The following is a 122,680-nucleotide window of genomic DNA, read 5'->3' on the forward strand; positions in this document are numbered from 1 at the left end:
AGTATTCTAATCAAGCCTTCTAATCACACAGGTTTGATCTTATGCAACAGGGACCACTATAGAATGATCACACCCGTTTGTTGGTACGTGTGAAAAAGTTAACTAGTCATGGTGTGATTATGATAACATACAGAAACTCAAGTCCTTTTGTTCACCCGAACTAGAATACCTGACAATCAAATGCAGACCGTATTACCTCCCAGGAGAATTATCTTCAGTTATTAAGCCGATACCTTGACGGCCCTTAAAACCTCTTAAGGATCCGCCCCTATTTTTACATTTTCGGCTAAAATGACATACCCAAATCTATCTGCCTGTAGCTCAGGCCCTGAAGCAAGGATATGCATATTCTTGGTACCATTTGAAAGGAAACACTTTGAAATTTGTGGAAATGTGAAAGGAATGTAGGAGAATATAACACAATAGATCTGATAAAAGCAGTGGCGTGCCGTGGGCCTGGGGCCTGGGCCTTCAGTGAGGTACTACACAGTCCCACCCGAATTAATCCACCTCATTATGATGCCATGGCTCTAGAAACTATACATTTAGACAGAAACGCAGTATAACCAGGCGTTGCGTCACCTTGAAATTGACAAATTGACATTTTTGGGTAAACAGTGTTTACCCAAAAACATGACACAATCAATGAGTCTTTTCAATATTTCCCTTCACCTTTTCATTGTGCAGCTCCATTGCCCTGCGCGTTTGTTCTTTGAGCTGTAGATCCACTCCGGTGTCCCCAAAAGTTTTCAAAAGCACCATTGCTTGTTAGTGCCCAGCCGTACTTTGGTGTCTCGTTGCTGCCTTGGTTAGACAACTCAAGTTTGCAAAGCCAGTGTGGCTCCAAACACCAAATCGATCACTTGCAAATAATAGGCATTCCCAGCAGTACAGTTTGCAGTGCTTCTCGGAGCCAAGGAGCCTGTGAGCCATTGACAGCGCTCGTAGTTGAAACTTTGAAAGTGGCGAGCGAACGAAGCACTTTCCCGCCTGTGACAGGCTTTGTGGCGTCGGGCGACCTCTCCTTACAATGTCTAACTTTTCTTGAAAAGTTCGTCTTGAGAATGGCGTTATAATTATATCCTCGACCAAATCGATATCTTCTCCTCCTTCCGCCATTGTGGGTTGAAAAAACAGCTTAGTAGTACGCGAATTAATTCGTTTATCAAATTCAGTTTCCTAGATCTCCATAGGACCTGCCTCTCAATATTGGTAATCCAATCAAAAGACGTGCACGCACTACGCCTGCTAGCTGGCTCCTGTGTAACACTGGAGCCAGCCAGAAGGCGTACAATAGCCAACTCTAAAGCTGATTGGTTGACACTAAATGTTCATTTCCATTCACTATAAGCTACAAGCGCCCGCACTGTTGATTCTGAAGGCCTGAGGGCAGATTTTAGACCCCTGGCAACACATGATGGCTGAATATGATTGGATAAAAGATCTAACATAAAGACCAGCCCTCAAAATCTCCACCTGGGGCTGGAAGCAGTGCAACCAAGAGGAAAGCTATGAAATGAAGAGTATAACTCTTACTCTGGGGAATAATTTAATACATATTTGTGGGAAAATATATTTAAAAAAAAATTATATTCTGATGATGTTTAGGCCAGCAGAGAAGGCCTTGCAGGCCCTGACGGCCCACCACTGGATAAAAGATAACACAAAGAAAAAAACAACCGTTATTTTGTATTTTTTTGTACCATCATCTTTGAAATGCAAGAGAAAGGCTATAATGTTTTATTCCAGCGCAGGTGCAATTTAGAGTTTTAGACTGGTCCAATGAACCATTGCATTTCTGTTCTAAATTTGGTATCAAGACTGCCCAAATGTGCCTAATTTGTTTATTAATAACTTTTCATGTTCAAAATTGTGCACTCTCCTCAAACAATAGCATGGTATTCTTTCACTGTAATAGCTACTGTAAATTGGACAGTGCAGTTAGATTAACTTCTTTGCGGTACCCCCCCTTCTTCTCAATTTCCGCCTAAAGACATACCCTAATCTAACTGCCTGTAGCTCAGACCCAGAAGCAAGGATATGCATATTCTTGGTATCATTTGAAAGGAAACACTCTGAATTTAGTGGAAATGTGAATTGAATGTAGGAGAATATAACACAATAGATCTGGTAGAAGAAAATACAAGGAAATAAACATACGTTTTCTGTTTTTTATTGTTGCTGCATCATCTTTCAAATGACCAAGAACAGCCAAACATACTGCTGTGTATGATTTGAATGAAGAACATAAGATGGCAACAATAGCTGAGCAAAGTTTTAGACAGATAACTTCAAAAATGAGCGAGCTACATGACATTGAGCATGAAGTCACCCAGGTGTTCCACACAAATGTACCCAAATGTACCCAAGTGGCCGAATTGGTACAGTGATACATTTTGAAGGAAAGAACTATATACAAAATACATAAATGCTATTCTAACACCCCTCCCCCCCAAAAAAATAATATATATATATGATTTTTTTTTTAAATAAAAAATAAATAAACAAACAAATAACAAGGGTAACTATTTACACATTTTCTATTTACAATATTGTGAAGACCCTCAGTCCTCTACACAATATTGTGCTGCTGGTGCCATGGCCCATAGCAGTCTCTTTCTGCTGTAAAGCAGAGGCTTACTGAACAGGTGGTGCAGGTGATGGGGCATATCCTGTGACAAAGGGCACAACGACGTCTCCCTACTGTGCCCTTTTTGCCCTGAGGCACATTCATGCCTGCAGAGATGAATCTGGGCAGGTGAACACCACTGGTTGGAGCAGAAGGGACAGAAGGTGCTGCAGTGGACTTGCTGTAGCTAGCAAGCTCCTGGATGAGCAGCTCCCCGAAGGCTAGCTGTGAGATGGGGGGCTGTCCACAGCTCTTGGCCATTTCCTTCTGGAGGATGAAGGAATTCACCACAGAAATGTCAATGAAATGATAGAAAAATGTCTTGTACCATTTCATGGTCTTGTGGAGAACATTGTAGTATTCTATTAGCGCATCTGACAGGTCCACACCTCCCATGCTCTTGTTGTAGTCCTTCACAGCAGCTGGAATGGGGAAATTTTTTGTGGTCCATGCCCCGGCACTGTCCTTCACACGCCTGACGACGTGATCTCCACTGAAGGACTTGTGGATACTGGAGCACATGACCACCTCTCTGGTATCCATCCACTTCACAAACAGCAGGCCATCTTCACGGATCCATCGCATGGTACCCCGCTCAGCCCACTTAGGCATGTCATTCACCTTTGTCTTTGGAAATCCCACCCTGTTGGTACGAATGGTGCCACAAGCCCACACCTCCCGCTTCCTCAGCTCTGTAAACAGGGTAGGGCTTGTGTAGAAGTTGTCCACAAATAGTTTGTAGCCCTTCCCCAGCAGTTGAAAATCCAATAACTCCATAACGGAATCAGAATTCAGTCCATTACCGGTAGCAAAACTGTTTTCCCCCTCATAAACAAAAAAATTGCAAGTGTAGGCACACACAGAATCAGCCAAAACAAACAGTTTGTAACCCCATTTGTTTGTTACGCATGTATTGTTTGAGGCTGATTCTGGCCTTTGAGGCTACCATCCTCTCATCGATGGACAGGTTCTGGGCGGGCTGAAAATAGGTCTTGCAGGCATCAACGATGCTGGGGTAGAGAGGTTGATTTTGCAGAGCCTATCAAACGTTGGTGTGCCTCTCTTCTTGTCATTCTCCCCATCAACTTCTGGGTCACTGATGTGAAGCGCCCGTGAGATAGTCAGAAACCTTTTAGAAGACATGACAGTCATGGGGAAAGGCAGTTGGTAGAGAGCTGACATTTTCCAGTAGTCCCTTAGAGTTTTCAACTTCACCAGCCCCATGTAAATGACCATTGAAAAGTAGCAGAAAAGGTCTGACATGGAAATGGTCTTCCATGCTTCTTTCTTTCCTGCCTGCTTCTTAGCCCCGTACTTATTGGTGTTTGACACCAGGGAATCAACAACTGACGAGGTGAAAAACAGTTGATAAAGGTTGAAAGGGGCTGTACTTTGCAGTCATGTCTAGTTGAGGTCCTGGCTGCCTTTTGGGTCTAAAAACAGGTGGATTTGGTTCCACATCATCTTCTAACACAGAGTGCCAATGACCCTCTGGCCCTCTGTCTGCAGGTTTCTCTCTTCCCCACCTCCGCTTCTTTGTTACTGACTTCACACCTCTGGCCGGGTAGGTGTGGAGCCGGTGACAGCGGGGGTCCGGCTGGATGAACCAGCTTCAGAGGGAGATGGACACCTAGACATTGGCGGCTCATAATCAGAATCACTGCCACTGTGAAAGATTTAAAAAATCAGTAACAATACTTTCACGTATGAGCCCTGTATCAACACGTAAAATAAACAGATATATATATAGAGTACAGGGAACATAATCACTATGGTGAAGTGCTGTTCCATTCCATGTTTATGTAAAATAAATTGAAAAAATATATCACACACACACACACACACACATTATAGCCAATGTGTACTTTACACATTTCATTACAGATGATATTTTTATATATTGCAAATAAAATAAGAAAATCTAAAAAAAAATCTCAAATTAATAATATTTCATATTATTAATTTCAAACAATATCACTAGCATTAGAATTTACCTATCCAGCATGGCATCCTCGCCGTGCAGAAACATGTCTTCCGCCTGGGAGTCAAAACTAGCTTCGCTGAAAGATTCATCTTCCTGAAGCAACTCGGTCTCACTGTCTCTATCAATTTCCTCTATAATTTGGGTTAAATCTGTATACCTAGACTTTGTTTGAGCTTTTCCTGATTTATTCGCCATAATTTAAATATATAAACTTGTTGAAAATGCTATTGAATATGTACTGCTATGCGTAACACTCGTGGCTCCGTCAAGTAGGATTTGCAATGGCGAATGAACCTCTTTTATGCCAGAGTTTACGACAAAGGCTGGTCTTCGAACGTATAACCATTACATATTGTCATTTACCTCAGCTCATTGGCTATCTTCCAAGCTAGATTTCAAGATGATCAGTGGTCATTGGGCCAAAATACAGTCAATCAACGATAGACCAGTCCTACCATTGGTGCGCAATGAGGTCATTGATTGGTGTCTTCAAATCGGTTTGTTTCGGTCAATACGTCCCGGGAAAAGAACCATCAAGTATGGTTGTGTTAGTAACAAACAGAGGATTGCAATGAAACCAAACATGACTGGATAAACGTGTGTTTAGTGTGTGTAATTACCACGAACGCTTCGTCCAAAGTTGAATGAGACGGAAATCACGACGCAAGCGGTTTACAAATGTTTCGTGTTAGGCTATAAAAATGTATTTTATCAAACAAACCGAACATTCACTGTGTAGTTAGGACACTTGGCATTGCCACCAGAGGAAGATCTTCAATGGTAAGCGATTTATTTTATTGTTATTTCTGACTTTCGTGACGCTAATGCTTGGTTGGAAAATGCTAGTAATACTTGCGTGTGCGGGGTGCCGTCCTCAGAAAATCGCATGTTTGCTTTTGCAGTAAAGCCTTTTTGAAATCTGACACAGCGGCTGGATTAATAAGACGTTCATCTTTTAAATGATGTAAAATACATGTATTTACAAGAATGTTTAATATAACGAATGGTGTATTTAGAATGTTAGCTCTCTGCAGGTTCACCAGATGTTGGCCTGGTGGGACGTTAGCGTCTCACCTACCCAAGAGAAGTTAACAAGAATTTAAGCTTTCTGCCAATATCAGATATGTCTATGTCCTTGGAAATGTTCTTGTTACTTACAACCTCATGCTAATCGCATTAGCCTACATTAGCTCAACCGTCCCGTGGAAGGGACACCGATTCCGAAGAAGTTTTAACTTCTTTGGGGTAGGGGGCAGTATTTTCACGTCCGGATGAAAAGCGTGCCCAGAGTAAACTGCCTGCTACTCAGGCCCAGATCCTAGGATATGCATATTATTAGTAGATTTGGATAGAAAACACTATGAAGTCTCTACAACTGCTTGAATGATGTCTGTGAGTATAACAGAACTCATATGGCAGGCAAAAACCTGAGAAAAAATCCAACCAGGAAGTGGGAAATGTGAGGTTTGTAGGTTTTCAACTCTTTGCTTATCCAAGATACAGTGGAAATGGGGTCATGTTGCACTTCCTAAGATTCCATTAGATGTCAGCAGTCTATAGAACCTTGTTTGATGCTTCTACTGTGAAGTGGGGGCGAATGAGAGGAGATTGAGTAAGGTCTCTCCCAGAGTGCCACGAGCTGACCATGCGCTGACCATGCGCGTTCATGTGAGAGTTAGCTGCGTTCAATCGCATTTCTGAAGACAAAAGGAATTCTCCGGTTGGAACATTATTGAAGATTTATGTTAAAAACATCCTAAAGATTGATTCTATACATCGTTTGACATGTTTCTACGGACTGTAACGGAACTTTTTGGACTTTTCGTCCGTACTTTCCGCTGGACTTGCATGCGCGTCGTGAGTTTAGATTGTGTACTGAACGTGTGAACTACAAGGAGGAATTTGGACATAAATGATGGACATTATCGAACAAAACAAACATTTATTGTGGAACTAGGATTCCTGGGAGTGCATTCTGATGAAGATCATCAAAGGTAAGTGAATATTTATAATGCTATTTCTGACTTATGTTGACTCCAACATGGCGGATATCTCTTTGGGTTGATTTGTCGTCTGAGCGCCGTACTCAGATTATTGCATGGTTTGCTTTTTCCGTAAAGTTTTTTTGAAATCTAACACAGCGGTTGCATTAAGGAGAAGTGGATCTAAAATTCAATGTGTAACACTTGTATTTCCATCAACATTTATGATGACTATTTCTGTAAATTGATGTGGCTCTCTGCAAAATCTACAACAAGTGTATCTTTAAAATGGTGTAAAATACATGTATGTTTGAGGAATTTTAATTATGGGATTTCTGTTGTTTTGAATTTGGCGCCCTGCAGTTTCACTGGCTGTTGACGAGGTGAGACGCTACCGTCACACATACCCTAGAGAGGTTAAGGAACAACACTGGACTTTATGCAAACTGGAAACCACATATCCTGAGGTCGTTTTTATTGTAGTTGGGGATTTTCACAAAACAAATTTGAGGAAAATGCTGGCAATGTTCTATCAACACATTAATTGTAGTACTCGCTCTGGAAAAACTCTTGACCACTGCTACTCCCCCTTTCGAGATGCCTACAAGGCCTTCCCCTGCCCTCCCTTCGGCAAACCAGATCACAACTCCATCTTGCTCCTCCCTTCCTATAGGCAGAAACTCAAACAGGAAGTACCCGTGCTAAGGTCTATTCAACGCTGGTCTGACCAATTGGAATCTATGCTTCAAGATTGTTCTGATCATGCGGACTGGGATATGTTCCAGAAAACACTAGATCACTGCTACTTGCCTTTTCGAGATGCCTACAAGGCCCCACACTCCCTTCAGCAAATCAGATCACAACTCCATTTTGATCCTCCCTTCCCGTAGGTAGAAACTCAAACAGGAAGTACCCATGCTAAGGTCTATTCAACCCTGGTCTGAGCAATCGGAATCCGTGCTTCAAGATTGTTTTGATCACACGGACTGGGATATGTTCCCTGTAGCCTCTGAGAATAACATTGACATATACACGGATATGGTGACAGAGTTCATCAGGAAGTGTATAGGGGATGTGATTCTCACTGTGACTATTAAAACCTACCCAAACCAGAAACCGTGAATAGATGGCAGCATTCGCGCAAAACTGAAAGCACGAACCACCGCATTTAACCATGGCAAGGTGACTGGGAATATGTTTGAATACAAACAGTGTAGTTATTCTCTCCGTAAGGCACTCAAACAGGCAAAACGTCAGTACAGAGACAAAGTGGAGTTGCAATTCAACGGCTCAGACACGAGACGTATGTGGCAGGGTCTACAGACAATCACGGATTACAAAGGGCAAACCAGCCATGTTGCGGACACCGACGTCTTGCTTCCGGACAAGCTAAACATCTTCTTCGCCCGCTTTGAGGATAATACATTGCCACCGACGCAGCCAGCTCCCAAGGACTGTGGGCTCTCATTCTTCGTGGCCGAGGTGAGTAAGACATTTAAGCCTGCTAACTCTCGCAAGGCTGCCGGCCCAGACAGCATCCCTAGCCGCGTCCTCAGAAAATGCGCAGGCCAGCTGGCTGGAGTGTTTACAGACATATTCAATATCTCCCCAATCCCAGTCTACTCTCCCCAATTGCTTCAAGATGTCCACCATTGTTCCTGTACCGAAGAAAGCAAAGGTAACTGAGCTAAATGACTATGGTCCCGTAGCATTCACTTCTGTCATCACGAAGTGTTTTGACAGGCTAGTTAAGGACCATATCACCTCTACCTTACCTGACACCCTAGACCCACTTCAATTTACTTACCGCCCCAATAGATCCACAGACAATGCAATCACCATCGCACTGCACACTGCCCTGTCCCATCTGGACAAGAGGAATACCTACATAAGAATGCTGTTCATTGACTATAGCTCAGCCTTCCACACCATATGTCATGATCGTCATTATGAATGGACCAAGGTGCAGCGTGGTAGGTGTACATTTTCCTTTAATAAATAAACACCGAACAAAAACAACAAACTACCAAACGAAACGTGAAGCTAATAATAGTGGTGACATGCAACTATCCATAGACAAGATCCCACAAAGCACAAAGGGGAAATGGCTGCCTAAATATGATCCCCAATCAGAGACAACGATAAACAGCTGTCTCTGATTGGGAACCGTAACAGGCCAACATAGACACACAAACACCTGGAAGACCCACCCTAGTCACACCTCGACCCAACCAACATAGAGAATAAAAAGCTCTCTATGGTCAGGGCGTGACACCATAGTACTGTCGTGACGTGACTATAATTAATGTGATGACTGCTATTCATCTAATAATTACCTCCTACCTTTAGTTATTACTCTATTAAATTAATCATGTAACAATTAAATCATTAGTAATTTGGGGCACCACGAGAACATTTTATTTAATGAGTTACCGTTTCCCGAATGAACTCAAGAATATATCGATATCATACCAGTCATCAATCAATCATTTCCTCATATCAATCTCATTCTGAACGTCGCATAATCCTTGGATATCTGCATGAACCCTAGCCTAAGTGATGAATCAGCGATACACATATTGGCTTAATTGTTTCTTTACTAACTAACTAAACAATCACACAGAATTACAGAAACACACACGGTATAGGTTATCAATTACTAACATAATGCATATAAAAAGTCCCTAGTGGACTAACCCGATATGACGGCTTGTTACACAATGGAAAGGAGTGGGGAAGATAAAAAGTGGGAGAGACAAAGATAGTGGACTTATCGTATATACATTTGTAAATTTGGAAACTACACTCACCGTAAATATGAATATTTAGCACCCTAACAATCGCTCATTCGGATAAGAAATGCAACATACACTACTGTTCAAAAGTTTGGGGTCACTTAGAAATGTCCTTGTTTTTGATAACATCAAATTGATCAGAAAAACAGTATAGACATTGCTAATGTTGTAAATGACTCTTGTAGCTGGAAAGGCAGAGTTCCTTTGTCCAGTGTCTGTGTTATTTTGCCCATCTTAATCGTTTATTTTTATTGGCCAGTCTGAGATATGGCTTTTTCTTTGCAACTCTGCCTAGAAGGCCAGCATCCCGGAGTCGCTTCTTCACTGTTGACGTTGAGACTGGTGTTTTGCAGGTACTATTTAATGAAGCTGCCAGTTGAGGACTTGTGAGGCGCCTGTTTCTCAAACTAGACACTCTAATGTACTTGTCCTCTTGCTCAGTTGTGCACCGGGGCCTCCCACTCTTTCTATTTTGGTTAGAGTCAGTTTGCGCTGTTCTGTGAAGGGAGTAGTACACAGCGTTGTACGAGATCTTCAGTTTCTTGGCAATTTCTCTCATGGAATAACCTTCATTTCTCAGAACAAGAATAGACTGACGAGTTTCAGAAGAAAATTATTTGTTTCTGGACATTTTGAGCCTGTAATCGAACCCACAAATGCTGATGCTCCAGATACACAACTAGTCTAAAGAAGGCCAGTTTTATTGCTTCTTTAATCAGAACAACAGTTTTCAGCTGTGCTAACATAATTGCAAAAGGGTTTTCTAATGATCAATTAGCCTTTTAAAATGATAAACTTGGATTAGCTAACACAACGTGCCATTGGAACACAGGAGTGATAGTTGCTGATAATAGGCCTCTGTACGCCTATGTAGATATTCCATAAAAAGATCAGCCGTTTCCAGCTACAATAGTCATTTACAACATTAACAATGTCTACACTGTATTTCTGATCAATTTGGTGTTATTTTAATGGACAATTTTTTTCTTATTTTCTTTCAATAACAAGGACTCCAAACTTTTGAATGGTAGTGTATTCTTATGCCTAGATGTCTTTCTCTGTCATCTCTCTCTTGAAACCACTAACCGTCTATGGCGAGTAGTTCGATGTAAGTCTCTGGTTGTCCACCAGAGGTCACAATGTCCTTCTTAGTTGTAGGCTTCTTTTGTTCTAGAGTGTTCGTTAGAATAGATACATCAGAGGTGTACCACACCGTGGTGAGAGGGAAATGTTCTTCCCTTTCGTATTTGTCAATTGTCCTAGACTACTTCACAATACCCAGCTGCAGACTGAGAATGTTTGGTCTAATCTTCACCTTCTTTACTCGTTGAGAGTTTCAGAGGGTCTTACCATTTTCTGGTCTTGTAGTTTTAACCATTTCGTGACGTCCGGCTTACACCGTCCGCCTGCTTGGTCTAATGTAAATTTCGTTACGAGTCCTTTTAAGCACCCTGGCCTTGGAGGGCATTCCATCCTGTTGACACAATGTTTGTGCTCACGTGGGCATGGTTACTGACTTGGCCCAGGTTAATAAGAAAAGACACTATCTCATTTAGAAGGCTAAAATCACATTTCTATATTTTATAAAGTATTCTAATACTTAATCATTTATTTTATACATCATTTTGATGCAAATCTGATATATACATTGTGAAAGCTATTAAAGTTACAATGTTTCCGATACTTTTAATGACATCACATATTCCATCTGTCATCACTATCAACATTCTTTATCTTAGAAATATTGTTTCAATGTTCATTGTTTGATGTTGAAATTCTTTGGCAAGAGTCTCTCTGTAACACTCAGACATTCAATTCTCAATACTGCAGAGCCAAAGGGAGAGTTTCTGCCAGGTATTTACGATCCGGTTGTTTAGTCATAAAAGTGGGCCAACTCCCAAAGGAGAGAGAGAGAGTTTGGCGATCTGTCAGCCATTGGCCTAGCTGATCCGGCACCTTTGATCCTCACCAAGGGGAGAGAGTCATGACAGTATCGTCCAAGCTCATCATTTGGCTCGGTTCCCTGGGTCTGAAGTCCGCCTTCTGCAACTTGGTCCTGGACTTCCTGACGGGCCACCCCCAGGTGGTGAAGCTAGGAAACAACACCTCCACTTCGCTGATTTTCAACACAGGGGCCCCACAAGGGTGCGCGCAGCCCCCTCCTGTACTTCCTGTTCACCCATGACTGCGTGGCCATGCACGCCTCCAACTCAATCATCAAGTTTGCAGACGACAACAGTAGTAGGCCTGATTACCAACAATGACGAGACAGCACACAGGGAGGACGTGAGGGCCCTGGCGGAGTGTTGCGCCAGGAAAATGATCTCTCCCTCAACGTCAACAAAACAAAGGAGCTGATCGTGGACTTCAGGAAACAGCAGAGGGAGCATGCCCCTATCCACATTGACGGGACCGCAGTGGAGAAGGTGGAAAGCTTCAAGTTTCTCGGCGTACATATCACTGACAATCTGAAATGGTCCACCCACACAGACAGCGTGGTGAAGAAGGCTCAATAGCTTCTCTTCAACCTCAGGAGGCTGTAGAGTTTCGGTTTGGCCCATAAGACCCTCACAAACTTTTACAGATGTACAATTGAGAGCATCCTGTCGTGCTGTATCACCGCCTGCTACGGCAACTGCACCGCTCGCAACCGCAGGGATTTCCAGAGGGTGGTGCTGTTTGCCCAACGCATCACCGGGGGCACACTGTCTGCCCTCCAGGACATTTACAGCACCCGATGTCACAGGAAGGCCAAAAATATCATCAAGGACATCAACCACCCGAGCCACGGCCTGTTCGAGGTCAGTACAGGTGCATCAAAGCTGGGGCCGAGAGACTGAAAAACAGCTTCTATCTCAAGGCCATCAGAGGGTTAAATAGCCATCACTAGCCGGCTACCACCCAGTTACTCAACCCTGCACCTTAGAGGCTGTTGCCCTATAGACAGACAGTTGAAGTCGGAAGTTTACATACACTTAGGTTGGAGTCATTAAAACTCGTTTTTCAACCACTCCACAAATTTCTTGTTAAGAAACTATAGTTTTGGCAAGTCGGTGAGGACATGTACTTTGTGCATGACACAAGTAATTTTTCCAAGAATTGTTTACAGACAGATTATTTCACTTATAATTCACTGTATCACAATTCCAGTGGGTCAGAAGTTTAAATACACTAACTTGACTGTGCTTTTAAACAGCTTGGAAAATTCCAGAAAATTATGTCATGGCTTTAGCTTCTGATAGGCTAATTGACATAATTTAAGTCAATTGGAGGTGTACCTGTGGATGTATTTCAAGGCCTACCTTCAAACACAGTGCCTCTTTGCTTGACATCATGGGAAAATCAAAGGAAATCAGCCAAGACCTCAGAAGAAAATTGTAGACCTCCACAAGTCTGGTTCATCCTTGGGAACAATTTCCAAATGCCTGAAAGTACCACGTTCATCTGTACAAACAATAGTATGCAAGTATAAACACCATGGGACCACACAGCTATCATACCGCTCAGGAAGGAGACGCGTTCTGTCTCCTAGAGATGAACGTACTTTGGTGCAAAAGGTGCAAATCAATCCCAGAACAACAGAATAGGACCTTGTGAAGATGCTGGAGGAAACAGGTACAAAAGTATCTATATCCACAGTAAAACGAGTCCTGCATCAACATAACCTGAAAGGCCGCTCAGCAAGGAAGAAGCCACTGCTCCAAAACTGCCATAAAAAAGCCAGACTACGGTTTGCAACTGCACATGGGGACAAAGATCATACTTTTTGGAGAAATGTCCTCTGGTCTGATGAAACAAAAATAGAACTGTTTGGCCATAATGACCATCGTTATGTTTGGAGGAAAAGGGGGGAGGCTTGCAAGCTGAAGAACACCATCCCAACCGTGAAGCACGGGTGTGGCAGCATCATGTTGTGGGGGTGCTTTGCTGCAGGAGGGGCTGCTGCATTTCACAAAATAGATGGCATCATGAGGGGGGAAAATTATGTGGATATATTGAAGCAACATCTCAAGACATCAGTCAGGAAGTTAAAGCTTGGTCGCAAATGGGTCTTCCAAATTGACAATGATCCCAAGCATACTTCCAAGGTTTTGGCAAAATGGCTTAAGGACAACAAAGTCAAGGTATTGGAGTGGCCATCACAAAGCCCTGACCTCAATCCTATAGAAAATGTGTGGGCAGAACTGAAAAAGCGTGTGCGAGCAAGGAGGCCTGCAACCTGACTCAGTTACACCAGCTCTGTCAGGAGGAATGGGCCAAAATTCACCCAACTTATTGTTGGAAGCTTGTGGAAGGCTACCCAAAATATTTGACCCAAGTTAAACAAGTCAGTTAAAGGCAATGCTACCAAATACTAATTGAGTGTACAGTATGTAAACTTCTGAACCACTGGGAATGTGATGAAATAAATAAAAGCTGAAATAAATCATTCTCTCTACTATTATTCTGACAGTTCACATTCTTAAAATAAAGTGGTGATCCTAACTGACCTAAGACAGAGAATTTTTACTAGGATTAAATGTCAGGAATTGTGAAAAACGTATTTGAATGTGAACTGTCAGATGTATTTGTCTAAGGTGTATGTAAACTTCCGACTTCAACTGTACAAAGACATGGAAACACTGGCCACTTTAATAATGTTTACATATTGCTTTACTCATCTCATATGTATATATTGTATTGTATTCTACTGTATTTTAGTCAATGCCACTCCGACATTGCTCATCCTAATATTTATATATATATTTATTAATTCCATTCTTTTACTTTTAGATTTGTGTGTATTGCTGTGAATGATTAGATACTACTGCACTGTTGGAGCTAGGAACACAAGCATTTTGCTACACCCGCAATAACATCTGCTAATATGTGTGTGACCAATACATTTGATTTGGTTTGACTCCGTCCAGGTCTCGTGGAGTTTCTGCAATTCCGTCCACAACAATGTAGTTCCGCCTTGATTTTCCCTCGAGATAAATCTTATTTCTCAATTTCTATCATGGATTCACATACATAACTGACGTCCTCTCTTAATGACTTACAGGTTGCGGTCATCTTGCCGTTCTCCTGTTTAAACTTATCGAGATGACACTGGGAGAACTGCAAACTGTTCTTCAGGTCCTGGACCTCTCTGGTCAGGTCATCCATTATTTTTTTTAGTTGACTCAGTATTTGGATGCAACACTTGAAGATATTTTGTTGCTGTTGTAACAACTGCTTGTAGAACTACTTTTGTTCATTTTAAAGATCCTTCACCTGTAATAATAGACATCACTGTCCTCAACGCTACTCCCAACGGCTTTGGTTTTTGTCATGGTCGCAATGTAAGCTACGCTGTTACTGCTTGCAGTTTCAGACAGGGAAAGTCACAGGGAAAATGGAAACAGCAACAAACAGCAGGGCTCTAGACAGCCACAAGACCGGGACAATCCGCGATCCCTGCCACAAGGGCTAACCGTGTCGCGGTCTGGATTCAAGCCCTCAAGAAAACCCTGATAGCTTGATAGGCAGCTAGCAGGTAGCTGCTATGCCAAGCGGTTCCTCAGAGCCTTGGTCGGCAGGATCCCTGGACAGATAGCAGCAGTCCCAGCAACTGATGCCAACCTTGTTCCAGGATCCAAACTCAAAAAGGTAGCTAGCTAGCTAGTAATCAAGCGTTTTCTAATGAACACTTTTGAGATACTTTCAAAACTTTCCAAAACAACAAACCGAGCTCTCCCTCATTCCGCGTTTAACAGGAAGTGGGTGTGGAGCCAATGGCCGCCCCATAGGAGGGTGTAGGCATGGAACGCCACGTGGGGTGACTCTGGCGGGGGGTGCTGGATTCTGGGGGGGGGGTGCTGTGAAGGCCACTGGACAGTGAGTGTTCAGGGGGAATGACACTGGTCATTGTAGGGATCGCTCTGGGGTTGTGGTACACTGACCACTGGAAGGGGAGCGCTCTGGGGTAGTGGTACACTGATAACTGGGAGGGTGGCACCTTGGGGGCGTGGCACACTATCCACTGAAGGGGTAGCACTCTGGGGATTTTAACCACTGGGGGGAGGGGGAACACTGGAGGGGGAATTCTGGATGGGTGGCACTTTGGGTTTGTGACAAGGGGTCTGGTATCCATCCCATCTTGGCTGGGGATGGGGGTAGCTGGCTGTCTACTCAGGGTAGGCATAGGGAGCCTGGAAAGTCTGAGCTGGTTGTTGGACTTGGGCCTAGTAAGGATGAGCTCATTGCTGAGCTGCAGCCACTGGGCTTGGCGCTAAGTAAGGTTGGGCTAATAGCTGAGCCGGGGCCTGGTAGGGCGGAATTCGTAGCTGAGCTGGGGCCTAGTAGGGCTGGACTGGTAGCTGAGGCTGCTGATAGGTTTGGTATGGTTGTTGTGGCTGAGCTGTGGCCTAGCCTTGAGACTGGTATGGCTGGGCCGGAGGCTGATGGGGCTGTGCTGGTTGCTGAGCTGGGTTCTGAGCTGGAACCTGGTATGGCTGGACTAGGGGCTGGTAGGAATGAGCAGGGGCCTGGGCTGGAGCCTGGTATGGCTGGGGTAGTAGGGCTGGGCTGGAGACTGGTAGGGCTGGGGTAGTAGTGCCCAAGGAAGGTCAGAGGCCGACTGGGTTCTAGAATACTATTGAAGTCGTGGGTCTGTCCAGTATATGTAGGCTTGACTCTGTGTCCTGTACTGCAGCCCCTGGGTCGGATCAGGTGGTAAGGTAGCGGATGATGGGTGGAGCCTGTAGGCTGCTGGGCTGGGATCCATGGGAATGAGAGATTGTGGTATCTTATCTGTAAGATTGGTTTAATCTACCCCCACTCAGGGTGCAAACTGGTCTATGGGGGTTGTGTGATCATCTGGGGAGGGTGGAATGGCCTGGGTTAGGTTGAGGCCTGGATGCCCTGGGTTGAGGCCAGGATGCCCTGGGTTGAAGCTTGAATGGCCTGGGATGAGGCCTGGATGGCCTGGGTTAATGCCAGTGTGGCCGCTTGGTATGCCGGGGTGGCCGCTTGGTAGGCCGCTTTGGCCACTAGGGTAGTCGGTTGGCCGATGTTGGCCTAACCCATTAACAGCGAACATCTGTCGTCTCTCAGAGCAACACGTGCCAAGCAGACTGAACTCAGGTGCGGATTTACTGTCATGGAGGAACCACCTACCTGGTTCATCCCAAAGTCATCGAGGAGGTGTGGGGACGTTACGGCAGGGCTGGAGTCAGACAACGCGCAATGAGAGACCACAACGCTCCTCTAAGCGTGGACTCACTGGGCCCACAAGTGGCCAAACACGCTTCCCTCCTTGGGCCTGATCCCTCCCCCCCACTCACAAGTGAGAGCGAACAGTCTATCCCTCATCCTGATAGCGCCACATTGGCCCGGGAAGCCATGGCTGGCAGAGATTTTACCTCTCCTGTACGCACAACCATGGTGCCTCCCACAAGGCAGGGATCTGCTATCCCAATTGAAGGGCAAAATATTCCACCCTCATCCCGAGTTTATGGATTTCTGGGCCTGGCCCGTTAGAGGTCCAACTTAAACTCGGTGGGCTTGCCTCCAAACATAATTGCCACGATTCAGAGTGCAAGAGCTCCCCCACAAGAGGTCTTTATGACCTGCAGTGGAGATTGTTTGAGAAGTGATATGAGAGACACGAGTTGGTCCCCTTTCAGTGCTCCATCCCTGCCGTTCTCTCCTTCCTATAGGAATTGCTCAACATGGGCAAGTCCTTTTCCACCATTAAGGTCTACTTGGCAGCGATCACAGCCTAACATGTAGGACTAGGTGAGACGACGATCGGTGCTCAACCAATGGTTTGCACTACACACCTGATTCAAATAATCAATGCCTAATGATGAGTTGGTTATTTGAATCAGCAGTGTAGTGCTAGGGCAAAAACCAAAACGTGCACCCAGGTGAGGCCACAGGACCGGGTTTGGGAAACCCTGTCTCATAAGATGGACCTGTTGCTCACCTTGGCTACGGCCAAGCGAGTTAGTGAACTTCATGCGCTCTTGGTTCATTTTCATTTACTCAGTTTGATCCCGACTACTCCAAGATTATGATATGTCCTTATGCAGAGTTTGTTCCTAAAGTAATTCATATGGCATAGTAGTCAAGCCACTGACCTCTGCCCCTTCCACCCTCCACCGTTCTCTTCCCCAGGTTGTGTCTGGTACGTGCCCTGCACGTCTACATGGACAGGACTAGGCTGTTCCGGAGGTGTGACCATTTGTTTGCTTTCCCAACCCTGCTCATGGTAGGGCTTTGTCCAAAGAACAGGTAGTGAGGGCTATTGCCAAGGCATACAGTTGTAGGGGGTTGCAGTCTCCCCTGGGTGTCCAGGCGCATTCCACCGGAGGATTTGCTACGTCATGGGCACTGTTCAGGGCCATCTCTCTGAGATTTTTGGGCTTCCCCTCACACCTTTGTTAGGTTCTTGATAAGAGAATTTCCAATCCCAATGATAATAACAATCAATCAATAGCTCTGACCAATTCCTGAGGTTTGTAAGACCATGGGTATATGTAACGCTCGTCTTCCTCCTCGTCAGAGGAGGAGCAAGGATTGGACCAAAGCGCAGCGTGGTTTGAATACATATTTTAATTATAGCAACGAAGATGAAAAAACACTTGACAAAATACAAAACAATAAACGACGTGAACAAACGAACGAAAACAGTACTGTGTGGCGAACAAACACAGACACGGCAACAATCACCCACAAACAAACATTGAAAACAGCCTACCTTAATATGGTTCCCAATCAGAGACAATGACAAACACCTGCCTCTGATTGAGAACCATATTAGGCCAAACGAACAAACCTAAACATAGAAACAAATAACAATGACTGCCCACCCCAACTCACGCCCTGACCATACTAAATAAAGACAAAACAAGGGAAATAAGGTTAGGAACGTGACAGTATAATAATAATTAGTCAAAGACTCAGCTTATACAAAAGGTTAGTACAGTTTATTCAGAGAACGTTCTAAAGTCAAGAATACAAAACAATTCATTTTATACTGACTTCTCACGCCCACACATTCACAAAACCATACACACAACCATACACACACACATACACACACACACATACACACAACCATATGCACACACATGTCCTGCTACCCAGCTGACAGAGATTAGTGACCTTGTCCTTGAGACTTACTCCCCGTTCTCTCCCAAATCTCTAGCCAGGTCGGCACCAAGTTCAGACAGTCTGTGTTTAAAATACCATAAAGACATATTGTCTTTACCCTAATTCTGACTAGGACTACACATTTATTGATTATGATTTTATACATTCTAATCAATTCCATACAATTATATGTTTCAGGGCGGAATATTCTAATCATTCAATTAACAGATAATTTTCACCTATCAGTTCTATTGTCTGGATGTCAATGCACCTTCTCTGGCGCACAAAGTCCTCGATGCTGGAGCTGAGTAGGATGAATCAGGCACATTACCATGTACCACAACAGGCTTCTCAGGAGATGGGGTATTGGCAATCAGGGCATTTTGCAAGTGTTCCATAGTGAGATGTCGAACCGAGTCGACTGAAAGATAACTTTGGGTTACGGTATGTAACCCCGGCTCTCTGAAGGTGAGGAGGGAGCCATCTCACCAGATTGCCCCTCTTGCATGACTCTAGAATTAGGAAACCAGAGCATTGCAGGTGCTATATAGCCATGCGGGGTGTACACCCACAAAGCTCTGATTGGCCTGCTAGGTGTGATTCTCCTCCAGAAAACCGGGGTTACATACCGTAACCCAAGGTTTACAGTCCCAGACAGTTCAGCCCAAGCCAGTGGTCCAGCAGCAGCCCTGGTATGAACACAAGCAAGCTAATATAAATCATGCTGTTACACAGAGCAAAGGGGTCATGTGGAACATGGGCTCTGAAAAGGGAAGCAGTTTTTGGCCCGCAGATTCAGCAGGCAGCCGACTTACCAGCAGCCGAGCTCCCAGCAATCCAAGCAGTCAACCTACAAGCAGCCAACCTACCAGCAGCCGACCTACCAGCAGCCCAAGCAAGTCGTGCAACCGACCTACCAGCAGCTGAGATGCCAGCAGCCCAAGCAACTCGTGCAGCGGGCCTACCAGTAGCTGAGATTCCGGCAGCTCAATATCATGATTAGTGATAAGTTGGAAATGTTCATGGTTTTCCAGACTCAACACCTTCCCTGAGGGTGACATCCATGGAAGCTCTGACCAGATCGAGAGAGTTTGAACAACTACACTTGGGTGGGTATAAAGCAATTGCACTATTAAAACCACTTGAAGGTTTTGGCCTTAGAAATTGTCTATAGCAACTAACATTTTTGCTCTTGCTCTCAGTTTGGGGAAGGCCCTTTCCTGTTTCACCATCACAATGCCCCCGTGCACAAAGCAAGGTCCATACAGAAATGGTTTGTCGAGATCGATGTGGAAGAACTTGACTGGCCTGCAAAGAGCCCTGAACTCAAGCCTATCAAAAACCTTTGGGATGAATTGGAACGCTGACTGCGAACAAGTCCCTGCAGCAATGTTCCAACATCCAGTGTGAAGCCTTCCCAGAAGAGTGGAGGCTGGTTTAGAAGCAAAGTGAGAACCAACTCCATATTAATACCCATGATTTTGGAATGAGATGTTCGACGGGCAGGTGTGTGTAAACAGTGCATTCGGAAAGTCATGTAGTGTGTGTAGACTTGTTACGTTACAGCCTTGTTCTAAAAATTGATTAAACAGTTTCCCCCCTGATCAATCTACTACACACAATACCCCATAATGACAAAGCAAAAACATGTTTAGACATTTTTGCAAATTTATTAAAAATAAACTAATTAAATATCACATTTACATAAGTATTCAGACCCTTTACTCAGCACTTTTGTTGAAGCACCTTTGGCAGCAATTACAGCCGGGAATCTACTTGGGTACGACGCTACAAACTTTGCACACCTGTACTTGGAGAATTTCTCCCATTATTCTCTGCAGATCCTCTCAAACTCTGTCCGGTTGGATGGGGAGCGTCGCTGCACAGCTATTTTCAGGTCTATCCAGAGATGTTCGATCGGGTTCAAATCCGGGCTCTGGCTGGGCCACTCAAGGACATACAGAGACTTGTCCTGAAGCCACTCCTACGTTGTCTTGGCTGTGTTTATGGTCGTTGTTCTGTTGGAAGGTGAACCTTCTGCCCAGTCAGAGTTCCTGAGCACTCTGGAGCAAGTTTTCATCAAGGATCTCTCTGTACTTTGCTCCGTTCATCTTTCTCTCAATCCTGACTAGTCTCACAGACCCTGCCGCTGAAAAACATCCCCACAGCCTGATGCTTCACCATAGGGATGGTGCCAGGATTCCTCCAGACGTGACGCTTGGCATTCAGGCCAAAGAGCTCAATCTTGGTTTCATAAGACCAGAGACTCTTGTATCCCATGGTCTGAGAGTCCTTTAAGTGCTTTTTGGCAAACTCCAAGCAGGCTGTCTTGTGCCTTTTACTGAGGTGTGGCTTCAGTCTGGCCACCCTACCATAAAGGCCTGATTGGTGGAGTGCTGCAGAGATGGTTGACATTCTGGTTTTCACATCTCCACAGAGGTACTCTGGAGCTCTGTCAGAGTCACCATTGGTTTCGTGGTCACCTCCCTGACCAAGGCCCTTCTCCCCCGATTGCTCAGTTTGGCCAGGCAGCCAGCTCTAGGAAGAGTATTGGTGTTTCCAAACAACTTCCATTTAAGAATGATGGAGGCCACGGAGTTCTTGGGGACCTTCAAGGCTGCATAACATTTTTGGTACCCTTCCACAGATTTGTGCCTCGAAACAATCCTGTCTCGAAGCTCTACGACAATTCCTTCGACCTCTTGGCTTGTTTTTTTCTCTGACGTGCACTGTCAACTGTGGGACTTTGAATGGGGTACGGTAGTAAATGCCAGGTGCATTGGTTTGTTTTTTAAGAACTGCAACGCTGCTGGGTTTTTCACGCTCAACAGTTTCCTGTGTTTATCAAGAATGGTCCACCACCCAAAGGACATTCAGACAACTTGACACAACCGTAGGAAGCATTGGCGCCAACATGGAACAGCATCCCTGTGGAACGCTTTCAACACCATGTAGAGACCTTCCCCCGTCGACTTGAGGCTGTTCTGAGGGCAAAAGGGGTTGCAACTCAATATTAGGAAGGTGTTCCTAATGTTTGGTATCACAGGAGGTTGTTGGCACCTTAATTGGGGAGAACGGGCTAGTGGTAATGGTTGGAATGGTATCAAATACATTGTTTCCAGGTGTTTGATGCCATTCAATTTACTCTGCTCCAGACATTATTATGAGCCGTTCTCCCCTCAGCAGCATCCACTGTTTGGTATACTCCAGATTTTTTTTGTCGAATGCCTGGTATAGCAAGTAGCGGCGAAGGAACACAATATATATTATCCAGGTCAAACTCAAAACCTATAATCTGCATGAATAGCGTTGAATACTTCTCTGGTCACACTTTATGCTCACAAACTAAATGAGTCAAAACCAGCTATTGCACCTTATTCTACCCTATGGTGAATTATGACATTCTGTGCAGACAAACGTCCAAAAGGGAAGATCAAATCAGGGAATGGAACCTAAATTATTTTCCAATCGTTTCATTCCGATCAGAACCCCTATTTATTTTGTTCCGTTCGTGTTTTAACCAGGATAATAAAGTTCTGAATCAGTTCTAACTCCAAAAAAGTAACTGTTCGTATAGTCAGAGAGGAAGCGAGAGGCCCAACTTGCCAGAAAATCTCTTTCTCCAGCAGGTGGCGTTTCCCCCCCGTATTTTCGCCCACTAAGCAAGGAGTTTTTGGGTGGAAGTCAATAAAATAGTGTCTAATTTGGTCAACAAAAAATTGCTACGTGAGGTTTATTTGATCTAATAGAAGTTTCATAATGCTTAAGTTGTTATGAGTGTACTGATATAAGTAGGACACGTGACATCCTGCGCAATTTTGAGAAAAAAACCCTATCGGAGATGTCTAGAGATGGCTACACATATTCATGGCATGAGCCTAGTAGCATAGCATCTCTCTCCATTGAATACAGACTGTTGATGTCAACAACCCTCATCGAATATTCAAAAAATTATTATAATAAGGAGTTCATGTATCCACCAACCCAAAGAAAGGATAAGCGGAAGCTAGACAGCCAGCCGTGCCGCTTTGTGGACAATGACTCCCATTGTTAGGGCAGAGACATGTATCTTGTCAGTATATCCATACTCTTTGGTATAGTTCCTTTTCGTTCATTTGTACTGCGTGAAATCAACAGTTTTTTAAAAACATTTAGCTCATTAAGGCTGCATTCACACAGGCAGCCCAATTCTGATATTTTCTTTTCACTGACTGGTCTTTTGACCAATCAGATCAGCTCTGAAAAAGAGCTGACATGAAAAGATCTGATGTGATTGGTCAAAAGACCAATTAGTGGAAAAAATATCAGAATTGGGCTGCGTTTAAACGCAACCTGATTTACTCCACCAACTAGGGTAGATAGAGCAGCTTGCTATGGAACACATAAGCTAGTTGTTTACATGTTTGATGGACAGATAAGCGCAGGCCATAGAAGCTATTAAAATTTCACAGGTGAGGATAGAGCGAGAGAGAGGGGTGGACATGGAGGCTTCCCCTGAAGCAGTTCCAACCTCTGTATCAAATTTTGATACATCTTTGTATTCTATATTCTCTCCATTTAGTTTTTTGTTTTGTTTTTCACTTACTTATTGTTATCCATCCACAGATTCGTCACTGAATGAACTGTAAACCCATGTGACGATGACTGTAAACTATTAGAGGATGAGTTCCAACACTTACCTGCATGTTCAAAGGTGGGTGGGTGACTTTAGCTTTGCTATATACACTACCGGTCAAATGTTTTATAACACCTACTCATTCAAGGGTTTTTCTTTATTTTAATATTTTCCCCACCTTACAGTGAAATACTTACTTACAAACCCCTAACCAACAATGCAGTTTTAAGAAAAAAAAAAAAAAAAAAAAAAATGAAAGTAACAAATAATTAAAGAGCAGCAGTAAAATAACAATAGCGAGGCTATATACAGGGGGTACTGGTACAGAGTCAATGTGCGGGGGCACCAGTTAGTCAAGGTAAATTAGGTAATATGTACATGTAGGTAGAGTTAATAAAGTGACTATGCATAGATAATAACAGAGTAGGAGCAGCGTAAAAGGGGGGGTAATGCAAATAGTCTGGTTAGCCATTTGATTAGATGTTCAGGAGTCTTATGGCTTGAAGGTAGAAGCTGTTTAGAAGCCTCTTGGACCTAGACTTGGTCGCTCCGGTACCGCTTGCCGTTCGGTAGCAGGGAGAACCGTCTATGACTAGGGTGGCTAGAGTCTTTGACAGTTTTTAGGGCCTTCCTTTGACACCGCCTGGTATAGAGGTCCTGGATGACAGGAAGCTTGGCCCCGGTGATGTACTGGGCCGTACGCACTACCCTCTGTAGTGCCTAGCGGTCGAAGGCTGAGCAGTTGCTATACCAGGCAGTGATGCAACCCATCAGGATGCTCTAGATGGTGCAGCTGTAGAACCTTTTGAGGATCTGAGGACCCATGCCAAATCTTTTCAGTCTCCTGAGGGGGAATAGGTTTTGTCATGCCCTCTTCACAACTGTCTTGGTGTGCTTGGACCATGTTAGTTTGTTGGTGATGTGGACGCCAAGGAACTTGAATCTCTCAACCTGCTCGCCTACAGCCCCGTCGATGAGAATGGGGGCATGCTCGGTCCTCCTTTTCCTGTAGTCCACAATCATCTCCTTTGTCTTGATCACGTTGAGGGAGAGATTGTTGTCCTTGCACTACAGTGTCAGGTCTCTGACCTCCTCCCTATAGGCTGTCTCGTCGTTGTTGGTGATCAGGCCTACCACTTTTGAGTCATTGGCAAAATGAATGATGGTGTTGGAGTCGTGCCTGGCCGTGCAGTCATGAGTGAACAGGGATTACAGGAGGGGACTGAGCTCGCACCCGAGGGGTACCTGTGTTGAGGATCAGCGTGGTGGATGTGTTGTTACCTACCCATACCAACTGGGGGCGACCTGTCAGGAAGTCCAGGATCCAGTTGCAGAGGGAGGTGTTTAGTCCCAGGGTCCTTAGCTTAGTGATGAGCTTTGAGGGCACTATGGTGTTGAACGCTGAGCTGTAGTCAATGAATAGCATTCTCACATAGGTGTTCCTTTTGTCCAGGTATGAAAAGGCAGTGTGGAGTACAATAGAGATTGCATCATCTGTGGATTTTTATTTAACCAGGCAAGTCAGTTAAGAACAAATTCTTATTTACAATGACGGCCTACCCCGGCCAAACCTGGATGACGCTGGGCCAATTGTGCGCCGCCCTATGAGACCCCCAAATACAGCCGGATTTGATACAGCCTGGATTCGACCTAGGGACTGTAGTGACGACCTCTTGTAGATGCAGTGCCATAGATTGCTACGCCACTCGGGAGCCCTGGATCTGTTGGGGCGGCATGCAAATTGGAGTGGGTCTAGGGTTTCTGGGATAATGGTGTTGATGTGAGCCATGACCAGCCTTTCAAGCACTTCATGGCTACAGATGTGAGTGCTACAGGTCTGTAATCATTTATGCAGGTTACCCTAGTGTTCTTGGGCACAGGGACTATGGTGGTCTGCTTGAAACATGTTGGTATTACAAACTCAGACAGGGAGAGGTTGAAAATGTCAGTAAAGACACTTGCCAGTTGGTCAGCGCATGTTCGGAGTACACGTCCTGGTAATCTGTCTGGCCCTGCGACCTTGTGAATGTTGACCTGTTAAAAGGTCTTACTCACATCAGATATGGAGAGCGTGATCACACAGTTGTCTGGAACAGCTGATGCTATCATGCATGTTTCAGTGTTACTTGCCTCGAAGCGAGCATAGAAGTAATTTAGCTCGTCTGGTAGGCTCGTGTCACTGGGCAGCTCTCGGCTGTGCTTCCCTTTGTAGTCTGTAATAGTTTGCAAGCCCTACCCCATCCAACGAGCGTCGAAGCCGGTGTAGTATGATTCTATCTTAGTCCTGTATTGACGCTTTGCCTGTTTGATGGTTCGTCGTAGGGCATAGCGGGATTTCTTATACGCTACCGGGTTTGAGTCCCGCTCCTTGAAAGCGACAGCTCTACCCATTAGCTCAGTGCGGATGTTGCCTGTAATCCATGGCTTCTGGTTGAGGTATGTACGTACAGTTACTGTGGGGACGACGTCATCGATGCACTTATTGATGAAGCCAGTGACTGATGTGGTGTACTCCTCAATGCCATCGAAAGAATCCCGGAACATATTCCAGTCTGTGCTAGTAAAACAGTCCTGTAGCTTAGCATCTGCTTCATCTCACTTCAAAGGGCTCCTTTACTAGGCTACCCGCACATGTTCTTCAAGCCTCCAAACAGTGGTGAATCAAAAGAGACATCTTTTCCACAAATCACCAAAAAGTGTAATGACATTTGGCGATTGTCAATTGGCCAGAATTTATGCGTCATTTGCTGTCCGCATCTGTGTCTCGGCCACTCATCTCTGCCTTGGCAAAATGTCAATGTTCTGGTTGAACCACATCACATTTTGGAGCCTAGGCTATACCACCTGTTTAAGTCCATTCGCAAATGTTTCATGCCTCTGACATGCAGTAGTGATTAATAATGGTGTGATAGCCTACCGTTTTCTTGACATTTTGTTTTAATTATTGTAATAGGCTCATGTTTTACCGATACAGCGTACCCCCACTATTTATTTTGCCAGGACACCATACCGGACCTCCTTACTTTCACCCTTGGGAAAAAGTTAATTAATCCACAAATTGTATATTATTTTAAAAGACCACGTTTTAATGAATTTGTTGATATAATTAAAAACATATATTATAAAACAGTACAGCAGGAAGCAGGAAGTAGGCGGGACTTTCATATCAGATAGAAGGGTTGGCTGACAACGTCACAAATTATGCGCACGCATTGATGGGGCCGAAAGCCGTGCTTAGTTATGATTATGAATAGTCAGATGCTGTAGCTAGCAACAATGACATGCAGGGAATCATAGTTGGCTCATTTCAGCTAGTTTTATCTTGTTCTTGATACCATGTCTTGTTTTGAGGTGTTTTGACTGGTTTCATGTCAATGCTAATCGGGCAAAAATGTGCTAGCTAACTAACTGTAACGATGTATTTGTGCAAATGTATTTGTTTTCAATAAACATTTGGGGAAGAGTCTTTCTAAATGTTTAAATGAAAATTTCATAACCCCACATAACACACTGCTGCTACTGTTTGTCTGTCCTGTTGACGAGTCACTTCATTCCTAGTTATATGTACATATCTACCTCAATTACCTCATGTATATAGTCAAGTTATTGTTACTCATTGTGTATTTGCTAGTACATTTCTATTATTTATCAATTTTCTTTCTACATTGTTGGGAATGGCCCGTAAGTAAGCATTTCAGTTTTAGTCTACACCTGTTGTTTATTTAACTAGGCAAGTAAATTCTTATTTACAATGACGGCCTAGGAACAGTGAGTTAACTGCCTTGTTCAGGGGCAGAAAGACAGATTTTTACCTTGACAGCTCAGGGATTGATCTAGCAACCTTTCGGTTATTGGCCCAACGCTATAACCACTAGGCTACCTGCCGTTTACAAAGCCTGTGAGGAATAAAGATGTATTTGATTGAACTTGTTTGCAAATAATTGGTTAGAGATCTTAAATATCACTTTAATTTGTATCTCCTGTAGCTTTAGAATCGTGTCAAAGTTAGTTCCTGTTTCAGTAACGTCTTTGGTCACGTTTGCGTGAGTCAACCAAAAACACCCGAATGATTGGTTGACAAATAGTGCCTCAATGCAGGTGATGGCTGCATGGTGCAGTTGGTTTGAAGCAACTGCAGCGACTTGAAGACAACTTCATCAAAGACTGTTAGAGAGGATCAAAACCGTAATATTTCATGGGTAAATTGTGACTGACTGACTGATCTACAAATAATAATGAGAAGTTATTTATTAAACACGGTTCTTTGTAGATCAGTCAGTCGGCATTCGCCTGCACTGTCGGCTGCAATGTTAAACAAGCCCATTAACGGCATGCCCTTTGATCACATGGTTTTTGTAAAGTTCATGCAGTCCACATGTAGGCACAAGTCTGACAATTTTTGTCTCCATAATGCAACACACTTGAGCTGCTCGAACCATAGAGAATGATAGAGGCCTCTAGTGGCCAAAAGTCTGTGTTAGCATGGGAAGCACCATTGAGAGCTTCCACCATCTTAATGTAGTCAACTGGGTGGGACTTCCAACTTCATTGGCTGATCCCTCCTGAAGAAGAAGAAAATGTACTACTTCAAAATGGAGATTGCCTCAATGGCGCTCCCAATGCAGTCACAGACGCTATGATGGCAAAGATAAAGATGAGTCCTCTATCTATCTCTATGACTTGAAGGTGCCCATTGTCTGTCTGTTTTTCAATGCCAGTTCTGCTTTAGTTTGTCACACAGCCGGCTAGGGCTGGAAGCACCCCCTCCCTTTGTGGAGAAAGGGGAGGAGCATACTACAGTCACTCTCTCACTGATGAACTGTATGTAGCAAGGTGTCTGCTTGTGTGTGTGTTTGACTGTGTGTATGCGTGTACCCTTTTCTCTGAGTTAATTGTGATGCAGTAAGTTTTAGCAGTGAGGGGGAAAACAATTATAAAGAATAGGCAGTTTAGTTCTGATTGGGTTTTCCCAATTGGGAGGGGGCTTATATACAATGAATTGTATGTGCGAGACAGATTTTTAACATGGTGATTCAATCAAATAAATCAACCCTCCCCCAAAAATAATGTGGTTCGCTATGGAAAGTGGATATAATCAATTCCAGAAAAACGCACAAACCAGGAGATTAACCGAACAAATTAAATACAGTAGCTAAACAAGAAAACGTGTTAATATGATAAATACAATTCCAGACATTTCAGGCATAAACATTTTAATCACATGTATATTTTTAAAGACCTCTATTGGTCATTGGTGGAACTACAGTGGCACAAGCAGACATTTTAATTGAAAAAGAGTTTGCCTGCAGAGGGGCCAGTGAGACAAAATGGCCGACCTGAAATCAGCTCATGGGATGTGCGAAAATGAGTAAATGTCAGTAAATGTAATTTTTCTCAATGATGAATAAGTTTGCATATGTTATTTTGGCTCTGGATGTGTTTATTGATCACATACGTTGTACATATAGGCCTACTAAGTCACTTTAACCTATGACCAGAACAATTTAGCACTTGAAGCAGTTGAGCATCTTTTTTGTTCAGTCTGGCCTAAAACAAGTTTTACCTTTTTGTTTTTTTTGTTTCTTCCTTTTTCCTTTACGATTTAGATCCACATTTGAAGCCACAAAACGAACAAATCACCACTGTCTATAGACATTTCGATTTTTAGACACGTATGTTGCTATGCTACTATGAACAACTATAGCTTTTGAACAGTTGAAATGCTTAACAGCTACCAAGAGAGCCCACAGATCACAAGCACTGTAGTTTCAGCTGAAACTTTTCTAGGATGTGGGATGAATATAAAAAAAAAGTACAATACATAATTTCCACCAAAGATGTAATACTTTACTATAATTATAAGCTGTTATAAGTATACTTGTGTTGCCACTGTTCTTAAACAGACTCCTCCCACTTATGAATACCACCCCTCCTCCCTTCATACTTCCCTCACCCCTGCTCCCTTCATACTTCCCCCACCCTTCCCCCATCAGAAAAGACCACACCCCATCCCCCTCTTCTTGCCTTGTCAGAAAACAGTCTTTAGCTCTTCCACTATGGCGGTCTTGTGACTGATACTGTCTATTCTCCTAGTAGAGCAGGTGATCAGGTAGTCTGTGAAAGTCTACACAAGTCTTTCTTACCCTCAGGCGATCAGGTAGTCTGTGAAAGTCTACACAAGTCTTTCTTACCCTAACAGATCTAAGAAAATCACGTTAGACATGGTTCTGTTCTCTCTTCAACATATATAATTTCCTTCAACTTCTACTTACCTTGTTGAATAAAAAAAAAAAAAATCATAGACGACAGTATTCATACTGTACTTGATTTTCTTTTAAAGCTACTCCTACCAGCTTTCACGTTGTTTTCTGTCATGGACGATATCTAGTAGGAGGTGCCTAGACTGCTCTCACGCACTCAACCCCCTCCCCTTGACTACGAAGGAGGAGGAGCTGACAACACAGTGGTGGATGACTGACTGTAGTCGCTGAGAACAGTCTGCATGCACAGGTTTTGTTTTGGTGTTGTTTCTAGCCGGTGTGTCCGCGTCACTATCACGCTCATATTTACGTTTTTTCCCTTGGCTGAGTTTGCGATCCTCTGCACATTATAAATCGATATTGTGAGCGAGGAGCACATTCGGCTCGTGCGGATACTGGCTATTTCGCGGGAAACAGGCAGAATTCAGAAGCATCGGTGAGTTAGCTAGCATGCTAGCTGTCTTAACTGTTTTTACAGATCATTCCAACAGTTTTGTTTTTGTCTATTTAAAATGTGTCACTTTCTCTATAAAATAGGCGTTTCATTTTTTTCTGTCATGTTCTTGAACGAGTATGTGTAAAACATTAGCTTGGGATGTAGACTGGTCTTGGCAGGGACATGGACGTGAAAAAAAAAGCGAGGTGGGGTGAAGGGGGGCGCTAGCTAGCTAACGTTAACTGTTAGCAAAATCATTTGAAATTTTTGGCTATTGAGTAGAGAACTACAATTGTTTGTTTATATATTTTTAAATATATGTAATATATATATGTGTGTTTATATATATCTACCAAAATATATATATTTAAAAAATGCTTACACATTTTAAAAATATATATATTTTGGTAGATATATTTTTTAAAAGTCTGTCTATACACACACTTTAATAATAATGTATGTATATGTGTATATATGTATGTGTATATATATGTATATATATATACATATATATACACATACATATATATATATATATATATGTATATGTGTGTGTGTGTGTGTGTATATATATATATATATATATATATATATATATATATATAATGTGTATATATACATATACATACCTTGTTGAATATATACATATATATGTATGTATATGTATGTATATATATGTATATGTGTGTGTGTATATATATATATATGTATGTGTGTGTGTATATATCTACCAAAAGATAATTTTTATATTTAGTATTTCTTATGTATGCTTTGTATTTGGCTGTACATTTTTTGTTGTTGCCCAAAATGTTATGTTTCTTTCAAGACAAAAATGTGCTTTCATCGAAAAACATGTATCAAGTACAAGTGAATGTTGCAAGCCTAGGCAGCTAAAGCGGTTTGTTTCACAGCGTAGCTTGTCGGCACGCTAACTACCATACTTTATATTATTTGACGTCAAAATTTGGAAATGCACACGCCATCTACAGGTCATAGTCCATCATAACCTAGCCCAGTGATTCTCAATTGATTGGTTGCGACCCAAGAGGTTTTGAGTGGGTCATGGGTGTCTGGAGTAAAAAAATAAAATAAAAAACCCTTGAATTAACCAGGTAGAACATGTGTAGTATAGCAACACTATTTTGGTTGATTTTGTGGTCTAAAGCAAGTGAGTTTATTAACATTCTTAATCAAGGACATGGGCAAATTTGTATTATTGAAAATGAAAGCGGTGGGAATGTTAATCCCTTGTCATATAATTGCTGCATTTACTATCAATATAGCATAAAAAATAGTTTTTCAGATTGTGTTTTGGCGATGCGAATATTGGGTCGCAACTGAGACAACCTGGTTCAATATGGGTCCCGGGGCAAAACCAGTTGAGAACCCCTGATCCAGCCTATGTCGATGCACTCAAAATCTAGACAACCCCATTGGTTGAGATGATGTGATCCCCTTCAACCTTGACAACTTCTTTATAACCATGACGGCCACCAAACATTGACAAAGTTGTGAGTGCAAGTCACTGGGGCTATAACAATAAATGTTGCTTCTTGCTCTATAAATGTAGCAAGGAATTTGTTTCAAAAGGAATTATCAATGATAGTAAATTTGAAGGATTAAAACAAATATTGCAGGGAAGCATGGACGATGCCTATGTAGGATCGGGTGATGCTGGAGGGTGTCAGATGAGATGTTGCAGTATTACGACGAAAGGGGTTATCTGGCTTAAAGAATTTTAGGAATCAGACTGATAGCCTCTTTTCAAGATCAGAATATTTGCAAATATTGTCAAGTTTGTAAATAGCCATCAACCATTTCTGTTTCAAAACTAGCAACCAAACAAAGAGCTAGTACTGTCAAAATACCATTAGATATTGAGACAAAGTACTGGTACACACACTATGGAAACACAGACATAACATTGAATGACAAAAGGGAAGAAATGGACAAGACTGGTCAGGATCTTTTCTTTAGAGCCACTGTATGAGGAGTCTTGCTCTAACATCAGCAATAACGTGTAAAATGTATGAATAGGGCATAAATACATTTAGCATATGTCTAATTCAGCACCAGTAGGAACTTTAGGAAGCAACTTTAATGTGACTGCAAAGTATTCCCTGACATTGTTGCAAATTGGGGATCAAGCACATGGAAAAAACCTAGCTAACAGCAGCTATGGTGGCCATTTTGAGTTGCTGCAATAATAAGTGGCACCGTCAGAAAATGTGGCAGCGCAGTGTTTGTGTGTGGGGGAGGGGAAGGGATAGTGAATAGTTAGCACTCAGCTAGCTGCATTAGCCTCCCAGAAAAAACATAATAATTATGAACATAACTATATGATAACATTTTAGACAATCTGTCACTTTCAAAGTCTTGCGTCTTTGAAGAGTACTGCCATTTTTGTTCTTGTTGGCTGTGTATAAGGCATTTTGAATATCTGCTCCCTATGTGCTCTCTATTGCAATTGGAACTTTCTTTCGTCTTAGGTCTATGGAAATAGAAACGATGGTGAACAGACACAATTATTTTCCATAACACGTTTTCATTACATTGGAAAGATTATTATCAGATTAGATGTGGGCATAGGCCTAGAATGAGTTTTTCTCCTTCTGTTTCCACACAGTCCTACAATGAACAGTATTGTAAACTGTGTGACTTACATACAGGGCAGGCACATCTCTTGGGGACATATTTTGCACTGGAATTGGAATGCTCGTCTCACTGTATGTACTAGCATACGTGAAAGGCTGTTCATGCTTGAAGAAACCTAGTGCACCCCTAGAAGCATCGTTTCAGGTAGGCCTAGATGTTTTTTACGCAAATTGTAATGAGTTTGGAAACACATTGGTTTTGAGGTAGTCTGTCTACTAGTGTAACGTAAGGCGCACGTAGAATTACAGAATTAATAAGCAATCTCCTTTAACGTGAACTATTTCAAGTTGTTTTTGATAAATATTGAAACACCTATTATTGGTATAGTTTCTTATATAAAAAATATTTTTGAATGTAAAAAAAATAGTTTTTAGTGTTCTAGCATTACTCTCCCCTCTTGTCTTGTTATTTGATCTCAACCCCCCCTGGCTTCTTAAAGTGGTATGGCCCTGGTTTGCTGTACTTTTCCACTCAGTACACAGTCTGTCTGTGAGTGACTGTGTTAGTGCGGGGGGAGGGGTTTTCCAACGTCTCCTGTGTAGACCAATCGTTTACTGGATAGTTGTGCGTTTTTGATCTCAACCCCCCCTGGCTTCTTAGAGTGGTATGGCCCTGGTTTGCTGTACTTTTCCACCCAGTACACAGTGTCTGTGAGTGACTGTGTTAGTGAGGGGGGAGGGGTGTTTCAACGTCTCCTGTGTAGACCAATCGTTTACTGGATAGTTGTGCGTTTTTGTTTTTTATATTTGTTCTATTGGTGCAACTTTCTGTGTGTGTGTGTTTTTGACAAATTTGGGCTTTAAAAGTAAGTTATTTCAGGCACACTGGTGAGTTAGTTCATATTCATTTGTGTAGAGACTGAGATTGCATTTGTTCTGGGGGGTTTTCAGTTCTCTAGTGTAAAGTAGTTTATTACCTTGAATGTTTCATTGTAAATATATGTACCAGTAGTTCCAGTTCGTTCACACCAAGTGTGTGTGCCCCCTTAATCCACTTTAGTCTCCCCTCTGAGGAAGATGGTACAGTCCTGCAGCCAGTTATCCCTCCCCCACTGCTTTTCCAGGCTTCCATATGCCTGCGGTTTCTGGGCTAACTGAAAAGGAGGCAGAACTCCGGACAAAAGCTAGGCTTAACCTACCTGTCCTTGCAGTTGTCATAGGCTATGTTAATATTTTATATTGGCTAGTTAATAGCTATTGGGCGATTCCATGCCAGCGGGAGCGTAAAATATTTTTGTCATCTCCGATTGTTTTGGCAATTCTCACTTAGAAACTTCATTGGGAGGAAGGATGTTTGACATGTTTTTTACATTTGTATCACAAATCAGATGATGGAAGTGTACATTTAAGGCCCTTTTTTTAAACCTATACTTGTCTCTTGTAAGACTCTATGATCTATGAACCATACATGATATTTCGGAATGTAGACATACTCCATATTTGAGAGAACAATATAAGGAGGAAGATGTTGTCTGGATCATGCACGGTTCACAAAACATCGTGTCTTACAGTAGGCATGTACCGGTCTAAAAAGGGCCTAAAATGGCCACTTTAATCATGATTTTTCTCAAAAATGGTTAGTGATACAAATGTTAAAAGTATTTTCTAATGTCTTTAATCCTAATGAAGTTCTATGTGAGAATTACCAGAAAAATCTGATATACCCAAAATATTTTTCGCTGATGTGGAATCGCACTATTGCTAGATAAACTACCTTTGAAATAATACATCATTGTTGAATAATTACCTAATGTTAATAAACCATATGTACATTTTTGTAAGAACAAATAGGTAAGCGTTCTTGTGTCAAGAACTGACTGTTGTAAGTTTTTCATATAGAACGATAGCATGACGAGTTTCTCCACATAGACACTATTTTGAATTTGGTTAATGAAGACGTGGTTGAGTTTATTTTGGTTAATTTGTCAATCTGGTTCAACAAGACAGTTAACTGTTTGTGGTAGTATTGGACTGTAACTGGTTCGAAACAATCCCTCTTTCACCTTCTGTCAAACCAAGATGTCTGCCTCAAGCGACCTCACCAACCCTGATCAGTCATACCCAACCTGTCTCGGGACCCAGAGTATGATATAGCCATATAATAATATATACCATTTAGCAGACTTTTATCCAAAGCGATTTACATCAGTGTGTGCATACATTTTAATGTGGATGGCCCTAGAGGGAATCAAACCCACGGCCCTGCGACGCAAGCGCGGTGCTCCACCAACCGAGCCACACAGGACACTCCTTGATCAACCAGTTTCAGTGGATCGAACAGCCAGTCTATGGATGAACTATAGAGATCAGCTGGAGATAATCGCTGGCAGAACAAAACCCAAGGGAGGGACTGACACGAATGCAGCACAAATATGAGAAATGTGCAATCAGTTCTGTGTGGGCAATCAGTAGCAAAGCAAGGAACCCCTGTCTGGCCTGGGAGGAAAACAGTCTCCAGATACTCACTTCATCAGTGCTTTGTTGTACAGTTTAGGCCTTCAAATTTTACAGACATTGCAATAATCGGAATACCATTCAGATGCCTGTATTCTGTGATTCCATTTGTTTTTTTTGCATCGTGGAAGGTATTCAGTTCAGAAGTATGAAAGCTCAGAATACCAGTTGTGTGCGTAGTATTTGAAAATATGTGTTATGTACTTCATCTCAATGCGGAAATATTTAGGCTAGTGAGTGAGGCTGGACCACTTGAAGACTGCTTCCACGTTGTGACTGTTGCTGTGAGTCTCTACAGAACTGTCGCGTGGGGGATGGGCAGCATAAAAAATGAGAGCAACATTTCACTCAAGATAGCCTACACTTAACAGGATTTGTGGAGTAACATTTGTGTGAAGGCCTACAGGTCATGTCTAACAGAACTATAAGGTGCAGCCCACCCCTGGACGTTTTACCCGTTCATGTGATAGACATCTTTAATGGTACTTTACATAACAGAAATATAGGCCTAACACCAGCATAACGTCTTGTACTAGCCTAATCCCATTTGTGGTCAGTTAGCAATGTAGGCTAGTCACTTACATATATTTATCTAATATGCCTGTAGGCTAATGTAGGAAACGTATGCCATATATCACTCCTTGTTTTGGATCCCCGGGGCTATTCATGACAGAATTCTTCAAAACGGAAGGTCGGAGTTAACACTGTAAAGTAGGAAGTAGAGTATTGAATGATTCTTCCCTTGTCTAAATAACATTGCTTAAACTGGTTTCAGCAGGTTCTAGCTGGTTCCTTTTACACTGCCTCTGGATTGGCTAACCACCTGATTGAGAGAGCAGGGGGAGGAACGTGTTCCCAATGTGGTCTTGAGTCAATATTTATGTTAGTCTTTGGTGCTTTGGACATTTCATGAATCATTTATTGTTTTATATCCCAAGGTCATTTAAACAGGTGGTTATTTAAATACTTAAAACATTTTTATGTATGTGTATGTGTGTCAAAATGTCTGATGTACAAACTTGAGAGAAATGATGTGTTCATTGTCAGCGAGGAACGCATGAACCAACCGACATTATGGATGAGAATCAGGCCAAATTATAATTTATAACAATTATTATTCTGCTTCTCACAGGAGTCATTCACATAAAGCCATGCACTGCTATTGAATAAAATACTTCATGGCACTCATTAGACCAGTAAAGAATATTATGTACAGTCTTGCAGATCTATAATACGTGTCTATAATAAAAGTGTTCACAGAACCCCCAGGGTGTAATGTAGCGGTATATGTACTGTGTTGCTCGGGTCTAATGATTGCACCACTATCAGTTACTAGTATAGGGCCCTATAAAATCTGCATTAAGGAGAACGAGGACAGAATCACGGAATCCAGATATTAAAACAGAATTGATCAATTTTCAAAAATATATTGAACTTAGTAGGAAATCAACTAAATGTATTGAACTTATTAGAAAATCCATTAAATTGCCCAAATTAATCATAAAACATGAACAAAATCAATCAGTGATTCGTATTTTCCTGCACTTTCTGAAAAGACACAGGAATGCCCCTCTGTGTGTGGTGCGTGCATATGTCTACACTTTGTGTAGCAATTAGCGATGATGCTAATGATAACCTCCCCTGATAGCGATGGAAAGGCTTTCCAAAAAAAAAAAAAAAATTAAATGTTAACTACAAAGTAATATATGCCTATTTGGCAGAATGATATCATGATTATTTGCATCAATCCAGTGGCCATTTTGTTTTGCACACACTGCAAAGTGCTAGAGAAATGTTGCTAACTAAACAAATCTCTTTTGCTGGTTCATTAAAGGGTAACTTACCCCTAAAGGGTAACTACACCCCAAAATCAAAATGTCTTCTATTTTTCTCAGATGTCGAGTGGTCTCCTGATGAGGTTTAAGCATTGTTGTGGACTTAGAATATCCCTCTTTTTTTGATCATTGTGTGATTTTTTGACCTGGATAATCCCCCCCCGGGGGAAAACGGAATTTGGGAAAAAACTAAACGTATCGGGCAAAAAATAAAACATATTTTATAGGGTCCTATGTCTGTAGGCTACTTCGACTTATATTTTTTTGTGGTAGCTGGTTAGCAAGGCATTTCTTGAATTGTTAGCAATATTTGGACTTTCAACCTTTCAACCTTGTGGTTAAAGATGCCAGGGATTTTTTGGGGGTTTGGCAGGGTTATAAATCTAAATTACACATCACAAAATCTAATTTGCGACAAGATTACACATCAATCTTATTTGCCTTGAAGATACTTGAGGAACTTTCGTTGTTTTTTTATCCATGATAGACTGAAATAAAATCAAGCCCAATGCATTTTTTAATGACAATATAGGTATTGGTTCAGACAAGACTTGTCTCTTTTTACCTTTATTTAACTAGGCAAGTCAGTTAAGAACAAATTCTTATTTTCAGGGGCAGAACAACAGATTTTTACCTTGTCAGCTCAGGGATTTGATCTTGCAACCTTTCGGTTACTAGTCCAATGCCCCACCGTTCTGACCCTGAACAAGGCAGTTAACCCACTGTTCCTAGGCTAACTACTAGAATATAGAGTAAGAATTCCAAGCTTGACTGAATTCTAGAGGCACTCTGAGGTCAATGGTCAAGTTCTAAGGAGAACCCCAATGGTGAAAAAGAGGACACAAAGCTCAGTGAGTAAGGTACTGGAGTAGGTCTGTAAACTGCATGAGAGCTGAAAAAGCATGGAACGTCTCTGTTCAAATCAGTATCTCAATCAAAGAGTCAGCGATCTTTCGGTTTCATTGTTAGCGATAGGTTATGAATTGCGATCTTTCGGTACAATCCCCATTGTATGTATAATTATGGTAAGAATAAAATGATACCTTAAAGTAGGAGGAGTTTAAACTCTCTAGTCCTCCTGCACAAGTGAATGTTTCAGCCAACAGCTGCCAAGTGCTAAGCCTGGCTGCGCACAGCAGCAGCACTGGCGGACATTTTGAGTTTCTGCTGGCAGTCCTCACGCAGTCTATGAAAGAGGAAGGGAGTGGGGGATGGGCATACTACGCAGTGAGCTATTAGCTGGCTAGTGTTAGTTCTACTGAATAACTGTAATATCAGCAGCATTTTAAATGATCTATCTTAGGTTTCATCTTGTAATCCAAGAAATATGCAAGAAACAGAAACATAGTCCTGACACCTCAAGAATGAGTAAACTATCTACTACCATAATTTTTTATGCATGTTCGTTTTATCATTTTATTGCTATTGCCATTAGTGATTATAGGCCTTTTTAATTAAGGACAGAAGTAATCTAGATTTCTGGTGGTTAATTAAACGGTCCTCTCTAGCACCCTCTCTAGTAGGAGAAAAATCTTTTCCCCCTTCCTCTGTCAGAATGGTTTAGTCCTAGCTAGGCTGTAATTTTCCATGCAGCTACAGACTGCTAGTGTGGGGGAGGGGTGGTGCTAAGTGTGTCAGGCTGTGCACTCTAGTACTGACTGCGCTGCTAGCCTGTTTTTTTTGCGGGCAAAAAGCAGTCTCTGTGCTGCATGCTTCTGCCAAAGTTACAAAAAAAAGTATATTTTGCATTTGTTTTAATAACTTAAGATGGCCACCCTGGGGTAAATCCCAAAGGGAGAAAATAAATTTGTTTCCATCCTTTTGTTCTGAGTGTGTTACATTGTGCACTTTGTCAGCCTGTGCTGGATCAGTGTTGCCTGTGCTGGCTGTCTTTAGCCACGAGGCTGAGATTGATGGTTTCACTGTGCGCACAGCCTTGCACAAGAACACTCTATGCTGAAACAGATGGAACAGTCCAACCTTAGTCCCCCTCACCCTCCCGCTTTTTTTCTTCCTCCCTCTGCTGTTGCTAGTACAATCAACACAGCCAATCGAATCACGCGTACGACCTCTGTCCAACGGAAGGCCTTCTTCTCCAGACTTCTCCTGTTCAAGGTTTACTTGAATTTCTTTCTTTTTTTGAAGACTGTTGTACAGCTATAATGATGTTGCTCTGTTCTGACTATGATTTTGGCCTACATTTCAGTATTTAACTTAGCCATTGTTCTATATATTCATTTCCGTTAAGTAGAGCTATGCTAACCACAATTCCGAAACGTGGATAATATATATATTTTTAGAAAGTGTTATTTAAAAAAAATAATAATAATGTTTACAGTAGTGCTGTATTTGTGTTTTGTATGAGGAGAAAATATTTGTATATTTTTTCTGTCGTAAAAATGTATAATTTTTGGCATTTAGATTGTCATGCCCTGCTATTTGTGTGTGAGGACATGAGAGGGTTGGGGGTGAATGCTAGAAGCCTTAAGTATTGTATTAGGAGCAATGCTTTGCAACCAGTCCGAATGTGTAAAAATCTTTGTCTGACAAGTGAAAAAGGTCTTGAATCATCATTGGAACAGGAGCTTTAACAGGGATGTAATATCTTTATATCTACCAATATTTTCTCATATTGGTTTCTTGGCTAATGGATTCTTATGGGAATCTATAAAAATAAAGAAAGCGACAAGACCACAAACTGGTTCTGATCAATACTGGGATATGAACACGGATCAAAGCTCATGTTGCGTGGCTCCTCCCGCCTTGCCACTAATTGAAAACACACCTGGGGTTTGAACGGTATAGGGGCGTCAGGTAGCCTAGTGGTTAGAGTGTTGGGCCTGTAACCGAAAGGTTGCTGGTTCAAATCCCCGAGCTGACAAGGTAAAAATCTGTCATTCTGCCCCTGATCGAGGCAGTTAACCCACTGTTCCCTGGTAGGCCTTCATTGTAAATAAGAATTTGTTCTTAACTGACTTGCCTAGTTAAATAAAGGTTCAATGTAAAATCATCTTAGATCGAGTCCAATTAACAAAAGTTTCATTATTCAGAGGCTGTCAACATTAATTTGTTCTTGTCGAGGCAGTGAAAAGTAAGAGCAGGAATTCTTGAAGATTTCTGCAGACCACCTACCAGTTGTGAAATTTAACGTACAATGTTTACTCGACATTGCTGAGACTGATAGCCTACCTTTGCCTGTGTCTTGGGAGTGATCTGAAAACGGAGGGAATTTTCACAGAAATTATAATCTGAAAGGAGTTTCTGAAATGTATGCCATCAGCCTGAGGATGCAGCTCACATAGGCCTAGCAACAGAACATGAGAGCACTCTGCACTTGGATTGAAAGGCCCTGTTTAACAGGAGAAAACATTCACGAAAGACAACTGTAGCTTGGACTATGGCTTGGAGCCCAGCCCATCTCTGTCAACTTTTTGGTTTGACCAAACCTGTCTTGCTGTGTGACAGGTTTTTTGTATTTTATTTTTTACTTTGTATTGCCCTTTGTTAATGATTGAAAGGTCAGCAGTATTTTACAAGTAGTTGAGGAATTGCATACCTGTATACCTGCATAGTAATTTTGAGATGTTTGCCAGTGCCTGTGTTGTCATACAGATTAATTCAGGAATGGGCAGATCACTGGAAATATATTTATAATGCGCTGCAATCACAGATAGGCCCATTATTTTCAAGCCTTTTGAGATTTTACACATCTGTGAATTGTTGTGCTGCTGTTTGGCCACACCCCTCTAGAATTGTTGTGAGCTATGAACAGAACACAGTACTAGTCAAGTACTACTAGCCTAGTAAATCACTAGTGTTTGTCAGAGGGAAACAAACATTACCAAAGGAATAGAAGCAAGGACAAGATGGGGATGAGGAGTCTTTTTTACCCAGTTTGGAGGTATACAGTGGACAGTTTACACCTATTGCAGACCAGAAACCAATCATCTATGGCCCACATCAATCAGTAAATGCTGCAGTATATAGTACAGTGGAGGACTAGCTTGAACTGCATCATGGGAGCTTCAGGAGAAAATATACCCAAACTAAATACATTTAACCTAATTGATCAGCATAACCTTACACAACATTATGTGGGATGGATAAGGAAGTACATAATAACTACTTTGAAAAAGAAACTTAACCTACTTTTTATAGAAATAAAAACGAACGAAACAGCCTGTGCAAAATTGGCATACAGAGCAGATAACATATTAACATGAAGGTGATGTAACTTGATACACTGTTGTACTACAGTGGATTGGATACGTGTTCAGTTAGCAGTGTGTGAGGGCTCAGTCTGGCTGGCTGCGCATACAGCAGAGTTGGCGGACATTTTGTTTTTTCTGCAGTGAATCCGGAACGCGTGTAATGAAAGAGGAGTGTTGAGGGGAAGCCTACGCACAGTTTGCAGTAACATTGGAATGTTAACAGAGCTGTTGTAACATAGCAGTGATTTCATTCGTTTTGTATCATATCAGAGATGAGAAAATAACATGTTAATAATTATTATAGTAAAGTTATGAGGCAAAATGTTACTGAACATATTATTTTTCATCTTCCATTCAAAGGACATTTTGGTCAAATAAGTATCTCAATCAAAGAGTCAGCGTTCTTTTGATTTCTTTGTTAGCAATAGGAGTCCATAGAACAGACAAAGAATGTCATAAATTGCGATCGTTTGATACATTCCCTATTGTATGTATAATTATGCGAAGAGTAAAATGATACCTAAAAGTAGAAGGAGTTTAAACACTAGTCCTCTTGCTCAAGTTGATGTTTCAGTCAACAGCTGCCAAGTGCTAAACCTGGTTGTCCACTGCACCAGCACTGGCGGACATTTTGAGTTTCTGCAGGCAGTCTTCACGCAGTCTATGAAAGAGGAAGGGAGTGGGGGATGGGCATACTACGCAGTGAGCTATTAGCTGGCTAGTGTTCTACTGAATAACTGTAATATCAGCAGCATTTTTAAATGATCTAATTTTGGGTTCATCTCATAATCCAAGCTCTATGGAAGATACAGAAAACAGGTTAGACCTGCCTCTCAAGAATGATGTTTTTATTGGTGTTTACTTTATCATAGTATTTATATTGCCATTAGTGATTATAGGCCTATTAACTAATTAAAAATACTTAATTCTAAACAATTATCATCTCACTTTCTTAGAAATTCAAATCACATTTTATTTGTCACATGCTCCGAATACAACAGGTGTAGACCTTACAGTGAAATGCTTACTTACAAGCCCTTAACCAACAATGCTTTAAGAAGTTTTAAGAAAAATAAGGGTTAAGTAAAAAATGTAAAATAAAAGTAACAAATAATTAAACAGCAGCAGTAAAATAACAATAGCGAGGCTATATACAGGGGTTACCGGTACAGAGTCAATGTGCGGGGGCACCGGTTAGTCGAGGTAATATGTACATGTAGGTAGTGTTAAAGTGACTATGCATTGATAATAACAGATAGCAGTAGTAGTAGCAGCAGCAGTGGCAGTGTAAAAGAGGGGTCTGGGTAGCCCTTTCATTAGCTGTTCAGGAGGCTTGGGGGTAGAAGCTGTTAAGAAGCATTTTGCACCTAGACTTGGTACCGCTTGCTGTGCACAGTCTATGACTAGGGTGGCTGGAGTCTTTGACAATTTTTAGGGACTTCCTCTGACACCGCCTTGTATAGAGGTCCTGGATGGCAGGTAGCTTGGCCCCAGTGATGTACTGTGCCGTACGCACTACCCTCTGTAGTACCTTGTGGTCAGAGGCCGAGCAGTTGCCATACCAGGCAGTGACGCAACCAGTCAGGATGCTCTCGATGGTGCAGCTATAGAACCCTTTGAGGATCTGAGGACCCATGCCAAATCTTTTCAGTCTCCTGAGGAATAGGTTTTGTCGTGCCCTCTTCACGACTGTCTTAGTGCGTTTAGACCATGATAGTTTGTTGGTGATGTGGACACCAAGGAACTTGAAGCTTTCAACCTGATCCACTACAGCCCCGTCGATGAGAATGGGTGCATGCTCGGTCCTCCTTTTCCTGTAGTCCACAATCATCTCCTTTGTCTTGATCACGTTGAGTGAGAGATTGTTGTCCTGGCATCACACGGCCAGGTCTCTGACCCCCTCCCTATAGGCTGTCTCATCGTTGCCAGTGATCAGGCCTACCACTTTTGTGTCATCGGCAAACTTGATGATGATGTTGGAGTCGTGCCTGGCCGTGCAGTCATGAGTGAACAGGGATTACAGGAGGTGACTAAGCACGCACCCCTGTGGGGCCCCCGTGTTGAGAATCAGCATGGCAGATGTGTTGTTACCTACCCTTACCACGTGGGGCAGCCCATCAGGAAGTCCAGGATCCAGTTGCAGAGGGAGGTGTTTAGTCCCAGTGTCCTTAGCTTAGTGATGAGCTTTGAGGGCACTATGGTGTTGAACGCTGAGCTGTAGTCAATGAATAGCATTCTCACATAGGTGTTCCTTTTGTCCAGGTGGGAAAGGGTAGTGTTGAGTGCAATAGAGTTTGCGTCATCTGTTGGGGCGGTATGCAAATTGGAGTTGGTCTAGGGTTTCTGGAATAATGGTGTTGATGTGAGCCATGACCAGCCTTTCAAATCACGTCATGGCTACAGACATGAGTGCTACGGGTCGGTAGTCATTTAGGCATGTTACCTTAGTGTTTTTGGGAACAGGGACTATGATCTGCTTGCAATATGTTGGTATTACAGACTGTCAGGGACAGGTTGAAAATGTCAGTGAAGACATTTGCCAGTTGGTCAGCGCATGCTCGGTAACGCAGATGAAAAACACACAAAAGGTTAACATTCACAAGGCCGCAGGGCCAGATGGATTACCAGGACATGTACTCCTGTGTATCTTTTCTATCTATAGTGTGCTCAGCTGCCCTAATATTCCTTACTGGTCAGGGCTCGACATAAATGCTTGTCCTCTTGTCCAGGAAAAGTTTTTTTTAAATTGTCGGCACAAGAAGAATGTAGATTTAAGTTGTCCGAATGGACAAGTAAAACAAATCACACAAAATTCACAATATCAAACAAGGAGGGCCCTGACACAATATTCAATAGACAATGGCTTAATATTCAAATCAATTTTTCATGTATATAAATAAAAAAGATGTCATAGGGTAGGTGATATGCACATTGGCTACAGCCTCATGTCCAAACCTATGCTGACATGAGGGAGACGCCAGAAAATGTAGCAAAGTTTTAATGAGACTTTTAATTGCATAAATATAGGCTAAGCGGCCGTCATGTTTGACACATATTTGTAAGGATAATTAGCCTAACATTAACATCTAAATGCTTGATTCTGTTGACATAGGCTACACGAGGCAGGGTTTGCCCAGATGAAATGGTCACAAAACCGGAGAGTGAAGGACCGTGCCTGTTGCCAGATCACACACCTTGAATCTGAGCAGAGGCGGTCAGCATTTTGAAACTATTTAACCATAAATGTAATTGTCTAAACTTGGAAGTTTTATGTGTCATATTAGTAACCAATGCTAGTTGGTGCATCTTTAAATCTCGTCACACAGCCAGGAGTGGTGGGTGCGGAGTCAAGCGCAGAGAGCAGAGGATAATGAGGGAAACCAAACTTTATTGCGGTAACCAAAATAAACGCCCAAAACAACAGGCGATAATCAAAAGTGTCCAACCCAAAACTGGGCACAAACAGACAGGGAACACAACACGCAACAAACCTCGACTAACAGAAAACAAGCCCGCACAAAAGCAGGCGGGCCTAACAGGCTTAAATAGTCCTGAATCAAAACTCAAACACGAAACAGGTGCAACCAATAAGACATAACAAACAGAAAAGGAAAAGGGGATCGGTGGCAGCTAGTAGATCGGCGACGACTTCCGCCGAGCACCGCCCGAACAGGCAGGGGAGCCACCTTCGGTGGGAGTCGTGACAGTACCCCCCCTGACGCGCGGCTCCCGCAGCGCGCCGCCGCCGGCCTCGAGGGCAACCCGGGGGGGGCGAGGCGCAGGGCGATCTGGATGGAGGCGATGGAACTCCCTCAGTAGTGATGGATCCAAGATGTCCTCCACCGGTACCCAGCACCTCTCCTCCGGACCGTACCCCTCCCAGTCCACGAGCTACTGTAGGCCCCTCACCCGGCGTCTAGAGTCCAGAATGGAACGTACAGTGTACGCCGGGGACCCCTCGATGTCCAGAGGGGGCGGAGGGACCTCCGGCACCTCACCTTCCTGCAGGGGACCAGCCACCACCGGCCTGAGGAGAGACACATGAAACGAGTGGTTAATACGGTAGTAAGAAGGAAGCTGTAACCTATAACACACCTCGTTTATCCTCCTCAGGACTTTAAATGGCCCCACACACTGCGGCCCCCAGCTTCCGGCAGGGCAGGTGGAGGGGCAGGTTTCGGGTCGAGAGCCAGACCTGGTCCCCCGGTGCGAACACGGGGGCCTCACTGCGGTGACGGTCAGCGCTCCTCTTCTGCCGTCCACCAGCTAGTTTAAGTGATTCCTGGACGGCTCTCCAGGTCTCCTTCGAGCGCTGCACCCACTCCTCCACCGCAGGCGCTTCGGTCTGGCTCTGATGCCATGGGGCCAGGACCGGCTGGTAGCCCAACACGCACTGGAAAGGTGACATGTTAGTGGAGGAGTGGCGGAGGGAATTCTGAGCCACCTCCGCCCATGGGACGTACCTCGCCCATTCACCAGGCCAGTCCTGGCAATACGACCGCAGAAACCTACCCACATCCTGGTTCACTCTCTCCACCTGCCCATTACTCTCGGGGTGAAAACCCGAGGTCAGGGTGATTGAGACCCCCGTACGTTCCATAAACGCCCTCCAAACTCTGGACGTGAACTGGGGACCCCGATCAGAAACGATGTCCTCAGGCACCCCGTAGTGCCGGAAGACGTGGGTAAACAGGGCCTCAGTGGAAAACAGTGGAACGGGGACACCCTCTAGGCAGGTGTCGAGGAGCCTTGCTCTGAGCGCACACCGAGCAGGAGGAGACATAAAACCTCACGTCCTTGGCCAAAGTGGGCCTTCAGTACCTCCCCCTAAGACTCCGCACTGTCCTCAATACCAGGATGATCCGACGAGGGTAGCGTATGGGCCCATCGAATCAAACGATCACGAACACCAAGCGGCACGTACTGAATACCCGCTGGACACTGAGGAGGTGCAGGTTCCAACCGTAACGCCCGCTCGATTTCCGCGTCCACCTCCCATACCACCGGTGCTACCAGACATGAAGCTGGAAGGATGGGAGTAGAGATGGGACAGCGTGTCAGCCTTAGTGTTAAGGGAGCCTGGCCTATAGGAGATCGTGAACTGAAATCTGGTAAAAAACATGGCCCACCTTGCCTGACGCGGATTCAATCTCCTCGCTGCCCGGATATACTCGAGATTACGATGGCCAGTCCAGATGAGGAAAGGGTGCTTGGCCCCCTCAAGCCAATGTCTCCACACCTTCAGAGCTTTTACCACAGCTAACAACTCCCGGTCCCCCACGTCATAGTTCCGCTCCGCCGGACCGAGCTTCCTCGAGAAGAAAGCGCAGGGGCGGAGCTTCGGTGGAGTGTCCGAGCGCTGTGACAGCACGGCTCCATCCCCAGCCTCGGACGCGTCCACCTCCACTATGAACGCCAAAGAGGGGTCCGGATGAGCCAGCACGGGAGTGTCGGTGAACAGCTCCTTCAGACGACTGACGGCTCTGTCCGCCTCCGCGGACCACCGCAAGCGCGCCGCCCCCCCCCTTCAGCAGTGAAGTAATGGGAGCAGCTACCTGACCAAAATCCTGGATAAACCTCCGGTAGTAATTGGCAAACCCCAAAAAACGCTGCACCTCCTTTACCGTGGTCGGAGTCGGCCAATTACGCACGGCTGTAACGCGGTCACACTCCATCACCACCCCAGAGGTGGAAATGCGATAACCCAGGAAGGAATCGGCTTGTTTGGAGAACACACATTTCTCAGCCTTGACGTACAGGTCATGCTCCAGCAGTCGCCCAAGTACCTTACGCACCAGAGACACATGCGCGTGTGGCAGAATAGATAAGTATATCATCGATATACACCACCACACCCTGCCCGTGCAGGTCTCTGAGAATCTCGTCTACGAAAGATTGAAAGACAGCTGGAGCATTTTTCAACCCATACGGCATGACGAGGTTACTCATAATGGCCAGATGTGGTACTAAACGTGGTCTTCCACTCATCTCCCTCCCGGATACGCACCAAATTATACGCACTCCTAAGGTCCAGTTTTGTGAAAAAACGCGCTCCGTGAAATGATTCTACTGCCGTGGCCATGAGAGGTAGCGGGTAACTAAACCCCACTGTGATGGAATTTAGACCTCTATAATCAATGCACGGACGCAGACCTCCCTCTTTTTTCTTCACAAAAAGAAACTCGAGGAGACGGGTGACGTGGAGGGCTGAATGTACCCCTGTCCCAGGGATTCAGTGACATATGTCTCCATAGCCACTGTCTCCTCCTGGGACAATTGGTACACGTGACTCCTGGGAAGTGCAGCGTTTACCAGGAGGTTTATCGCGCAATCCCCTCGTCGATGAGGTGGTAATTGGGTTGCCCTCTTTTTAGAGAAAGCGATAGCCAAATCGGCATATTCAGAGGGAATGCGCACAGTGGAAACCTGGTCAGGACTCTCCACCGTCGTCGCACCGATGGAAACTCCTCTGCACCTACCTGAACACTCCTCTGACCAGCCTCGGAGATCCCCCTGTTTCCATGAAATCTCAGGATTGTGATTAGCCAGCCAGGGAATCCCCAGCACCACTGGAAACGCAGGTGAATCAGTAAGGAAGAGACTAATCCCCTCCTTATGATCCCCCTGCGTCACCATGTCCAGTGGAACCGTGGCCTCCCTGACCAGCCCTGACCCTAATGGTCGGCTATCTAATGGTCGGCTATCTATTCCACACTGCATTGGCCCACTCCAGGGCTCGACCCGTCAGACAGGAGATGAGGAAGCTCACGCTCTCCTCACGAGAGGGAGTTGGACGAACAGTAGCCAGGTACAGCTCAAGCTGTAGTAAGAAACCCTGGCACCCAGCCGCCGTTCCATCGTACTCCCTGGGGAGCGCCAGACGCAGAGCACTGGATCCGGACATCGTAGGAGGGGTAGGTTGAGCTAGGTGAGGTAGGGAGACCACTCCTCTCCCATCGGTCCATTCTCTCCATCATTTGATCCATTGCTGATCCGATTTGGTGGAGAATGGCCATATGATGGAGGACACGCTCCTCCATGGATGGGAGAGGGGGTGCAGCTGCTCCTGCTGACTCCATGGGTATGGTGCGGGCTTCTGTCACACAGCCAGGAGTGGTGGGTGCGGAGTCAAGCGCAGAGAGCAGAGGATAATGAGGGAAACCAAACTTTATTGCGGTAACCAAAATAAACGCCCTAAACAACAGGCGATAATCAAAAGTGTCCAACCCAAAACTGGGCACAGACAGACAGGGAACACAACACACAACAAACCTTGACTAACAGAAAACAAGCCCGCACAAAAGCAGGCGGGCCTAAATAGTCCTGAATCAAAACTCAAACACGAAACAGGTGCAACCAATAAGACATAACAAACAGAAAAGGAAAAGGGGATCGGTGGCAGCTAGTAGACCGGCGACGACGACCGCCGAGCGCCGCCCGAACAGGCAGGGGAGCCACCTTCGGTGGGAGTCGTGACAGATCTCCCCCTCTTTCTTTATTTCTAACGGATATTTTCATCTCTGCCACATGAAACCACTTGGTATTTTCCTGCTAATTGCATTTTAGAACATTTGCGCATATCCAACAGCCATGTGCGCAATTGTTGAGTTCTAATATGATTTTTTGAAACTTCAGCAACATTTTATGCTAAACGGTCTGATCTGTTGCATCAGCCTCATTTTATTTTTTATTTTTTTAAATCTGCAGTGGTTGTATGAATTTTGGATCTGTCATCCCAGAATTTTCCCAGAGTCTGTTTTAAACCGTAGATGTATTGTTTATCGTCCCAGGGACGACAGGACGAGCCCTGCAGGAAATTATTTTCTAAAGACATAAAAACTATTTGGCTGTAATGTTGCAATATTTTATTGGCTACCGAAAATGGCCAACCATCCTCCAGAAGAGCCTTAAAGTGGTAGTGTTTTATTTTGAGACAGGCTTGAACGTGCAAAGAAGCCATTAGGCTGAGTGTGGCCAACATTTTTGTCTGATTCTCTATGGTAAAAAAGATAGAAATGCATTTTATTTTGCAAAGTGGTTCCTTGCGTCATACAATGATGTAAAAATTGTGTCACAGACCTTTTTTTTTTTGGAACAAGTGTTTGAGCTTTTGGACAAGTAAAAAATGGCTAAAAAAAGTAAATGTCAAGCCCAGCTGGTGTAAATGCACATGGTGTAACGCTCGTCTTCCTCCTCGTCAGAGGAGGAGCAAGGATCGGACCAAAGCGCAGCGTGGTTTGAATACATATTTTAATTATAGCAACGAAGACGAAAACACTTGACAAAATACAAAACAATAAACGACGTGAACAAACGAACGAAAACAGTACCGTGTGGCGAACAAACACAGACACGGCAACAATCACCCACAAACAAACATTGAAAACAGCCTACCTTAATATGGTTCCCAATCAGAGACAATGACAAACACCTGCCTCTGAGAACCATATTAGGCCAAACGAACAAACCTAAACATAGAAACAAATAACATAGACTGCCCACCCCAACTCACGCCCTGACCATACTAAATAAAGACAAAACAAGGGAAATAAGGTCAGGAACGTGACACATGGAGAATAATTGATCCCTGTAATGATTGATATCTGCCCAATTTTACAACTCGCAAACCTTGATACATTCGACTATGGTGTCTAAGGTTATGTACTCTTTCAGGCTTTTTTTGAACATAACAGTTAAAGGTCATAATTTTCATTACTTCTGTCCTAAAATGAGAAAGCTAGTCTAGATTTCTGGTGTTTTAATTAAACAGTTTTATCTCTCCAGCTCCCTCTCTAGTTGTAAAAAAAAATATCCTCCCCCTACCTCTGTCAGAATGGTTTAGTCCTAGCTAGGCTGTAATTTTCCATGCTGCTGCAGACTGCTAGGGTGGTTGGGGGAGGGGTGGCCGCTAAGCGTGTCAGGCTGTGCACTTTAGCACTGACTGTGCTGTTAGCCTGTTTTTTTGCGGGCAAAAAGAAGTCTGTGCTGCATGCTTCTGCCAAAGTTAATAAATAAGTAGTATATTTTGCATTTGTTGTAGTAACTTTTAAGATGGCCATTCTGAGGTAAATCCTAAAGGCAGAAACTCATTTTGTTTCCATCCTTTTGTTCTGAGGGTGTTACATTGTGCAGTTAGTCAGCCTGTGCTGGGTCAGTGTTGCCTGTGCTGGCCGTGTTTAGCGAGATAAGGCTGAGACTGTGATAGTTTCACTGTGCGCACGTGTGCACAACCTTGCAAAAGAACACACTATGCTGAAACAGATGGCACAGTCCGACCTCAGCCCCCTTCACCCTCCCGCTTTTTTTCTTCCTTCCTCTGCTGTTGCTAGTTCCCTCAACACAGCCAAACTAATCACGCGTACGACCTCTGTCCAACGGAAGGCCTACTTCTCCAGACTACTCCTTTTCAAGGTTTACTTGAATTTCATATATATATATATTTTTAAACACCTATACCCAAGTTACTATTCTGACTAGTATCTACACTTCAGTATTTAACTTAGCAACTGTTCTATTTTTTGTTTGTTCGCTAGAGTGCTACGTTAACAATGCTTCCAAAACATAGATAATGCGTTTTTTTAAACTTATTTATGTAACACTAATGGCGTTGTATTTGGTCATTGTGTGTTTTGTCTTAGGAACATTTGTATTTATTTTTTTGTATAAAAAAAATATTACATTTTTGGGCATTTAGATATTCATGTCCAGCTATTTGTGTGATAGGAAGTGAGAGGGTCTGAACAGTTGGGGGACAATACTAGAAACCTTAAGTATTGTGATAGCAGCAATGCTTTGCCACAATTTAGAATATGTAAAAACCTTTTGTCTGACAAGTGAAAAAGGTATTGAATCATCATTGGCACCAGAACAAGAACAGGAGTTTGAACAGGAAAGTGATACCTTCATATCTACCAATATTTTCTCCTCTTAGTTTCCCGGCTAATTGAGTCAATTGAGGAGCTTAGAAAATGAACTGTAAAAGGCGACAAGACCACAAACTGTCTCTGATCAACACTGGGATATGAACACTGATCAAAGCTCATGTTGTGTGGCTCCTCCCGCCTTGCCACTAATTGAAAAACACACCTGAGGTTTGAAAGGTAGAGATCATCATGGATCGAGTCCAATTAACAAAAGTCTAGTTATTCAGAGGCTGTCAAGTCATTTGTCCTTGTCGAGGCAGTGAAAAGTAAGTGAAGAAATTTTTAAAGATCTCTGTAGACCACCTACCTCAGCCAAATCAGTTGTGAATGTAAAATTCAACGTACAATGTTTACTCAACATTGCTGAGACTGATCGCCTACCTTGTGTATTGGGAGAGATCTAAAAGGGGAGGGAATTTTCACAGAAATTGTAATCTGAAAGGAGTTTCTGAAATGTATGCCGGCAGCCAGAGGATGCAGCTCGCATCGGTCTAGCAACAGAACATGAGAGCACTCTGCACTTGGATCAGGGCCTTCTTTAACAGGAGAGAACATTCACTAAATACAATTGTAACTTGGACTAGGCTTGAAGCCCAGCCCGTCTCTGCTAACCTTTTGATTTGACCATATCCTCTCACTGCTGTGTAGCAAGACAGGCGAGTTGTATTTATTCACTTTTTACTTCGTATTGCCCTATGCTAATGCTAATGATTGAAAGATCAGCAGTATTTTACAATGACAAATGAGAGGACTTGCCTTCCTGTATACCTGCATAGTTTTTTAAAGTAATTTTCAGATGTTTGCCAGTGCCTGTGTTGTCACACGGATGAATTCAGGAATGGGCAGATCGCTGGAAAGATATTTATAATGCACTCCAATCACAGATAGGCCCATGAATTTTCAAGCCTTTCCCTGATTTTACACATCTGTGAATTATTGTGCTGCTGTGTAGCCACATGTCCCTCTGGAATTGTTGTGAGCTATGAACAGAACACAGTACTAGTCAAGTACTACTAGCCTAGTAAATCACCAGTGTTTGTCAGAGGAGACAAACATTACCAAAGGAATAGAAGCAAGGACAAGATGGTGATGAGGAGTCTTTTTTACCCCAGTTTGGAGGTATACAGTGGACAGTTTACAGCTATTGCAGACCAGAAACCAATCATCTATGGCCCACATCAATCAGTAAATGCTGTAGTATATAGTATAGCGGAGGATTAGCTTGAAACGCATCATGGGAGCTTCAGAAGGAAACTATACCCAAACTAAATACATGTAACCTAATTGATCGGCATAACCAAACAGAAAATGGTGTGGGATGGATGAGGAAGTACATAATAACTACTTTGAAAAGTAAATACAATTTGTAAAAAGCAAACTTAACCTACTTTTTATACAAATAAAAAAAAATGAACGAAACCATCTATGTAAAATTGGCATACAAAGCAAATAATTTAACATGAAGGTGATGTAAGTTGATGCACTGTTGTACTACAGCGGATTAGATATGTGTTCAGATAGTAGCGTGTGAGGGCTCAGCCAGGCAGTGCACACAGAAGAACTGGCGGACATTTTGTTTTTTTCTGCAGTGAATCCAGAACGCGGGTAATGAAAGAGGAGTGGGGAGGGGAAACGACGCGCACTGCGCAATAACATTGGAATGTGAACAGCGCCATTGTAACATAACAGGATGTAATTTCACCTTATTCGTTTTATATCAAGGAAACTCATCAGAGATTAGAAAATAACATGTTAATAATTCTTATTGTAAAGTTTAGGGAAAATGTGACTAAACAATTTTTCATCATCCATTCGAAGACATTTGGGTAAAATCAGTACTGCAATCAGAGAGTCAGCAATCTTTTGGTTTCTTTGTTAGCAATAGGAGTCCATACAAGAGACAAATAATGTTATAGTTTTCAATCTTTCGGTAGAATCAAAAATATGAATGCAACATATGAAGTGTTGGTCCCATGTTTCATGAGCTGAAATAAAAGATCCCAGAAATGTTCCATATGCACAAAACGCTTATTTTTCTCATCTTGTTGACCAATTAGTTTACATCCCTGTTAGTGAGCATTAATCCTTTGTCAAGATAATCCATCCACCTGGCATATCAAGAAGCTGATTAAACATCATGATCATTACACAGGTGCACCTTCTGCTGGGGGCATTAAAAAGCCACTCTAAAATGTGCATTTTTGTCTCAAGTTTTGAGGGAGTGTGCAATTGGCATGCTGACTGCAGGAATGTCCACCAGAGCTGTTGCCAGAAAATGGAATATTAATTTCTCTACCATAAGCCGCTCCAGCATCATTTTAGAGAATTTGGCAGTATATCCAACTGGCCTCACAACCGCAGAACACTTTTAACCATGCCAGCCCAGGACCGCCACATCCGGCTTCTTCACCTGTGGGATCGTCGATGAGACCAGCCACCCGGACAGCTGATGAAACTATGGGTTTGCAAAACCAAAGATTTTCTGCACAGTCTCAGGAAGCTCATCTGTGTGCTCGTTGTCTTCACCCGGGTCTTGACCTGACTGCAGTTTTGTGTCGTAACTGATTTCAGTGGGAAAAGGCTCCATTCGATGGCCACTGGCACGCTGCAGAAGTGTGCTCTTCACGGATGAATCCCGATTTCAACTGTACCGGACAGATGGCAGAGAGCGTAGAGTGTATGGCGTCGTTTGGGCGAGCGGTTTGCTGATGTCAACATTGTGAACAGAGTGCCCCATGGTGCCATTGGGGTTACGGTATGGGCAGGCATAAACTACACACAACGAACACAATTGCATTTTATAATTTGCGATTCGAATGCACAAAGATCTGCCGCCATCATCTCATGTTTCAGCATGATAATGCACGGCCCCATGTCTCAAAGATCTGTACACAATTTCTGGAAGCTGAAAATGTCCCTGTCCTTACATGGCCTGCATACTCACAAGACAAGTCACCAATTGAGCATGTTTGGGATGCTCTGGATCAATGTGTACGACAGCGTGATCCAGATCCCTCTGATATCCAGCAACTTCGCACAGCCATTGAAAAGGAGTGGGACAACATTCCACAGGCCACAATCAACAGCCTGATAACCTCTATGCGAAGGAGATGTGTCGCGCTGCATGAGGCTAATTGGTATTCACACCAGATACTGACTGGTTTTCTGATCAATGCCCCTACCTCTTTTTTTAAGAAATATGTGACCAAAAGATGCATATCTGTATTCCCAGACATGTAAAATCCATAGATGAGGGCCTAATGAATGAATTAATTTAAATGGACTAACTTCCTTATATGAACTGTAACTCAGTAAAATCTTTGACATTTTTGCTTGTTTTTGTTCCGTGTATAATTATGTGACGTGTAAAATTATACCTAAAAGTAGGAGGAGTTTAAACTCTTTAGTCCTCCTGCACAAGTGAATGTTTCAGCCAACAGCTGCCAAATGCTAAGCCTGGCTGCGCACAGCAGCAGAACTGGTGGACATTTTGAGTTTCTGCTGGCAGTCCTCACGCAGTCTATGAAAGAGGAAGGGAGTGGGGGATGGGCATACTACGCAGTGAGCTATTAGCTGGCTAGTGTTCTACTGAATAACTGTAATATCAGCAGCATTTTTAAATTATCTGTTTTTGGTTTCACCTTGTAATCCAAGAACTATGCAAGAAACAGAAACATAGTCCTGACTCTCAAGAAGGAGTAAACTATCAACTACCATCTTGTTTTATGCATGTTCGTTTTATCATTGTATTGCTATTGCCATTAGTGATTATAGGCCTTTTTAATTAATAAAAATACTTATTTCTAAACAATTATCACACTTCTCAGAAATTGTGTTACACTTGTGTTACTTGTACCTTTTCTATCTATATTCCATACTGGTGTTAAGGTACAAGGAACATGATTGATCCCTGTATTGATTGATATTTGTCAAGTTTTACAACTCGTAAACATTGATACAGTAAACTATGGTGTCTAAGATTATATACTCTCTCAGGTTTAATTTTTTTTTATTTTACATTACACCAAAGGTTCTTATATTCATTTGCGTTCTTATTTTACGACAGAAGTAGTCTAGATTTCTGGTGGTTAATTAAACGTTTCTCTCTCTCTACCTCCCTCTCCAGTTATAAAAAAACATCCTCCCCTACTTCTACCTGAATGGTTTAGTCCTAGCTAGGCTGTAGTTTTCCATGCAGCTGCAGACTGCTAGGGTGGGGGAGGGGTGGTGCTAAGCGTGTCAGGCTGTGCACTCTAGTACTGACTGTGTTGCTAGCCTTGTTTTTTTGCAGGCAAAAAGATGCCTGTGCTGCATGCTTCTGCTAAATTTACAAAAAATATTTACATTTATTGTTGTAGCTTTTAATATGGATACCCTGAGGTAAATCCCAAAGGGAGAAAATCCTTTTGTTTCCATTTGTTTTGTTCTGAGGGTGTTACATTGTGCAGTTTGTCAGCCGGTGCTGGGTCAGTGTTGCCTATGCTGGCTGTGTTGAGCCATGAGGCTGAGACTAATGGTGGTTTCACTGTGCGCACAACTTTGCACAAGGACACTCTGCTGAAACAGATGGAACAGTCCAACCGTAGCCCCCCTCACCCTCCTGCTTATTTTCTTCCTCCCTCTGCCGTAGCTAGTTCCCTCAATCAACACAGCCAAATGAATCACGTGTCCGATTTCTGTCCAACGGAAGGCCTACTTCTCCAGACTACTCCTGTTCAAGGTTTACTTGAATTTCTTTTTTTTAAAGAATGTTGTACACCTATAATGGTGTTGCTCTATTCTGACTAGTGTCTTGGGCTACATTTTAGTATTGAACTTGGATATTGTTCTATTTTTTGTTCCGTGAAGGAGTGCTGTGCTAACCCCAATTCCGAAATGTAGATGTTTTTTATGAAGTGTTATTTTTTTTTTTAAATATTTTTTACAATAGTGCTGTATTTATGTTTTGTTTTAGGAAAAAGTATATGTATTTTTTTTCTCTAGTAAAAAAGTAGCAGCTTTGACATTTAGATTGTCCATGCCCTGCTATTTGTGTACAAGGAAGTGAGAGAGTCAAAACATTTGGGGGGGAATGCTGGAGTCTGAAGTATTGTGTACTGCTTTTCAACCAGTCCGAATGTGTAAAAATCTTTGTCTGACAATTGAAAAAGGTCTTGAATCATCATTGGCACCGGAACAAGAACAGGAGCTTTAACAGGAAGGTGATATCTCTATATCTACCAATATTTTCTCCTATTGGTTTCCTGGCTAATGGAGTTCTATGGGGATGTTAGAAAATAATAATTAACGCTACAAAACCACAAAGGGTCTCTGATCAACACTGGGATATGAACACTGATCAAAGCTCATGTTGCGTGGTTCCTCCCGCCTTGCCACTAATTGAAAAACACACCTAAGGTTTGAAAGGTAGACCTTGCATCAAGTCCAATTAACAAACGCTTCATTATTCAGAGCTGTCAACAGTAATTTGTTCTTGTCGAGGCAGTGAAAAGTAAGAGCAGGAATTCTTGAAGATTTCTGTAGACCACCTACATCAGCCAAATCAGTTGTGAAATTCAACATACAATGTTTACTCGACATTGCTGAGACTGATAGCCTACCTTTGCCTGTGTCTTGGGAGAGATCTGAAAACGGAGGGAATTTTCACAGAAATTATCATCTGAAAGGAGTTTCTGAAATGTATGCCATCAGCCTGAGGATGCAGCTCACATAGGCCTAGCAACAGAACATGAGGGCACTCATTTAACAGGAAAAAACATTCACTAAATAAAATGTAGCATGGACTACGGCTTGGAGCCCATCCCAACTCTGCTAACGTTTTGGTTTAACCAAACCTGCAAGACAGGTTCTTTTCTTCGTATTGCCCGATGCTAATGATTTTAAAGGTCAGCAGTGTTTTACAATGACAAATGAGAAGAATTGCCTTCCTGAATAACCAAATAGTTTTTTAAAGTAATTTTGAGATTTGAGCCAGTGCCTGTGTTGTCATACAGATGAATTCAGGAATGGGCAGATCACTGGAAATATATTTATAATGCGCTGCAATCAGAGAGATGCCGATAAATTGTCAAGCCTTTCCCTGATTTTACACATCTGAATTGTTTTGCTGCTGTTTGGCCACACCCCTCTGGAATTGTTATGAGCTATGAACAGAACACAGTACTACTAGCCTAGTAAATCACCAGTGTTTGTCAGAGGAAACAAACATTACCAAAGGAATAGAAGCAAGGACAAGATGGTGATGAGGAGTCTTTTTTACCCAGTTTGGAGGTATACAGTGGACAGTTTACACCTATTGCAGAGCAGAAACCAATCATCTATGGCCCACATCAATCAGTAAATGCTGTAGTATATAGTACAGTGGAGGACTAGCTTGAACCGCATCATGGGAGCTTCAGAAGGAAACTATACCCAAACTAAATACACTTAACCTAATTGATCAGCATAACCAAACAGAAAATGGTGTGGGATGGAGGAGGAAGTACATAATAACTACTTTGAAGTAAATACATTTTATAAAAAGCAAACTTAACCTACTTTTTATACAAATAAAAAAACGAATGAAACCGACTATGCAAAATTGGCATACAGAGCAAATACTTTATTAACATGGAGGTGATATAACTTGATACAGTGGATTGAATATGTGTTCAGTTAGTAGCATGTGAGGGCTCAGCCTGAATGGCTGTGCACACAGCAGAGCTGGTGGCCATTTTGTTTTTTCTGCAGTGAATCCAGAACGCGGGTAATGAAAGAGTGGGGGAGGGGAGGACTACGAGCACTGTGCAATAACATTGGAATGTGAACAGCGCTGTTGTAACATAACAGGATGTGATTGCACCTTTTTTAGTATTTTTTAACAAGGAAACTAATATTAGAAAATAACATGTTAATAATTGTTATTGTAAAGTTATGAGGAAAAATGTTACTGAACATATTATTTTTCATCATCCATTCGGAGGACATGTAGGTCAAATCAGTATTACCATCAAAGAGTCAGCAATCTTTTGGTTTCTTTGTTACTAATAGGATTCAATACAAATAATGTTACAAATTGCGATATTTCGGTACAATCCCCATTGTATGTATACTGAAGAAAAATATGAACACAACATGTAAGGTGTTGGTCACATATTTCCTGAGCTGAAATAATCGGTCCCAGACATTTTCCATATGTACAAAAAGCTTATTTCGCTAATTTTGTGCACAAAGTTGTTTACATACCTGTTAGTGAGCATTTCTCCTTTGCCAAGATAATCCTTCCACCTGACAGGTGTGGCATATCAAGAAGCTGATTAAACAGCATGATCATTAACAGGCCATTCTAAAATGTGCATTTTTGTCACACAACACCAATGTCATGTGTCTCAAGTTTTGAGGGAATGTGCAATTGGCATGCTGACTGCTGGAATGTCCACCAGAGCTGTTGCCAGATCATTTAATTTAATATATATATTTTTTTACCATAAGTCGTTTCCAACGTTGTTTTAGATTTGTAGTACGTCTAACCGGCATCACATCCGCAGTCCACGTGTAACCACGCCAGCCTAGGACCTCCACATCTGGCTTCTTCACCTGTGGGATCATCGATAAGACCAGCCATCCGGACAGCTGATGAAACTGTGGGTTTGCACAACCAAAGAATTTCTGCACAAACTGTCAGAAACAGTCTCGGGAAAATCATCTGCGTGCTCATTGTCCTTACCAGGGTCTTGACCTGACTGCAGTTTTGCGTCATAACCGATTTCAGTGGGAAAAGCCTCCCTTCGATGGCCACTGGCACGCTGCAGAAGTGTGCTCTTCACGGATGAATCCCGATTTCAACTGTACCGGACAGATGGCAGACAGTGTAGCGTGTATGTGTGGGCGAGTGGTTTGCTGATGTCAACGTTATGAACCGAGTGCCCCATAGTGGCGTTGGGGTTATGTTATGAGCAGGCATAAGCTATGAACACAATTGCATTTTATAATTTGCGATTTAAATGCACGAAGATCTGCCGGCATCACCTCTTGTTTCAGCATGATAATGCACGGCCCCATGTCGCAAGGATCTGTACACAATTTCTGGAAGCTGAAAATGTCCCAGTTCTTCCATGGCCTGCATACTCACCAGACAGGTCACCCATTGAGCATGTTTGGGATGCTCTGGATCGACGTGTACGACCGCGTGATCCAGATCCCCAGGCCACAATCAACAGCCTGATAACCTCTATGCGAAGGAGATGTTGCGTTGCATGAGGCAAATGGTGGTCACACCAGATACTGACTGGTTTTCTGATCTATGCCCCTACCTCTTTTTTTAAAGGTTTCAGATGCATATCCGTATCCCCTGTCATGTGAAATCCATAGATTAGGCCTCAATTAATTTATTTCAATTTACTCATTTCCTTATATGAATTGTAACTCAGTAAAATCTTTGACATTTTTGCTTGTTTTTGTTCAGTGTATAATTATGTTTAGAGTAAAATGATACCTAAAAGTAGGAGGAGTTTAAACTCTCGTCCTCCTGCACAAGTGAATGTTTCAGCCAACAGCTGCCAAGTGCTAAACCTGGCTGCGCACAGCAGCAGAACTGGTGGACATTTTGAGTTTCTGCTGGCAGTCCTCACGCAGTCTATGAAAGAGGAAGGGAGTGGGGGATGGGCATACTACGCAGTGAGCTATTAGCTACTGAATAATTGTAATATCAGCAGCATTTTAAAATGATTGTCACTCCCTGACCTGAGAGCCGTTTTATTTCTCTATTTGGTTAGGTCAGGGTGTGATGTGGGGTAGGCATTCTATGTGTTGTATTTCTTTGTGTTTGGCCGAATGTGGTTCCCAATCAGAGGCAGCTGTCGATCGTTGTCTCTGATTGGGAATCATACTTAGGCAGCCTGTTTTGCCACCTTAGTTGTGGGTAGTTGTCTTTGTTAGTGGCCTGTATAGCCCTAGTAAGCTTCACGTTCGTTTTTGGTGTTTCTTGTTTTGTTGGCGACATTCTTAATAAAGAAAAATGTACGCTAACCACGCTGCACCTTGGTCCGGTCATTTCCCTGACGACGTTCGTGACAATGATCTATTTTTGGTTTCATCATGTAATCCAAGAACATGTAACTAACATGTAACATGCACATCATGTAATCCAAGCACATAAAACAGTTTAGTCCTGACTCTCAACAATGAGTAAAAACAATCAACAACCGTCTTTTTATGTGCATGTTCGCTTTATCATTGTATTGCTATTGCCATTAGTGATTATAGGTCTGTTAAGTAAAATCCTTATTTCTAAACAATTGTATCACACTTTCTTCTCAGAAATTGTGTGTTTTCACCTGTGTTATCTTTGTATCGTTTCTATCTACGGTGCCTTCGGAAAGTATTTAGGTTACAGCCTTATTCTAAAATGGATTAAATAGTTTTTTCTCTTCATGAATCTACACACAATACCCCATAATGACAAAGCAAAAACAGGTTCTTCGATTTTTTTCTCTCCCACATGTACATAAGTATTCCGAGCCTTTACTCAGTACTTTGTTGAAGCACCTTTGGTAGCGATTACAGCCTTGAGTCTTATTGGGTATGACGCTATGAGCTTGACACACCTGTATTTGGGGAGTTTCTCCCATTCTTCTCTGCAGAACCTCTCAAGCTCTGTCAGGTTGGATGGGGAGCGTCGCTGCACAGCTATTTTCAGGTCTCTCCAGAGATGTTTGATCGGGTTCAGGTCCGGGCTCTGGCTGGGCCACTCAAGGACATTCAGAGACTTGTCCTGAAGCCACTCCTGCGCTGTGTGCTTAGGGTTGTTGTCCTGTTGGAAGGTGAACCTTCGCCCCCAGTCTGAGGTCCTGAGCACTCTGGGGCAGGTTTTCATCAAGGATCTCTCTGTGCCTTGCTCCATTCATCTTTCTCTTGATGCTGACTACTCTCCCAGTCCCTGCTGCTGAAAAACATCCCCACAGCATGATGCTGCTACCACCATGCTTCACCATAGGGATGGTGCCAGGTTTCCTTCAGATGTGACGGTTGGCATTCAGGCCAAATAATTCAATCTTGGTTTCATCCTACCATCCTACCAGGGATCTTGTTTCTCATGGTCTGAGTCCTTTAGGTGCCTTTTGGCAAACTCCAAGCGGGCTGTCTTGTGCCTTTTACTGTGGAGTGGCTTCCGTCTGGCCACTCTACCATAAAGTCCTGATTGGTGGAGTGCTGCAGAGATGGTTGTCCTTCTGGAAGGTTCTCCACAGAGGAATCTGGAGCTCTGTCAGAGTCATCATCGGGTTCTTGGTCACCTCCCTGACCAAGGCCGTTCTCCCCCGATTGTTCAGTTTGCCCGGGCGTCCAGCTCTTGGAAGAGTCTTGGTGGTTCCAACTTCTTCCATTTAAGAATGATGGAGGCCACTTTGTTCTTGTACCTTCAATGCTGCAGAAATGTTTTGGTTCCCTTCCCAGATCTGTGCCTCGACACAATCCTGTTTCAGAGCTCTACGGACAATTCCTTGGACCTCATGGCTTGGTTTTTACTCTAGCATGCGCTGCCAACTGTGGGACCTTATATAGACAGGTATATGCCTTTCCAAATCATGTCCCTTCAATTGAATTTACCACAGGTGGACTCCAAGTTGTAGAAACATTTCAAGGATGATCACTGAAAACAGGATGCACCGGAGTTAAATTGAGTCTCATAGCAAATGGTCTGAATAGTTATGTAAATAATATTTCTGTACGCAAAAAATCTAAACCTGTTTTCGCTTTGTCATTATGGGGTATTGTTTGTAGATTGCTGAATATGTGTTATATAATCCATTTTAGAATAAGTCTGTAATGTGGAAAAAGTCAAGCGGTCTGAATACTTTCCGAAGGCAGTGTTCTCAGCTGCCCTAATATTCCATACTGGTGTTCAGGTACAAGAAACATGATTGATCCCTGTATTGATTGATATTTGTCAAATGTTACAACTCGTAAACATTGATACATTTGATTATGGTGTCTAAGGTTATGTACTCTCTCAGGCTTTTTAAAATCATTACAGTGAAATGTCCTTATTTTCACTTGCGTTCTTGTTTTAGGACAGAAGTAGTCTAGATTTCTGGTGGTTAATTAAACGGTTCTATCTCTCTACCACCCTCTAGTTAGAAACAAATATTTCCCCCCTACTTCTTTCAGAATGGTTTAGTCCTAGCTAGGCTGTAATTTTCCCTGCAGCGTTAAACTGTGCTAGGGTGGGGGAGGGGTGGTACTAAGTGTGTCAGGCTGTGCACTCTAGTACTGACCGTGCTTCTAGCCTGAGTTTTTTGCGGGCAAAAAGCAGTCTCTGGGCTGCATGCTTCTGCCAAAGTTACTAAAAAGGTATATTTTGCATTTGTTTTAATAGGTTTTAGTATGGCCACTCTGATGTAAATCCTAAAAGGGAGAATCATTTTGTTTCCATCCTTTTGTTCTGAAGGTGTTACATTGTGTTGTTTGTCAGCCTGTGCTGGGTCAGTTTTTCCTGTGTTGAGCCCTGAGGCTGAGACTATGGTGGTTTCACTGTGCGCACAACCTTGCACAAGAACACTCTATGCTGAAACAGATGGAACAGTCCAACCTTAGCCCCCCTCACCCTCCTGCTTTTTTCTTCTTCCTCCCTCTGCTGTTGCTAGTACCCTCAATCAACACAGCCGAACAAATCGCGCGCACGACCTCTGTCCAACGGAAGGCCTACTTCTCCAGACTACTCCTGTTCAAGGTTTACTTGAATTTTAGATTTGAAAGAATCTTGTACACCTATACCCATGTTGCTCTATTCTGACTAGTATCTTGGACTACATTTCAGTATTTCACTTGGCTACTGTTGAAATGTGTTTTTTTTGCTAAAGAGTGCTACAGTAACCACGATTCCGAAACGTAGATAATATACGTTTTTTTGTGTTATTTTTAAATCATATTTTGTGCAATGGGGCTGTTTGTTTTGTATTAGGATAAATATTTGTATATATTTTCTGTATTCGTAAAGTAGCATTTTTGGCTTTTAGATTTTCATGCCCTGCTATTTGTGAGAGGAAGTGAGAGGGTCAGAACAGTTTGGAGAGAATGCTGGAAGCCTTAAGCATTATGTTAGCAGCAATGCTTTGCGATCATTCCGAATATGTAAGAAACTTTTGTCTGACAAGGGAAAACTGTATTGAATAATCATTGGCACCGGAACAAGAACAGAAGCTTAAACAGGAAGGTGATATCTTCATATCTACCAAAATGTTCTCCTATTGGTTTCCTGGCTAATGGAGTTCTATTGGGATCTTAGAAAATAAAACTGTAAATGTGACAAATATCCAAACTGGGTCTGATCAACACTGGGATAGGAACACTAATCAAAACTCATGTTGCATGACTCCTCCCGCCTTGCTACTGATTGAAAACACACCGGGGGTATGAAAGGTAGAGATCATCTTGGATCGAGTCCAGTTAACAAACGTCTCATTATTCTGAGGTTGTCATTAGTCTTTGTTGAGGCAGTGAAAAGTAAGTGGAGGAATTCTTGAAGATTTCTGCAGACCACCTAGGTCAGCTAAATCAGTCGTGAATGTAAAATTCACCTTAAAATGTTTACTCAACATTGCTGCGAGCGATAGCCTCCATTTTCCTGTGTCTTGAGAGATCTGAAATCGAAGGGAATTTACACTGAAATAGTCATCTGAATGAAGTTCCTGAAATATATGCTGGTAGCCTGAGGATGCAGCTCTCATAGGCATAGCAACAGAACATTAGAGCACTCTGCACTTGGGTTAAAAGGCTCTGATTAACAGGAGAGAACATTCACTAAATACAATTGTAACTTGGACTAGGCTTGAAGCCCAACCCGTCTCTGCTAACTTTTTGGTTTGACCATATCCTCTCACTGCTGTGTAGCAAGACAGGCAAGAGTTTATTTAACTTGTGTTCGTATTTAATTTGTGTTCGTATTGCCCTATGCTTATGGTTGTAAGATCAGCAGTATTTTACAAGGACTTACATTGACAAATGATAGGAATTGCCTAGCTGTATACCTGCACACTTTTTAAACTTAATTTTGAGATGTTTTCCAGTGCATGGACTTTTCAGTCACACCTGTTGCTGATAGGTGTATATAATCGAGCACGCAGCCATGCAATCTCCATAGACAAACATTGGCAGTAGAAGGGCCTTACTGAAGCTCTCAGTGACTTTCAACTTGGCACCGTCATAGGATGCCACCTTTCCAACAAATCAGTTGGTAAAATGTCTGCCTCAGCCGCAAAGTGATAGGCCACACAAGCTCACAGAACGTGACCGCCGAGTGCTGAAGCATGTCGCGTGTAAAAATTGTCTGTCCTCCGTTGCAACACTCACTACCGAGTTTCAAACTGCTAATGGAAGCAACTTCATCACAAGAACTGTTCGTCGGGAGCGGCATGAAATGGGTTTCCATTTGCCGCTCACAAGCCTAAGATCACCATGCGCAATGCCAAGCGTCGGCTGGAGTGGTGTAAAGCTCGCCACCATTGGACTCTGGAGCAGTGAAAACGCGTGCTCTGGAGTGACAAATCACATTTCACCATCTGGCAGTCCGACGGACCAATCTGGGCTTGGTGGATGCCAGGAGAACGCTACCTGCCTGAATGCATAGTTTCAACTCAAGTTTGGTGGAGGAATAATGGTCTGGGGCTATTTTTCATGGTTCGGGCTTGGCCCCTTAGTTCCAGTGGAGGGAAATCTTAATGCTACAGCATACAATTACATTCCAGACGATTCTGTGCTTCCAACTTTGTGGCAACAGTTTGGGGAAAGCCCTTTCCTGTTTCAGCATTGCAATGCCCCTGTGAACAAAGCGAGGTTCATACAGAAATGGTTTGTAGAGATTGGTTTGGAAGAACTTGACTGGCGTGCACAGCGCCCTGACCTCAACCCCATAAAACACCTTTGGGGTGAATTGGAACGCCAACTGCGAGCCAGGCCTAATCGCCCAACATCAGTGCCCGACCTCACTAATGCTCTTGTGGCTTGTGGCTGAATGGAAGCAAGTCCCCGCAGCAATGTTCCAACATCTAGTGGAAAGCCTTCCCAGAAGAGTTTAGGCTGGTTTAGCAGAAATGGGGGGACCAACTTCATATGAAAGCAGGTGTCCACATACTTATATTTATAATGCGCTGCAATCACGGATGTGCCCATACATTTTTTAAGCCTTTCTTAATTTTACACATCTGTGAATTGTGCTGCTGTTTGGCCACACCCCTCTAGAATTGTTGTGAGCTATGAACAGAACACAGTACTACTAGCCTAGTAAATCACTAGTGTTTGTCAGAGGAGACAAACATTACCAAAGGAATAGAAGCAAGGACAAGATGGGGATGAGGAGTCTTTTTTACCCAGTTTGGAGGTATACAGTGGACAGTTTACACCTATTGCAGACCAGAAACCAATCATCTATGGCCCACATCAATCAGTAAATGCTGCAGTATATAGTACAGTGGAGGACTAGCTTGAACCGCATCATGGAGCTTCAGGAGAAAATATACCCAAACTAAATACATTTAATCTAATTGATCAGCATAACCTTACACAACATTATGTGGGATGGATGAGGAAGTACATCATAACTACATCGTTTTTACAAAAAAAATGTTTTTTTCCAAACTTAAACTAACCCTTTATACAAATAACTTACGAAACCTATGCAAAATTTGGCATATGGTGCAAATAACTTATTAACATGGATGTGACTTGATACACTATTGTACTACAGTGGATTGGATGCGTGTTCAGTTAGCAGCGTGTGAGGGCTCAGCTTGGCTGGCTGAGCACACATCAGAGCCGGTGGCCATTTTGTTTTTTCTGCAGTGAATCCAGAATGCGGGTAATGAAAGAGTGGGGGAGGGGAAGACTGCGCAGAGTGCAATAACATTGGAATGTGAACTGAGTCGTTGTAACATAATAGAATGTGATTTCACCTTATTAGTTTTATATCAAGGAAACTCATATCAGAGGTGAGAAAATCATATGATAATAGTTGATATAGTAAATGAATGAGGCAAAATGTTACTGAACGTATTATTTTTCATCATCCATTCGAAGGCCATTTTTTAAGTCGAAGGACATAATAAAAATGTTTGATAAATGATCAAACTCAAAATAGATCTCGAAAACCCCCCTTATCTGTATTGATATGAGGGGTAGCTGTGCGCTTAGTTGTAACAGAGTGTCATTGGTATGTAGGCTAGCGTAGCCTGCAGCTCTGTCTGCCTAGAGCTGTAACTTAGTTGGCACACTCTGTAAAGGACGCGCTCTCTCTGTGTGTAGGTTGCTTAACGGATGTTGTAAAATTTCTGTGACTGTTTGTCATGTGATACCAGGCTGCACATTGAAGTCAAAGGCACATGGGGTGGGGCCACCAGCAACGTGGCCTATTTATATAGCTGTAAGCAGTCTACTGCAGTCTGTCTAGGCAGCAATGCAGCAACAATGCAGTAGACTGTTGTACCTGGAACTGATACAATAATGCAGTTTCTTGGGCCTGGAACTTATTGAGTTTACAGGGCCAAACTAAAGCACCTGATGACCTAGCTCAATTTAATATGCTGGGTGAAAATCAATTGGTTCGGATAGCAGTATCTGCCAATTTCTGAGAAACATTTAGAAAAAATTACCTACTCCTCACCTCAATATCATGGTTATTTTGTTGTTTCGCAGATGTGTTCGTTATTTGGAAACCACTGCATTTTGATGAGTGATAATGTCAAGTACTACTAGTGACGTGCGTAACCTGTCCCTAAAATGTCACTTGGGATCAGACAGCAATGCTAGGTAACGGTTTCACTACGTCAGCTAGAATGGTGTATCGTAACTAGGCTAAAGGCCTATTGCTCCATGTGTAGGTTGCTATGACCAAATAGTTTGAATATATTTGTATAGTATTAGTCAGTTTTTCTTTTTTTATATATCATTTTTATAGTATTTTACAGTTTCTCTGACTGCTGTCTGTAATTTCTGCTCATATTTGGACTGTTCAGGCGAGGCAGATGGTTAATCATCTTCCATTATTCACACTGTAGTTTGTCCGTGCCTTTAGCTTGGAATTCATTATTTTTATGTTTTATCTCTGTATTGCTCCTGTGGAGCCTTCTGCACAAACTGATCAGTTCTGTGCCGAAAATGTACTTTCAATGCTCCATTTTGTCGTCATCCTCTGTGTGAAGCCTGTTGTGCGAGTTTGTCTGTGTGTTTGGTGGTTGTTCTAGAAAATTGTGAAACGATTATCTGGACATTTCAAGGTGTATCTTGAAGCACAGAAGCCTAAGTAATGATAGTACATCTCATTCGTGAAGACTAGCCTACCCTTTTTTGGCTGGTTTTTGGCCATTGTGGAATGTCAAACTGTCAGGAGCTTTGCAACACCCACGGCCTGTTCTATTATTAATTATTAAGGCCACCATCTCTTGACTAGTAAAACATGTCTGCAACTTGTTTTTTTATGATGTACTTATTAATGAAAGGCTCTATATGTTGCTGAAATGTGCTTTAAGTCGTTACATTTAATTAATAATAAATACGTTTTTTCCCCCTCTAGGTTATTAGATCCTGTTGGTGTCAAATCCATGATCGGAAACCTCCAGGTGAGATATTATTTTAAATCTAATATAATAAAGGACCACTGAAACCCCTAGGTCACATTTGACTAAATACAAAAATCCATATGAATGTCATATTTTGTATATTGGCCTATTGTTCTTAATGATTGTATCAATGTCACTGTAACTATGAGAAAATGACTGTCAGCAGAAATATAAACTCCATAAGCACAAATTGGAACCTAGCCCCGACACTGGAATGCGTTCGACAATTGGAACTGTATAAGGTAAATCATGCAGTCCTTGCATAACTCTTCCTCACTGTTGCCAACGGAGCCTGTATCTAGGGGCCCTGATTGGCTGAGGAAAAGGACCAATAGGAGCGAAGGGGAGGGACAAAAACAAGTAATGTTGCTGCCATCCTCTGGGATAATGTCATATCCGTGCTGCAGACTGGGCCGGCTGTGTTGGATTTGACAACGCAAAAGCTTGTCAGCCAATTGAAGAGAGGGATAGTGTTCTTACAGTGAAAAGTATAGTATTCTGTCATGTTAGTGTGTTCGTCACCCCTGGACCACATGGCATCTCAAGTTTGCAATCCTGAGGACAAAAAGTTGTGAGCGAACATGCTGGACTAAACTTCAGTGGAGAGGAAGCTGGACTTGAGACAATTTTGATAGACTTCTGCTGAGTCACTCTTTCTGCTGAAATTGACTCTTGTATAGAATGGTTCTGTTTGCTGAGCTCACAGTGAAAAAGAACCTTCTAGAATAGAACAAAGAGGGGAAAAACATACCAACAGGGTTCTACAGTGACCCCTAGTGGTGTCCCAGAACACTGCATTGATTTGGCCTTAAAGATAGCTCATCTGTACCCATTGTAGTGGGTAGAAGCTAGGTGGGTGGCGCAGGCGCTGTTAGCATTCCCGAGGAGGATTCTTTCGTGACCCGTTCCAACTAACATCCCCATCCCTCCTTGTCACTCCTCAGGTTAAAATGGAAGTTGCTGTGGCAGAAGAGAAGAAGAAGATATTCCGAGCCAGGAAAACCATGAAGATAAGCGACCGCCAGCAACTGGAGTCTCTCCACAGCACATTGTCGTCCCCCGTCCCGCCCCTGTCCAATTCCAATTCCAGCTCTCCCCCTCCCCGTAGCCCACTGACGAACGGTACGCACACAGAGGATGCACAGAAGGGGGCAGACAGAGAGCAAAACGACGTTACGGTGACATCTCGTTCCACAACCCCAGTCTCCCCTACCTCCCTGACCTCTCGATCCCCTCCCCTTGCTCTGTCTCTATCGTTGTCTCCCTCCCCACCAACCTCCCAAAGCCCCAAAGCCAAGGAAGATGCCACTCCCTCCCCCTCATCGCCATTCCACAACCTAAACGACGTACTGAAAAAGATGGAGGAAGAGGGAAAGAAAAGCGAGTGTTCCACGTCCCCTTCCAATAAAGACAAGGAAGGAAAGGATACAGAGATGGAGGTGGCAAAGACGGACGAGAAAGAAGAGAAAGCACCTGAGACCGAGAAAGAGGTTTGTATGAGAACGAGTGAGAGGAGCTGAAATATGGATAAATGGGAAACATTGGAAGTTAAGGAAAATGGGGGTTATAGTTGAAAAGTGTTGAAGTTGGCATTGTTAGGGGTCCAAGCACCGCGAGTAGGATTTTTTTTTCTCCATGTGTTTGTTGAGTTTGGCGGCTAAAATACAAACTTACCTGGATGTTCTCTTCTCCAGGAGGCCTGCACTACAACTGGAAAGAGCCATGAGGACCAAGCCCCTATGGATCAGTATCCTCTGGACTCTCCATTCTCTCCCGTCTCACTCGCCATGTCTGACAAAGAGTCTGGGAAGGAAAAGATGACAGAGCAGAAAGAAGACACCGTGGCCATGGAAACGGATACGGACAAGGACCATACAGAGACCAAGGCCTCTGAGGCCTCCACTTCCACGGAAGAGAAACCTTCCTCCCCCAAGGCCGCTACCATGGCCCCCCCTGTTCCCACCCCCTCCCCCTCTGCTGCCCCTGAGCCGGATCAGGACATCAAAGAAGAGTTGGTGAAGAAGGGAGAGAAGAAGAAAGACGATAGTCAGAAAGAGAAGGAAGGAGTAACGAAGGAGGAAAAGATGGAGGTAGTTTCTGTGAAAAAGGAGATGAAAAAGGAGAAACAGAATGTTGCCGGGTGTTCTACCTCATCTCTTGCCTCCTCCACCTCTACATCCACAAGTGACAAAGGTATGAAATGATAGAATCTGCAAGACCTGAAAAATCATCCAGAGTTGACTGACACTACTATGCCAGCTATGTTTCAGTTTCAACAATACAGGAAAAACATCAAAAATTAATAACATACACACAAGCATACTGCACAGGAAATTAAATCACATGACCATTAACCAAAGTAATCTGATTAAACTAAACCAGAACACTTTGTCTCAACAGGGGTGAAGGTGAAGGAGGAAAAGAGCTCCTCTTCTGGACAGAAGCGTCCCTTGTTGGAAGGTGACGAGAAAGATGGAGGGAAGGTTGAAAGAGATGGGAAGAGGCAGAAGGTGCAGGGCGTGGAGTTGGAAGCTCAGCTCGAGTTGAAAATCACCGCGAAAGGTGGCAGTCGCCTAAAACTTGAAAAGGTTGGTCTGGCTGGAATTGATGATACCTGTTCTCACGTATTAGCATTTTACCCACAGGTTTAAGACTTTACCCCCAGTCAGGTATAAAGTAACTCTCAAACAATATTGCCCCACACTATCTAGCCCTAAATTGCATCTTGAGCTCATCCTACGTTTCTCTTCTTCTCAGGTTCTGCAGAAAATGGTTGAGGAGCGGTTGAGGGCGCTGCAGCTCACCGTCTTCGACCAAGGTTTACAGGAGCTAAAAGACCGGGTAGAAAAGATTGATTGTGCCACAAAACACCAGAGCACCCTTAACACACTACAGGTAAGCTAGCTACATGTTAAACTACTAGTAACGGTTATGTTACAAGTCGATTTGACAATAGTCATTAGTCACAACAGTCAGAAATAGTCGTCAATGGTTATAGTCAGCAATAGTCATAGTTTTCAATAGTCACCAAATTCAGAAATGCTAATTAAAATCCTTACAAATGGAAAGTCTCACAGGTTCTCACTGTTTCTTACCCTTTTTCAGGCCAAGATTGCTAGATTAGCAAAGAAATTCGGAGAAGCCAACCAGGCCTCGGAGAACAAAAGAAAACAGGAGGTAAGAAATGTTGTTAATTTATGGGACTCCAGTGTCTCAGATATATTTTTGAAAGTCATCTACTACTCATCGATATTAGTTAAAACTGCAATATGTAACTTTTTGGGTGACACGACCAAATTCACATAGAATTGTGAGTTATTGAGATCTGTCATTCTCATTGAAAACAAGTCTAAGAAGCGGTAGTTCTGTTTATTTCTATGCTTCCCGTTCGAAATATTTGTTTTTGCGTCTTTTGCGTTTGGTTTTATACACCAGCTTCAAACAGCTGAAAATACAATATTTTTGGTTATGGAAAATATATTTCACAGTGGTTTAAATGGTACAATGATTCTCTACACTATACTTGCTTGTTTTGTCACATAAACTAAAATTAGATGAACAATTTGAATTTTAGCAACCAGGAAATGGCGTAACGAATTCTGCATATTGCAACTTTAATATCAAACAGACAATTAAATAAAAATTGCTGAGGGTGTTAGCTAAAGGTGTCACCATGGCGTGTGTTCGCAGGCACTAACGTCCCCTGTTGCCAAGGCTGCACCTGCTACAAACACCATTCCGACACAACGGTAAGAGTTCGGTCCTACTGCCAATGTACTACTTCCTCATTTAGAAAAGCTTTTAGTCATTTGAATGCATTTCCTCCTGTGAATCACAAGTGAACAGTAATCAAAAACGGGATTGCATTGCCTCTAGTCTTATGAAGATGTTGGTTTCAATCATTCTTTTAGTTTGTTTGCAGTCTTGTGTTAATCACCATTGGCAATCATGGATGGCAATTCCAAAACTTTCACATATTCCATAGTTTCCTTTTTTTCCCATCTCTTATGACAGCACATTCCCATTGCTTGTATTCTCCAGCATAAAAATGTATTTTCTGTATTTGTAATTCAAATCATGCAGAAGGAAAGCTGTGTGTTAGTCATTGCATGGGGCTATACTAGCTATCATTGTGCCTTTGTATCAACGTGACAATACCGGCCTGAAGCCAATGAATGCCACACGTGGAGTCAATCACAACGTGTGATTGAATGTGTGGTGACTCTGCACAGGATCGTTGTCAATAAAACTGAGGCTGGATTAAATTCTCGGGGAGATTGGATTAAAAAGCAACAACATCTGCTAAAAACCATAATAACGGGAAACAAAGATGATACCTTTCGAGGGTATTCTCTGATGTACAAGACCGACTTCTTTTTTGTTCGCTTAGTGCCTACCCGTCAGGCATTTTCAAACCAAAATCCCCACATGAAATCAATCATCATTTTGCTTTGGATAAAACAAACGAACAGCGGTTCGGTTTTGCGTCTTTTCTTTTGCACACCACCATGGTTCCAGGTCCTGAGTCTTGTGACGTTATACAATGCGCCAAAGCTTGAGAAAACAAGCTTTTAAAAGCTGTGCAGACAGTGTTCACAGCACCCGATCCAACTGCACCTCTCCTCTCAACAGCGTGCTCCGAATGCATCCAAAGCTGGAGCTGCAGTCTGAAGAGGGGGCATGGCGGAGAGGGGAGCTGGCGACCTCTATTGGTTGGATTAAGAATGAAATGAAGGAGGAGGAAGAATCCGAAGAAGAGTATGAAGAGATATCTGAGGAAGAGGAATTTGAGAAGCCTTCATTCAACCTAAGACACCAGCCTGCTAGAAGAGATGGGTCACAGCAGCAGTCACCACAGCAACCGAGTGGAGGAACTAGGGTTCGTTCAGACATAATGCTGCGTCCCATCTCCACGGACAAGGAGAGACAGCTTTACCTGCGCTCTAAGAATGCTGCCAGGAAGGCCAGATCCGATCGTTATGCAGTATTCCTGTTCCGGAACCTGGTCTCGTACGAGAACTACGTGAAGTGGGTCACCACGGTGAACTACGTCGGAACGTTGGGCAAAGACGCGCTGCCCGCTAACCTGCGCGAAACCATGAAGAAATATTTGGAACAAAGGTTCAACAAACTGTATGCCAGAGACTGGAAAAAGATCAGGGACTCCATCAATGAGATCCTGAGAGTGAAGAGACTACAGTTCTTCTTTGAATCAGACTTTAATTTGACTTAAACATGTTTGATTGGGAAGGTGCCATTTTCCACAGTAGTCGTGTTGCACTTTTATGTTTTGTATGGAATTATGGAAACGACATAGTCTTGAGATAGTTGCAATCGTCACTTTTATTTTACCAACGTTAACAGTAATATAATTGCATTCTAGCCCCATGAAACATTTTATTTGTTCATAATATTTCCAGTTCCTAATGTACTGAACTAAATAAAGGTCTGGAATTACTATATATAAAAAACATGTTATATATCATTACAACACAAATGTATACCAAAATGTTTTCTTTAATGTACAGTACCAAAAATGTTAAACAACCTGCAAACACTTCATGATTTTCATAACAGAATAACACAAACAACTCAAGAATGATACCTATACACTAAACAAGTCCTCAAGGAATTCGTAAAAATTCAATGCAAAAAAGTACAAACAACAGAATACACATAACAAACACACACAAAAATATCTGTAAACACATCATAATGTTACAAACACAGGGGGGGAAACTGAAGAAGACCGAGCCAGAAGACAGAATAATAGTAAACTGGCAAAGTGTGGCAAAGAGGCCGCCAAATTACAGGAAGACTTTTTCTCTGGTCTGTCTCAATATGATCTCTGACCTATTTTTAAACAAGCCAACTGAATGCAAATCACATCTCTTTCAATTACCTTAAATTATTTTGGAAAAAATGATTAAACTCAATGCAAACACACATCTTTCCAACAGGGCAGTAGCAGCTGTCGTAAAGCAGCCCATGACTAGCCCAGTCTCTACCAACCTTACAGGTAAGACCTCCCTTACCTGTCAATAGGATGTTTCACCTATCATGGGGATTGAATGACCCTGAGATCAAGTTATGAGATAAAGAACAACACCAACTGATAGTGCGTTCTGACCTGTCATGGAATAGGATTTTAAAGTTAAAATCTAAACTCGCCATTCCTTTCCTCTCTCCTGTTGTCTTTCCAGTTACTCCGGTGAAGCAGCCCAAACCTGTCCCCACTACCACTACGGCCACTGCCATGGTAACACAGGGCTCCATCCTGCAGCTGATCCCCACCTCCTCTAGCTCCGCCTCCCTGTGCACCGTCACCTCCCAGAGCGGCCCCACCGGCACCCTGCTCCTCAAGACCACCTCTGGCTCCAACGTGGTGGGCCAGAATGGCCAGCCGCTCCTCATCCAGCTGCCTCTCTCTGCCATGGCCAACGGCGGGGCCGGAACCCTGGTCAACATCCCTGTGTCCTCCTTCGCCGCAGTCAACTCGCTCAACAAGGCCAAGACCACTACTCCCACCACTACCTATATCCTCAAGGCCGGCCCCACCACCTCCACCATGGCCGGCCCCACCACCTCCACCATGGCCTTGCAGCCCATCTCCACTACCCAGCTCTCCCCAGCCATGTCCCCAGCCCAGATGACCCTGGCTCGGGCTGTGTACCAGGGGGGCACTGGGGGAATCAGTACGCCCAGTGCTGGGATGTCAGTGACCACAGCCAGGGCGCCGGTTCAGGCGTCCTCTGGTCCAGCCGCTACGGGCTCGGCAGCTCCAGGACCTCCTTCGGGGACGGCTATGACGTCAAAGACAGGTGAGTTTTCTAGCAACAGGCCTGATAACAATATCCTATACTGTATGTGGACAAAAATAATAATTGCATTTATATATACAGTTGAAGTCGGAAGTTTACATACACTTTAGCCAAATACATTTAAAATCAGTTTTTCACAATCGTGTCATTTAATCCTAGTAAAAATTAGGTCAGTTAGGTCAGTTAGGATCACCACTTTATTTTATGAATGTGAAATGTCAGAATAATAGTAGAGAGAATTATTTCTTTCAGCTTTTATTTCTTTCATCACATTCCCAGTGGGTCAGAAGTTTAGTATTTGGTAGCATTGCCTTTAAATTGTTTAACTTCTTTGATATAGGGTGCAGCATTTTCACTTTTGGATCAATTGCGTGCCCATAGTGAACTGCCTCCTACTCTGTCCCAGATGCTAATATATGCATATTATTATTACTATTGTATAGAAAACACTCTGAAGTTTCTAAAACTGTTTGAATGATGTCTGTGAGTATAACAGAACTCATATGGCAGGCAAAAACCTGAGAAAAAATCCAAACAGGAAGTGAGAATTCTGAGGCTGGTCGATGTTAAACTCATCGCCTATTCAATTCCCTGTAATAAATGGATCTGTTTGCACTTCCTACGCCTTCCACTAGATGTAAACAGTCGGTAGAACGTTGAATGAAGTTTATACTGTGTTTTGGGGCCGGATGGGAGGGGAATGAGTCAGTGGTCTGGCAGATTGCCAGTTCCTGGTCATGCGCTTTCCTCATGATATCGCCTTGCGTTCCATAACTTCTACAGACATGAAGGAATGCTCCGGTTGGAAAGTTATTGGATGTATATGATAACAACATCCTGAAGATTGATTCTCTACTTACTTTGACCAGTTTATTCGACTTGTAATATAACTTTTTAAAGTTTTCGTCCAACGTTTGCCTGCATCTGCGCGAGCGTTTGGACACGTGTACTACACATGCTAGCAAAAGTAGCTACTTGGACATAAGTAATGGACATTATCGAACAAAATAACGATTTATTGTGGAGCTAGGATTCCTTGGAGTGCATTCTGATGAAGATGATCAAAGGTAAGGGAATATTTATGATGTAATTTCGTATTTCTGTTGACTCCAACATGGCTGAGAAATGTTGTTAAATCTGAGCGCCGTCTCAGATTATTGCATGGTGTGCTTTTTATGTAAAGTTTTTTTGAAATCTGACACAGCGGTTGCATTAAGAACAAGTGTATCTTTAATTCTATGTAAAACATGTATCTTTCATCAAAGTTTATGATGAGTATTTCTGTTATTTGACGTGGCTCTGCAATTTCTCCGGATATTTTGGAGGCATTTCTGAACATGGCGCCAAAGTAAACCGAGATTTGTGGATATAAATATGCACATTATCGAACAAAATATAAATGTATTGTGTAACATGGTGTCCTATGAGTGTCATCTGATGAAGATCATCAAAGGTTAATGATTAATTTTATCTCTATTTCTGCTTTTTGTGACTACTATCTTTTGCTGGGGAAATGGCTGTGTTTTTCTGTGGCTATGTACTGAGCTAACATAATTGTTTGGTGTGCTTTCCCCGTAAATCCTTTTTGAAATCAGACATGTTGGCTGGATTCACAACATGTGTAGCTTTAATTTGGTGTCTTTCATGTGTGATTTCATGAAAGATTGATTTTTTAGTAATATATTTGAATTTGGCACGCTACATTTTTTTCTGGGTTTTTAGCCAAGTGGGACGCTACCGTCCCACATATCCCAGAGAAGTTAACTTGGGTCAAACTTTTCGGGTAGCCTTCCACAAGCTTCCCACAATAAGTTGGGTGTATTTTGGCCCATTCCTCCAGACAGAACTGGTGTAACTGAGTCAGGTTTGTAGGTCTCCTTGCACGCACACGCTTTTTCAGTTCTGCCCACAAATTTTCTACAGGATTGAGGTCAGGGCTTTGTGATGGCCACTCCAATACCTTGACTTTGTTGTCCTTAAGCCATTTTGCCACAACTTTGGAAGTATGCTTGGGGTCATTGTCCATTTGGAAGACCCATTTGCGACCAAGCTTTAACTTCCTGACTGATGTCTTGAGATGTTGCTTCAATATATATCCACAGAATTTTTCTTCCTCGTGATGCCATCTATTTTGTGAAGTGCACCAGTCCCTCCTGCAGCAAAGCACCCCCACAACATGATGCTGCCACCCCCGTCCTTCACGGTTGGGATGGTGTTCTTCGGCTTGCAAGCCACCCTTTTTTCCTCCAAACATAACGATGGTCATTATGGCCAAACAGTTATATTTTTGTTTCATCAGACCAGAGGACATTTCTCCAAAAAGTACGATCTTTGTCCCCATGTGCAGTTGCAAACCGTTGTCTGGCTTTTTTATGGCGGTTTTGGAGCAGTGGCTTCTTCCTTGCTGAGCGGCCTTTCAGGTTATGTCGATATAGGACTCGTTTTACCTTGGATATAGATACTTTTGTACCTGTTTCCTCCAGCATCTTCACACGGTCCTTTGTTGTTGTTCTGGGATTGATTTGCACCTTTTGCACCAAAGTACGTTCATCTCTAGGAGACAGAATGCGTCTCCTTCCTGAGCGGTATGATGGCTGTGTGGTCCCATGGTGTTTATACTTGCGTACTATTGTTTGTACAGATGAACATGGTACCTTCAGGCATTTGGAAATTGCTCCCAAGGATGAACCAAACTTGTGGTGGTCTATAATTATTTTTCTTTAGATTTTCCCATGATGTCAAGCAAAGAGGCACTGAGTTTGAAGGCAGGCCTTGAAATACATCCACAGGTACACTTCCAATTGACTCAAATGATGTCAGAAGCTTCAAAAGCTATGACATTATTTTCTGGAATTTTCCAAGCTGTTTAAAGGCACAGTCAAGTTAGTGTATGTACACTTCTGACCCACTGGAATTGTGATACAGTTAATTATAAGTGAAATAATCTGTCTGTAAACAATTGTTGGAAATATTACTTGTGTCATGCATAAAGTAGATGTCCTAACCGATTTGCCAAAACTATAGTTTGTTAACAAGAAATTTGTGGAGCGGTTGAAAAACTAGTTTTAATGACTCCAACCTAAGTGTATATAAACTTCCGACTTTCAAAGGGCTCAAAGCACATCCACTTGCGATGTATAGCACCCAATGCAGCAAAATCCAAAAACCTGTTGTAAAAGAGAATATTATCTAACTGTTTTCTTTTCTATTTCTGTTCCATCCCTTTCAGATAACCAAGCAACAAGCTCTAATCCAACCAAAACGGGGGCTCGACCCAAAGGCTCCTTCATAGACCTCACTGAGGAGGAGGAGGAGGAGGAGGATGATGATGTGCTAGGTGAGAATGAATCCCAAAACCATCTCCAAATTCCTCCCTCTCAACTCGAGAGGTCCACTAAATGATTGATTTATGTCCTCTAAAATAGTGACTATTGTTGCTAATGATGTGAATGATTCTGGCTAAATAAATATTAATTGAATTCCCTCTTCTGTCGTCTTCTTAATTCCTTCTCTTTCATTCTGCAGTGACTGGTGTGAGAAAGGCCATTACGACTGCGGTATCGTCATCTTCAGTTACCCAGCGATCTACTGGACCTCCTCCGCTGATCAGCACTCCTAGTGGTGAGGCCTGCACGTTACATAGTCATTGATAATGACAATATACACAGGCAGTTAGGAAAGCTAAGGCTAGCTTTTTCAAACAGAAATTTGCATCCTGTAGCACAAACTCAAAAAAGTTCTGGGTCACTGTAAAGTCCATGGAGAATAAGAGCACCTCCTCCCAGCTGCCCACTGCACTGAGGCTAGGAAACACTGTCACCACCACTGATAAATCCACTATAATTGAGAATTTCAATAAGCATTCTTCTACGGCTGGCCATGCTTTTCACCTGGCTACCCCTACCCCGGTCAACTGCCCGGCACCCCCCACAACAACTCGCCCAAGCCTCCCCCATTTCTCCTTCACCCAAATCCAGATAGCTGATGTTCTGAAATAACTGCAAAATCTGGACCCCTACAAATCAGCCAGGCTAGACAATCTGGACCCTCTCTTTCTAAAATTATCTGCCAAAATTGTTGCAAATAAACTTTTGTTTTTGACCAAATACTTATTTTCCACCATAATTTGCAAATAAATTCATTAAAAATCCTGTGATGATGTGAAAAAAAAATGTGATTTTCTGGATTTTTTTCCCCTCATTTTGTCTGTCATAGTTGAAGTGTACCTATGATGAAAATTACAGGCCTCTCTCATCTTTTTAAGTGGGAGAACTTGCACAATTGGTGGCTGACTAAATACTTTTTTGCCCCACTGTATAAATGCAAAAATATAAATGCAACATGCAACAATTTCTAAGATTTTATGGAGTTACAGTTCATATGAGGAAATCAGTCAATTGAAATAAATTCATTAGGCCTTAATCTATGGATTTCACATGCTGGAAATACAGATATGCATCTGTTGGTCACAGATACCTTAAAAACAGTGGGCCTCACAATGGGCCTCAGGATCTCTTCACAGTATTACTGTGCATTCAAATTACCATCAATAAAATGAAATAGTGTTCGTTGTCTGTAGCTTATGCCTGCCCATACCATATCCCCACTGCCACCATGGGGCACTCTGTTCACATTGTTGACATGAGCAAACAGCTCGCCCACACAACGCCATAAATATGGTCTGCGGTTGTGAGGCCGGTAGGACATACTGCAAAATCTCTAAAACGGCGATGAAAGAAATCAACATTAGCCTCCCGGGTGGCGCAGTGGTCTAGGGCACTGCATCGCAGTGCTAGCTGCGCCACCAGAGTCTCTGGGTTCGCGCCCAGGCTCTGTCGCAGCCGGCCGCGACCGGGAGGTCCGTGGGGCGACGCACAATTGGGCTAGCGTCGTCCGGGTTAGGGAGGGTTTGGCCGGTAGGGATATCCTTGTCTCATCGCGCTCCAGCGACTCCTGTGGCGGGCCGGGCGTAGTGCGCGCTAACCAAGGGGGCCAGGTGCACGGTGTTTCCTCCAACACATTGGTGCGGCTGGCTTCCGGGTTGGAGGCTCGCTGTGTTAAGAAGCAGTGCAGCTTGGTTGGGTTGTGCTTCGGAGGATGCGTGGCTTTCGACCTTCGTCTCTCCCGAGCCCGTACGGGAGTTGTAGCGATGAGACAAGATAGTAATTACTAGCGATTGGATACCACGAAAACTGGGGAGAAAAGGGGATAAAATTAAAAAAAGAAGAAAAAAATAAAATAAGAAATCAACATTAAATTATCTGGCAACAGCTCTGGTGGACATTCCTGCAGTCAGCATGCTAATTGCACACTCCCTCAACTTGAGACATCTGTGACATTGTGTTTTGTGACAAAACTGCACATTGCGTGTATGGGACATTTCTGGGATCTTTTATTTCAGCTCATGAAACATGGGACTAACACTTTACAAGTTGCGTTTTTATATATTTTTTCAGTAATGATTATGATGGTCTTTGACAGGGTCATAAGCAAGCATTGTGGTGGGGCTGGCTGCATCATGTTATGAGTATGCTTGTCATTGGCAAGGACTAGGGAATTTTTTTAAATCCTAGAGGAAAACCTGGTCCAGTCTGCTTTCCAACAGACACTGGGAGACTGTCACCTTTCAGCAGGAGAATAACCTAAAACAAGGCCAAATATACACTGGAGTTGCTTACCAAGACAACGTTGAATGTTCCTGAGTGGTCTAGTTTCAGTTTTGACTTAAATCGGCTTGAATATCTATGGCAAGACTTGAAAATGGCTGTCTAGCAATGATCAACAACCAACTTGACAGAGCTTGAAGAATTGTAATAATAAAATTATGTGCAAAGCTCTTAGACTTACCCAGAAATAGTCACAGCTGTAATCTCTGCCAAAGGTGATTCTAATATGTATTGACTCATCGGGGTTGAATACTCTAATCAAGACGTTTTATTTTTTTATATTTTTTTATATACAAATATTATAATTTTACTTCTACTTTCACATTTAGTATTTTGTGTAGATCGTTGACAAAAAAATGACAATGAAATCAATTTTAATCCCACTTTGTAACACAGCAAAATGTGGAAAAAGTCAAGGGGTCATACTTGGACAAAAAATGTACGTTTAAACTTTTTCTAATGTTCGTATATGGACCCCATATCACCCTGATATTACTATAACACTCATTAGATTCTAATCTTAATTGCTGGATGTTTCATGATTGTGGTCAGTCAGTTGAAACAATTTAATAGAATTCCAAGGATATCTATTAGCCGAGCCATGCCTGTTACTCAATGTGTTATAAGTCAGCTCTATGTCTGTTTGCTCTGTAAAAGCGGTTCTGACTAAAAGTTTGCATTTTGTTGTTTTACTCAAAGAATCTTGTGAACAACGCAGATTTGAGGAGGGGATGCTTATTATGTTATCTAATTTGACATATTGTCCTCTCTTTACAGGCACAACATCAAGAGCATCTCCTCAACAGTCAGTTGGCGGTCCTCATCTGACAGTTCACTACCGCCCCCCTCTGGTGAGTTTGTTACCGCTGAATCTATTTCACATGTTCATATTTTTCTTTGATTCATTTGAGTTCCTATAAGATTATTTGAATGTCTTAATTTCTCAACATTTTAATGAATACGAAACAAACACAACACAATGAAATACAAATAGGCAGTTCCTTGGCCACCTATATAAAGTAATGACCTTGACCTATAAAGATTATCCTTACTTTTTATATTTAATATAGCATTTGTAAAATAACATTAAAAGTATATTTTCTGTGATGTACTGAAGGACATGTGTTTTTGTTACAAAGGTTAGTACTAGAGGGTGAAAAGGTGAAATCATCAAATATTTCAGAGAGATTTACTCACCTCATCACATTGATAGAGGGTCTTCAATGGGTCTTCTTTGTGATGTCACACACTGTCACATGATTACCATCATGTGATATGCTTTAAAATAGCTTTTTATCTTTGTTATACTGAATGACATTGATGAAGCGTAAAAGTCCGGAAAAAAGTTATTCAAGTTTAAAAAAAAAAAAAAATCGATACAGTATGTCGCCCATTACTCTATATATTGTTGCAAACACTAACACACACGAAATAAGATGGCGCCGACAAAGATGGTCACTCGCTTCAAGTCCTTAGGAAACTATGCAGTAATTTAGTTTTTTATGTATTATTTCTTACATTGTTAGCCCAGAAAATCTCAAGTGTTATTATATACAGCCGGGAAGAACTATTGGATATAAGAGCGACGTCAATTTACCTACAGTACGACCAGGAATACAACTTTCCCGAAGCGGATCCTTTGTTCGGCCCTCCGTCCTGGACATTGGATCTAATCCCAGAAGCCGACCGAAAACAACGTCGTCGCTGCAGGAAAGGCAGACTGAGCGGCCTCCTGGTTAGACTTGGAAGGCGAGCACACCACCCACCACTTCCGAGCAGATTAGTCGCCAATGTCCAGTCTCTAGACAACAAGGTGGAGGAAATTAGGGCATCAGTTGCCTTCCAGAGAAACAGCAGAGATTTTAACATTCTCTGTTTCACGGAAACATGGCGCTCTTGGAATATGTTGTCAGAGTCGGTACAGCCACCAGGTTTCTTCATGCATCACGTCGACAGAAACAAACACTGTCTGGTAAGAAGAAGGTCGGGGATGTATGCCTCATGATTAACAACGCATGGTGTAACAATAACAACATACAGGAACTAAAGTTATTTTGTTCAACTGACCTAGAATTCCTTAAAATCAAATTCCGACTGCATTATCTCCCAAGAGAATTCTCTTTGATTATAGTCACAGCCATGTATATACCCCCCAAGCAGATACCTCGACAGCCCTGAAAGATCTTCACTGGACTCTATGTAAACTGGAAACCATATATCCTGAGGCTGCATTTTTGTGGGGATTTTAACAAAGCTTATTTGAGAACAAGGCTTTCTAAATTCTACCAGCACATTGACTGTAGTACCCACTCGAGCAAAACACTGGACAACTGCTACTCTAACTTCCGTGATACATACAAGGCCCTCCCCCACCCTCCCTTCGGCAAATCCAACCACGACTCCATCTTGCTCGTACCGTCCAATAGGCAGAACCTCAAACAGGATGTACCCGTGACAGGAACTATTCAACGCTGGTCTGACCAATTGGAATCCACACGTCAAGATTGTTTTGATCACGTCGGCTGGAAAATGCTCCGGGAAGCCACGGACAATAACATCGATTTATACGCCGACTCGGTGAGCGAATTTATTAGGAAGTGCATTGGAGATGTTGTACCCACTGTGACTATTAAAACCTATCCCAATCAGAAACCGTGGATAGACGGAACCACCGCATTCAACTATGGAAAGAGATTGGGGAATATGGCCGAATATAAACAGTGTGGTTATTCTCTCCGCAAGGCAATCAAACAAGCGAAACGTCGGTATAGGAACAAAATGGAGTCGCAGTTCAACGGCCCAGACACAAGACGTATGTAGCAGGGTCTACAGGCAATTACGGACTAAAAATAGAAAACCAGCTACGTCACAGACACCGACGTCTTGCTTCCAGACAAGCTAAACAACTTCTTTGACCGCTTTGAGGATAATACAGTGCCACCGACTCGGCCCGCTACCGTGGCCGACGTAAGACATTTAAATGTGTTTACCCTCGGAAGGCTGCTGGCCCAGATTCATATTCCATCCCTTTACTTTTGTGTGTATAAGGTAGTTGCTGTGAATTTGTTATATTACTTGTTAGATATTACTGCACGGTCTGAACTAGAAGCACAAGCAATTTGCTACACTCGCATTAACATCTGCTAACCATGTGTATGCGACCAAATTTTATTTTATTTGAATTATGCTATGGGTGTTCATTTATATTTTTACGATGAATTTCTACATTTTAAAAACACTTTTGTCATTAGAATTTTAAACTATTTTATGGCATTTTAAGGTATTTCAAGGAACATTATCTTTATACTGTAGATGCCATTGTCTAATAAGGAAAGAGCTGCACGGCACAGACTAAAGATTAACGCAGATCCAGTTGCTAGGGAGGAAAGACTAGCCAGAAGAAAAGCAAGGTATTGTTTTCATGGCTTCATGCTACTGTCAGCAACAGAATAGGATATAATAGGATATAAAGCTGGGTGGATAACACTTAACATTAAGTTGCGCTATTACACTGTAGTTAATATTTTATTGCACTGCAGTTAAGGTATAAATGATGAATTATATTAGTTAATATAATATTACACACATACACAAATATGGATTAAAAATGGATTATGAATTATATTAGTTAAATGCTGCTTCACATTTGGGGCACTTTATGAAAAATTGAGACTGTACAAGTTTGAATTGAAGTAGTTTGATGGGCGTTTTATCTATCTATTTTGTGTAGGTATTTTGAAATTGCATTTGTGTACCTGCATTGAATAGAAATTTACCAGTTACAGTGTAACAATGCATAATACTTAACTATCATGTAATAATCCAACTTAATGCAATATAAAGTGTTTGCCGCAGGCTCAAATTACAGTAAAGTGATTATTATTAACATTAGCAGTGAAATAGTAACAAAACATGTTTGGGAGAGGGAGTTGATTTAACTTTGATTAAATGTTATCATTGTATAGCCTACTAATAACATTTAATGGCTGTGAGAAGTCCCACGGAAAAGGTGCACTCGATTGGGTTGGTGGTTCGGTTAAACGTTGTGCAGATGAGTTTGTCAAACTGGGCGGTGACCTCCAGAGCCCAAAGGAGCTCTACACCATGCTGGAGAAAAGGCAGTCAAGCGTAAAGTACTTCTGGATTGCTGAGGATGAGATTAACCGATTTTGATGAAGCACTTCCAAATGAGTTGCCAGCTGTCAAATGAACCTTAACAATCCACCAGATCATCGCAGAGGAACCTGGAAAGATCCCACATCGGGAGGTGTCCTGCTTCTGCTCCCGAGCAGGTATCTCCTGTAAGTGCAATGCTCCAACAAAGGTGGACTTTCAGAACCAAATGCAGAAGCAGAAGACAACCTGTCCACAATGGTGAAACCACCAGAGGACTTAAAAGGAAAGTTCATAATAGTCAATTACGATTACCAGCCATTTGTTGGCCAAGTTTTGAAGGTTGTGGGAGAGGAGATGGAAATCAGTTGCATGCAATAAGCAGCTGAAAGAAAGAATTAATTGCGTGGCCCCAAGTTAAGGACATCACATACTACTTCAAGTCGGATGTCCAAGCGGTAATCTCCGAACCAAAGCCGTGTACTATAAAACGAAGGAATTCAAAACTCTGCAACTCTGACTGGCAAAAGTTTACAGAGCTTTATTAGTCCAAATTCCAAGTTACACACTAGTTAGGCTACAGAATACTACATAGTCCTACACAAGAAAACGACATACACAAGCAATCTAAAAAGAAATCCATGTTTTAAAGATGTTATTGAATGATGAGTTCAGTTTGAGAACGTTGATGAGTTCCATTTGATGTTCAAACAATGGATTTGGTTAATATTCTGATGTTCAGAATACAGAAATGTTTTGTTTTGATGTTGGTGGAATAATTGTTTATGCATTTTTTTTTCAAATGCCTGATGTAATGTCATGGCATTACTTTGAGAAAGATATCCACTGTTTCATGAGGATTTTAAGCAAAACTAGTTTTCCCCCCAATGTTTATGGAATGTTTTTTAATTAATGCTTTGTTTGAAATGTTCAATGCTGATTTAATCCTATGTGAATGAAATTGTACCTCATGTGTCAGTTAAACTATGTTGTATAGTAAAACCCATTTTCTTTATGTGTGTGGCGTATGGGTCATTTCTCTCTCTCTCTAGTATGGAAGAGATTTAAGTTCAGCTAGCCTGCACATTTTAAACATCTTATCCTGTTTTTTAGTTTTATAACAAAAAATACCTAAAAGAAAAATACTATTGCTGCTACTAATAATAGTTCATAGGATCATCACATTTAATCAATATTTGTGGGCCGTAGTGATGTGTTATTCAGGGTAACAGAATATTGTCATACAGTATAACACCAGTATTTTATTAAAATACAATAACTTGCTTTTGTTGATTCAGAGACAAAAACAAATCTCAAAGGATGAAGTGAAAGATATTTTCATAGATTTTAGAATTATTTTCATTGTAAGGCAGAAAGTTTTGTAGAAAAAACCTTCAACAAATTGAGTTGTACCCATGACACATCAAATATGTGGTATTCAAAATAAAAGAATGTCATTTTCTCTGGGTAGTTATATTTCTGCCAGTCTAAGCATGGATATATAACCTTGTGATTATGGGAAAAAAACAGTGTTATACTGAATGACATTTTACTAGGGTACATTCATATTAATTATTGGCTTTATTTTTGAATATAAATAATATAAGGGCATAGGTGACACTCCAATGAACAATAAAAATAATTTTAGGGAATTGTAATTGCTGTTTTATTTTTTTGCTACTTTGAAAACCTTAAGTCTTTGACCTATATATTTGTATTTTTCGAAAGCTAAACATTTGTGATATGTTTTCCTGCATATTTCATGCCCTAATTCATTTCCATCTCCTCTCGTTTCCCTCCCAGGACTCCCCATCCAAAGCACGCATGGGAAACAATACCACTCCAACCAAGCCCCCCCCTGTCACCCTGCCCCCGTTACCCTTGGCTCCCCTGCCTCCCGGCCGGCTACCCATGGAGGCCAACCAGACCACGCCCCCCCAGCAGCCCCAGCTGAAGTTGGCCAGGGTACAAAACCAGAATGGCATCGTCCTGTCCTGGTGCGTGGCAGAGACTGACCTGACCTGTGCAGGGGTGGAAAGCTACCACCTGTACGCATACCACCAGGACAACGCTGGGTCGGTCGGTAATGGCCCTGGAGCGGGGCAGCACTGGAAGAAGATTGGGGAGGTGAAGGCACTGCCACTGCCCATGGCCTGTACCCTCACCCAATTCGTCTCTGGATCTACGTATTACTTTGCTGTCCGGGCCCGGGATGTGTACGGGCGCTTCGGGACTTTCTGTGAGCCGCAGTGCACTGACGTCATCAGCGCGACGACTCCTAGCTGAGCCAACCAGGAATGGAAAAGGCATTTCATGTGACAGGAAGTTGATAGCATTCCACCTGCTTATTTTTTAAGGTGTTCTGGAGGACCCTGAATGAGATTGCTTTAGTGTTAACACTTGTGCACGTACACAAACACACACCATGAGAAAACACCTAAATGTACACTGTTGGACTCCAGACTACTCTGATTGGAGAAAGGATATGGCAACGGTTATCGTTGTGCCTATCGTTGTATATTCTTTGTGAGTTAAGCTATTGTACATAAGTGAATTGTTCCCCATGGCAGGTCAGATATTTATATGTTGACTTCTGTTACCCATGTCCAGATGTTTTTATTATAATTTTTTTTTTTTGGCTTTATAAAAATCTAAGTGAAAGAAAATACATTTTAACGTTCACAGAAATTGCACAGGAATGCAAAATCGGTGTTAGAACTTAAATGATGTTAGAACGATGATAGTTATTTTGTATGTATTGTCTGGTAACCAGACTTAATAGGAATGACAAATTCAATAAAACGTTTTATTGGAAAGTTTACAAGTGTTTAATCTGTGAGATTAATTTTGTTTGGCTATGGGGACAGCTGTGTAAACATAGGCTATCTTGTTGTCTGTTTTACATGTGACCCATATCAGATTTGCTCGTTCTCACTGACGTAGCCTCTGAAATAGCCCGCAGATACAATGCTCATTTACTGCCACAGTTTCTTTACATTTTTGGGTGATTGTCTTGTCAGCATTGAAATTGTATATGAATTGAGAATCACATACGAATGTGGTAAGAATCGGAACAGATTCCATGTTTTTGCTGATGTTTACACAATTGGGAAAGGTCAGATATGAATCGGATATGTCCAAACATAAGAATTTGTTGTGCTGTGTAAACAAGGCAGATTTCATGGCTGCGTTTAAACAGGCAGCCCAATTGTGTCAATTATTTGCAAAAAACCTGATCTGATTGGTCAAAAAAAACTTTTAGTGGAAAAATATCAGAATTGGTCTGCCTGTGTAAACGCAGCCATGGAATCTGATCTTTTGACTTCCAATTTATACCACCTCTATATGTGGATCTCAATCCTGATACAAACCATATGCGACCTCTGTCTGGACGCTCAGATTCTTTTGATCTGAAGTGTTATTTTTTGCACATGACCTGCTATTATCATGACAACCACCCCAAAATGTAAAGGAACAGTGACAGGAAATGAGCATTGCATCTGTGTGCTATCCGGGATCCTTGGGACTACTTCAGAGGCTACATCAGTTTGAATGCTCAAATCAGATGTGGGTCACATGTAAAACTGAGTGGACAAAAAGAAAAACGATTGGATGTAGAAGGAAAGTCAGATTTGGGTTTTTAGAGTGGCTGTTTAAACACAGCCTTCGTGGCATAGCTTTATGTAGTGTACTGAAGTAGTCTTTGATTGCTTTTATTACAGACCATTATGCAGTCAATTGATTCAGTATTAGTCAATGTTGCAAGGAATTACTTGCATTGCAGACCACTTCATGTTTCTTTCTCTCCAGCCAACAATCTGACATTAGGCTACCCAATCTTATGGCACCTGGAGGTACTTTTATAGAAGATTCCTGTCAGCAGCTGAAGAGATCCGGAGGGTGGCAGCCATTCAGAAACGCACCAATAAAGCTGTCATTATCCAACACTGACACCAGCTTCCATGACCATCCCTCTCCACACATGATCTACAAGAGTGGCACTTAAGGTATGAAAGGCTGACACTTGTGTGTTTCCCCCCTATTGTCCTGTATATGAACATGTGCTATGAATAAAGCACTGCACAACGTGAGGATGTTCTATTCCAGAAGCATGATAAGATTCCACAGCTGGTGCTTTGGAGTGCTCAAAGAATTCTCAGACAAGCTGTGAAGTAGAGAGGTCAGGAATAAGGTGTTTATTAGGTTTTATATTTGTAAGCCTAGCTGTCTTTAGTAGGTATTTAACATAGAGATAGATAGAGGACTCATCTTTATATCTGTGCCATTATAGCATCTGTGACAGCATGGGCAGAGCCATTGAGGCAACAACCCATAGGAATCCCCACCCAGTTGACTACTTTGACTACTTTAAGATGGTAGAAGCCCTCAATGGCGGTGCCCATGCTAAAATGGCCTTTTGGCCACTAGAGACCTCTATCTTTCTCTATGGGCATTTACCCCCTCCATCACAGCTTTTATGTCTATAGTCCATACATAGGTTAGTTAGCCTACACAATCACAGTCCATAGCATATGACTAAGCTCAGCTGGGATAATCTGGCAAATAAAGGTAGCATAGAGTATATTTACACAGGAAGCCCAATTCTGATATTTTGCCCAATTATTGGCAAAAGATATGATCTGATTGGTCAAAAGACCAATTAGTGTCAAATGATCAGAATTGGGCTGCCTGTGTAAAGGCAGCCATAGATGGAGATCCATCTTAAAATGGAAAGAGGAAAAATGAGTCAATTACATAGGAAAATCTTGACCTACATTTTGACTGCAATCTTCTTCAAAGCTAAACTGTCAGAATTCCTGCCATGATGAGCCTACTAAGTCAAACAGCAAAAGCACAAAGCACTTTTAGATTGATTCCACACAAGCTTCAAAATTGTGCTTGAGAGCTTGTAGTAAATGGATTCAGAAAACCTAATAATGACATTGTTTTAATTTCCCTTCGTCAACATCTTCAGTAAATATAGCTAGGTAAGTTAGTATTTCCATGATACTGGTGAGTTTACCTCGTTTACTGCATGTGTAGAGTACACGTTTTCAGAAGTATTTAATCTATTTCGCCTTTTGAACTTGCTAGCATATCTTCCATATTTCCAAAATATTTTTATAATACAGTCCATGAGTACAGCAAAACACTAGCCTATTGTTGTCATTTTTACCTTGTGGTTTGACTTTTATTTCCAAGAGAGGAAGTCCAAATGATAGTGAGTTCTCACCATTTAGACCCATAGGCTACTTTGCCATGTCCACTTATCTCACTCCAAATTGTCAATGTTGTTCATCAAATGTTTTATTTATTTATTGAAACAGAGGCGTCTTGCCCATAGAGGGCACAGGGGCACGTGCCCCCTCAGATTTTTCCTCTTTTAAAACGTTTCAATAAAAAAATGTATACAAATATGTTTTTGCTTATTTCGTTGTTGTTGTTTCTCTGTAATACTGCCAGCCACCTAGCAATTTTATGAAGATGGATTTAGCTAGCCCAGATAAGTCCCCAATCTCTCAACCTCATAACCAGCTCCCAAGAAGCCATTTCAGGCTATCAATCGAGTTAGAGTAACTAGCTTGTCTAACTATCTTAGCTGGCAAGCCTGCTGGCAAGGTTGGTAGACTTTAGAAAAGGAAGCCATTACTAAATGTAATGAATAAGACTCAATCTTTTACACAGATTTTATCAGAATATGCAGAAAAGCATATTTAGTTTCTTTAAAAAAAAAATCACCACCAGTCAGGAGGATACAGACAGCTCAGGAGTTATGCTTAGATATACAGAAAAATATACATATATATTTTTTTTTACATAGAATTAAGCATAATGATTATGGCTCTAGATTGCAGGAAAATGCTTTTTCAGGTGTTAGATGCAGCCTTCCTCACGTACTTTGTGCCCACACAGATTTTTAGGGGTGCATGACGCCCCTAAACACGATGTTAGTTTAAAAAAAATGTCAGGTAGCAGGTAGTGTTCATTATTGACAATAGGGGGAGCCATTCTCCTTATTATATTATATTTTCCTAGACATTTGTTGCAAATGAGAACCTGCATCCCTTTAATTCAAAATCCTATAGAGGGACCCACTTCCACACACCTCTCTCCCTCTCCCCCTCTGGTAGAGGAGGGGGTGGACAGCGAGTCAGTGCACTTTGAGTTCTACGTTCTAAGGCAGATGGAGGTGCCAGTTGTACGTTCTCTCTAGCTCTGGGTAGTACCTCACCATGCCGCCTGTTTGACACGTTTAACAGTTGTCCTGGAGAAGGCTTTACATCTTAAATAACCGGAAGGCTCCTGTTTTTGGTGGAAAAGGAAGAGATGAAGAAGATTTGTAACAGTTGGAGAAATTACTGATAACCCTCCTCTCAGCTCACACAAACCGCCAAAACGGAAGGCTTTGGAGTATTCAATTTTTTCTTTCGTTGTATGTTTTTTCTCTTCCTTATCGTGGTGCTGGGAGGTGCTTCATCTTTTCATATATTCGCTCTCTCCATCATTTGCCTCCTCATTTATTTCTCCATCTACCTGCTGTACAATTTCCTCTATTTATGAGTGAGAGAGAGAGGAGGGGGAGTTTTTATTTTTTATTTTGGGACTTTTTTTCTTTCCCTTGTCTCTTTCCTCTCTCCCTCCTCACCATTCCATCCCTTTCGATCCTTATTCCTTTCCTTCTCTCCTCTACCCTTTTCCACCAGTTCTCCACAGCACATTCCTCTCCCTCTCTTTCTCTGTCTTTAAACTCAGATGTAAATTAACGTGGACTGAATTTTTTAAAGAAAGAGACAACTAAACAACAACTCTTCTTCAATGACTCCTTTTCCCCCATTTTCCTTCTCTTCCTCCTCTGGTCCTTCCTCACCCACATCCTATGCATCACAATTTTGCGGGATTCTTAAATTGGTAACTCTAGGTAGGTTTACTATTGTTTAGTGTCTGTCTATCTGTCTGTCTGTGTGTGTATTTGTGTGTGCTTTACGTATACATAAAACACACATACACACACACTCACACACTAAACTATGGCGAAAAGGAGAGAGATTATATCTGGTACTCATAGTCAGTTGATGTTGGTCTCACAAATCTCCCATGCCCAGTCAGTTCAGTCAAACTTCATCCATTTTTAATTGTTGTCTTTGAGGAATACAGTTATCTATCTTGGCGTTTTCTCTGTCTCGCCTTATACATTGCATTTCTCATATGTACCTGATGCCATTTTGAGTCTTAATTGGAACATTAGCACAAAATGATTACGTTTTGCCTGAAGTTTTGACTTGTGATTTAGCAAACTGTGTATTTGGACAGTAAACTTGAAAACTTGAAAACTGCCAGTGTTGGGTAAGGTATTATTGGACCCCTATGGTTATTTCTGGTTGTTTGACATATCACGGTTAATGCTTGATTTTCAATTTCTTTCATTCAGCTGGTCCTTCACCTGTATTTAGCTTTCTCAAAAGTAATAAACGTCCCATACCAATTTCCATTTTAGTATTCAATTCCATTTGTTCCTGCATCTTTCATTTAGCGGCCCCTCCTTATTTCGGTTTTATGTTTTTTCAACTAGAATGGACAATTCTCCATTAATTGTCTTTGAAGCTGTTTCTTCCCCTTCCTTGTATTTCACCTCTCTTGTATCTCAAAAGGCACGTAAATCAGGGAAGACTTCCGGGCTTAGTTGTTGAAAAGTAGATTAGAAAGCTTGTAAAGCCTTGGCTTGCGACACATCTGAAGACCGCTGTTCACAGTGTGTGTGTGTAGGTTTGAAATAGTGACAGACTGATAGACAGATAAGAATAGAAATCAGTAGGAGAAGAATGTTGTTCATCTCATTGCTCTCCATCTCCCTCTGTCAAATTCCCCTCTTTTTTTATGATGGTTCTTCTCAGCGTCTGAGTTGTATGTCTTATGGGAGGTCCCTTTTCAATCATCAGCATCACCAGTTCATCCAAAATAAGTTATTAATGTAGCACACACACACACACACACACACACACACACACACACACACACACACACACACACACACACACACACACACACACACACACACACACACACACACACACACACACACACACACACACACAGTTTATGACAAACAATTTCAATCAATAGCATTTACATCTTCAACTTTTGTCTTTTTTCTTCTTCTTGTGGATTGAAAAGGGGGTTCAATTCAAACAAACACCCCATGTTTATTGCTTTGAGCGGGATCACCATGAAGGACTAAGGAACCCACACCACATTTTGTGTTTTCAAGTGGCAGCTCTGTCTTTACTGTTGTCCCACTCCTCTGATCACCACTAAATTAATAATGAGTTACAGACAAGAGTTAAATAGGTGAGTAGTGGATTGAACTGTGTGTGTGTGTACGTGCCTCTGCTTGCATGTATGGTGTGTGTGCTTGCAGGCGTGTGAGAGAGAGTATAAGTGTGTGTGTGTGTGTGTGTGTGTGTGTGTGTGTGTTGTGTGTGTGTGTGTGTGTGTGTGTGTGTGTGTGTGTGTGTGCACTAGCATGTAGGGTTGTCTGTGTGTGTTATTCCGGATGAACTTTGATTAGTAGGTTGCGTTCTAAAGCGGTGTACAGTATCTAGATCTCTCTCTGTCCTTTTAGATCTATCCTCACCACACTGTCTATTCACAGCTTCTGATCTTAATTAGTGTTCTATACATTTACCCTCTACATGAACTGTACTGTATAGAACAGCTCATTGTGTTGCCCAACTGGTGGCCTGCAGGCCAAATTTGGCCCGGGGGTGGTTTTATTTGGCCCCCCAAGTTTTTGGAGCAAAAACACATAAAAGACTGTAAAAACACCAGGAAATTATCTCCAAGTGACTTGAATTTTGGAATGCATTTCCCACGCATAGAGAGACACGTGATCATATATAAATGTAAGCAAGGTTTGAAATTATTATGTTTTAGTCAAATATTATATCTGTTTGGGCTTCTTGTGGTCAATTTGCTGTCTAGGAATGATTTGTAATTATGTTCCAGCCCCGACTATCCGCTCAAGAATCGTCCCTGCCCCTCCTCTCCTCTCCTCTCTCCATCTAAACACATTGTTTTGTGTCTATATATAACTCACTCAATTAGTACATCAAATCAAATGTTATTGGTCACATACACAGTAGCCTACAATACAGAGTGACACTTTTCATGTATAGATATAGGATCCTAATTTGATCACTTTTGTTGCTGAGAAATATTGAGCTTTGTGATTTACATCAATTCACTGAAAACCCACACTAACACAAAGTTATATAAACACTATTGTACTTTTCATGTAGCTTGCTTTTGGCCAGTTTAATAACCTAACCACCGATCAAGCAACATTATGGACTGAATGTTCAAATCCTGTTGCTACAGGATTATTCTGCTGTGGCAATATAGGTCAAATTAAGATCCCTGGTCTAGTATGGCTGCATTGTCTTGTTGGTTTTGATCTATTTATCTTCATAGGGCACAATTCTGACCCGAGTTAAGTGCGTGTCAATTAACGTAATTCCCTTTTTATGTACCTTTCTCTCTATTAAGCATGAGAATAGTGTGCTATTCACCTGCCATTCATTTTGGACGGAGATGGAATACATGAAGGTATAGCAGAGGTGTCTACAGATACACCGTATTCTGACCTTGATTTAATTCCCTAATAATTCCACCACCTTTACGCATAAGGAAACCATGAATAAGGTCCAGTGAACCTATCGGTTCCAAGTGGAAAAAGCATCTACTTCATTTTTTCCCCGATAGAAATACCACCATTCTTCATGCACTGTAATTTACAATTTGATAAGATCTATTGATAAGCGCTACGTACAGTGCATTCAGGGGGCTCCCGAGTTGCGCAGCGGTCTAAGGCACTGCATCTCAGTGATAGAGGCCTTCACTACAGACCCTGGTTCAATTCCAGTCTGTATCACAACCGGCCGTGATTGGGAGTCCCATTGTGCGGCACACAATTGGCCCAGCGTCGTCCGGGTCAGGGTGTGGCGCAGGCCGTCATTGTAAATAAGAATCTGTTCTTAACTGACTTGAAAAGTTAAATAAAGGTAACAAACAAAAAAACGCACTCAGACCCTTTGACTTTTTCCACATTTTGTTAAATTACAGCCTTATTCTAAAATAGAGTTGTTTTCCCCCTCATCAATCTACACACAATACCGCATAATGACAATGCAAAAACAGTTTTTTAGAATAATAATAATAAAAAAATAAGGCTGTAACGTAACTGTGCTGCTACCATGTTGTGCTGCGGCCATGTTGTGTTGCTACCATGTTGTTGTCATGTTGTGTTGCTACCATGCTGTGTTGTCGTGTTGCTGCCGTGCTATGTTGTTGTCTTGGGTCTCTCTTTATGTAGTGTTGTGTTGTCTCTCTTGTCGTGATGTGTGTTTTGTCTTCTATTTAAAAAATGTATCCTAGCCCCCGTCCCCGCAGGAGGCTTTTTGCCTTTTGGTAGTCCGTCATTGTAAATAAGAATTTGTCTTTAACTTACTTGCCTAGTTAAATAAAAGTTGAATAAAATAAATAAATAACTAAATGTGGAAAAAGTCAAGGGGTCTGACTGATAGATTTTCAGGCAAATTTCTATAATGTAAAATATTAGCCACTATCATTATCGACTTTTAGTAAGCCGAATAACAGCACATATTAAACTGCCAATTTACTATTAGTTCCCTTCAGCTGGTATAGCCTACATTATCATTTCATTTAATTACGTTGTTTTGTTTACCTACATTTGAATCCTCTGTAAATGATGTCACAGCTTTTTGGTTGTTGCTGAGGGTCATTAGTAACAGTTAATATATATATATATATATATATATATAAATATATATATATAGTACCAGTCAAAGGTTTGGACACACCTACTCATTCAAGGGTTTTTTCTTTATTTTTACTATTTTCTACATTGTAGAATAATAGTGAAGACATCAAAACGATGAAATAACATAGTTGGTTTGGGATAAGTTGGACTGCAGAGTGAAGGAAAAGCAGCCAACAAGTACTCAACATAAGTGGGAACTCCTTCAAGACTTTTGGAAAAGCATTCCAGGTGAAGCTGGTTGAGAAAATGGAACCTTTATTTAACTAGGCAAGTCAGTTAAGAACAAATTCTTATTTACATTAACGGCCTACAAACCTGGACGACGCTGGGGACAATTGTGTGCCGCTTTATGGGACTCCCAATCACGGACGGTTGTGATACAGCCTGGATTTGAACTAGGATGTCTGTAGTGATGCCTCAAGCACTGAGATGCAGTGCCTTAGACCGCTGTGCCACCCGGGAGCCCTAAAAGAATGCCAAGAGTGTGCAAAGTTGTCATCAAGGCAAAGGATGGCTACTTTGAAGAATCTTTAAAATATATTTTGAATTGTTTAACACTTTTTTGGTTACTACTTGATTCCATATGTATTATTTCATAGTTTTGATGTCTTCACTATTATTCTACAATGTAGAAAATAGTTAAAATAAAGAAAAACCCTTGAATGAGTAGGTGTGTCCAAACTTTTGACTGGTTCTGTATATAATAAAAGACATGTAGGCTAATTAAATCGTTATGGAGCGGGCAGACCATGCCTCAACAGTTTGAACCCGACGCATCGTGCAATACTTGGCTGTGTCATCACACAGTTCCATGGTTAGTGCAGGCAATAGATGAGGGTATAGCCTACTATTGTGCACTGTTCTTCCTATTATAATTCTATATACAGTAATCTTCCAGCATTACCATGGGTTGAAGAACTGAAGTTGGCAATTTTCAGAATGAATCAAACCACCATTTTCTTTCTTTCGCTCGTGAAGGCTCTCCAAAACAGTTTTTTTATGATTCATAAATACTTTCCTAAGTTAAATAATTTACAATATCAGAGCATTTTTAAATCTACCAATTGCATATATTTAGATGGCTTTCTTTCATTGATTCCTAATATTCTAAACCCGTTCGATATATTCTGTTGTGTCCGTCAACAAAATTCAAACTAAAAACCACACCATATTTAAAGGGATGGCTTAAGATAAATGTACTGACAACCCTATTGAATAAAAACTATACAAGAAACTCTGTTGGCCAGCAAGTGGGAGAGTTTCAGCAGTTGAATTACATTTATTGAGTGTGCGCAAGGGAACCACGCCTGCAAAGCCCGTTACGCACCTTCATAAGGTAAGTCTGAATACCAAGTGCGTAGGAAAGGCGTGCTTAAAAAAGGCGTAATTTCCTAAGTCGGAATCGGGCCCATATAGCCTAGCCTATATCTGTTAAGTACAATACAGAGTGTACAGGTCATTTGAGTGTCCTTTTGCAATTTGGTCCATTATGGCTTGTTTCGATTTGGTTTTAATTCAGTATCTCTATTTTATTATGATATTTTCAGATATTTAGCTATATTTCCTCCCATGTTTCACCTTACATTCAACTGTCTGTGTGATGAATCTGTTAAAATGAGTGATACCGTGAATCATACACCAGCCAGGGCGTGCTTGGTCCTCTTTGATGCCCCCTAAAGTGTTTATTTCAGGCTGCATCATAGGATTCCCGTGGTGGTTCACTGTAGGCTTGAGTGTCCTAATGCTGTTTGTTGTTATTCTTTTCAATAGAAAGATGGCACTACCCCGTATGCCTATTAGTAATTTCTGAGAAATTCACTTAAGCTTCTAATGGAAATGGGGTCTAAAATGGAGGTTGGTTCATGGTGAAAACTATGCTTGTGAATGTAATTCATATTCCCCCAAAATGTGAAATTCTTGGCTTCCTTTGGGTATTTTGACATTAGAGGCGGTATATAAAACTGCCACAGCTCCTACTTAGTCATTACCTAAGACCTAAGTATTGATCAACTAACTTTCATGTTATGTACAATTTTACAAAATGTCATATAGTATCAAATCCGATTCTTATCTTAAGTGGTTGAAGTCAATCGGTTGCAAAGTTTAAGTCAATGTCAGATGTTAGTGGATGTGAGATATAATTTTAAGTCTAGACTTTCCTTTAGGACGGCCTTGGATTAAGCTTTTTTTTAACTAATTCTCCATCCTTGTCCTCCATCTCAATCATTAGAGTAAAAGTAGTCTGTCAAAGTTTCATCGCGTTGATGTTAATTGAGTATAGTGTCCTATCGACCCAAGCAGTCTGAATGATTTAGGTAGGCTTTTAAACCAGCACAGTGAGGAGGGATGTCACTACGCTAGGAGAGTGAGCTCTTATTACTATTTATAAAACACAATGTTCCTTCCAGGTACATTTTTTGACAATGTCTCCGTCTCAAATGGCACCCTGTTCCCTATATAGTACACTACTTCTGATGAGGGCCCACAGGGGTTTGGCCGAAAGTAGTACACTATATAGGTGATAGGGTGCCATTCGGGACTCAGACAATGTCTTCCTGTCTCTAACTCACAAAGGGCATCCATCCACCCCTCCATCTCAGTTATAAAGGATTAATGCTATAACAAAGCTGTGACGCATGGTGAGATTATGTTGCTACATTTGAGAGACATGGCTAGCCTAGCCTATACGTTCAATTTGTGACATTTTTGGTCAATTCTGTAAAGACATGATACTGGCTTGCATTTACTGTATGTAGGCTATAGACTTAGCACTTTTTATTGAGTCTCAAAGTGGTTTACATTGTATGGCAGTAACTCACATATTTCATTTATCATATGCTATGCTTTCCATTTTTGAAGGGGGCAAAGGAAGTTACAATTATGTATTTAGCGAGGAGACTCCAATCTGCTGCCCTTTCCAGATAGATATTAATAATCAGTAGTTTTGTTTAATCCATTTTGCTTTCACCACACTATATCATATTGTATATTTCTGAATAATTGTCTTTGAAAGACGTTGTTTGATTGTAGTCAGGCTAGGGCAGGCCGGCCTACTTGCATGTGGTACAGTATTTAATTGCCGAAGTGTGTGTATATTTCTTTGAGCCCAATACATCATTTGCAGTATTAATGTCATTTAAATACTACTGAAGGAGTTTGAGATAATTACAGTTGGAAAGACTCAGAGAGAAAGATGGGTTTTGGAAATAAAATGTGTTGAATACATAATTTATCACTCTGCCAGACAGGATAAAAATTCCTCACACAGTGATATCCTTTGACATTTTTCCCAGGGCTAAAATGTGTGTACACGCACGCATGCGCACACGCGCACGCACACACACACACACACACACACACACACACACACACACACACACACACACACACACACACACACACACACACACACACACACACACACACACACACACACACACACACACACACACACTCTTCCTAGAGGGCAACATGGTAAAATTCAGCGGGGAAATGCAGGACACAACCCATCAACAAAAGTGGGAAGGGATGAAGGCACGAAGAGAACATGAGAGAATGATGCATATATTACACGGACAAGATCAGAGACTAGTGGGTGTTAGGCCAAAGTTACTTCTTGAATACTTATCATCAAAATTGGCAAAGTGCTTCCTATTTGTTTAACCCATTTTATATGTCTGTTGTGTATGGAACTTTTTCCAGAAATCTAATGTTGAATGTATTGAATGTTAGGCTCGAGTTAAATCTATCCATTACAAACCTTGAATACTTAACGGTCCAATGTAGCCGTTTGTATCTCAATATTAAATCATTTATTGGTAGCAATCTAGTACCTTACTGTAATTGTTATGAATTAAAATAGCAAAAAACGAAACATAAATAGCTTTTTAGCAAATATACATTTCTCAAGCAAGAATTTTGCTAGGACTGTTATTGGCAGAGAGGTTTGGAACTCTTTTTCTTATTTGTCTATTAACTAATTTACTGCCTGGTGATAGGCAGGCCAAAACTCCATCCCACCAAAACAGACGGCCTTTCAAAAAGCTCTAACACTTAAAGGGCATTATTGTAATTGTCACAATTTCTCAGGATTATTCCAACCTCATAGTGTGGAAATATACATAAAACACAGGTTAATCAAGTTTTTGACTGCACTGGGCCTTTAACGTTTTACACATTTTGTATGTCTGTCAATGTAAGAAGTTGAATCCAACCACCAGCCAAAATGAACTAAGTACCATATTTATTTTGCACGCATTTTGTACTGTCTGTCAATGTATAATATGGAACTTTTATGATATGTGATAAGAAGATAAATCACACTGCATAATTGTGTGTTGGCCAAGAGCCAATCCATAAGTCAGAAAGGATTTGAATTCAGATTGTGAAGTGAAAGGTAAAACGCTGTGTTAAAAGCCTTGAACCTCTGAAGCAATTGACTTGTGTATACAAACTACACAAAAGCATTCACCATTAAGAAGAGAAGCATTCACCTAACATATAATGCCTGGTTATTGACCATCTCTCTATCTCCCTCCTCTCCTCTCTCCCCCAGTCTTGACAAAGACCCAACGTACAGACAGACGATGGTGACTAAATAAACGAGGGGAGCGACAGAAGAAACAGAAAAAGGGAAGGAGGAAGACACGCTCTAATCTCCGCATTGCCACGGCAACCGTTGTTCACACACACTCACACACGGAGTTGTCAGAGGAAACCTCGTCGTGCTGTATCATCCAGTGGAAGAAGACGGGAGGATGAGTCAGACGACAAGAGACGAATGAGAGAGCGCCTCGCCCCTCTCCATCTCTTTCTCCATTCGTCATTTCTCAAATCATTTTTTGAGTTCTCCTTACACACTCAAACTTGACACACGCACACTCGTTCAATCCAGGTGCTCATCCCTCACTCCATAAGCCCTCTTCACGTCTACTCCTCTCTGTACGGCTTCATCTGTTCATCCTTCCCTCCACCCGGTGCTATGAGAGGAGTAGTTGAGTCCCAGACCACACCACCATGCCAGTTCTGAAGAGTAGAGAGGAGATCTGGGCTGGCAATGTACAAGGTAGGACGCCAAGGCCTTTTACGCTTGACCTTTTCTCTCTGATTCATAGATGCAGTCCATCAGTCTTAGGCCCAAAATTCAATCAAACCTGCAATGTTTATTACATTTACATTGTAGTCATTTAGCAGATGCTCTTATCCATTCATCTAAGCTAGCTAGGTGGGACAACCAGTACATTTTCCCCTTATAAAGTAGCGATCAGCAAAGTCAGAGCTGGTAAGGGGGAGGAGAAAAAGCCAAGTGCGAGTGTTAGTTCACGAAATGCATTTAAAAACATATATAATTATGAAGTGTATTCGATAATAAACTATTATCCGTGAACATACACACCTGTTACTGTGAAAACTGGACGCATCCACCTATGAGCGGAATGTACCTGGTAGTAGTGGTGGTTTTTGAAGAAAAAGAGCTACTGCCTAAATATCACAATGCAGGTTCGATCGAAAGCCTTCCGTTTCTTTATGTGTGATACAATATCCATATGAGGCTGAATGTGTAACTGTCTGCCATTGAAATGGCTTATTTATATGTATTTTGTGAACAGTAATGACCTAATATGACCAGTAAAACCAAAGTCCCCTCTTTTGGCCGTTAGTAACCAATGGTGTTCCTTTTTGTACTCCATTTAGTACGTGCAGACGGTCATTGCACATTTTCGGGTTTGTTATTTAAATCGCGAACAATTTGTTTTTAGTACCAGCGAGATCGAGAGGAAAGCGTGAAATAGAGAATGAAACTAGAAACGGATAAAGGGTGAGAATGGAGGATGAAGGAAGAAAGAGTTAGGAGAGCGTAGAGGAAGAAAGGACTAATTGTCTTCCTCTCTCTCTCCCTGGGGTGGGCGTAGAGGGAACTAAAAGTGGATGGAAAACTGGAAGTGAAAGAGAGCTGGGGGGGAGAGACACAGAGACAGGTTTATTTAACAGTGGATGTAGAGACTGGAAGTGAGACAGAGAGCAGGAGAGAGATGGACAGGTAAGCAGAAAGGTAGACAGACAGACAGACAGACAGACAGACAGACAGACAGACAGACAGACAGACAGACAGACAGACAGACAGACAGACAGACAGACAGACAGACAGACAGACAGAGAGAGAGAGAGAGAGAGAGAGAGAGAGAGAGAGAGAGAGAGAGAGAGAGAGAGAGAGAGAGAGAGAGAGAGAGAGAGAGAGAGAGAGAGAGAGAGAGAGAGAGAGAGAGAGAGAGAGAGAGAGAGAGAGAGAGAGAGAGAGAGAGAGAGAGAGAGAGAGAGAGAGAGAGAGAGAGGTCACGATCAGATGAGCTCCTGCATTTTTCAGCATTTTCTTTAAAAAATATAGATTTAGAGTTAGATAAACTTGGATTTTTTGTCAGGAACACATACAGGATGCTACCCTCTACTACATAACCTTCACTTCAAATCAAAACTCAAAACCTACAACCTGATTTTGGACGGAATTACGGAATCACCTGAAAAGTTCACAACAACCAAGGATTATAATTCTATTCAGCAAATTCTCTGGAAAACAACAGAAACCTGAAAACACCACCCAACCTGGAACTGAGTGAGTAATGTTTAGTCTGAAACTATATTCTATTTCCAAAAGCCAAGAAGAAAAATACATGACATTACTTTATAAGGACTGAATGGTAACATAATTCTGCCAAGCTTGATACAACTTCAACTAGCACTTACGTGTCAAGTGAGAGGTGTCAAAGCCCATTAGCCCAACAATGGCAGGAGAGTCGAATAGTCTACCCCAACCAAATGGAGAGGCCTTAGAAGCTGCCTCCCGCTGTTCAGAGGTAATTAAAATACAGTACCCTGTGAGTGTAAAGAATGATAAGGCAAGAAAAGATCACAAAATGAAGCTCCTTATGGAAAATCAAGAGACACTTTTTGCTGACTATTACAAAAATGGGAACATCAGCAACCTTATCTTCCACACAAACCATCCCCTGGCATGGCACAGTGCTATATTAGCACACTACCCCTCTGTTAAGAGAGGGGGGGTTAACGAGGGGTGGAAACTCAGGATTCTTGACAACGAGGACGAGGAGTCAGCTAACATAAATCTTTATAAGTCTGGAACAGTAATGGTACAGGGCAACCCCAAACAGTTTCAGCTGGACTTTCACCTAATCAAAGAATTAGCCCAGCAGGAGAAGCTCTCCCTTGATAAAGATACCCCCACCCCAAGCGGGTCAGACCAGACCTCTTCATCATATAACCCCACAGACGAGCAACCCTCAGCAGACAGTCAACCTCCCAGCACAGAGTACTTCTCCCTCATTGAAATGAAGGATAAATTCACCCAGCTGGAGGTAAGGCAGGTGGAGCTGGAACAGCAGGTGATTACACTCCAGTCAGCACAGACCCAGACAACAGTCCAGCACAACAACACCCCTTTAACCAGACCCGGAGTGCTGGAGGTGGAGAGAGACATATCTGCACTCTGGACAGTGGTGAGACAACTTCAACAGGAGAAAGAGCAGAAGCAGAAGCAGGAGCAGAACAGAGCACTAGAGGAGAGGATCAGACTGCTGGAGGAGAGGGAGAGGGGGATGGAGGAGAGGATCAGACTGCTGGAGGAGAGGTGGAGGGGGATGGCATGTGACAGAGAACAACCCACTAGGGAGGTGGCCATCCCCACAGAGACGCCAGCAGAACAGCCCACCTCAGCACCCGACAAAAGTCTCAACACCACAGCAGAACAGTCCACACCAGACCCTGACCATAGAGTCGACATCACAGCAGAACAGACAAAAGAAAAACCCCAAGCCCAGCAGCTCTCACCCCCTCTGAGCGCCCCCCCTGTCAGCCACCCTGATAGCCCTCCTGACAACCCCCCCACACCCACTGAGGACAAACACAAGACAGAGATTGTCCTCCTTATGGACTCAAATGGGAAATATATAGAAGAAAAAAAACTTTTTCCCAAACACAGTGTGTCTAAACTCTGGTGTCCAAACACCCAGCGCGCCCTAGACCTTCTGTCTGAGGACAAACTAGGCTCACCTAGCCACATAATAATACACACAGGCACAAACGACCTGAGAGCACAGCAGGAAAGGGTGGCCACAGCACTGAAGGGAGTGATTGAAAAAGCTTCTTCTACTTTCCCCAACGCACAAGTGGTTATCTCCACCCTGCTACCACGAAAAGACTTCCACCCTGCTACAATACAGCGGGTAAACGCAAGCATTTCCCGTGACTGTGCCTCAAAACCAAATGTCTTTCTGGCCCACCACTCCACCCTGGACTTGAACAGCCTCTATGACCAGGTCCACCTCTACAAGGCAGCAGTGCCCACCTTTGCCCGGACTCTAAAGGACATCGCTCTCAAACGCAGCCCCAACACTTCACACAGGAGCAACAGATCAATAGACACCCCACCCAGACCAGCGAGACACCCTCCAAGACCTTCAGGACCCCCCCCTGGACCTACACATAGAGGACCCACGCCAAGAGGACTTACATCCAGACCACAGCACCCCCAGACACATCCACACCCCCACCCCAACCAATCAACACCCCCCCACATCAACCATGCCCACACCCAATTTAGGCCCCCTCAGATCAGACCTATGCCACTCCTGCCCACCCCATGCACCCCACCCCCGCAAAGAGGGCATCAACATGGAAGTCACACATACGCCCAGGTAGTGAGCGGGCAAACAGGCCCAACCCCCACTCTTACACTCGCCCAAGCCAACGGCATGTACCAGATGCTCAGCAGGCTCTGCTCACACTTACTGGCCTGAGGCCAAACCACGACCAACAACATTGGACACTTTATGGAACAAAAAGCCTTCACTATATCATCCTGGAATATCCAAGGCCTGAGGTCATCTGCCTTTGGCCTAAAGAGCAGGAACCCGGACTTCACCAAAGAAATCGGTAATGCAGACATTGTCATCCTGCAAGAAACATGGTATAGAGGAGACGGACCCACTGGTTGCCCTCTAGGTTACAGAGAGCTGGTAGTCCCATCCACCAAACTACCAGGTGTGAAACAGGGAAGGGACTCAGGGGGAATGCTAATTTGGTATAGAGCAGACCTAACTCACTCCATTAAATTAATCAAAACAGGAACATTTTACATTTGGCTAGAAATTCAAAAGGAAATTATCTTAACAGAGAAAAATGTCCTCCTGTGTGCTACCTATATCCCCCCACTAGAATCCCCATACTTTAATGAAGACAGCTTCTCCATCCTGGAGGGGGAAATCAATCATTTCCAGGCCCAGGGACATGTATTAGTCTGTGGCGACCTAAATGCCAGAACTGGACACGAACCTGACACCCTCAGCACACAGGGGGACAAACACCTGCCTGCAGGTGACAGCATTCCCTCCCCCATATGCCCCCCTAGGCACAACTATGACAACATAACCAACAAAAACGGGTCACAACTCCTGCAGCTCTGTCGCACGCTGGGTATGTACATAGTCAATGGTAGGCTTCGAGGGGACTCCTATGGTAGGTACACCTATAGCTCATCTCTTGGCAGTAGCACTGTAGACTACTTTATCACTGACCTCAACCCAGAGTCTCTCAGAGCGTTCACAGTCAGCCCACTGACACCCCTATCAGATCACAGCAAAATTACAGTCTACTTGAACAGAGCAATACTCAATCATGAGGCATCAAAGCCAAATGAACTGAGTAACATTAAGAAATGCTATAGATGGAAGGAATGCAGTTTGGAAACCTACCAAAAAACAATTAGGCAACAGCAAATCCAATCCCTTTTAGACAACTTCCTGGGTAAAACGTTCCACTGCAATAGTGAAGGTGTAAACTTGGCAGTAGAAAATCTTAACAGTATATTTGACCTCTCAGCTTCCCTATCAAATCTAAAAATCTCAAATAGAAAACCGAAGAAAATGAACAACAATGACAAATGGTTTGATGAAGAATGCAAAAATCTAAGAAATAAATTGAGAAACCTGTCCAACCAAAAACATAGAGACCCGGAAAACCTGAGTCTACGCCTTCACTATGGTGAATCACTAAAACAATACAGAAATACACTACGGAAAAAGAAGGAACAGCATGTCAGAAATCAGCTCAATGTAACTGAAGAATCCATAGACTCTAACCAATTCTGGGAAAATTGGAAAACACTAAACAAACAACAACACGAATAATTATCTATCCAAAATGGAGATGTATGGGTAAACCACTTCTCCAATCTTTTTGGCTCTATAACAAAGAATAAAGAGCAAAAACATATACATGATCAAATACAAATCCTAGAATCAACTATTAAAGACTACCAGAACCCACTGGATTCTCCAATTACCTTGAATGAGTTACAGGACAAAATAAAAACCCTCCAACCCAAAAAGGCCTGTGGTGTTGATGGTATCCTTAATGAAATGATCAAATATACAGACAACAAATTCCAATTGGCTATACTAAAACTCTTTAACATCGTCCTTAGCTCTGGCAGCTTAAGCCCCACCCTCTTCAACATATATATCAACGAATTGGCGCGGGCACTAGAACAGTCTGCAGCACCCGGTCTCACCCTACTAGAATCCGAAATCAAATGTCTATTGTTTGCTGATGATCTGGTGCTTCTGTCACCAACCAAGGAGGGCCTACAGCAGCACCTAGATCTTCTGCACAGATTCTGTCAGACCTGGGCCCTGACAGTAAATCTCAGTAAGACCAAAATAATGGTGTTCCAAAAAAGGTCCAGTCGCCAGGACCACAAATTCCATCTAGACACCGTTGCCCTAGAGCACACAAAAAACTATACATACCTCGGCCTAAACATCAGCACCACAGGTAACTTCCACAAAGCTGTGAACGATCTGAGAGACAAGGCAAGAAGGGCATTCTATGCCATCAAAAGGAACATAAATTTCAACATACCAATTAGGATCTGGCTAAAAATACTTGAATCTGTCATAGAGCCCATTGCCCTTTATGGTTGTGAGGTCTGGGGTCCGCTCACCAACCAAGATTTCACAAAATGGGGCAAACACCAAATTGAGACTCTGCATGCAGAATTCTGCAAAAATATCCTCCGTGTACAACGTAGAACACCAAATAATGCATGCAGAGCAGAATTAGGCCGATACCCACTAATTATCAAAATCCAGAAAAGAGCCGTTAAATTCTACAACCACCTAAAAGGAAGCGATTCCCAAACCTTCCATAACAAAGCCATGACCTACAGAGAGATGAACCTGGAGAAGAGTCCCCTAAGCAAGCTGGTCCTAGGGCTCTGTTCACAAACACACCCCACAGAGCCCCAGGACAACAGCACAATTAGACCCAACCAAATCATGAGAAAACAAAAAGATAATTACTTGACACATTGGAAAGAATTAACAAGAAAACAGAGCAAACTAGAATGCTATTTGGCCCTAAACAGAGAGTACACAGTGGCAGAATACCTGACCACTGTGACTGACCCAAACTTAAGGAAAGCTTTGACTATGTACAGACTCAGTGAGCATAGCCTTGCTATTGAGAAAGGCCGCCGTAGGCAGACATGGCTCTCAAGAGAAGACAGGCTATGTGCTCACTGCCCACAAAATGAGGTGGAAACTGAGCTGCACTTCCTAACCTCCTGCCCAATGTATGACCATATTAGAGACACATATTTCCCTCAGATTACACAGATCCACAAAGAATTCGAAAACAAATCCAATTTTGATAAACTCCCATATCTACTGGGTGAAATTCCACAGTGTGCCATCACAGCAGCAAGATTTGTGACCTGTTGCCACAAGAAAAGGTCAACCAGTGAAGAACAAACAGCATTGTAAATACAACCCATATTTATGCTTATTTATTTTAACTTGTGTGCTTTAACCATTCGTAAATTGTTACAACACTGTATATATATATAATATGACATTTGTAATGTCTTTATTGTTTTGAAACTTCTGTATGTGTAATGTTTACTGTTAATTTGTATTGTTTGTTTCACTTTTGTGTATTGTCTACCTCACTTGCTTTGGCAATGTTAACACGCCAATAAAGCCCCTTGAATTGGAGAGAGAGAGAGAGAGAGAGAGAGAGAGAGAGAGAGAGAGAGAGAGAGAGAGAGAGAGAGAGAGAGAGAGAGAGAGAGAGAGAGAGAGAGAGAGAGAGAGAGAGAGAGAGAGAGAGAGAGAGAGAGAGAGAGAGAGAGAGAGAGAGAGAGAGAGAGAGAGAGAGAGAGAGAGAGAGAGAGAGAGAGAGAGAGAGACCCAATTTTGATAAACTCTGATATCTACTGGGTGAAGTATCACAGTGTGCCATCACAGCAGCAAGATTTGTGACCTGCTGCCACAGGAAAAGGGCAACCAGTGAAGAGCCAACACCATTGTAAATACAACCCATATTTATGTTTATTTATTTTCCCTTTTGTACTTTAACCATTTGCACATCGTTACAACACTATATATAGACATAATATGACATTTGAAAAGTATTTTGGAACTTGTGTGAGTGTAATGTTTACTGTTAATTTTTGTTGTTTATTTCACTTTTGTTTATTATCTACTTCACTTGCTTTGGCAATGTTAACATACAGTATGTTTCCCATGCCAATGAAGCCCTTGACTTGAGAGGGGCAGGGAGAGACAGACTGACAGACAGACAGACTACTGAATGACAGATAGATTGGGAACAGGAGCGTGCGACCCAGAAGGAGCTTGTTTGTGGAGCTGGTTTGGTTTGTGGTGGATTACGTGTTCTCTTGTTCTCTTGCCGGGCTTAGTGGTGTGGCAGCCCCCTTCTGTGATCAGTAGATTGTGACCAGTGTGTGTGTGTGTGTGTTGAGAGAGTGGCAGCAGTGCATCATGGTCACAGACAGACGACCTGGCAGGCAACTCTATTGGCTTCTGGCTTCATTTGACTGGCTTTACAAATATTGATGGAGTCATTAAAGGATTAAGGGGACTCGAAGTGCAGGCGGACAGGTTTTTGTGTGTACTCGAATGTATCGGACAGCGTGTGTCTGTGCGTGTCGGTTTGTTTGTGAGAGAGAGAGAGATGCACAGTATTCCTTGTGGTCAAAGTTAAAGACATTTAAATAGTTCTTCTTTTCTTACTCTACACTTTTTCTGGTCCTCTTCTCATTCCTCTTTGAACCTGTAATGCATCACCATCTCCCAAGTATAGAACAACCATCAGTGTATTGACCCATCGTCAATGACGAAAATGTATGCCCTCACTAACTGTTGCTCTAATAAGTGACGATCATCTGACTCCCACCCACTCACCCTTTGCTTCTCTGTGATGAAAATAAGCATTCCAAATGTCTCTCTTTTTCTACCTCTCTCTCTTTTCCCCACCACTGCCAGTCATGTGTGACTGTCTTTGAAGGAAGGATGGAAGGTCTAAGAATAGCATAGATGGAACCCATCACTGTGATACTGCTGCAGCCCACATACCGTAGCTTCTTAGAGGGCCATTCTTTCTCACGCTCTCACTCATATCAGCATTCCTTCAACACGTATCCCTCTTAACAGGCAACCGGATATACTTCTAGTGTAGGTGTTTTGATACAATTTATAGGATAGGGACTTTGAATAGAAAAAAATGCATCTTCACTGAAATATTCTGGCTTCTTAATATAATAATATATGCCGTTTAGCAGACACGTTTATCCAAAGCGACTTAGTCATGCTTGAATACATTTTACATATAGGTGGCCCTGGGAATCGAACCCACTATCCATGCTCTACCAACTGAGCTACAGAGGACCACTTCTTTTGACTTGAGTCAATGCAGCACAGTGAGAGTCTAATCGGTTGGTTACTGATCCCCTCTCTTTGGCGGTTTGTTCTGTAATGACATGATCGGAATGTCTCGGTCGTTGTAGATTCTTAGAGTACCATATCAGCTCAACTCATCAGCATGCCTTGAATTGCCCCTTCGATACCTATTCCCCTTAATAGGCTACCTGATATCCACCTCATCTGTGTCCCAAATGGCATTCTATTCCCTATGTAATGCACTACATTACATAGGGACATACATATTGATAGGCTAGGGCGTATACTGCTTTTGAATAGAGAAATGTCTCCATTGAAATATCTTGGCTTCTTTTGACTTGAGTCAATGCAGCACACTGAGAGTCTAGTTGGTTATCAGATCAGAATGTGTAGATGCTGTGCGAACATTTTTTGTTGTTGAAATTGTCACTGTTCCCTGTCACGCCGACGGAACCTCTTTTGAAGCCGCTTTTTGACAGGCAGGCGGGCAGACGGAGTTACAGCGAGAGGGAGAGAGAGAGAAAGAGAAGGGAGAGAGAGAGGTGAAGAGGAAGAGAAAGAGAAATGGAGAGGGGGTAGAGAGAGTCAGGTTTTTCAGAGACAGAGAGGCAGAACAAAAGGGGAGTGTGGCTCGTTGAGAGAGGGGTGGCGGTATAGAGATGAGAGAGATGGAGGGATGAGAGAGAGTGACGGAGGGAGGGAGGGTATGATACCAGAACAGGTTGAAGGAATAAGGGAAGTAACATTTGATGAATTACAAATGAGAGAGAGAAAAGAGAAGAATTGGGTTCATCATGTGTTGTGCAGGTGACTCTTCAGAAAAGGAACGATAGTGAGAGGATAATGATACCTTTAATGGAGGAGATAGAGGGTAAAAGAGATTCATAGATGGAGTGTGATCTAACCAGGCTACAGTAGAGTACATGCCATGAAGATAAAGCATGATACTCCTTTGTAGTTTCAAACCTCCGTGACAAACTCTTTCCCCAAGGGGTCTATCCAGAAAAGAACACAAAGAGCCAATGTGACCGTTGGTGTGCTGTGGGTGATTCCATTGTATTCAAGTTAGCAGTGTGCAATGGTGACCATATACAAGAGGTTTACTAGCCAAACCAGGAGTATAGCTAATTTATAAAACAGTTGAAATCAGGGGTTGGAACCAAAGTTATTTTCCGATTGTTTTGTTGTGAACAGAACCATTCTTTTTTCATTCTGTTCCACTGTTCCCACTAGCAAAATAAAGTTCTGAACCAGTTTGAACCCCCAAAAAGTAACGGTTTATATCGTTCCTTTCTGTTCCTTTTTAAACCTCTGAAACATCCATTTTATTTTACATTTAGCTTGACATTATATGACTTCACCAATCAGTGCATATAGAATAGCTTGCTGTGGAGCGGGTAAGCAATTTAATCTGTATAGGAAAGTCGTTAATAACAAATAGTATTTTGCCGTAACAGTATGGTTTAATCATAATGAAAGACGAACACACATACTGTGCTGCCAGTCACAGTGTACGGCGGGAGATGCAACTGAAGTTTTCAGGGTGAGGAAGGAGGATGTAGGAAGCTTGCCTTGAAGCTCTGAGCATCCTGTTATGACATGCATTATCTGAATTAGGCCTACAGGATTATTCCTACGGTGGAGTGGCTTCTATGGAGGAACTTTGGAATGTCTTTGAACTTCCGAGTTGGTTTAATGTTGGTACCAGAGCAAGCTAGCTAGCTAACGAGCGTGTGTTCAGAGCAGCACTAGAAATAAAAATCCAACGTGAAAAGTGATAACTATTGTATCCTTAACTGGCATTGAAAAGTCCATCCATTCTTCCGTAATTAAACATCTCTCCCTAATTTCTGAATTACGCTTGTAATGTCGTCAGTAGCCGATAGTAATGTTGTCAGTAGTCTACAGTAACCTATGTAATGTCGTCAGTAGCCTACAGTAATGTTGTCAGTAGCCTACATTAACCTATGTAATGTCGTCAGTAGTCTACAGTAATGTTGTCAGTAGGCTACAGTAACCTATGTAATGTCATCAGTAGCCTACAGTAATGTTGTCAGTAGGCTACAGTAACCTATGTAATGTTGTCAGTAGGCTACAGTAACCTATGTAACGTCGTCAGTAGGCTACAGTAACCTATGTAACGTTGCCAGTAGGCTACAGTAACCTACGTAACGTCGTCAGTAGGCTACAGTAACCTATGTAATGTCATCAGTAGCCTACAGTAATGTTGTCAGCAGGCTACAGTAACCTACGTAACGTCGTCAGTAGGCTACAGTAACCTATGTAATGTCGTCAGTAGGCTACAGTAACCTATGTAATGTCGTCAGTAGGCTACAGTAACCTATGTAATGTCGTCAGTAGGCTACAGTAACCTATGTAATGTTGTCAGTGGACTACAGTAACCTATATAACGTTGTCAGTAGGCTACAGTAACCTATGTAACGTCGTCAGTAGGCTACAGTAACCTATGTAATGTTGTCAGTAGGCTACAGTAACCTATGTAACGTCGTCAGTAGGCTACAGTAACCTATGTAACATTGTCAGTAGACTTCAGTAACCTATGTAACGTCGTCAGTAGGCTACAGTAACCTATGTAATGTTGTCAGTAGGCTACAGTAACCTATGTAACGTTGTCAGTAGGCTACAGTAACCTATGTAATGTTGTCAGTAGACTACAGTAACCTATGTAACGTTGTCAGTAGGCTACAGTAACCTATGTAATGTTGTCAGTAGACTACAGTAACCTATGTAACGTCGTCAGTAGGCTACAGTAACCTATGTAACGTAGTCAGTAGACTACAGTAACCTATGTAACGTTGTCAGTAGGCTACAGTAATCTATGTAATGTTGTCAGTAGGCTACAGTAATGTTGTCAGTAGGCTAGATTAACCTATGAAATGTTGTCAGTAGGCTACAGTAACCTATGTAACGTCATCAGTAGGCTACAGTAACCTATGTAACGTCGTCAGTAGGCTACAGTAACCTATGCAACGTTGTCAGTAGGCTACAGTAACCTATGTAATGTTGTCAGTAGGCTACAGTAACCTATGTAATGTTGTCAGTAGGCTACATTAACCTATGTAATGTTGTCAGTAGGCTACAGTAACCTATGTAACGTCATCAGTCGGCTACAGTAACCTATGTAACGTTGTCAGTAGGCTTCAGTAACTTATGTAATGTTGTCAGCAGGCTACAGTAACCTATGTAACGTCATCAGTCGGCTACAGTAACCTATGTAACGTCGTCAGTAGGCTACAGTAACCTATGTAACGTTGTCAGTAGGCTACAGTAACCTATGTAATGTTGTCAGTAGGCTACATTAACCTATGTAACGTTGTCAGTAGACTACAGTAACCTATGTAACGTTGTCAGTAGGCTACATTAACCTATGTAATGTTGTCAGTAGGCTACAGTAACCTATGTAACGTAGTCAGTAGGCTTCAGTAACCTATGTAACGTCGTCAGTAGGCTACAGTAACCTATGTAATGTTGTCAGTAGGCTACAGTAACCTATGTAACGTTGTCAGTAGACTACAGTAACCTATGTAATGTTGTCAGTAGACTACAGTAACCTATGTAACGTTGTCAGTAGGCTACAGTAGCCTATGTAACGTTGTCAGTAGGCTACAGTAACCTATGTAATGTTGTCAGTAGGCTACAGTAACCTATGTAATATTGTCAGTAGGCTACAGTAGCCTATGTAACGTTGTCAGTAGGCTACAGTAGCCTATGTAACGTTGTCAGTAGGCTACAGCAGCCTATGTAACGTTGTCAGTAGGCTACAGTAACCTATGTAATGTTGTCAGTAGGCTACAGTAACCTATGTAATATTGTCAGTAGGCTACAGTAACCTATGCAACGTTGTCAGTAGGCTACAGTAACCTATGTAACGTTGTCAGTAGGCTACAGTAACCTATGTAATGTTGTCAGTAGACTACAGTAACCTATGTAATGTTGTCAGTAGGCTACAGTAACCTATGTGACGTCGTCAGTAGGCTACAGTAACCTATGTAACGTTGTCAGTAGACTTCAGTAACCTATGTAACGTCGTCAGTAGGCTACAGTAACCTATGTAATGTTGTCAGTAGGCTACAGTAACCTATGTAACGTTGTCAGTAGGCTACAGTAACCTATGTAATGTTGTCAGTAGACTACAGTAACCTATGTAACGTTGTCAGTAGGCTACAGTAACCTATGTAATGTTGTCAGTAGACTACAGTAACCTATGTAACGTCGTCAGTAGGCTACAGTAACCTATGTAACGTAGTCAGTAGACTTCAGTAACCTATGTAATGTTGTCAGTAGACTACAGTAACCTATGTAACGTCGTCAGTAGGCTACAGTAACCTATGTAACGTAGTCAGTAGACTACAGTAACCTATGTAACGTTGTCAGTAGGCTACAGTAATCTATGTAATGTTGTCAGTAGGCTACAGTAATGTTGTCAGTAGGCTAGATTAACCTATGAAATGTTGTCAGTAGGCTACAGTAACCTATGTAACGTCATCAGTAGGCTACAGTAACCTATGTAACGTTGTCAGTAGGCTACAGTAACCTATGCAACGTTGTCAGTAGGCTACAGTAACCTATGTAATGTTGTCAGTAGGCTACAGTAACCTATGTAATGTTGTCAGTAGGCTACATTAACCTATGTAATGTTGTCAGTAGGCTACAGTAACCTATGTAACGTCATCAGTCGGCTACAGTAACCTATGTAACGTTGTCAGTAGGCTTCAGTAACCTATGTAATGTTGTCAGTAGGCTACAGTAACCTATGTAATGTTGTCAGTAGGCTACATTAACCTATGTAATGTTTGTCAGTAGGCTACAGTAACCTATGTAATGTTGTCAGTAGGCTACATTAACCTATGTAACGTTGTCAGTAGACTACAGTAACCTATGTAACGTTGTCAGTAGGCTACAGTAACCTATGTAACGTTGTCAGTAGGCTACATTAACCTATGTAATGTTGTCAGTAGGCTACAGTAACCTATGTAATATTGTCAGTAGGCTTCAGTAACTTATGTAATGTTGTCAGCAGGCTACAGTAACCTATGTAACGTTGTCAGTAGCCTACAGTAACCTCTGTAACGTTGTCAGTAGGCTTCAGTAACCTATGTAATGTTGTCAGTAGGCTACAGTAACCTATGTAACGTTGTCAGTAGGCTACAGTAACCTATGCTTCAGAAGGGAGGGGCAGGTAGCCTACATACACACCCACTGTAAAATAATTTCAGCTGGCAGGAAGACGCTGGAATAGGTTTCTGAGTGAGAGTGAGGGCTTTGCGTAGACGCTTTGTTGTGATTTTTTGGGAACTGGTAAAAAATACCGGGAACATGAAAGAACGTTATTAACCGGTCCCCAACACTATAGATCACTTTCTTTTTCGGTATGAGTTCTGTTCTTCAATCTTTTTTGTTATTTTACGGTTTTCGGTTCTGTTCCCTGAACCAGTTCTAACCCTTGTTTTTTAAATACTTTTCTGGTCTTCATGGATAATTTTTTTTATTTGGCTCCAGAAAGATAATATAGTAATTAGTGTATCAGCGCTGGCTCGTGTGATAAGTCCCTTTGGTTGAAACCTGAACATTTGGATCGATTCCCCATGCTCAAGGGTTGAGCTCAGTGGGCTAAAATACTATTGCGGCTCACAGTGCAGGAGACTCCTGAGTCTGAGTGTCCCTAACTACTGTGTGAAGTGAACCTGCCTCCTGAGTCTGGGTGTCCCTAACTACTGTGTGAAGTGAACCTGCCTCCTGAGTCTGGGTGTCCCTAACTACTGTGTGAAGTGAACCTGCCTCCTGAGTCTGGGTGTCCCTAACTACTGTGTGAAGTGAACCTGCCTCCTGAGTCTGGGTGTCCCTAACTACTGTGTGAAGTGAACCTGCCTCCTGAGTCTGAGTGTCCCTAACTACTGTGTGAAGTGAACCTGCCTCCTGAGTCTGGGTGTCCCTAACTACTGTGTGAAGTGAACCTGCCTCCTGAGTCTGGGTGTCCCTAACTACTGTGTGAAGTGAACCTGCCTCCTGAGTCTGAGTGTCCCTAACTACTGTGTGAAGTGAACCTGCCTCCTGAGTCTGGGTGTCCCTAACTACTGTGTGAAGTGAACCTGCCTTCTGAGTCTGGGTGTCCCTAACTACTGTGTGAAGTGAACCTGCCTCCTGAGTCTGGGTGTCCCTAACTACTGTGTGAAGTGAACCTGCCTCCTGAGTCTGGGTGTCCCTAACTACTGTGTGAAGTGAACCTGCCTCCTGAGTCTGGGTGTCTCTAACTACTGTGTGAAGTGAACCTGCCTCCTGAGTCTGGGTGTCCCTAACTACTGTGTGAAGTGAACCTGCCTCCTGAGTCTGGGTGTCCCTAACTACTGTGTGAAGTGAACCTGCCTCCTGAGTCTGAGTGTCCCTAACTACTGTGTGAAGTGAACCTGCCTCCTGAGTCTGAGTGTCCCTAACTACTGTGTGAAGTGAACCTGCCTCCTGAGTCTGGGTGTCCCTAACTACTGTGTGAAGTGAACCTGCCTCCTGAGTCTGAGTGTTCCTAACTACTGTGTGAAGTGAACCTGCCTCCTGAGTCTGAGTGTCCCTAACTACTGTGTGAAGTGAACCTGCCTCCTGAGTCTGGGTGTCCCTAACTATTGTGTGAAGTGAACCTGCCTCCTGAGTCTGAGTGTCCCTAACTACTGTGTGAAGTGAACCTGCCTCCTGAGTCTGGGTGTCCCTAACTACTGTGTGAAGTGAACCTGCCTCCTGAGTCTGGGTGTCCCCAACTACTGTGTGAAGTGAACCTGCCTCCTGAGTCTGAGTGTCCCTAACTACTGTGTGAAGTGAACCTGCCTCCTGAGTCTGGGTGTCCCTAACTACTGTGTGAAGTGAACCTGCCTCCTGAGTCTGAGTGTCCCCCCCTGACTGTATCACTGAGCTTGCTTTTATTTGGCGCTCTGCTGGGAACAGCTTGCTAATTAATTACCCATGACCACTGAGGTGGGGAGGGGTTGGGTGGGGTTGGAGGGTAACGAGACTGGGAGGGTGGTGGTGGGGGGGAAGCAGGTCATAACTAGTGTCCTCAGGGGGTAGGCTAAAATTAATCAGCCCCCATCCCTCCACCTTGCCAGAAAAACATCTTGCCAGACAAAAGTAGTACAGTCTGTCTCTGGGTTTGAATGAGGAAAAGTTATCTGTATCAAGTGTTGTTTTTTGCATGGATGTTAACATTTGGTGTCAAACAGAGAATACATAGACAGAGATATGTAGGTGCAGTATAGAAATGAGTGAGGGATGACACAGGGGTGCCAGACTGTATAGAACATATAACCACATGGCTATCCAGTGGTGGTTCAGTCATATAGGTTTTATAGTTCTAATCCAGTGGTGGTCCAGTCATAAAGGTTTTATAGTTCTAATCCAGTGGTGGTCCAGTCATAAAGGCTTTATAGTTCTAATCCAGTGGTGGTCCAGTCATAGAGGCTTTATAGTTCTAATCCACTGTTGGTCCAGTCATAGAAGCTTTATAGTTCTAATCCAGTGGTGGTCCAGTCATAGAGGCTTTATAGTTTTAATCCAGTGGTGGTCCAGTCATAGAGGCTTTATAGTTTTAATCCAGTGGTGGTCCAGTCATAGAGGCTTTATAGTTTTAATCCAGTGGTGGTCCAGTCATAGAGGCTTTATAGTTCTAATCCAGTGGTGGTCCAGTCATAGAGGCTTTATAGTTTTAATCCAGTGGGGGTCCAGTCATAGAGGCTTTATAGTTTTAATCCAGTGGTGGTCCAGTCATAGAGGCTTTATAGTTTTAATCCAGTGGTGGTCCAGTCATAGAGGCTTTATAGTTCTAATCCGGTGGTGGTCCAGTCATAGAGGCTTTATAGTTCTAATCCGGTGGTGGTCCAGTCATAGAGGCTTTATAGCTCTAATCCAGTGGTGGTCCAGTCATAGAGGCTTTATAGTTCTAATCCACTGTTGGTCCAGTCATAGAGGCTTTATAGTTCTAATCCAGTAGTGGTCCAGTCATAGAGACTTTATAGCTCTAATCCAGTGGTGGTCCAGTCATAGAGGCTTTATAGTTTTAATCCAGTAGTGGTCCAGTCATAGAGGCTTTATAGTTTTAATCCAGTAGTGGTCCAGTCATAGAGACTTTATAGCTCTAATCCAGTGGTGGTCCAGTCATAGAGGGTTTATAGTTCTAATCCACTGTTGGTCCAGTCATAGAGGCGTTATAGTTCTAATCCAGTGGAGGTCCAGTCACAGAGGCCATCTAGCTGCTGTCCAGTGGTGTTCCAGTCCTAGAGGCCATCTAGCTCTAATCCACTGTTGGTCCAGTCATAGAGGTTTTATAGTTTTAATCCAGTGGATGTCCAGTCATAGAGGCTTTATAGTTCTAATCCAGTGGTGGTCCAGTCATAGAGGCTTTATAGTTCTAATCCAGTGGTGGTCCAGTCATAGAGGCTTTATAGTTCTAATCCACTGTTGGTCCAGTCATAGAGGCGTTATAGTTCTAATCCAGTGGAGGTCCAGTCATAGAGGCTTTATAGTTCTAATCCAGTGGTGGTCCAGTCATAGAGACTTTATAGTTCTAATCCAGTGGTGGTCCAGTCTTAGAGACTTTATAGCTCTAATCCAGTGGTGGTCCAGTCATAGAGACTTTATAGTTCTAATCCAGTGGTGGTCCAGTCATATGGGCTTTATAGTTCTAATCCAGTGGTGGTTCAGTCATAGAGGCTTTATAGCTCTAATCCAGTGGTGGTCCAGTCATAGAGGCTTTATAGCTCTAATCCAGTGGTGGTAGAAGGCTTTATAGTTCTAATCCAGTGGAGGTCCAGTCATAGAGGCTTTATAGTTTTAATCCAGTGGTGGTCCAGTCATAGAGGCTTTATAGTTCTAATCCAGTGGTGGTCCAGTCATAGAGGCTTTATAGTTCTAATCCAGTGGTGGTCTAGTCATAGAGGCTTTATAGTTGTAATCCAGTGGTGGTCCAGTTATAGAGGCCATCTATCTCTAATCCAGTGGAGGTTCAGTCACTGTGAAGCGGGCCACAGACTCCAGCCCACATAGAGACCACTCTACTCTGCTGTGTACTGCTGCCGTAAGGAGCAGCCAGGGGACCGTGGTCAATCAAATCCTGCAGATATGGAAGAAATGGCTTCAATGAGCTAATGCAGACCCCAGGGGATAGAGGAACCCTCCTACTATCAGTCGTTTTTTTTAGGGCTGGGTGTGTGTGTGTTTCAGGCTGGGAATGTGTGTGTGTGTATGCAGGCAAGCATGTCTGTGGCATTTAAGCACAATTAACATTAAAAAGCCTCTCGACCGAGCTCAAGCACACTTAATCAAACACCTAAGACCCTCTTCTGTAAAATAGTGACTTTCCTTCCCTTTTCAGGCCACAGAGAAGCAACAGATTGATGACTACTACTCACCACTGGTGCTCAAGTGGCTCATGCTGATGATTACATCATCTTGGCCCCACTTCTGGGGATGACTAGGGTGATGAGACTGTCTCCTCCAGACATGGTCACTTCCTCTACCCCTTTATCTCCTCTCTTCTCTCTTATTCCCACTGTTCATGTTCTGCTTCTCTGTATCTGCCTCCCTATTTCAACCAACTGTCTCCCTTCTTCACTGCCTCATGCACAGATGCTCCCACCGTTCTTTCCATCTCTATCTCTCTCACTCTCTCTCTCTTGCTCTCTCTCTCTCTCACTCTCTCTCTTGCTCTCTTTCTCTCTCTTTCTCTCTCTCTCTCTCTCGCTCTTTCGCTCTCTCTCTCTCTTTCGCTCTCTCGCTCTCTCTTTCTCTCTCTCTCGCTCTCTCTCTCTCTTTCTCGCTCTCTTTCTCGCTCTCGCTCTCTCTCTTTCGCCTTCTCTCTCTCTGCCTCTGCTTTCACTCACTCACTATTCAATTAAATTCAAGGGGCTTTATTGGCATGGGAAACATGTGTTAACATTGCCAAAGCAAGTGATGTAGATAATATACAAAAGTGAAATAAACAATAAAAATGAACAGTAAACATTACACAAAACAATAAAGACATTACAAATGTCATATTATGTATATATACAGTGTTGTAACAATGTACAAATGGTTAAAGTACACAAGGGAAAATAAATAAGCATAAATATGGGTTGTATTTACAATGGTGTTTGTTCTTCACTGGTTGCCCTTTTCTTGTGGCAACAGGTCACAAATCTTGTTGCTGTGATGGCACACTGTGGAATTTCACCCAGTAGATATGGGAGTTTATCAAAATTGGGTTTGTTTTCGAATTCTTTGTGAATCTGTGTAATCTGAGGGAAATATGTGTCTCTAATATGGTCATACATTTGGCAGGAGGTTAGGAAGTGCAGCTCAGTTTCCACCTCATTTTGTGGGCAGTGTGCTCATAGCCTGTCTTCTCTTGAGAGCCAGGTCTGCCTACGGCGGCCTTTCTCAATAGCAAGACTATGCTCACTGAGTCTATCTCTCTCTCTCTCTCTCTCTCTTGCTATTTCGCTCACTCTCTCTCTCTGTCTCTGCCTCTCCTTCCCTCCATCTCTCTCTTTTTCCATTTCTCAATTTTAATTAAAATCATTGAGTATCTAGAGGATTCGGCTGCATGACTGTGATTTAAATAGGGACATCACCATCTACTCAACATTACTGTCAGGCTAAAGCAAATTCCATTTATTCTCATAATGTGTGTGCTGCTCCTTCTCTAAAGACATGAATTACTACCATTTGCAGTCGTAAATTGTAGACATATGGATAAGAAGACGCTCGCTAACCTAATCCTTGACTGTCCAACAATATGGAAACACAATCCGAATCAGCATACAATACAATACATTGCAAGACATCAGTGACATCAGTGAATTAACCGACATTTCCCCTGGTGGGATAGAATTAATTAATTACTGTATAACACTGAAAAGAATAATAACCTATGTCACGAAGCTCCTGCATGAGGCTAATTAAAACAGCAGGAAGTCTGATTATCTGATGACAACAGCACAATAGTGACATGCAGAGATGAAGAGATGCATCTCTGCACCCAGAGATCAAGATGCCACTGAGAACAATGACTGAAGTGGATGTCATTGCCCATCCGCATGTTGGTGAAGCGCCATTGATGTCCAACCATTTACATAAAAAAGATACCTATGAATTATGCGTGTGCTTCTGAATTATTTGCATGTAGAAAATGCACCGTGTAGGAGTAACGCTCTCAGAAATATCTGTTGTGTTCCGTGGCTACTACCTGTAAATCATGACGGGAAATGTATCAGCTTTCAGTATGTCATCCTCAATGTCTTTCAAATGTTGCGTGATTCTGGGGATGTTTGTGTGGAAACGTCGGTTTTGACTACTTATGCAATGTCTTTCAGGAAGGTTTCTGTCTATACCGTTACACGGATGTGTTTCTGATTGCAGCTAATGTGTTCTATGACTCCAGTATGTGTTCTGGTTTCTGTGGAAACGGATGTGTTTCTGATTGCATAAAGAGACTGTTGCATTCACCGCGGAGCAGCTAGCCCTCCTTCCTTCCTGGAGCTGTTTAGAGCTCCAGAGACTGCAACATACAAACTCCTAATCCCCCAGTATTCAGGACAAGCAGCGTGTATTTAACATACCTTACACAACACTGTCTCTATCTAACCACCATGCATGCACTCACACACACACACACACGCATGCACGCACGCAAGCACGCACGCACGCACGCACGCACACACGTACGTACACGCACGTACACACACACACACACACACTCATTACAGTGTGAACAAGAGACCGGTGGGGCCAGAGCTCAGAGAGTACAAACACCCAATAGGGGTTGAATGTCTTGACTGATCACAAATAACATCTATTGGCACATGGGAGAGTGGGGGAGAGACGAGGGGGGGTCCTGGTAATTCTTCTGGTCGTTTGGGCTGTTTGAGGCGGGGTGAGTTCCTCGATCAATGCTCTTTGTAAATGTTAAGTGTGATGACAGTAACAGGCGAGTCCGAGCAAACGCCGCTGGCGCTAGTCTTATTGACACGGGCCAGTTCACCCCAAGGCCCCGCACTGTAACTACACGCCCAATGAAACATGTGTGTCTCTCTCTCTCTCTCTCTCTCTCTCTCTCTCTCTGTGTGTGTGTGTGTGTGTGTGTGTGTGTGTGTGTGTGTGTGTGTGTGTGTGTGTGTGTGTGTGTGTGTGTGTGTGTGTGTGTGTGTGTGTGTGTGTGTGTGTGTTTGCGCTCATGAGTGTGTGCCATCTCATTGGGCAGAGAGTCAGGGAGCTGATTTACAGAGGGGCTCAGTGTAGACGTGTGTGTGTGGTGAAGACTGCTGCTGTATAGCTCGGCATCACTGGACCTGTCCATGCTGTGTACTAAATACATGCTACCGAATACCTGAGTACCTTTGTGTTCATACATGTACAAGCCTTGCTGTGTGTATGTCTGTGTGTGTGTGTGTTTCTGTGTCTGTGTGTATCTGTGTGTGTTAAATCCTCTGTGTGGGAATGGATGTGGATGGAATAACCACTTAAACAGTTTTCCTTCCACGTTAATGTCTCTGTTAACTGTAATTGCAGTGTTAAGTAGTATGTAATGGACATACGACAGCATATTTAAATGCTCAGTCTAGATTTGTCTGCAGTCTGTGAGGAAAGCAAATGATCCATTGCGTCGGATGGCTCTTGACATTCTCCGTTTCTTGTAATTAATTTGGAGTTATTAATGACGGTTTAGCTTTTGTGTTGATTACCCTAAATGTCAGGGTAGTTCTCTCTTCTCTCTCTCTTAGTCAAATTGCTTGCTCTGTGTGTGTGTGTGTGTGTGTGTGTGTGTGTGTGTGTGTGTGTGTGTGTGTGTGTGTGTGTGTGTGTGTGTGTGTGTGTGTGTGTGTGTTTGTTGTTGTTTTCCCCCTTCAGCCTTTTTATAGCGCTTAGTTTTAAGGTCAGGTAGGTTCAGGTTCATCTCTCTCCGCCAGAGTGTCAAGTCAATTTTGTCTGTGTGTGTGTGTGTGTGTGTGTGTGTGTGTGTGTGTGTCTGTGTCTGTGTCTGTGTCTGTGTGTGTGTGTGTCTGTGTGTGTTTGTTATACTGGGGTTATTTCCTCCCTCAGTAATTAGGCTGGAGAGGCCAAACGCTCCAGAGACTCTTCCATTGACCATGACACACAGTAACACGGACCATCCACTCCTCTCCTCTTCTCTCTCCACACATTCCTAGAATAACACTAGTACATATTGGGTCTACTTCTGGGTGGGTGGGGGGGGGGGGGGGTTGTGTGTGTGTGTAAGCTTCTACTATTCTGTGATAAGCCCACCTTATGATAAGCCTCGTTTATATACGAGTGTATCTTGAAAATCTGTGTTTGTGTCCAACAGTGTGTAATTTTCTTTGTGTGTGTGTGTGTCTGTGTGTGTGTGTGTGCAGACCTGGGTTAAAATACTATTTCAAATATGTCAATTACTTTCACATATATTTTGAAGTAAGTATTCAGATGTTTTGTATTTGAAAAGCATGTATATTATTTGAAATACGTATTTAAAGTACTTTCAAATAGTAAGCTATTTTTAGGAAGTTAATTGGGAATACTTTCAAATGCTTCCAATATACAGTAAGTAGTTGATTCTGGCCACCTTATTTAAAAATACTCAAATACACAGAAAATAAGTATTTATATGACTAATGATAAAATACACATGTATTTGAATCCTGTGTGTATCAGTGTGTGTGTGTGTATCAGCGTACGAAGCGAACATTGTGTGTATCTCCTTGTCCATCAGGGTGCTGCATGGAGGCATATTTGAATTGTTGCCATGGAAACTCTCTCTCTGTCTCTCTCTCCCCCTCTCTCTATCTCTCTCTCCCTCTTTCTTCATCCTTGCCCTGCCTCTGTCTCTGTCATTCTCACTATCTCACTCTTTTCTCCCGTACTTTCCTCTCCGACTTCTCTCTCTGGCCATCTTTTCCAACCTTCCTTCTCATTGTGTTCTTCAACTATCCTTCCTTCATCACTCTTTCTT

General features: G+C 42.4%; 2 protein-coding genes across 3 annotated transcripts in view; both read left to right on the forward strand.

The window, feature by feature from the left end:
- Nucleotides 1-29,593: 29,593 nt before the first annotated feature.
- On the forward strand, nucleotides 29,594-86,905 carry LOC120032983 (activating transcription factor 7 interacting protein). 2 transcript variants are annotated; one of them, XM_038979261.1, is made up of 14 exons: nucleotides 29,594-29,821; nucleotides 67,439-67,484; nucleotides 68,429-68,974; nucleotides 69,179-69,677; nucleotides 69,885-70,072; nucleotides 70,242-70,379; nucleotides 70,590-70,661; nucleotides 71,175-71,233; nucleotides 73,445-73,503; nucleotides 73,688-74,305; nucleotides 77,535-77,642; nucleotides 77,831-77,926; nucleotides 80,749-80,822; nucleotides 85,888-86,905. In XM_038979261.1, exons 2-14 carry the CDS (start codon nucleotides 67,467-67,469, stop codon nucleotides 86,368-86,370), a joined length of 2,958 nt encoding a protein of 985 aa, XP_038835189.1. In that variant the 5' UTR covers nucleotides 29,594-29,821; nucleotides 67,439-67,466; the 3' UTR covers nucleotides 86,371-86,905. The 2 variants fall into 2 exon arrangements, with proteins under 2 accessions (XP_038835189.1, XP_038835190.1); XM_038979262.1 differs by lacking the exons at nucleotides 29,594-29,821; nucleotides 67,439-67,484 and adding an exon at nucleotides 67,856-68,336.
- A 13,032-nt stretch (nucleotides 86,906-99,937) lies between these two features.
- grin2bb (glutamate receptor, ionotropic, N-methyl D-aspartate 2B, genome duplicate b) overlaps nucleotides 99,938-122,680 on the forward strand; it is a 129,273-nt gene continuing 106,530 nt past the window's right edge. The window contains 2 exon segments of the mRNA XM_038978590.1: nucleotides 99,938-99,986; nucleotides 117,893-117,915. Of these exon segments, the coding sequence (XP_038834518.1) occupies nucleotides 99,938-99,986; nucleotides 117,893-117,915 (72 nt within the window).

Source organism: Salvelinus namaycush, chromosome 39 (genome assembly GCF_016432855.1).
Source record: "Salvelinus namaycush isolate Seneca chromosome 39, SaNama_1.0, whole genome shotgun sequence".
NCBI classification, from domain to species: Eukaryota; Metazoa; Chordata; class Actinopteri; order Salmoniformes; family Salmonidae; genus Salvelinus; species Salvelinus namaycush.

What these genes read in the sequence shown, in the direction of transcription:
- LOC120032983 (XM_038979261.1), top strand. An exon ending in AGAACAAAAGAAAACAGGAG is followed by an intron (nt 70,662 to 71,174) that starts GTAAGAAATGTT and finishes GTGTGTTCGCAG; the next exon opens with GCACTAACGTCCCCTGTTGC. An exon ending in GGCTATGACGTCAAAGACAG is followed by an intron (nt 74,306 to 77,534) that starts GTGAGTTTTCTA and finishes CATCCCTTTCAG; the next exon opens with ATAACCAAGCAACAAGCTCT.